The 143,184-nt window shown below is 41.2% G+C and overlaps 5 protein-coding genes across 9 annotated transcripts; 4 read left to right on the top strand and 1 right to left on the bottom strand.

Annotated features, from left to right (window-relative positions):
- Positions 1-10,688: 10,688 nt before the first annotated feature.
- Positions 10,689-19,573, top strand: BNC1 (basonuclin 1). Its single transcript, XM_053988706.1, has 4 exons — positions 10,689-10,812; positions 10,975-11,210; positions 12,431-14,352; positions 16,385-19,573. Exons 1-4 carry the CDS (start codon positions 10,689-10,691, stop codon positions 17,064-17,066), a joined length of 2,964 nt encoding a protein of 987 aa, XP_053844681.1. The 3' UTR covers positions 17,067-19,573.
- Positions 19,574-43,200: 23,627 nt separating this feature from the next.
- HDGFL3 (HDGF like 3) lies at positions 43,201-82,276 on the top strand. The gene is made up of 6 exons (XM_053988038.1): positions 43,201-43,635; positions 66,672-66,748; positions 70,002-70,140; positions 71,432-71,590; positions 73,040-73,186; positions 79,969-82,276. The coding sequence occupies exons 1-6, from the start codon at positions 43,552-43,554 to the stop codon at positions 79,972-79,974; spliced, it is 612 nt and encodes a 203-aa protein (XP_053844013.1). The 5' UTR covers positions 43,201-43,551; the 3' UTR covers positions 79,975-82,276.
- TM6SF1 (transmembrane 6 superfamily member 1) lies at positions 81,103-102,414 on the bottom strand. 5 transcript variants are annotated; one of them, XM_053988034.1, is made up of 10 exons: positions 102,273-102,414; positions 100,246-100,349; positions 99,646-99,743; positions 98,553-98,656; positions 97,616-97,698; positions 96,129-96,250; positions 91,554-91,658; positions 89,480-89,572; positions 88,418-88,537; positions 81,103-82,123 (listed from the first exon to the last, which is right to left on the bottom strand). In XM_053988034.1, exons 1-10 carry the CDS (start codon positions 102,362-102,364, stop codon positions 81,956-81,958), a joined length of 1,089 nt encoding a protein of 362 aa, XP_053844009.1. In that variant the 5' UTR covers positions 102,365-102,414; the 3' UTR covers positions 81,103-81,955. The 5 variants fall into 5 exon arrangements, with proteins under 5 accessions (XP_053844009.1, XP_053844008.1, XP_053844011.1 ...); XM_053988033.1 differs by lacking the exon at positions 81,103-82,123 and adding an exon at positions 82,501-82,877; XM_053988036.1 differs by lacking the exons at positions 81,103-82,123; positions 102,273-102,414 and adding exons at positions 82,501-82,877; positions 101,750-102,045.
- An 8,613-nt stretch (positions 102,415-111,027) lies between these two features.
- Positions 111,028-123,888, top strand: BTBD1 (BTB domain containing 1). The gene is made up of 8 exons (XM_053988317.1): positions 111,028-111,422; positions 116,172-116,328; positions 116,571-116,676; positions 118,079-118,276; positions 118,531-118,723; positions 119,210-119,297; positions 121,978-122,124; positions 123,010-123,888. The coding sequence occupies exons 1-8, from the start codon at positions 111,028-111,030 to the stop codon at positions 123,166-123,168; spliced, it is 1,443 nt and encodes a 480-aa protein (XP_053844292.1). The 3' UTR covers positions 123,169-123,888.
- Positions 123,889-124,643: 755 nt separating this feature from the next.
- On the top strand, positions 124,644-127,519 carry C12H15orf40 (chromosome 12 C15orf40 homolog). Its single transcript, XM_053988323.1, has 4 exons — positions 124,644-124,772; positions 124,853-124,979; positions 125,785-125,912; positions 126,762-127,519. The coding sequence occupies exons 1-4, from the start codon at positions 124,701-124,703 to the stop codon at positions 126,852-126,854; spliced, it is 420 nt and encodes a 139-aa protein (XP_053844298.1). The 5' UTR covers positions 124,644-124,700; the 3' UTR covers positions 126,855-127,519.
- Positions 127,520-143,184: the final 15,665 nt, after the last annotated feature.

Genomic DNA, 143,184 nt, shown 5'->3' with positions numbered 1-143,184 from the left:
CATTTAGTTGAGATTGTTGTTCAAGCAATTCCATATAAATTTTTGTAATTCATGTAACTACTTGGCTTCTTGAACCTCAGGAGCTGATTGTTTGTCTTATCTTTTGGTGAGCTAACTCTGCGTTATGTTGCAAAACCTTGGGGCATGTTGTGTTTCTTCGTGTTCCTGCAGTCTGCAAGTGAAGTCAGCTTCATTAGTTTCATGATGGCACATCAGTACATGGCTGGTGTTGCCGCTTCCTTCAAGCTACTCCCGGAGCATGATCTGGGCTGCCTTGGTTTGGATAAGCTTGTAAGGATTTGTCAGCCAGATGTGACAAGATTGTCAAGAGGCAAGTAAAGAAGGAGATCTGATATTAATCAGTGCATAGCTTGGAGCCAAACTTTCTCAAATGCAGTGTAGTAACATGTTCTTCTCATTTACTGCTTCTCTTTGTGGCTATAGAACTGCCACTGTCTGAGTTTGACGGTTAAAAGGGATGCCAGCTAATAGTCTTTAATTGTAAGGATACAATTCTAGGTGGGAAAAGATCATATGCTTCTATTTTTAACATCCTTTTGGAAAATAAGTGCAGTTTGTTGCAAGATATGCAAGCGTGATGTTAGACAAGAGTCTCTGTTTCTGTCCTTTGGTTTTAAAACAGTGAAATTGTGGCTCAGCTCTCAGTGCTAGAGGAGTGGGAGGTGGGGGAGTCTCACTCCACTCCAGGTCATGGGGCAAAGTGGGTCCAGGATTATTTTAACTGCTAACAACAGTGCGTGTTGGTTTGCTTTGTTCTAGTGATTAGAACAATATACACTGAAGAATACCTAATTGCTCCTTTTACAGAAACGGGAAAAATACGGACTTTTGAAGAACGTATCAGATATTGAACTAGATTATTTACCATTATATGTATAGTGCTGATAGTAGGTTTTTTTAATAATCAGTGTAATTGTGCAATTCTGTTTGAATTAAGCGCTAGAATTTTAAGCCGTTTGCAGCTTAATCAGACTTTTAACAATAAGTGAACACAGAAAAAAATAACTAATCTTATGGAAAATACATTTTTGTTATATTTAATATATTATATAGATTTTTTTCTTGATTGATTTCTTAAAAGTAGTTATTCTGTTTATTCTTTGAACTACTCAACCATCCACAATCTATTCAGAACCCTAAGAGTAATGGTATCTGCAAACATATACAAACATTTGGGAGAGCTGAATCTTCACAGAAATAGGAGAAATTATTATAAATATTGGGTCACTTCACGGGTTTTTACTTGAACTTCTGCCTCCTGAGGTTTGGCCTTTTGATACCAAATGCCTTGACTTCCAGCTTCCGTGTCTGTTCGTGATACTGTTAAAAGATCTGTTCCTACATATTGAGCATGTCATTCCATTTCCAATCCAACAAGCCAGTGAATTATTTGGTTTGCAGTAATAAAGATTTCATTCCAATGATGCTAAATACACCTCTGATAAAAATAGAAATGTTCTTGTTTTATTTTAAATAACAGCTTTTGTTCCAGATACATGTTCTAAAAGCATTTTGGGATGATCTGGCATTTAACAAACATTTTTCATGCAGATTTGAGCTGAAGTTTAGGTACTTATCTTGAATTCATTATTCCATAAAATATCCACCAAAAGTAAGGGAGAAAAATTGATTTTGCCCTCTGGGTCATAGCCTGTCCTTTCTGGCTTCAGTGGTGCAGTAACTCTCACAGCTTCTATGTGCTGGAAACCAGCAGGTTTTGTCCTAGCAGATGCTACAATTGATGTTTTACAGCAAGTGTCATTTCCTGTCTTCTTTTTAGTTTTTATTTCTTATTATTTTGTTGCTGTCATTTAAAAAATCCTAGAGATTGAAATTTCAGTATTCAGACCCCAAAAATTTGAGGGAATGAGGAAAAGTGGCTGTTTTTAACTGACTTCAGTCATTTTAGTATAAAGAACAATATTTCATTCCACGCTTTAAAACCATTAGAGAATTTAAACGAAGAGGAAAAAATATAAAAAAGAAAAATGCTATTTTTTTATTTCAAATTTCAAATATAAAAGATCATCAGTGAAAAATATGTGTACAATAGGTATTTTTTCATGTGAGAGTAACTGATGTCTGAAAGGCAGGTGAAAATTTCCTCACCTGTGTTCAATAAAAAGGAATACTGAGGTTTAAATTGTGAAATTACCAATGGAGCTACACTGTTGCGTAAAATATTGCATAACTGTAGCACCATAGATAGTATCATGTGTATGTGTACAAATAGTGTTTGGGTTCAAAATTTATGAAATTGCATTAAATGGAATTGTGTAACACTAAATATTTCAGAGAGCTGTTATTTCACTTTTATTCTTTAATCCATGTCTTCACTCCATAACAGGAAAAAGGAAGAGATTTTAAGCATGTATATTTTATGGCTTTGAGACTTAAGCGGCGGTGCATGGAGCTGAAAAATTTAGGATTGTCTTTAAAACATTAACTCATCCACATTGCACACATGCACCATTTTATAAAGTACGTAAAGAGTTAAAGGCAATTTTTAAAGGCCTTGCAATTGGTATATTCTAATATTCCTCATTTCTCTGGTACTAGTGTATTTGTGTTAATAGCACTTATTTCTTGCTAGCATAGGGATTGGAGTTAAATATTTAATTCAGCTTCAGTTCATGGCTAGATCTGTAGCTTCAGCATTTAGTGTAGCATGCTTAGCATGTCTGTAGGGATAAGTAGTATGTGCACAATTTATTTGTTAGATTAAGTAGCACCTAGTGCTTTATTGCATAAAATTTCACACTCTTTCTGTCCAGTGACTTACCTTTACCCTTAAAGTCTGACCTGTTTTTCTCATCAACATGCAGCAATCTGTTACTCATTTTTGAAATGCACTAATAAGAACAAATTTTCCTGTAAATTTATTAAAAAGGGACATTACTTTAATATCTTATCACAGATACACTGCTTAATACCAGTAAAATGTTTCTGACCTATGCAGGCTAGGGCAGGTATGCTGTTGGAACTGTAGCATTGCAGTCTGTTACAGAATCAAAAGTAAATAACAACTCTAAGATAATGACAATGTGATCTTTTCCTTCCTCAATTTGTATTTCTTGTTTTCATTTCCAAACCAAACCATAAAAGAGGCTCTGCCTATGTCCCTGAGGTGGACCGAGCTGTCTGTCAGCACTTACCTGTTGTTAACAAGTGAGATTAATTGCAGCATAAGCCAGTCTATCTACAGCCACGCTGCTGAATGGCAAAATGAAGTTTTACTGTCCAGTGCTTTTTGTTCAGAGTAGCACTCGAGTGCGTGTGCTCACGCTCACACGCGCACATACACACACACGAATTCTTCTCTCTTTATAATTATTTTGACAGTACCATTAACAAGAGTTGCCCTAAGGGGCCCTGTAGGGTAAGTGACATGCATGAGGAGTGATTTTCATCCCACAAGTTATGCTGTGATTAAAGCCTGGCCTTGCAGCGTGGCTGCCTTTCTCAGAAGCAGCTCCTTGTGCTTCCTCGCCCGCTGCCGTGCCCGAGACTGCCCCGAGCTCCTCTCCCTCGGCCACGAGAGCTGCCATGGGGCCCAACCAGCTCTGGGTTGTGAGGCTCTGCTTAGCTCAGGCTCGTGTCACAGCTCCTCACTCCTAGGACTCTTCACATAGAAAAACTTTTTAATGAAGTGTTGACATGGGGACTGTCTTCTAAATCCATAAGAAGGGTTGATTTGACAGAGTGGTGCTATCCTGTGAAGGTATTACCTAATTTCACTTCTATCTTACTGAGCTTATTCACTCTCTTCACATTTTTGTCTGTTTTTGAGGACACTTTAGTCAATTATTACAAGAACAATTAAACACTCTCAACTCAAGGTGCTCAGTTGCCCCCACAAGAGAGAGATTTGGTCGAATTTTAGGCCAAAATTTGTTTTGTTCAGCCCCACTGAGGGAGAGGGTAATGGAGTCATGCAATTTGCTGCAGGCTCTGGGTTGTAAATATCCTGATTATGTGTATTCTTAGGCTGTGGATGTTTAAAAGGAGGTCAGGTTTTGGTATCTGACCCCAAATAAACAGTATGGGTATATACATAAGGATCCAGATAATTAATGGGTTGTATTCCATCGTCTTATCTAGAAAATGTATTCAACTTGTGGCCTTTGTGTACTTCTAGAAGAAAAATCATAACATAATTCTCCCACAGAACAGGGGTAAGTGGGAGTTGAGTGGTAGCTACACCAGCCAAAATTTTCAGTAGAATTGGGTAAGATCAACTTCTAAATCCATGGTTGGCCTCTGAAACAAAAGGTTTTTGTCTGGACTTTTCAACGGTTCTTACACCTCCTAAGCTTGGTAGGAATAAATGGTTGGTGTGAATGAAAACCAGACAGATGACCAAGGAGCCATTGTCAGATTAGGAACTGAGCTATGAGTATAACTTTGTGTTTAGTGGCACTGTAAAAAGCAAATTGTAGCCCACCTCCACCTTTCCCATCTGTCTCCTAATCGCTTTCTTAAGCAGGAGACAATTTTCCTAAAACATTTTACTAATAAGAAATTTGTCATATGAATCATCTCGGGCCAGCATTTTTAATGTGTCTGAATGGAGAAGGTTGGAGCTATTTGGTCAGCTGTTTACTCTGTCACATCTATGTACAACTTTTCTCTACTTAATGAAAAGCTTAAAATACAGAAGATTTCAGATGTGTTTTCTGGATACAACAAGCTGCAAAGCTGGTTTACTTTTTAGGAAAGTTTGTTGTTACTTATGTTTATTAAATAACTATTAACAGCAGCTGTTACTTTGTAAAAAAACAGGTTTTTTGATATAAGTCTATGAAAGTAATATATGCATTCAGTCCAATATAATTAGAAATCTTATAAAGACATTTTTCTTATTTTAATTATTTTGTGTAGTGATTTATTTTAAATATTTCTAAGTTTTAGTATAGAATTAATAGAACTTGCAGCAACCAAGTGTAGTGGATTAGGTGGAAATGTACCTGAATGGAAATCCCTTTGTTTCGGGGGCTCAGACTGTAAAAGGCAGGCTGTTTCTGTGCTGTGGTGGTGAGGAACTTTCCAGGACCTTAAACACGTGATGGAAGGAACCACCACAATACTGAGCTGAGCACGTGCAAGGTGTAGCATGGGCCAAGTCTTTGTGCAGAGTAACTCTCAGCTGGGTCTTGCTGTCAGACCTGTGCACATCAGTGTGCTGCAGTGCACTATTCTTCCCTTTTCCCATTCCCAGCTCTGCTCACAGGCAGCACAGGGCTTCCATATTCTGTCCATCCTCCAGGCATCTTGTTACCTCTTTGAAGTGAGCATGTCAGGAAGAAGAAAATGGCCCAGAGCCTTTCCTTGAAGATGCTGCAGGGGCCCTTCTAATGGTCTCCACAGGCAGATGGGATTCAGAGCCTTTCTAAGCTGGGAGTACATTGAAACTTTCAAGGAACAATTAGAGGTACAGGGTGCTTAATCTAACAGCTTTCATATCAACATGCATTTCATGCCTAATTGTTGGGCTATGTCTTCAACAAGTACTTCCACCATCTAGAGTAGCCCAGCACATTTTTTGATTGTGTGTGAAACATGCTGGCATATATTTTAGTTCCAGTAAACTACAGAGAGCTCAACAGTGTATTGAAAACTGAAGTCTGTCTTGAGGAAGAGCAGACACAAGGACTAAACATGCACTATATAGTGGACAGGGGGGATACAAATACATGTGGAATGGATAAAACCAGAGATATTAGTCTGATATGGGTAAGCTGGATTGTGATACAGTGAAAGTGAGGTGAACAAAATGTAAATTGAGGACTTGTTTTAAATCATGACACAACTGACAGACTGTGTTATTTATCAGCAGAATATATCCCAAGGGAAAGTGGCAAAAGTTGCCTGACAAACAGTGGACAAACCAAAGCTTTGCTCATTGTATCATGTGGTAAAGGATGGCACTGAGAGAGATGCTTATAATAAGGGGTTTTTGATTTGTTGCAACTTTCAGTGGTTGTGCAAAGGATTCAAACACAAAAGTAATCAAATGTTACTCAGTGAGGAAAAAGGAACTTATTTAAACTCTGCAAACACAAGAAACCTGGTGAATTATAATAATAACAGGGAAGAAAAAAAATGGACTAAAAGGGCAACTTCACACTCATTTATAATTACTGTTGTCTGTGAAAGGTGCATACAGATTTGGATTTGGCCTTTGAGTTAGCTGTGCCTATCTTTTTAATTTAAGAGATGGTAAAGGTATCTATCCCTTTACTTCCCTTGCAAATCTTTTACAAGGAGCAAGCAAGAAAATACTTCCAAATCACCAGAGGTATGTCTCACATTTAATTTTATTTCTTCCACTGCTGTAAATCGTGCCTCTTTTCTCCACAAGTGTTGTTACTGTGGAGCCACTGTGGGTCTATTCTGCAAATATGGGATTTGTCCCCCTTCTTTCCTACAGGATTAGTGCCCACCAAAGCACATACCATGGTGGGTTACATATATTCAGTGGGATTACCACTGATGATGATCACTGATGCGATGGCCATAGGAGATACGGCTTGTTGCTAGAAACCCTTGAGAGAGGGCAATGAAAGCAGTATCTGCTATAGCTCATATCATGAAAATTTCTCTCATGTATTTGTTTCATTTAACTCCAATTCCTTCTTCAAAGTTGCATATTAAACTGACAGAAATTTCTAAGCCCTGCCTGCAAAATATATTCCTGTAACCTGACGTCAATGACACCATTTTGTCAGTAATGATCATAGCAGAGCAGGGAAGCTCTCACACTCTTCATGTGATGGCAGTAGCTTGAAAAAAAAGCAGCAAGTGGGGAGAAACTTTGTGCAAAAAGGCAAGGGATTTTCTTAAATTCCAGAAAGTTCCAGAGGTGAGGGTGCTAACCTGTGCATTTCTGTTGTTAAATAGCACCAGGGTAATCTGGGACTTGCTCTTCCATGTTACTGGTGTCTGCACTTGCAGCCCTTGCTGCATGCAGAGACCCAGAGCAGCTTTCCAGCATGAGCACAGATCTCCAACTCGGTCCTGACAAGGTCTTCAATATTTCCTTGCTTCTTAATTTATTTCCCAAGCCAAAGTGCTGTCAAACCAGAACCCTCTTAACACTGAATGAGATTGGATACACTTATCATGCCCTTCTTGTCTTGCTGCTTTTTTTTAAATCTGTTGTATGTTGCAAGTAAACATAGGTCCCAGGAGACTTCCTCAAACTTGCTTTGTGAAATGAAGCCTGATTATATACCCAGAATCAGCATGAGTATGTCCCATTAGCCTGGGCTTTCCCTTAGCTATGAGGGCTGTGAGTGGGTTGCAAAGAAACATTCCGTAACTTTTGAAGCATAATTGAAGCCACATCAATATCTGGCAAAAAAAAAAGGATGTGAGCAGGCGTGACTTTCAGGCAGCACATGTTAAGATGCAGTGATTAGTAGTCAGATGCTGTTCAGTGACCAGTTTAATGGTTAATGTCTGTCTTGTAATGAGGGATCATTTTTATTTAAAGTTCAGCATTCAGATTCCCACGGTCATGTTGGTAAAACCACAGAACATTTTGATCAGTCTTTTCAACTCTATCTTTTAAAAGAAGAAAGTGGGTCTGATAATGGATTAGGAAAGATACATTTGTGGAGACAGTGACTGGAAAGCAATACCAAGATACTTGATGATAGCATAAGATTTAGTTTTTTTAGACCATCTGCCTTCTGTTTCTAGAAAATGAAATTAAATAATTATGTGAATGAAAGGATTGTACTTTAAAAAATTTCCACTGTAATTTCCTTGTACATTTCCAATCCTTTAATTATAATTTTCAAGTTTTGCATCTATGCAATACAGAAAGTTATTTCTTTGTTCTGCAGAATGAAATTGTGCGTACATTCCACTTGTTGGGAAAATAAAGCTTATTAAAAGACTTGATATAATTACAGTACCTTAGACTAGGCTATTAAGGACAGTAGGATTAACTGGCAAAAGACAAGGGTATTATTTTCATGAGGTATTGCTAAATTTCTTTTCAATAAAGTCTGATATGCGTTAATTTGGGAGATAATCAAGGTGCATGTTTTACAAATACCTTTTTTAGTTGGACAGTGACAACTTAAAATTGTTATTCACTGATTATTTCAGAACTTCATTTTGCTTTGTTGTATATTCTGTGACTATCTATATTATTATACATGTTGCTAGAAAAGCTTTAGGAGACACAGGCTGTGACAAGCACAAATGAAGGGAAATACTAAAAACCTGAAAAATCAGTTGTTTCTTCTTAGGGATTCTTTCAAGTCAATTTTTAAGTCAGCACAGATCCCCGATTCGAGGGTGCACCTTTGATATGTTAGCAGGGTGCAAGCTAACTCCTCCTAGTTTGCAGAAGCAGTAATGTGACTTGAGAGAGGTTCAGTTCAATATTTAGAATAGAGGGGGAACTCTACTCCCTTTGTAACAGCTGCTTTCATATATGTAAAACAAAATGCCCTCCTTTTACTTGTTCCTGTTTTGGCATGTGCAGTCTTCTACACATACACAGGAAAGCAAAATAAACACATGTACCATGTAGAAGAATGCTCTTACAGAAAGCTATGAAATGCAAAATTTTGTGTGGTGTATCTTTCTTGTCCAAGTACACAAATTAAATAGAAAAAGTAGTTTTAAAGGTCAGTGATTTGTGGAACATATCCAAGGGAAAAGGAATGAAAAAAATTTTGAAATCTCAATTAACTTATCATCCTGACAGCTTTTTTCATTGTGCAGATTTCTGTTACTTCTTGCAGAAAAAGGAAGTACTCTTTTGTAATTTTGTCTGAAGGGAATGTACAAGATGCATTTATGGAATGCACTGCACCTTACTGAACCTAGCAGGGTTGCCTGTGGAAGGGCTTCAGTCCAGGCAGGTCACAGAATATTATCTATGCAGAGAGGCAGAAGACTCAAACTGCATTATTGTTTGATATCTTGTGGTAGAAATGAATCCACAGCCAACTACACCTTTTCTTCCCCCAACCTTTCCCTAAGAAATTTATGGGTTTTTATTGTTATATGGAAGTATTTTATCATCTAAGTGAGAATACATCCTCCATTAAAATGAAGCAATACTGCATAGAGTATTGATGTGTATTTTATGACTTTATGGGGAGCACAGAGCTTTTCTCAAGAACACAGGATTTTGCAATGGCTTCTTTAAAAGATTAAAGGCAAAGTGATTCAGAGATTTCAAGAGCCCTGTTGCCACTTGTTCCAATTCTTCAAATACAGGTAAATCTCAGCATCAAGTCTCTGCAGTTTGGAGATGTGCATGTAAGGTAACTCATGGATTTAAAATCTCACTCCAAATCCATTACTGTGAAGCACTAGACATCCAAATGTCATGAACATGCTTGTTTATAGTAACCTTTTGTATGCACTGTCCTCTTCTGCACTGAGTCAGCCAGAGGCTGCAAGTCTAAAGAAATGCCCATTGCAAATCTCAGTGAAATGAACTTTCTGCCATGTACTTTTGAGTTTAAATGTTTCTTTAATCCATATTTCATAGCAAGTTTTTGGACAATCAGGCTTCCTTGTATGTTTTCTGAAGTGCCAGTGTAGGAATGTCACATTTCCGTTTTTCTTCAAATCTTATCTTACTTTCCTGTGGGTATTTTCAGGAGTGGAAGTCCCCATTTTGCATAAAACCTTAGGAGAGGGAACATTAATTTAAAAGCAGGAAAATGCTGACATTTTACAATTGCATGATCTAATTCCAGTGAAGACTTTCTGCACATCAATTTCTTTGCTTTCCCTCCCTCAATAAATATTCTGTTTATGCAGGAACTATTCTCAGTGCCAGATTCAAGCAGTGCAGAATCCTGCAAAAGCTTTGCTCTGTAGCAAATCCCTCTGGAGCTTTAACTAGGACCTCCAAGTTGTCTGTTTGCCTTGTCCAGCAGATGGGCACATAGAGAAGAAATTTTATATTCCAGGAAACGAGTTTGTATCACCCCATTGATTAGGGACATCTGAATACTAATTTGATTTGCATTATAGATGACCTTGATGAGAGTAAAGTGATGTACAAATTGAACAGTGCAATGGGTATTCTGTGTGCTCTATTTTCTTTTTAAAATGTGATTGTTTAGTCTTTGAAGAGTTGGAGTACTTTTTGGTGAACTTTGTTACTGAGGAACATTAGCGAACTCCTGTGTCTTTGACAGAATACAAATATTCCATGTGAATTCTGGGTGTGTAGGGCATGGCATCTGTGCAGAGCTGATGCGTTGCTCATTAGAACTTGCTATATTGCAGTATGGAGTGCCAGCAAAACTGCAAGAGAGGGGGTCTTTCATCTGTACAGCTTTGTTTTCAAACCTTCCTGAGAAAATGATCGTACATGAGGATCATAGTTTAGATGAATTCATCATTTATAACAGTAATTGTTGTGAAGGTGCTTCAGCCTAAATAAATCCACAGAAGTGTGGCTATGTGTATTGTTAAATATTCTGCTTCCATATTACTGTAGTGTTTCTGCTGGTGACTTGACTCTTCCAGGCAGAGGTAGTCTTGTATAACTCAGGCTTTGCCTGGATTACTTGCATTGCACATTGATAGGTCTGTGTTGGTATGTTAATTCTGTCTTCATGGGGATTTTATGGGGGTACTGTAGATGTATAATCTGCACACTCTGAACTTATATATTACCTATCATGCTTTCCATTGATCTCCAGGCTATCCGGTGCACTCTCGTGAACTGTAGTTGTCAGTGTTTCAAACCTGGAAAAATAAATCAGCGACAATGTGACCAATGCCGGCATGGATGGGTAGCGCATGGTAATATCTGTTTTTACAATCTACAGAAAACCATTTAGGATCCTCATAACTATTTACATGCTTTTTGTGTCACTCCTCAACCCCCACCCCAATATTAGTTGCATTTCATTTTCTCTTTCTCAGGACTCAAGTTTATTTACATTTTGTGATTTTAATTTTCAGCCCTGAGCAAACTAAGGATTCCAAATCTCTACCCATCAAGCCAAGTAGAAATAGTTCAATCCAATGTTGTCTTTGATATCAGTAGCCTCATGTTGTACGGAACCCAAGCCATTCCTGTGCGCCTTAAAATTCTGCTCGATCGGCTTTTCAGTGTTCTGAAGCAGGAAGAGGTGATACAGATTCTCCATGCTCTGGATTGGACACTGCAGGATTATATACGTGGATATGTGCTACAGGTATTTAGAGGGGCATTTAAAATAGAAATATGACAGTTAAGTAGTTTTCTATCTTAATCTTCTCAGTGGTTCGCAATGTGTTAACAGTGTGGCACATCTGAAAGGCAGTAATAAACCTGTACGAGCTTAATGCCAGGAAAGAAAGGGTGGATTTCTACTGATTGGTTTATTTTTTAGTTGAACTTAATTGAAATCTTTCTACTTGCCCAAATCTAACAACAAAGGTACGCAAAAATAAAAATCAAAAGTTACTGGTAAAGTATCAAAGTAAAGGCTTTTGAACTTGTTCCAGTATTATTTAAACAGTGAGTTTGCTTTTATACAGCAGAATAATACATCAAGAAATAAACTTACCATTATTTAAAACACCAGGGACAATATTCATCTCTGGTAGTGCTATCGACTTTACTGGAGCTGCAGCCAGAGTGTATTTGGCCCTATGTGCTTACACTGATGTTAGTCCTTGCTGCTGTGGAAGTTACCTTTTATGTAAAGTAACATTATGATCTTACATTATGACATGAATCAATATTTAATGGTCTTGATAATCTTGCTTTTTAGTGTTAGGATTAAAAATATGGAATCAATTACCTTGAACCTCTATCACATGAAAAATTTATAATGTTACGTTCTTCATCATCTTAGAAACTCTTACATGCACTGTGAAAAATCTCAGTAGGCCATCAAATACATGTTCTGTGATAAAATATTTATTGTAGTTATTGGGAAAAGTTAGGCATAGCTAGAGTTTGAAAGAACTCCAACACTAGTGTAATTACAGCTGTGCTCTGTGAAAACTGGCAATAGATCAATATAGGTTCATTTGTTCTCTGATCTTAGTTGCTTGGAAGATTATTAAACTTGCAATGAAAGAATACTTGACTTAAATGAGGAGCTAAATCTTGGTCTGATTGCTCCATCTCTTCTGTCTATACTTACAGGATACTATCTGTTGTTCAAATAACGTGTCTTAATTTTTGTGCAAAAAAATAGTTTATTGGAAAGTATTACTGTCAGTTCAGGAAGAAATAATATCACCAGTGTGATAAAATTTGGAAGAAATTATCACAGAATTCACATTAATCTCATTAAATTGAATGTTTTTAATTTTTTTGCTAAAGAATAAATTTTAGTCCCTAAAAAACATGAGAGATTTGAGGGGAAGTGTTTTTTGTTTGCCTTAACTAATGTCTAACTCATTTAAATATTTTTGGCTTCAGGATGCTTCAGGAAAGGTGTTGGATCACTGGAGCATAATGACCACTGAAGAAGAACTGGCTACTTTGCAGCAGTTCCTTCGCTTTGGAGAAACTAAGTCCATTGTAGAGTTAATGGCAATTCAAGAGAAAGAAGGGCAGTCGATCATAATACCACCACCAACTGCCAATTTGGATATTAGGGCATTCATTGAGAGCTGCAACCCACACAGTCCTAATTTTTCTGCTTCCTTGGACAAAATGAGTCCCACCAACATTCATCCCTTTGAGAATATTGTAAATAACATGGCTTTCATGCTGCCGTTTCAGTTTTTCAGTCCAGTGCCTCCACCTTTGATAGGTTCACCACCAGAAAGACATTTGATTGAGCAAGGTCAAGACCATAGCAACGAAACCAAACAAGATCTTCAGATACCATTTTCTGAAAGCAGTTTCTTAACTTCTAGTTCTGCACCATTTCAAGTTGAAAATGAGAGGAGCATAAATGGTCCAGATATCACTAAAACAGAAGATGATGCCCTTTTAAGTGATTCCAGTTCACATAATACAGCAGCCAAGCTTGAAATGACAGCACTATCACCAGAAAACAAAATGAAATCTGTTGAAAAAAATGCTGGGCCAAGGAAAGGGCGTGTCTTCTGCACTGCATGTGAAAAAACATTTTATGATAAAGGTACTTTGAAAATACATTACAATGCTGTTCATCTGAAGATAAAGCACAAATGCACCATTGAGGGCTGCAATATGGTGTTTAGCTCATTGCGTAGTCGAAATCGTCATAGTGCAAATCCTAACCCCAGACTCCATATGCCAATGAACAGAAATAACAGGGATAAAGATCTAAGAAATGGTTTGACCATTGCTGGACCTGGAGATAGTAAAAGGACAGAATTTACAATTTTAACTCCGGATAGCAGAACTATTTCCAGCTATGCCAGCTCTTGTACAGATTCAAAAGGCCAGGCTGGATTTTCCAGTGTTGGACATAACGGTGTCCTCTTTCCAAACCTGAAGACAGTACAGCCTGTTCTTCCTTTTTACCGTAGTCCAGTCACACCAGCTGAACTTGCCAATACTCCAGGTACTCTTCCTTCTCTGCCTCTTGTTTCTTCCTCAATACCAGAGCAGCTTGTTTCCAATGAATTGCCATTTGACATGCTCCCCAAGAAGAAGTCTCGTAAGTCCAGTATGCCCATTAAGATAGAGAAAGAAGCTGTTGAGACACCCAATGAAAGTAGCGATGTTGCCAGTTCTGAAGATGATTCACGCCTGCAGGGGGTAAGCGATGGAGAGCTTGAGACCTGTGAGCATAAGATAGAGAAGCGGGTGACCGACAGGGTGGAAAAGCACCCCCATTCAGGTAATTCATGGAAATCTCTCTCTGGGGTAGAGGGCCCAAAGTATTTTGAATCTGTCTTTGCACCAAATAACAAATACATCGAGGATATCTCTGAGAATGAATTGCAACACTGTGAGAAAGAGGTTAAACCAGAAGAAAACCAACCATTAAAAATAGTTTCCCATGAGATTATATATGAAGATCCAAAACACCACCACAGTGATGTTATAAAACCAATGACTGAACCCCCCATGTATATTAAAGAGCAGTCAAAGCACAGGATTCCTAAAAATGACTGCCCTGAATTGCAACACCACTTGCTGACCGGGGGCTTTTTCAGCACTTTGTCAAACAGGGGTGCTGCCATTCCTTGTTTTGAAGACTCTAAAGATATGGATCATGTCAGTCAACATGCACTAGGGATTCAGAAGGAAGAAAGCCGCTTTCATTGTGACATCTGTAAGAAGACTTTTAAAAACCCTTACAGTGTAAAAATGCATTTCAAAAATGTACATCTCAAAGAAATGCATATTTGCACAGTTGAGGGCTGTAATGCTGCTTTCCCTTCTCGTAGAAGTCGAGACAGGTAAGAAAATTATAAACAAAATTGTATTTATTTTACCATCACAATGGAGCCTAATTTGAAATTAAAATGAGTGTTTGAGGAATGGAGCCTACAAATATTTTCTGTGTATCCTCGTATAGCAGGTATGATAACTTATCAGAATATTCTTGAAATGAAAATCCATTGAAAGAAACATTTCCTTTCCACAGGACTACAAGGTATTAAATAAAGCCATGAAAATTTCATAACTGATAAAAACTACAGTAGTTGAAAGAATACTTTAGTACATAAAGGGAAAGCCATAGGGGTATGAATTCAGCAATTTACCAGTAGATGCATGTGTGGACTTACATGTTTAATATGTACTTTCATGTACATTTTAATGTATATAGGGTTTTTAAAGAAAAAGCAATGGGGTCAATTTAGGAAATCTTTACTTGCCCTTGTCCTTTCTTTACTCAAGGATTTGGAACAGACTGGTGAGAAAAAGCCCATAAGAAAAGCAAGATTAGTCTTTGTCAGCCCAAAATTAACCTTATGTAGTGGTAGTCAAACTAACACTATCTGGTGTTTACCCATATCAGTAGTGCTTTTCTGTGAGATCAAATACTAATTTCTAAACTCAAGCATGAGCTTGATTCAGTTTAATGTTCATTTCAGTACTGTATTTCTGTAATTCATTTTATTTCAGCCTCTTATGCACATAAACTGAGCAACGAGAGCCAAAGCTTTGTTGCTGACCATCAGTAATGTATCTGAAGTGGTCAGTGATAAGTAACACACCTATTCAAGTGCAACAAAGTGTTGCAAGTTTACCAAGTGTGTAGGGGTGTTAGAGCAGCTTTTGGCTGCAGGAAGCATGCCTGGATAGTAGTTCAGAGTGACACGAGGTTTAGATTGTCTGTAATCTGCTAGGAGTGCTGGAGCCAGCTGATGCAATCCAGAGAGGATGAGCTGGTCTCTGAGGAGTGGCCGCTGCATCTGAGATGCACAGATTCATCTGCTGTTGGCAGGGCTTCATACCCTGCTGCCTGCATCTTTCCAGATGTGAATTCCTCTCCACTGTAATTGTGATATGGGCCACAGGAAAGAAGGCCAGCAGTAAGATTTGCATTCACATGCCACAAATTCCTTCCCACACCAATATGTTGAGATAAGTTTTCACATAGGTGCTTTTGGAAGATGGGTTTAAAAAAAAAAGGCAAGTGAGATCAGAAGACATTTTACAAGCTTTGTACAAAACAATAGTTATTTGTAGCAGCTTTACAGATGTTTCTAGACTTTAACATAGAGTAGTGTGACTAAATATTTGTGTGCCTTTTTGAACAATTCATGGTTCTGTTTAAACCATGATGGCAAGGAGAAAGACAAATGTTTTGTTTGTATTACAATAAACTCAGACTTCTAGACAGAGCCTGTAAGTTCCCAGTGAGCTGATTGATAATATTCAATGAGGAGCAGTGATTCTGTATGTTTTGGTGGTTTTAAACTGAAGCCAGAGATGCCCATTTGAAAACTGCAAGTTGCATATAATTCAATTTCCCTTTTTCGAGGAAACTCCTGTCAAGAAAAGGTTCTGTACTGATGTGTACAGCTGCATCCTGGACATGGTTGCAGTACATTAAATCATCAACATTTTTTATAGATTCAGATGTCAATCCTTTCCTGCTTTGTCCATTGGGAAAGAATCTTGTTTCTTACGCACCTCAGTCCGTTCTCTGATCTCAGTTCAGTTTACAGGTTTTTAGTCTGTCCCCCACCTCTTTTAGACTTAGCACTAGATCTAGCAGAGCAGACAGTACCCCCAGTGCAGGTGATTGCTGTAGAGTTATTGCAAAGAATTTGATACATGCCAGTGCAAGCAAGTTCAGAAACCCACTCACGTGTAAATTGTCCATGTGCACTCCCAGTGTGGTAGTTGGTCAAATCTGAAGTATACAATTCATGCATGCTACTAAATATTGATTTTCCCTTTCTTTGTTTATGATCATTATGAAACAGCTGTTAAGTGAGGTGAAACACTTTCTTGCTAAGCTTGTCTTTGTTCTTCTAGACATAGTTCAAACCTAAATCTTCATCATAAACTTCTGACTAAAGATACACTGGAATTCAACAACCATTTCAATGCAACATACCTCTTGAAAGATATGGCTAAGGAGTTTTGCCAAGATGTCTCTTTAAAACAACACGTTGGACGTACTTCTGTAATCTTCAAAGGAATGAACAGAACAGGCAGCTACATTTTTCCAGTGAGCAAAATTGCAGAACCCTGTTCTGAGAGTTATGGATATGATCCATTAAATGATGGAGCTGTTCTGGACCTAAGCACTACTTCCAGCATTAAATCTGAAAGCAGTGCTCATTCTTCTTGGGATTCTGATGGAGGAAGTGAAATATGCACCATGCCCTTGGATGATAGTGATGAAAGCTGTGAAGGACCCAGCCTAATGCCCAATGATGAACTCTACCAAGACTGTACTCTAATTGAGAAAGCTAATCAAAACTTTATCAACTTACCTTCCAGTTTGCCAATAACTTGTCATATATGTCAGAAAACATACAGTAATAAAGGAACTTTCAGGGCTCATTACAAAACTGTGCATCTCCGCCAGCTCCACAAATGCAAAGTCCCAGGTTGCAACACAATGTTTTCATCTGTTCGCAGTCGGAACAGGCACAGTCAAAACCCCAATCTGCACAAAAGTCTGGCTGGGTCACCAACTAGCTTACATTAAGATCAGACTGATCTTAATTTATTTCTGCTAAGAATTAATCATTTCAATTGAGGAATGTGTTAACATTAGTTTTATTTAAGCTCATTTGACTTCTAGTTCACTCAACAACCACAAATTCTTTCCTCCTGTGTGTGCTCTCCAGCAGTTTCAGTTAGCAAAGCTTGGTGCTGTAGTTTTTGTGCAATTGTTTGATGTTGAACAGCTAAAACTTCTGTAAGGAAAAGAAGGCATCTTAGAAATGGGGGAAATAGGGAGATATTAATTAAAGTGTTTCTGATACCTGTGAAGTATTACTTGCCACAATGGGAGCGTCAAATGAGAACCATCATTGCTTGTGTTTACATGTTAAATGGGTTGTTGTGTTGTGTAAGAAATGAGTAATGATTAGGGTGAGTTTCCTCTGGTTGGGTTGAGAATTTTGAGGCTGCCATTTCATTCCTGAGATGTTAGTCTGAAAGTGACTTGCTGTGTTAGTAGAAGAGAATATATGTACTTAACTATATCCCAAAATCCAAAGGAGAAAATACAAATTTGGGAAAACTGCATAAAGTCCAAATCTGAAAATCCTGCAGTCCTTACTCTTTAAGTTTGCAATTCACTTCAGTAAAGATTATAGTATTTTGGATTTCTTAGAATTTAATACCATTTGCTTTGCAGGAAAGGGTGCTACTTAACTTGTTGGCAGAATAGCCTGAATAAATCTGAGACATTCTGATAAATTGTAGTGGTAGAAAGAATGAATAGGTTAAGCTAAAATTTCTAAACTATAGCAAATGCATCCATAAAATAAGGGGGGAAGTAAGCCCTTTAATTTAAAATGCACTTACTGAGTTCTACTTTCAGAAAGAGAAAAATTTTTGTTAGAAATAGGAGGGGAAAAAAAGGGAAAAAATCCCCAACCAAATGTCCAAACTGCTTAGGAGTTGGAGGGTGCAATTCTAAGCCTCTGAGAGAAAGTGATAAAATGGATGCAGCAGATACACCTTCTATGATGCAGCAGTTGTTTTCTCTTACCAGTGGGGGATAACATGTGTTGATCTTTGTAACTATAGAAGAATGCTTATTCTCATTCACACTTCTTTTTTTTATAAGAACTTTGTTCAATATCTTAAAATGTTTCATATCTTTGAGGTTGCCCCTGTAACAGTATTCTGCATTACGTTCTATGCACTTAAGAAGAATGGCCTTGCATTGTATTTAAAAACACTTTAATATTTAATTTGTAGTCACATCATACAAATGCTGTGTGTGTACTTGTGGTGTGTCCTTTTTCAATCATTTGCAAAAAGGAAAAGAAATAAGAAAGCAAGTGTTACAGTACCTTTTTTACTTTATTCCACCAGTGGAAATCTGTTGATCAATTCTAGTATGCAAGCATGACATTGACAGCACAATCTGTACATATTATACCAAAGTGCTTACAGTATTTGTGGTTTCTAGAACTAGTCTAGTTTTCCAGTATAACTGGATCTTAGTCTTTTTTTCATTTTTGTGACTGAATAAAAATAGACTGAAATTCAGGATTTCCTATGTATGTAGAAAGAATAGTACAATGCTATTGCCATATGTCTTGATGTTTAACTTATTCTAAAAAATACTATGGTATTGTAACCATTTCATATTGTATAAAAGAAACAAACGTGGATTGATTATTTCACCAATTCTTTTGAAAACTGGTTTGTGTGTGAGTATGGGTTATGCAAGGAAAAAAATGACACAGTTGTAAATGTTTGTGCTCACTAGAAATGGTTTCCATGCATTGTGTAAAGTAATCTTATATTTTTTTAATTTACTGTAGGTTTATGTGATATTTAAAATAATGCATTTGTGCTTGAAGCCGTCAGGAAAAAATATTAGCCTGCAGAAAGTTGTGCCATTGCTTTGAGGTTTTGTGTTCTGGGGGGAATCTGTGTTTTGGTTTTTTGGGGGGAGTAGAGTGGTGTTTGTTTTGTTGAGGTTTTTTTCATTGTTGTTTTCTTTGGATTTTTAGTAGAAACTCCTATCAGTGGGGGTCATAGTTTGAAAGCTAAGGGCACAATCACAGGAGACACAATTGCTCCCAGCCTTTTGATAGTATAAATCAATTATTTGTTATCCAGCTATTTCAAGCTCTTTTTTTTTATACATATATATACATATATATATATATAAACCTCTTTGTTTAATCATTAACTGTTTTTTTTGAAACAAAATGTGATGTAAACAAATGTAATGCCCATTTACTTAGTTTTCACTGTGTCAAAAAAAAGAAACACATTTGTATACCCGAATAATTTTGTATGTGTTAATAAAAACCAATAATAATGCATCTGGTTGATTCAGAAAAGTAGGCTTTTTTTGCTTGAAAATACTGCTATTCTTAATTTTTGTTTTAAAAAAAGAAATTCTTCTGTCTGTAGAGAGCACTGGTTTGACAATGGTACTAACTTATTCCATAATAAGGAAGTGTCATTATATTAATGAGCCATTAGAAGTAATGTAATAAACGTTGTCAGATATTTTATTGATTTTTTTTTTTTCTTTGTGCAGTAGGCAAGGGTTGAGGTTCATTTAAAAGCTGTCAACTAAACAGAAGGTAAACATCTCATCATTGAGATCTACACTGAAAGATATTTTGTGCCCTCTTTATTCTTTATACTTTGGAAGGGTTTGGTGGGGGGTTTTTTTTGGAAGGGTTATTTCTCAAAAATCTGGACAGGATGGGAGATTTCTCAGAATAGGCTAACCCTTAGTACCCCTAGAGCAGCATATGTATCTCATGAAGCGTTTGTGTAGCTCCCTCCTCCTAATGACCACAATGTGGCTGGACCAAGCCTTGACATCTCCTGTTAGTTTTAAATACGTGTGATGCTTATAGCAGCCCGTATCACATATTCACCACAGATGTTGAAGGAAGGAACTTCACTTCAGAATAGTAGTACCATTATTTTTGGAGCTTTTCAGAGTCAGTCTGGAGAGCTGAAGCAGCTTCCCCTGGCTGGGGCTCAATTCCAGAGATGTTCAATCTGTGAGTATGTGCAGTTGGGGGCTCAAATCTTTGCCTGATATTTGAACTGGGCCTGGGCATGCCCACCCTTGATACTTGAGTATGTTGCTCCTTTTTTATTTTTATCTCTTTTTTCTTCTCCCTTAGAAAACAAGAACTTCAAAAACTGGATCCTGTCGTCTTTCTGTGACTCCAGAGGAGAAGGCACGGGTGCACACTTGGGGGTTGTCACTCTGAGCTTCCAGTTTCAGAACACAGGTATTCTGAATAGTTTGTGGTAGCAAATCTATGTCCCTCTGGAACAGTGAGTGTCCTGGAGCTTACAGGAGTATTTGCAAAAATCTATTTTGAATGGAGTGTAAGGGATCTGTTTTTATAGCCCCAGTTTTCTAAGTACTTTAAAAAGAACTGTGGCAAAACCAGAGGCTGTTGTTTCTAGTGAATCTTTACTGAAGTTATACACTGCAAAACCCAGCAAAGTGGAGAAACAAGTTCTGAAAATACCTGTCTGATGCCCTGAATTGAATAGGGAAGCCTAAAAAACAGCTAAATTACTTGGACTTAATCCAGGGATTTTTAAGTAGAGTGCCAGGTCCTCCTTGAAAAGGGTTCATGAGCAATTTCTGATTAATCAGCAAGCATAGATTTAAGAAAAGTAGCTAAACTAAAAACACCTTTAGAGTTTGAGATACAGCCCATAAGGATTCCATTCAACCTGCAAGTGAGCATTCATTTCCAAGCTGAAATGAGAGTTTGAACTGGGAAGGAGGCAGCAGTGCAATAAGAGGAGGAAGGTTGGATCAAAGGTTTTGTTCAGCATTTACTGGCAGCCCCCCTGATTTGATGGAAGGGCAAGACACAGTTTGAAGTAGAATTAAGTATGCATAGCATCATCGAGTCAGCTTTGAATGACTTGGAAAACTTTTGGAAAACTCTCGAACAGATTGCTGGCTAGAGAAATTTCCACATAACCTCAGCAAGCATGTTTCTGAAGGTAGACTGGCTTTTAATTTCCCCTTGCCTTCACCCCTCACCCCCTGGCTCCCCTTGCCTTTTGGCAGTGCTTGGATGATGCGAGGTTGCTAACTTGGAAATGTGCTGTTGAAACATCACCCTGTTAAACTGTAGCCCTGTCAGCTCCGTTCCCTGTGAACACCCTCCAGCTTTTATGTGTGGTCTGTAAAGAGGCAAAGGAAAGGTAACACCATGAAGTGACAGTCCCTCTCTGGTGAGCACTTCATCTAATTCTGCACTTGTTTAAAGCTTGTGGAAGCATTTGTAGCCTTTTATATTGTGTCTCTGTAGCTCCTACCCTAAACTGGTGGAACTGACTGTGAATTACTATCCATTATTCCCTGCAGATGCTTGTGTTTAATAAGCAGAGAAGTTGCTTTGACTGCTGAGTGCAGCACTGAAAGGATTTGTCAAACTTGTGCTTGCCAAAGTCTCTAGCAAAACTCTGTAATTTGGCCGGTGAGGAGTACCATACATCAGCATCATTCTATGATTTTTTGAATTTTTTTTTCTTTTCAATAACTTAACACCAAATGTGTTTTAAGTGTGAGCTGATTCTTTACTTCAGTCTTTTAAATCTTTGGTCATTATTCTTCTTGTTTTGTAGTTTCTGCTCATTCAATGTAGGGATTTCCAAAATCTGTTATTTTTATAATATTGCTGCTATTGTTAACTCCTGCATCTGCCACTCTTTAGAAGCTTGCAAATTTAGGTAGAGGCAGTCATTGACGACTGCTCTGCCAGTATTTTCAAGTCTGAGAAACTGTCAGGACTGTGGAATTAGTTACCACTTTTTGGAAAAGCATGTTGATGGCTGCTTGAAAAAAGGTCCTAGATGGACATACCGCATACTAGAGAAAGCTCAAGCCTTCCCTGTCATACAATGATATGAGAGAGAGAGCTATGTACTTTTGAAGCTTCTTCTTTGCCCTTTTTCAGTCTTTACAGAGTCAGACTGTAAGTTCTTAAGATGTGTGACACATTTCCTATTTACTCCCTGTCTGTACATATCCTACCCCAGACCAGTGTTTCTCAAGACCAGAAGCCCAGTCTGGCTGAAGCCTAAAGCCAGTGAAGTGACTGTCAAGGATGAACTGAATTATCCTGGATTGTTCTCACCTTCTCTTTGTATCCCTTCAAATTCAGAAACAGCTAGTCCTAACATTTGTTCAGTGACAACATTAAACTGCAATGGCTTCCTGATTTTTTTAAAAAAGAGGATCCCATAGTTGCAAGTAATATATTACTGTTAAGGTATGTACTGAGCAACTTGCATCACAGTAAAACTGAGCAGATGAAAAGACTCCAACCTGAGTTCTTACTTTCATTGCAAAATTATTATTTTTAACTATAATCATTATACAAGCTGTTTTCTAGGAAAATATCTTATTTGAATCTGCTGATTTATGAGAATGACAATATGTATATGCACTTCATGCATAGGTGATTTATGCACACATATATATCAATACATAGTAGAATTGCATATGCATAGGGCTGCATATTCATGTTAAACCTAATTCTGTTCTCATTTATGGTAATGTAAGTTGGGAACAATTTCAATGAATTTAGTAGAACAGGGCTTATAATACTGGAATCATGTCTCAACAAGGATCATTAGTTACATGTGAGAGTAAGTAGGCCCATGTTGGCTGCTTACAGTGCTTTGTAACTGCTGACTTACTAAAACAGGTCAAAATATTACACTATGAAAGAAAAAACAAGTTTTTACTAATTTCTACGCCCCCGTCTCCACAATTAATGATTTGTTTGCAGGCAATATTTCTACATGACCAATGTAACAACTGTACTAGTGTTATCTTTGCTGGTAAGAGAGCATGAAACAGATCCTGCCTAGATATAAAGCACTGACTCTGAGTGAGCTTGGCCAGTTTAGTCAAGTTCAAAATATGGACAGATATGCCTTATGACATTCCAACAGTCTCCAGCCAAAAATTCTCAAAGAGAACAGAATGTGTGAGTGTATGGAGTATAGAGATGTGGAAGAACCAGGAGCAGCCAGAGTGACTTCAGAGGAGACGCTAGGAAAACAACATAACTTACTGGAGAGGAGACATGTTATTGCTGCTCTGGGAAGCCAACATCTGCACCTCTGTGTGGGATGATATAAACCTTACGTTGGATTCCTGAGCAGAGAGGCCATGTGCAAGCGAGAGGTACACGCAGGCTCCTCAGGCTGCGAGCAGCTCCGAGGGAGTGTGCTGCAAGCCAGCAACTTGCCTAAAGCTATCCTGTGCAAAGTTATGCAAGGCTTGGTAATGATACCTACAAAAATGAGGGCTTCTCTGTCTTCAGAAAGAGCTGTGTGCAGAGCTTCCACTTTTTGCAATGGCCTGTAGATTGTGAGCCCCTTTGCCTTCCTCAGCATATCCAGAAAAAATTCCTTTGAGTGAAACCATCTACTTAGCTTTCCCAGCACTCTGCCTCCCTCTGCTTTAGCACAAAACACCCTCACCCTCTGACTACAAAGGGCAGTGTAGCTAGAGCTTCTGCTATGCCCATCCTTATCCTTCAGCTGTTTCATCTCCATCCTTTCCAGGGGAGGTGAGGGGCAGTGGTGCACATAGGTTTTTCTCACTTCTGTGGAGTTTGATGAAACTCTCCAGTCTCTGTGCTTCTTTTTCTCTGTTTCACCTTGCACAAACAAGAATGAAGAAGAGCAGTAGCTGAGCATGAAACTGGGGTACTGTAATTTGGAGAACAGCCACAGGGTGGTTCCAAAGGGGGAAGGGGTGCATGGAGCACTGTTACTATTGTGGGTGGCATTTGTGCACTTCTTTGGTTACCACTATCCACAGAGAGAGAATCTTTGATGAAGAGCTCCTTTTTGAATATTATTTGTGGCAGAAAGGGAGAAGATCTTTCTTTGTTGAAGAAAACAGTAGGAACTGAATGGAGAAGAACCCATTTTGAAAGCTATGCAGGCGTGAACTGCTACTGCCAGTGAGTGGATGATGCCAGTGTGTGGGAGATGAAGCAGAAAAGGAGGAATATCTGCATGTTGAAATGAATGGGAGAATTTCTGTTTTCTCTATTCTTACACTTTTCCCTGTTGCATTTGGGAATGCTTCTCTACCTTATTTTTCTTGTATTCTGCTATGATTGTCTGAAGAAACCTCTTCAAGGCTACAGTAAGAAAGCAGTGTCAGTTTCTCACATGTATCTTTGTAACCTGTATCTAACCTGTATCTCTGTATCTTTATCTTTTTATGATAAAGGGATGGAGGTTTCCCCCTTATTCAGAGCATGCAGTTCAGCTGGAAACAAAACTCCAAAAAGCAGTGCCTGTTCTCACATGGAGCTGCCAACACTGCATTACACACACTCTGCTCTCTTGCTAGTGCCCTTGAGCAGATGTAAGATGGGTCTGGTGTGAGCTCTTCATGCAGAGGAGGGAAAGGCTGTCTACAGGTAACTGAGCTGGTTGGCATGAAAACTCCAGCCATAACTCTTAACTTTCTGTTTAAAATTAAGCAAAGATCTGCAGATGCATTTTACTGCACACTCAGAGTAGTAGTTTTTGACCTCATAAAAAAACTGAAAGTAACACAAAGGCTTGGGTGTACACTGGGATATCGCAGAAGATTTAAGAATCTGGTTCCATAAAACCCTTTTTGTGTCCCCATGGAGAATTATTGCAAATGTAGTTCTTGCATGATGTTATATTCCCCTAGTCTAATTTATTCTTTAAAAATCTTCAGTATTCACAAACAAACACTTTCTCCATTACTAGTCTTTTGTTTACAGCAATGTAAATTACTGGGTTTAGAGTAAAGGAGCAGTAGCCACTGTTTGGTCAATTATCCTCTTCTTTCTATTGCCCTTTTCTGTGACTGAAAGAAATCAATTGACTGAAAGAAATCAATTTGTTGTTAACTGGCATTTATTTTGTTTTACATGTCAGGCTATTATTGTAGGGAGTGGGTGATATTTTAAAAAATTTTGGCCATTTTCTGGGTCTGCCCTGTGAGGACATGTTCAACACAGGTATATCCTGCTGCACTCTCCTGGCTGGAATTAGAACTGGCCAGAGCAACCTTTTCATTGCTAACAGCAGGAGATGATGCTGGTTCTGCCACATGGTAGATACCTGTGTAAAATCTAATAGAGGCATGCTTTAGAGAACTAAAATCTAAATTTTCTTTCCTTTTGTTTCAAGTGGTTCATAGCGGTGATACCCCAGGCAATGCCTCGTTGACATAGATTCCTTACAGCACCCTGCATTTTGTCCTGTGAGGCCTGTTGGTCATTGTACCAGACCAAGATCACGGAGTGGGCAGCACAGACCAACTGTTACTGCCTCAAACATCAGGATAATAAATACCCATGACCATGTAAAGTAATGGAAATACATCCAGTGTTGCACATCTGGTTTCAGGGATGCATTAACCCAGACAAAAACAATAGTCATATAGGGAAAGTAGAATAATTTCCAGGTCAGTAATAATAACTGTTCACACAGCACTCAGGGGAAATCAAACACATGCATTTGCATTCAGATATGTACTACAAACACAAGAAGTCTGCATATTCCTCTAGAAATGCATGCCAAATCTTCTTTGAGAAGTTGTGGTTTTAATCACATTAATTACATGTTGGATTTGGGCAGGAGACCACCATCATGACATTACATCAACAAATTTTGCACTAATATAAATACCACAAAGAATCCTGCAAACTAAAGTGAGCACACTCTATCCCAGCAATCTCTGCAGAACATGGTTTAGCAGACGAGCAATGTCACCCTACTTGGCACCCTGCTTCTGTAATTTAGAGTACCTTAGGAAGTAGTGATGCTTTTCTAGAAGGGAAGATTTCCGGTTTCCAATTTCTTGGTTTGTATTGACAGTTTATATCTTCATATTAAATCACAACTCTTTCGTGGATGTATTTCTCTTGGGTTTTAACATGACTCTCACTTTTAGAGTGCTATCTTTGAGTAGCAGCACACGGCAAAAGTACATTATTTTTAATTTTTAAAAATGAATACTGTCTGTGCAACATCATCATGCATGAATTGACAGGGACTCTTAGAATTACAGTGTCTCATCAGTCAAAAGCCTGGACTTCATACCAGCAGGTAACTAAATTAAAAACAGTTAAATAATGGCAGCATTATGCCCAATATCTGACAGGTAGAATAAATATGAGTTCTCTTCTTCTGAAAGTATTGAAATATTTGCTGAGATCTTAATGTCTGTGGCTTCAAAAACTGAGAGTAAAGAATTTTAATCTCATTGCTCACATGAGAGCAGCGAGACATTTCTCCAAATTGTTTGGCAATGTTTTTGCTATTGTTGAACTTTTTTTCTTTTGTTTTCTTGTACTTTGTTAAAAGCTGGAGCACATTCAAAGTTTATAAGTGAAGCTCTTGGATAATTTGTGCACTTCTGTCTTCTGTTATTCTCAGATTCTGCTCTCACATAATAAGTGTGTATTTCTGCTGAAGTCAATATCTAGGGGGAAAAAGTCTTTTTTCCCAGGCCAATAGCAATCTCTCTCAATAGAAGGACACTTGTAAATGTTTTGCTATAGTAGATGTAAAGCAAAAGGATAGATGTTGGGAAAAGATATGTGGTAAGATGGGTGTGAACCTCTCTGCTATGAAAAAATTTTCCTAAAAAGACAAGGAAAAAATACAACCCCTTTTCACTGGTTAGATTATGCCTCATCATCTGCTTCTATTCTTGCCTTATTTTATTTTCTTGAAGGTAGCTGTAGGCTACTAAAAGGCCATAAATTTTAGAGCAGCAGGAAAGGAGGAACCTAACTCTTATTTAGATACTTTTTAGAGATTCTTTACATCCATAGCTTCAAATTAAATCTGTGTTGTTCCCAGACAATCCTCTCTCTGTAGCTTCTTCCAGGGCTTTTCACTTATAACATGCTCTGGCAGAGCAGAAAGAGGAGGGAGTTGTACCTTCAATGTCATCCAGGCCTGCAACAGCTGTGTAGGAGGAAAGAATCAAACTGCAAAGTATCAGAATTGGAATGGAACCCTGATAGCCAGGTCTGCCTGTCATCTCACCATTATTGTAATCACAGCACATTTCTTCAGCTAAATGAAGGTAGGAGGAGAGGTTACATTATGGTGCATTCCCAAAAAAAAGAAAATTAACATACCATCTTAAGTCAGAGACAATACTAACAAAACAAGGATCAGCTTTAGGTGGAATGTGAGTAATTGCTGGAAAAGAGTGAACGAAACATGAATCAAATTCTACCCAGAATTTGCAAATCAAAGAACTACTGAATTACAAGTGATTTTTTTCAAAGGACTGCAAGAATTTCTACCAGATTATCAAGGGACTTCTGTCTCATGGTGAATTACAAGCAGAAGACAGGTGCAGCCATTGATTTGACTAAAATACTCAGTTTGAGACACAGTGGAACTTTCTGCTGTTTGGTTAAAATTCCTTGTCCTAAATCACAAGCAGTTCCTCCTCTTTCACTTAATCCCAAAGGGATTGTTACAGCAGAGGACACTGAGTAAGTGAGCACATTATCAGTCTGTTCATCCAATAAATACCCCTTCTGCTATCTGTGCATGAACAGAAGGGACTGAGTCAAAGCTGAACAAAGAATTACAGTGCTCTTGGAATTCAGCCTACAACCCTTCCATATAATGCCACCTTAACTCCAGTAGGAGTTCTGTTGTAGGTTGGAGTAAATTTTGCTCCTCGGCTAAGGTAAGTTGTAGGCCTTGTGTCAGGTGTTGCAAAGAGCATTAATACCTTTTCTCATCTTGCAACTGTTGTTTGTTGTGTTCTAAGGCTGAATTTGTTTTCATTATTTTTCTCAGTGAAATATTTGCAGCTTCCAATACTGCTTCAATGCTCCAACTTGTAATGTTTTGCAGAAATGAAGGGGCTGAGAGCATGTATGTATGTATATAGCATTAGCATATAGTAATGGTAAGTTTTATGACATGGGTAAGAGCTGCTAAGAAATTGGCTTGTAACTCTTCAGGCATTCCCCACAAAAACTACTGCTGTGAGTCACCCCACTGAGCTGGGTAGGATCAGACCTTTCACATGCTCCCATGGTATTTGTCCATTGGTCTTCTCTTTAGAGAAGCTGCTGGTGGTGACACAGATGTGCTGGACTGGTCACTGGCCTTGTTTCAATTTCAGATATGGAACTGTGGCTTTCAGACAGCTGGAGATGAAAGGAATGTGCACCTTTCACATCGCAGTTGAGAGACTACACCAGGATGTGTTTGAGGTGATTTCAGGGTGAGCAGCCATTAGCAGCATTTTGTTGTTGTACCACATTGACTGGAATGTGCCACACGAGCAGGTGGTGTGGTTCTACTGTGAGCTGGGGAAATCGTGGTGGTTCTGCTGCAAGATTCTTATGTCACACCATCCTCTGCCATAACAAAACACCAGCAAATGGCTTGGCACAGAGAAGGGTATGGTTCTTTCCTCAGGTGAGGGAAGGGAACTTGCCCCACCCTGATAATATTGTTTGAGCTTCAAAAGAGCCTCTCTTTGAGACTTCTTAATGTTTCTTGGTAAATTGAGGTGCTGCACAGAGCAATTAGAGACCAGACCTCAAGGCAGAAATGTTTAATCCTTATTTTTAGCACCCTGCATTTTTTTGAGTGCAGTAGATTAGTAAATAAAATAAAGACAAGGGTATGTAGGCATAAAAATAAATAATTTTGTCATAAGCAGATGGTACACTTGTATTAAAGCCAGATGAGACACAGAGATATTGTAGCCTGAAAGCTAAATGTCTCTTGGAGCAGTTCCCCCTGAGCATAGTTATATATCAAGTTAGGGATCACAGTACACTCTTGAGAAGTTAAAGTGTATTTTGCTTGCTTCAAATGAACTTACCTGTTTTGCATGTAAAAGCATGACATTTACAGTTTCTGCACTCTGATGAAGCACTCTTAATTCTTAAATTCATTGAAACATTGGTTTTGATAGATAGGCTACATGTGCTCAAGAGAGTAACTTATATAAGGAAACCTTTTTTGAAAATCTCTGTGTATGTAATAGATGGGTATTACTGCCCTGTAAAGTAGATGATGATTTCCCAGGCACTCAGATTTGGGAAATCTTGGTTTTGTTTCTTATTCCTGTGAAGAGACAAAGCCTAACACTGACTTGGGAACCCTGCAGTGCATAAGCAAGCCTACTAGACTGGAATTATTAGTAGACAGAGACCTCTGGTGGAAATTGTTCAGTACTTCAGGGAAATACAGATCTGTATTTTGGAACAAAGCTTGGAAAACTCTCCTGGTGAGAAAGGTCAGAGGCCTGGGAAGGACTATATTAACCACAGCATAGATATTTTTATGTGGCTTTTCTCTCTCTCCTTCCTAGGAGAGCTGAATGACACTCTTTAAAGAAAATAAACAAACTAACTTGGATCTGTAGACAAGTACAACAATGGCAAGCTGCCTCTGGGAAGCAGCAGTCCATTTGACCCAGCAGTGCCTTGGCAGACTGCAGTGTGTCTGTGGTGTTGGTGACAGCCGTGCTGGGGCACACCTTTGGGGATCCCAGGGAGAAGAGAAAGTCCAGGTGGACAAGTGCTGACATCTACACCATGGTACAGCACCAGTGTGTGCTAAGGAGCTTCAGAGGGAGCCATTCCCTGCATCAACAAATGATCAGCAAGATGCTGAAGCCACAATTCCTGTGCTAGTCTGTCCTGCAGAAGCTTCCTCATGGATATTTTCCTTCATCAATAGTTGTGCTTTTGGACACAATGGACAGCTTGTAGTACAGTGCTCACAGCAGGTTGAATAAAGCTAAAGCTGGACTTGACCCAATAGTTTTTCCCAGTAGGTTGCAAAATTTGGTAGCCATCATAAGTATTGATTTCCACTTTCTGAAAAGGAAACTGGTTTTGCTCTGGGACAGCAGGAGAGCAAAAAAAAACAGCACAGCCCCCAAGGTTCAAGAACTGTCCATCACACACAATGCTGAAGGGTCCCAAGTTTATCTCTTTACAACAGGATTCAAGCTTAAAAATACAGGAACACTTCTGAAAATCCAATTCACAAGCATGTGTGTTTATTTTCTCCCCAAATCTACAAGAATTTACAACAAAAATGTCTAGAAGTATTAGCTGATCAGTCAGTACATTGGTACAGAGCTACAAGCAGTATAATTAATGCAATTTGGAGTAAATTATGCTGTAAAATGGCCCCTGTGAAAAGTTTACTCCTTCAAGTTTTTGATTGTGTTCAAAGAGAGCATCTCCACCAGCTGCATAGTACCCATACATTGTAGATGCATTTTAGCAGTTTCCCTGGGCATTTACAACTGCAGTTTTCTCTGCTTTAAACTCAGCAGAGTGTAGCTGGTGGCCATGTGTACAAGGCATGGTAGTGTACTTTTCAGTGTGAGTGACAGTTTGACAGACATCTTATACAGATCGGGATATTAGTTTCTAAACTTAAGCTTCCCAGTGGAATTCCCATTTTTCTTTAAAAAAAAAAAATCTGCAAAAACTTTCTTGTCTTATTGTCAGACCAAAGCCCAGTTTAGAAATCTTCAATTTGGTAGTATTTTATAGTTCTCTTGGTTAAAGTTTCTCTCAGTTAATTTTCATACACATTCTTGCTCCTACTGACACAGTCAACACTGAATACTTGTGAACTAGTTCAGTTCACACATGTCTTTATTTAAAAGAATAGCAGGAGTCACAGATCTTATTTTTAAAGAAAAACTCAGATAATCTTGGCCTAAAGCTCTCATCCAGCAGCCAACCCTAAACTCCAGCCTCTATATGTAACTGCTTGTTCAAAATTCTTTCTCAGTTTTCAGACTTCAGTTCTGCCTCATTATTTGACAAACCACTTCTCACACCAATCCTAGATATATCTTAGGAATTCCTGGGCTGCTTGACTTTTGATTTTCAGAAGAAACCATGGGTCTTATAACTTTCATCTTACACAAAGAGGCCATTGACCTAGTTGCTGATGGTTAATTATGTCCTCTAATACCTCCTTCCTAAAACATTGTTTGACTTTTCTTGGATCTACACTAACACTAGTTTTCTGTGGTAGATAGAATATGCAGCCTGGAATACTTAAAATAAAAAGAATGTATTCCCTAAAATACAGAGTTGCATTCATACAGATTAGTTTCCCTGTCATGCCAGAATAAATCAGTCAAAACTATTTTACATTATTTCCTACTAGTCGTTAATAGAATTCACACTGTGATCATGCTTGCTGTGATATTAGGCCTGAAGGTTGTTTGTTTCTCCAGATGCCATCAGTTTTTATCACCTGTCTGTACTTAGATTTTGTGACAAACATTTGTCACAGACATAGGCTCCACTGGGCTATGTGTTAGACATGTGCAGAACAAACAAAGTTTTTGAATTTTTCATATACTCCACCATAACATTTTCAAAACCATGTCTTTACTGAGTTTTCTACTGCTTTTTCCTGTGAGCATTCAGATCTGCATTGACATTTTAGGTAACTTAAGTACTATGGTGGCCATTTTAGTGTCAAAGGAGAAAAATTAATGTAAGGTGTTCCAAGTGTTTGGTTTCCACGTCATCCTCAAAAATATTCTGAAAGGTCGAGTAATTCAAACTGAAAATAATTCAAACATTTTTTGGCATTACAATCAATATTCATAAAGAAACATGTGGCCAGCTTAGGATAGTCAGTACAAAGCAGCAAATTGACTCCATTATTTTACAGAGGATCAAATACTAGGCAGGAGTTTGCTTACATTATTGTGCTCAACTCTGATGAAATAATTGAGGTTGCAGATGGAAGGAACATGTAGCCCATCAAATCCTTTTAAATACCCATTTTTATTAGTATTTTTACCTGCTATGCACATCATTAGCATTGTAAGAAAAGCAAGAGTCATAGTACATATATTCCTGAAAGTAAGGCAGCTCTAGAGAAAGCCAACATTATCTTCCTTTCACCCTACAAATAAGAGGATTAGAAGTACAACAGAAAGCAAGAATGTTTAGAAAGTCTTGGAGGCCACTTTAAAAGCGTTTGTATGTTACAAATGATCACAGAAGTGAATATTAAAAGATACATAGCTGAATTTTGAAATTGTAGAGGTTTTGGCAAGCAAGTAAGAAGCCCTTTTCACATAGTGTCATCTGTTTTTACTTTTACACTAAAACAGCCCTGCCGTATCCTTTTAAATAGTGCAGGAGCCCTCAGCTGGGCCTCCCTGACTTTTAGTGCAAAACCCACCAAAATATAGAAAAACCTTACCCTCTACATAGCAGGAGCCATGGGTCAAGAGTGCATGTGTGTATGACATAATATAGGGCAGAGTTGTGTGATTTGTGTAGGTTTTACAGATGAGAAATTAAGCCAGTTTTGTCACCATATTGACATCTCCTAGATGAAGAATTCAGACCAGCCCAAAAACAAAAGCCCACCACTGGGACTAATAAGCCTTTAAAATGGAATAAATTAACATTTTAGAAACAAACCCATCCCCAGAAGTTTTGTTAGCCAGGAAAGGGACGATTCCACTAAATCCAGCAGAGATTCAGCTGTTGGCACTGCCCAGGCATATCCCAATGCACGGTGACACAAAGTCAGGAGATGGCATCTTCAGTCTTTTGAAGTAAGAATGTCTAGTTTGCCTCCGTGGGCTGTTTCATATGGAGATTCTCTACTACAGCATTCATTCTACTCAGTCATTTATTCCTGGAGTTTCCTGTAGCACATCTGAGTGATTCAGTCAGTATATGGGTAGAGAGTTACAATACAACTCCAGGCCTTAGAAGCATCACAGCATAACCTAGATTCCCATCAATTGCAGTAATAATTGTACTAAATGAGCTTCTGCTCATTTCTGCAGCAGCATCTCCAAATGCCACGGCCCATTCCATGGAAGACTGGAGCTGACCATGCTATGTGGTGGGGCAGCAGTCTTTGACATGCCTAGGAATGAGCATGCCATGAATCTGAAAGCAAATATTTAGGGGCTCAAAGCTGTAGTTTTTAAGTGTTTGAAACACAAGCTTCAAACAAACGAGCTTGCATGAGCGCTTCACTAAAAAAATGAGGGAATTGGAGCATTTGTCCTTAATCCAAACCAGAGTGGTTACTGACAGAAGGACACTTGTAAAGGATCAAAGCTATTGCCAAAAAAAAAAAAAAAAAAAAAAAAAAAAAAAAGAAGAAAAAAGGAAAAAAAAAGGGGGTAGTTAAAAGAGAGGGTACAGCAGTGTCCTCATTCCTACAGATAGTTTCCTATCTGCAAAACACAGAGAGAGACTGCACATAAACATTTTTATTGTCATGTCACATGATGGTGCTGCATTGAAGGTGATGGATTTCCTGGCAAATGTTTGTGTGGAAAGGCAAACATATGGCAGAGTGATCTACTAGGACTTTTGGACCTTGCCAGCCCCCCAGGAATGCTAGGGATCAGTGAGGACCAGTAGGTTCCTTACAGTGTGAGTGTGAGAATGTGTGTGAGAGACAAAGTGAGTTCATCTGCAGTGAAATAAAGGAAGGTCTAAGACTTTACATTTGTGTATATATTTCACTGCATGCCACTTTACATGATATATATATATACAGTTTAAGCAACATGTAGTATAAATTTCATCTACCAGTTTTTCATTAGTAGTCTATAAATGTGCAGAACTACATAGTATTTTTAAGATTGAAATTCTGTCCAGAGAACTCAAAAGCAGGATCTTGCTGGTTGTGCAAGAGTGCAGTGAGCATTTATGGGAGCTTTACACTCGGCAGGCTTGCGTGTGTTTCCTTTCATTGCCTTGAGCAGCAGAGAACTGGGTACACGCACAGTGGCCAAATTATTTCTTGCATTGCCATCAGCAAAGTTGCACCAAGGCAGGGCCATTTTGTCTATTGACCTTTGCTACAACTACAATTACTGTAAACTACGTATTTGCTGAGAAATTAATTCCTTGCTTTAATTTGACACTTTATTAACCTGGGGAAATTAACACAAAATAGAACCATCTTTTTCCTGTTCATTTAAAGTCCCATTGCTGAAACAAACAAATTGCACAAAGTTTATATAATGGCCAGCACTAGATATAAAACAACTTATAGTTTGTGGTTATAGAACAGCCTGCTGTTACTTGTTTATATTACTACCCTGAATCTCAATTCTTCTTATCCCCTGTTAACAATGTTAATTTTATGTTATGTGGACAATACTGATATCCATGTAAATAGTTTATATTGGTTTGAATCCTTCTATACTGGATGCTGAATTCTACATTTTATGAGTTCCCTAAGCTATCACTGTAAGGTAAAAACTGTCCTGGAAGACTAGGAATGAGAAGAGGACACTGCAGGGGAAAGCAAGCTGCAGCTCATTTCAATTTCATACTATTGCTGCCTGAGATTTGTCCTTCACACAGAAGTATGGAAAAGTAGATTTTTTTCCTGTAGCGGGTCCAAAATAACACCTGTAGTAGGTCCAGACCTCTGCTTAAAATGAGGCTTGTGGGGCAGCACAATTTAACTAGAGGTCTGTAGTGCCTAACCAGCCATATGAACTCTTGCCTCTCTGGTCTTCTGCTAGCCATGCTCCAGAAGTTCACTGTTGATCACTGGATGAAAAAAAATGCTGTGAATGTTCAAACTATTTCTCCTCTTTAGGCACCATGGCCCACTTGGCAGCCAACTCTGACTTCTATCTTCAGAGGGCCAGCATCTGCCCAGTAGAGCAAGCTGCCAGGCCCCGTGAAGTTGCAGAGGGAGGATGCAGTACAAGCAATTAACGAAGGTATTACATGAATGGACAGAAGATTTGAGTATTGCTTTTGGTCCCAAAGTTCCTGCTCAGCTCTGGACTGGTATTATGCCCTTTGAAAGTTTTAGTGGGAGGTTTGCCTGAGTAAGACAGGAAAATCATGTCCAGTGGGAGCAGCAGTCTATTAATACCTCTCCCTTATAAGACTATCCTTGCCAATTCTGTTTGGCTGCTTCATCTCATGATATTCACTTGGACTTTCTTAATACTAACCAGCCTAAATATTTTATGTTTGTCTTCCAGCAATATACTGAGTCCTTTGCTGCTTCTATTCTGTGAAGATAGGTTATAATTTTTCTTCTGAAAACATTTTTCTTCTGAAACATTGTAGTTCTCTGAACTAGGGCTTGTGTTCAGTAAGGTAGCATCCACTTAAACGTGACAGCTAAGGAAGAAAATAAACAAGTGGACAGCAACAAGCATTTCCTTATGAAGCCTCTTTGTTCTAATTACACAGTAATGCTGTCACTTCTCTAGAAATATCTATGTTTCCTGGCTTATAATGACATCTCTGCAGATCTCTGCAAATAACGCACATCTACTAGGATGTGTATTATTTTTTAATATTTATATTTTAATATTTATATTATATTTATATTGCAATTTTACATTTTAGCTTTTCAGTGATACAAATCAGGAGCAAATTCACTGCATCAAATTAGATAAAGTGGCACAAACAGCAGCAGAAACAGACCTCTGACTTCCAAGAGAGCTAGTGCATATTGGCTGTTTGCTAGTAAGTGCAGTAGCCCTCATTTCTTATTGTAGTATTTATTATTTATAAACGTGTAACTTTCCAAACTCAGAAGAAGAGGCCTTCTTTGAAGAGTGTTGAAAAAAACTAAGTCAGACTGTGGGGAAAAAGATACATTATACAACAAAGGATCACTGAAATACTAGGCAAGGTAATATTAATTATGCATTTTAATCTTAATTGTTATTAAGCAGGCTAACTTCCTTTCCTCCTCCACAACCTGCTCCTGACCTTTTCAGCCTCTGTACCACTTAATTCCAGGCTCTGATGCTAACCCTCACTCATTAGAGGTGTGGTAGACATAATCAGCTATCCTAGCTTTGGAGTTTTGGGAAAGGAATTCAAAAGAAATGAGGTTACAATTCTTAAAAGGACATCATGAGCAGGAGTACAGGCTGCAGACCTCTGAGAGACAAATAGGTGAGCAGGATATTAGGTTTGGTTAATGGAGAAACAATCAACATGTGGCTGCCACATGACAAGATGTAAGTAGGAAGGGGCAGACTTGCAGGCCATCACAAGAAACATGATCTGGAGGTAGAGGGTATTTGGAATGTGTGAAGAAATGTGCTTTTAAGAAGTTCTCACGGGAGGCAGCTGGAACCAGTTCTTCCATTGTGCAGGGTGGTGTGCTGATCTTTAAGGGTACACCACAAGGTTTAAGCGATAGCATGTCAGACCAAGTGTGGTGGTGGAGGATTCAACCACTTCGGTCCCTGCATCCCAGCTTCTCATATGCACTGGAGAGGAAAGGAATGGCTTCCCAGAGAGCTGAGTCCTTATTTGTTGGGAATGATGAAGGGAGAGAAGGTAACTTGCCGTGTTTTCTGCCTCATCAACGATGACTTACTTCCCCTGCAACCCATCAGGTGTAATATCTATATCCACTTCTCCAGGCACTTCTTCATGCCTATTTTCATCCTGGCACCCAACATGGTCATCACTTTCAGCATCACCACAACCACAGAGCCTGAGGACTCTCCTCAATGCTTCAAACCCAGTAGTATCTCAGCCCTTACCCCCAGGTGCCCTTTAGGACTCATCATCCAGGTGCCAGAGGGATGATGATGTCTGGGCAGGATGGGGCTGGTAAAATGAAAAAAAAGTTCTGGTTTTGGCTGGGATATAGTTAATTTTCTTTACAGTAGCTCATATGGTGCTGTGTTTTGGATTTGTGACCAGTGGTGCTGACCACACAGGGATGTGTGGGACTTGGCTGCCTACTGCAGTTAACCCACAACCAAGAAGCAGCAGGATGCTCAGTCCTGTGAAGCCAAGGTGTAAACGACAGTCTGACAGAAAGAGGATGTTTCCAAGTGACTCTTGAGCAAAGCAAAGTGCTTATAAAGAATGGCCATATCCTCAAAGGCACTGCTTCACATGAACTGGAGAAAGAGGGCATGTGGATGGGAAAGGTCTACAGAGGTCATATCTGGAGAAAAGTGCCTTCACAGAGATGAAAAATGCTCATGGAAGAAGACAGTGAGATTTGGATGTGGCCTAAGTAAATGGAGGGAGATGGCCATAAGACCCAATTTAGTGATTTGAGTCACAGAGAGTTTGGAGATGTTGCCCATGAATAGAGAAGGATGATCTGAAGAAAGTTTCAGAGGTGACATGCTAAGTTTTTCTTTTAATTTCAACACAGTTGGGATGATAGTCTTGTGTAATTTAGTTTGCCTTCTATTAAACTCTTGCTGATGCCAACCTATCCAGGAAGAAACTCCTGACAGTTTTTTTTTTTTTTTTTTTCCCTGTGATAACACACATGCATTAGACTGTAGCACAACAGATGAGATTCAAGGCTTGGGTTCTGGAAGTGTGAATTCTTGAGCAATAGGTACATCTCATCATCAAATTCTGTTGCTCCTAAGAGGGGTTTTATGGTACAAAGCAACAGCAATCTCCAGAAATTGCATGCTAGCTGCATTATTTCTTTCTGTTTCCTGGCTTCTGACACTGTCATTCAGGTGATACAAAAGTGAAGTTACAAATCTCCTTAAATAAATATGTTCTGTTGTCCATGTTAGGATGTGATTATTCATTAATTCACATTTCAAAAGGCATTTTGATGAATGTACCAGAGGGCATGTGAGAGAAATCCTTTTCTCCAATATTTATGAGGGGAAACAACGATGGGGTAAGTGTCACAAATCTGGCACTAAATTTATTGTTCTTGTCAACTCTCAACATACTTCTCACCCAATAAATCTCTTGAGATTTTAGACGGCACATCTAAGATATTTTTCCAGAGGAGAAATATCTGTTGCAGGTTTTCTTTCTTAGGTATTATGGCTTTAAAGCTCCAGAGGTGGAGTTTCTCACCTGGTCATTTGAAGAAGCATTTTATAGATTAGCGATCAAATGGAAATGAGAGTCACTAGTTTCATTGTAATGAATGATATCTATAACAAACACATAAAATTGTGGGAACAGCAAAGCAAATTGTGCAACTTCTGTCCATCAAGATAATCTTCATAGCATGTGTAATGTTTTTGGAAGTACTAGATTTTTATGAGTGTTTCTCAATAAATGGCTGCTAAAACATTTCACATGCCACAAGAGAAAATTCAAACAGTGAAGTTGCAAAGTCAGGTGGTTAAAGTTGTGAAATACTCAGGTTGCTGGAAAGGTTTGTGATACAATCTTTAAAATTTTCCTTCTGATTTGTTCCCCACCCCCACCACCAGAAAATCTCAGGCTGGTTACCACTGAAGAGACTGGTAGGTCATAAAGTCCAGTACCTTTGAATTGAGTGTGGATTTCCACAGAAGCTGATGAGCTAACTGACAGCACAGTGACAGGTCATTAGTCTTTGTATGGAGGCCTTGCCAGCAGAGAATGAGATGTACTGGGCTACAGAATTTTGTTAGATAATGTGCAGGTTTTCTTGATTTAGACTAAGATACTCTGAAATCTTTGTGTTCTTATACACATCTGCTTTTACCTCTCTTTCTTAATCTCTTTCTGCTTTTCTCACATCCTTTCCAGGCTTTAGTTCCTGCTTTCCCTCCAGCTTTCCCCAGTTCTCTCACAGGGAGCCATTTTTTCCTCTCATGAGCTCTGTTTCCACAGTCATCCCCAGCATGAGCTGAATCACATTCGCTTTAGCCTAGAGCATATTTAGTCCAGACAGATCATTAGGCTTGTTTATTAATCCCTGTTGAGTGTGTACAAATGCTTTTCAGACACTTGAAACTCAGCTACATTTATATGGTACCTGGAAATTTGGTAATTTTACAATTATTTCTTTTACGGTCATTGTCAGAAGAGTTTCGATTCATTGAAAATTTCAGTTCTAATGGTTAAATTATGAAAGATATGAAAGAAACTAGAAACAGAGTTTTGAGTTGGAACACGTTAAGCAGCACTGACTGTAGGCATCGTTTGCCTGCTGTAGCTTTAGCAGAAATGCCTGTAGAGAACAAGGAATGGCAGCAATGCATACTTGCTAATAACATTTCCATCCCATACAAACCTTTCCACCTTAGAGTAGAAAGCTCCCAGTCAGAGAAAGTTAATTTTAACTGAAGTGCTTCTATCTCTTCTGCCTCTAGGATATGTGTTCACACCTCTGCAACATGTAAAGCAATCACCTTAAAGATTGTCTAATTTAATATGATTAGGATTGCATAACATAAGAAGATTCATGAAACTGGCTATAGATAACTTGCTCCAGCTATGATACACGCCCTTCTCCCTTCTAAGCTTATTAAAGAGAAAGCCTGAGATCCTCTGGTGAGCTTCTTATCTCCAGTAATTAAGAATATCCTAATGGGCATGGTAAGTGCCTTTCTCTGCATGTTGGGATGGACATAAACCATCATGGCCTCTTTCTGCCTCACATGAAGTAGCTCTGTGATTTCAGACAGTGCTCTCAGACGTGGCTTGCACAGGGGAATGGCTCAGTTGTGATTCAGAACAATTTCCTATTAAAATATTCAACAGAGAAGCACTACTTCACTGTGGTCATAGGCAAAATACTAATCATGGTAACCATTACTAACACATTTTTACATTCAGGAAAAGGATATGCAGAAGGAAATAAATTATATCAGCCATAGGTAGGTAGGTAGGTAAGTAAAAATAAATAGTTTTATTTCATTAACTATCAGTAAAGTTGATTTTACAGGTGGCCATGCTGCAGAGCACTTTCAGTCTGATCTCAAAAGAGATTTCAGCAGGGAAAGCAAAAATTGTAAGGTGGCCAGGGACAGAATGTTAGAGGCAAATGTAATAATCCACATGACTTCAACAGACAAAATATAGGCAGCTTCTCAAAAAATGGCAAGTGTAAGATACCAGCATGAACAGGATTCACATTCCAGACTGTCTGCATGCAAACAGGTGTGTGCAAAACCATGATCGTGGAGTATTTAATGCAAAACTTAGGTATGTTTAAAAATTTATTCAGGACTTTGGAAGGTTTTTTGAAATTAGGTCTTTTTTGTCCACATGCTCTCTTCTTAAAGATTGATCTACGCTTTTAAATCAATGAAATCCTTTTACTATGAAAGTTTTCAACCAGGAGTGTATAGTTATTCCTTTCCTCATATGAATTGGGGTAAAATGATCAGAGCTAGCTGAAAGCTTCTCAGTAGCTTAAGAACACTATTTCCTGGGAATTATGGGGAAAACAAAATTCAGTGGTGTGGTAATGACTTCAGAGCAGTTATCTCAGACTCCATCTGTCCTGGGTGACTCAGAGTTTCACTGCTGACCACACTGCTGGCCCTGCCACCTCCCTCGTGGTCATCTGTCATTACCATCTCCCCTGCTCATACTTGTGTATACTGCCCTGCTCTGGGAATAGAGCACCTGGCTGGCAGGGGGAGAAGTGAGAGAGAACTTGGTATGATCATGCTAGGGAGTTTAGACAGAAGGAGACACCCATCTCTGCTGCAGATCTCCCTTGCTCTGTAAGGACATGGCTGTTGCTGCCTCTGTGACCTGCTGATCTTCGTGCCCAAAGCAGACACAGTTCTTGGCTTCTATAGACTTAGGACCTGGCCTATGTATATGCAGTGCATCTATCAGCAAACCTCTGAAACCCTCTGCACCTCTGCAGTTTCTGATATGAAACTGCTCTTGAAGTGTTTGGAAGAAACTCTCATCACTCCTCTTTCCCACTTCCGTATGAAGGAGTAGATGAACTCCCCTTTGTAAGAGAAGAGAAAGGAACAGAATACAGGTGACCTAGGGAGATCTCAGGCTTTGTATGCTGTGATGAGTGGCTGAGGGGTTATGCACACTACCAAACTCCTTTGTGTTTTGTGTCAGTGTTCTTTACTTTCCTCTTAACGTGTGAAACATTTTATTTGGTTTTTCATTTGTCAGCAGGAAATTTGCTTTTTCTCCTCCATCTTTGCCCAGTGTCTTAACCATAGCTTGATGGAGGAACTATCTGCAGAGTGTTTTAAGAGTTTTCAACTGGCCAGACCTGAACAGAGTTCTTACCTTAGCAACTCATTTATCCTTTGCAGTCTATTCACGAGGAAAAGAGAGCTGCATCCTTGCATGTCCATGGGATGAGTTTTCTTTGGAGCTCTAGTATATGATTATCTTCACTGTAGACTAGAAGCCATTCACTGCATTCTCTGCAGACACCAATGTTGGGACAAAAGGAAATACAAATGCGCACGTTGCCATGAGATGTTTCAGTTCTGTATCTAGTCACTCCAAATGTTGCTATTTTGACATTAGCAATACATTGTTTGGGTGTGTACATAAAGTACAGAGTTTCCTTTTGCAAGAAATTGGCACACATCCTGCTCCTTTCTGATTTAAGGTCACTAAATAAGTTACTAGAAAGAGCTGTTTATATCTGAGATGAAAAGTAAACAATGCATTAAAAAAAAAAAAAAAGGCAGTTCCACCTCTCTAGTAAGTATTCTGGAGAGAAGGCTGGTTTGGAGAGGTAATCCTGTGTGTGTAAGACAGAACATAGGATTATTCTGGAGAGAGTCAGATCAGAGTCCCCAGCTCCTATACTCAGAGGTGTTATATTACATTTTTCTGAAGGGAATTAGGTATCAATTTGAGAGGATACAATATCCAATTTGATGTGAAAGTGAAAGTGAGCTGTTTGGCCAGATGTAGATACTGCAGATGGCTGCACTGGCAACCCTGTCACTGATCAGTACTTCAGAACAGGTAACAGCACTGAGCACAGTGCAGGCTAATTATCTAAATGTTTATCTAGCTTTTTGAAATTCTTTTTCCATTATTAGTCTGCTACTGATACCTGAGCTAATGATTTTACAGCAGTGCTTCCACAAGCAGTGAAGTGCTTATCCTTTTTTATGACCCAGAGTGAAAACTTTCTTGACTTACATACTAGCAACAGCAGCATTTGGGCTCCAGAGCCACATCTGGGGCTACCGTAAAAAGCAAGTCTTCTTGGTCCTGTGCCAGCCCAGGAACAGGTGCTAGAAGAAGCATTTATTTATCTTCTTTTTCTGCCATTACCAGCCATTGCAGTCTGGAAGTGCTCTCTATGGTCCATCTACTCCTTCCCCAAAATGTGACCCTACAGTCTTCAGCCATCTATTTCCTCCTTCATCAGCAGGAACTGCCTGGGGCCAGGTGCTGTCCCTTGGGAGTCAGGGAGTGCCAGCCAGAGGTGTCTCCCTAAACCCAAAGAGGACAGTTGCCATCTTAAATATGGGAGTGGTTGGGGAACCTATTGCTAGAGTTTCAGCCAGACCTGCAGAAAAACCTTTCCTAAACTTTGCTGCTTGTGACCCACCTAGCAGGTGCCCACCTAGTTTTACTAGATAAAGTGCTTGAGCGCAATAAATGTCAATAATAATTGATGTTTGAACATTACAGCTGAACTAATAAGATTATGGTAAAAGCAGCAATATCTGGGATATGTGGGTTACCACGGCTTCCCTTCCACGGGGAAAAACTGACATCACCTGGCAAGCAAGAGATCCCAAACACCCTGCAAGGCTGCACCATTGTGCAGCTCTGAGGTCCATGGCTTGGTGGATGTGGGTTTTAGTTTTAAGCTGAGAAGGCAGGTGGAGGAGAGGCTGGGTACAGAAACTGGGACAACCTTGTACTTAGGAGCCAGGCCGTTGCCTAGGGTCTGCTCAGGCTGCTTGGCATGGGGAGGGCTCAGGAGGGGTCTGCAGGTACCCGGAGGAGCCGGTCCGTGCTGGGCCTGGGCCTCCGTGACAGCGGGGCCAGGGCACTGCCAGGCCCAAGGGCCGGGCGCCTTTGGCCGGGGGAAGCGGGAGTCCTGCTGCCAGCACCGGCCGGCTTCTCCTCGCCGCCCTGCCTCCATGGCGGGCGCGCATAAAGAACCATGTCATGCTTCAGCGGGGAAGGGAGGGCCGGGCGGGACTGGAGCGCTCTCTGCTCTCCTATTTTCATAGAAACCGATCTGTGTACCTAGAAAATAACAGGAAGGGAAAGCGCGGGGGGAGGCGCGGGCGGGGTGGGGGGGGATAAGAAGATCCTGTTTTCGGTCGCTGCCCGAGGAGTAATTCGTCGGAGACGGCTCCATATTCCCGGGGCCGCGGCGGCTGCGGCGGGGATGGAGCGGGCGGCGCGGGCGGCGTAGCCCAGCGCGCACGGGGGGGCCGCGGGCAGCGCCGCGCCCGCCGCCGCCGCGGGGCGAGGGCTCCCCGGCCGCCCCCGCCCGGCCAGCCCGCTCCCTGGTACCGGGGGCTGCTGGGGTTGTGTCCAAGGCCTCCCCCTCCCCCGCGTACACACTCACACACACAGACACACGCACACACACTCACACTCACACACACACACCCACCCCATCTCCTCCTGCCGCCGCCGCCGCCGGAGAGATCGGGGATCGCCCGCGGCCCGGCCCCGCTCCCGGCTGCGCCCCGTGCCCGGGCGCATCGCACCCCGCGGGGGCTCGCCCGGCTGCCCCCGGGGCGGCGTGCGGGAGGGCGGGGGGACACACGGCGGCTCCCGCGGCGGCTCCCGATGGCTCGTCCGCGGCCCCGAGAATACAAGGCTGGAGACCTGGTGTTCGCCAAAATGAAGGGGTACCCGCACTGGCCGGCCCGGGTGAGTACCGCGGCGGGGGCGCCCGGCCCCGCGCCGCCGCCCCCATCGCCCCGCGGCCGGGCGGGCAGCGGCCGGGCCGCGGCCAGGAGCCGCCGGAGGCCCCGGCTCCGGCCCCGCCGGACGGGGGGCCGCGATGCGCGCCCACCCCGCTATTATTGTGCATCTTTTCTTTGATCTGTAGATTTCTCCCCGGCCCCCCGGGAGGAGGAGGAGGAGGAGGTGGAGGAGGAGGAGGAGGAGGAAGGGGGAGGGAGGGGGGCGAGCGCGGGCTGTACCTGGGTTGTTATCGCGGGGAGGAGGCTTGGGGAGCCGGCAGCCCTGCCTGCATGAAAACGATGCTGTTTATTATGCGCCCTCCCTCGCCCCGGCCCCCGGCTCCCCCGGGAGGCAGAGGGGCCCCCGCCGCCCCCCGCGGCCCGGGCAGGGCAAGGCAAGGCAGGGCGGCCGCCGCCCCGGGGCCCCGCGGCCCAGGGACCGGCCGGGACAGCGCTGCGGGCCGGGCCCGAGGACAGGCGGGGATGGGGCACGGCCCGGGGCAGGGACAGGTCTGCGGGGGGCGAGGCCCGGGGTCGGCCTGTGCGTGTCCCCAGGACGGCGGGCTCAGCCCGGCTCGGGGAGGTTGGGTGAGGTGAATCGGGTCTGGCTCTGTGGCGGCCCCCCAGCCCTGGTGCCACCCAGGCTTTTTGGGTCTCCCGCACCTCCCACCTCACCTTGCTCTTAACTGGGTTGACTTTCTTTCATAGGCCTTTGTCATTTTTTGTTTTACACTGTCGTGATACAACTGAGATGCAAAGGCACTGTGGTCATTTGACGGTCAGATAAGCGCCGATTGTACTTGAACATCCATTTCTGATGCTGCTACAATAACGCAGGGCAGAGCTTTCCGTGGGGGGTCTGGTACTGGCACACTTACATGGCCTGTCCCTTCCCTCCTCTTTGGTCACTGTTGTGTAAACTCACTAAGTAACACGTGTTGTGGGAACTCTTGGCAGGCATCAACCAGTGAGTCTGTATTTACTTGTCTTCACCGGCCTTGCTGGGATGATTGGGTAGTGCTTCATGCCATCATTCGCTAGTCAAGGAAAGTTGCTGTTCTTTATAGACTGTAAAGAGCATGAGGATAGTAAAGAGTTGTGTGCAACCTGCAGGGAAACGTGGATGAGCAGGGTAGAGATGGACTGACATTTAGTATTAGCCTTGGCAAGACAGTCCTGGAAAAGGATGGGTGTAAGTGCTGGGAAGGTGTCCTGGGAAGAACTGGAAAGCAGAAGTGTTGTTGAACAGCCGACACTGTACTAGGAGGGAAGGCCAACACAGCAGGCTTAAGCAAAGGTCGGTGAAAAAAGAATAGCGACAGGGTTCTAAATATCCAGAAGCCTGGTAATGAGGTGGTGAATGCAATTATTTTGGCAGAGCAGGCTAAAATTAGCATGCAAAAGGCCGAACATAATCAACAACGGGTTGTGGTTTTGTAATTCTATCATTATACAGGTTGGTGGATATACTACCTAAAAAATGGCAATATATGTCAGCAGAACAGCATGAGCCACTGAAAATTGACTTCTTTCCTACCTCTGTCATGGTTTAATTTACTGTGAAAATTTTAATGTGAACAGTTGAGACCATTACCACGTTGAAGCATGTTAATCCCTTTCCTTTTTGAGCCTTTGTAAAACTCCCATTTGTTTACTCAGAAGCAGAGCAGGGCCTTTTGTTTTAATGGCATTTTCTTTCCTTTCAAAAAATCATTATGTGCTATGCAGCTGGTCATAGCTTTTGACTGGCTTACTAAATAGGCACCTGAATGGCAATAATATCCAATAAAGTACATCTTGAGTAGGAAAAAATAGGTGTGCTGTTCACATAACTCACTTCCTTTGTGCAGACTAACAGGATGTAAAGTTCAAGTGAAGACAAAGCAGTCTCTAGTTTTAACATGACTTAGCAAGTAGAGGCAGAACCTGTAGAGAGCCCAGAGTCTACCACCAGGTAGGAAGAGAGCTGTCAGGAGAGGGGAGCATTAGTGCTGGGTGTTAGTACAGTAGAGTGTGCACAGAATGTGCTCCTGTGACTTGTGATGCTGTTACATACAACTCCATGGTAGATCAGGCTGATGTCTGCCTGAACCTTGTTAAAATTACAGTTCATGCCATATCTGCTAGGACTTTTCATCACCTTGGTTGCCAAGTTTTGCCTGATGCACACTTTCTTCAATGAAGGAAAAACCTAGTGAGAACATCAGTCTTTATTTTGCTTCTCAGAAAACATTATGCCATACAAATAAGGAGCAAAGAAATATTTGAGTTGAGAATGCATCTTGGATACTTCTGATTAGCTGAATGCCTTTTATCCAGGGGATTCACTTGCTTCCAGATCCTTGAGTGGTTGCTAGCTACTTCTCTATTCATTATGCAATTAGCGTGTTTGATCTTTGTATTCTCATAAAAACTTCTATATTTCATGCTAATATGTAGCTTTAGTAATACAAGTAACAATACATTTAAATGGCAGTGTTATTGCCCCTACCAAGTGGTGTTTGGCATCAGTGAGACCTTTGGCATGAATCTCCTGTCTAGGGACAAACTTCTTAAACTGTGTTTAATAAACCTGTGAAGTGTTGGAGCAGGACAGAAGTGATCTGCCTGCCCTTTAATGAAACACAGACATAACTGACCTGGCTCAGAATCAGCCATGTATTTTTGTGCACATGGGTAGTGTCAGGCAGAGGAGGTTCCTCAGATCCAGAGGCTCCAGCAGCAGAATGCAGACCTGCTCCCAGCCCAGTGGCTCCTGTCTCTCCCAGGGATGGTGCCTGTGGGCTCAGCCAGCTCCACGTGCCACAGCACCGCAGACAAACCCAGCACAGGCAGCCCTCTCAATTCCTGCGTTAGCTTCCCACCCCTCTCTTTGGAGCTGTGCTGATCCAGTGATCAGTAACAACAAGCCTGACAAACCTGACAAACCATCCCTATGAGTAAAGAGAGAAAAAAGATGCAGAAATTGGCAAAATAGTGATGAAATGCTAGGGCACCGTTGGAAAATTGTGTCTTATAACTGATGGAGTGCTCTAGCAGTCAAAGTGCATTTAATGTTTCTTTGTGGATTGGTCATTAATTCATTTGAGAAGGACTGGATTTGCCACACTTGGCCAAAACAATAATGACCAGCTACCTGACGGCTGACAGAGGTCACTGAGGTCTTATTACCTGGAAGGCCTGGAAGGCTTTTTGGTATCACATTTTCTTGTGCAAAGCTGAAATTTCCTTTAGCTTGACTGGAGGACAACAAATAGGTTTAGAATTGTATTGAAGTTTAATAATAATGGTAAAGGAAATACAGTTTGGTTTAACATGGTTTTTATGTTTGTCTGTGATGTCTGTTGTCTTTAGATGCTCATCAAAAATGCAGAATAAATACAAACTGGCCAGGTCATCAATCCAACAAGTAAGCAACTGTGTATCCAGAGAGCCTGCAAAAATAGAGGGAAGATGCCATTGTGGTTAAAATGTAGAAAATAAGAATTTAATTTGTTGCACATTGGATGAGTGGTCTTTGCCTTTGGAGGAATAATCCCCCTGTGTCTTACTTCCTTGTTTATAAAAGGCAGTTAACAACTCTTGTCCCTTTAAAACGGTGTTGTGGAGACAAAATCCCTAAGGTTTATGAGTTTCTTTGATACTGCTGTGATAGGAGCTGTATTAGCACACATAGACAGAAAATCTCTTCCTCCAGATACCCTAGTTTATCTAGGATAAATGTCCTGGTTTATTGAGAAATTGCCCCTTGAATAGTCACTCAGATGAGATAAAAGGGAAAACTAGTGGTAGATTCAGAAAGATCAATAATGGTGTTTGTTTTATGAGTGACCCTGAAGAAACAATAGGCATTTAGTTGCTGAAATTAGCTACTGATTTAAAAATAGGAAGGAAGCTGTTAATGCAACTGTAGAGAGCAGAGAAAAAGTCTGGAATGACCTCAATAAAATAAGAACATGCCCAAATAAATGGCTGATGCCATTATTGAACAGAAGTCTAGGATTGTGCAGCCGGGGAGACAAGAACTGTATTTGGATAAGCAGCAGGAGTTTGTGTAGGGATGGCAAAGTTTATTTGGGATAATACAAGAGACCCAAGCAGGTAAGACGATGTATTTTAATGTAAAACACATGGATGTTTAAAGCTGTTTAGAACACGTTGTGCTCGGAGGAGAACACAGCCTTTAAAGTGTTGGTGTTACACCATTATGAAGTATTTGCCATCTTGTCAGGGTGAAGTTCCCATTTGCTGGACTCCTGTTTGTCTTGTCCAGTTCCTTTATTGCTACTCTGAATTAACACGTACTTTAACTCCAGATTTGCTACTTAGCTAACAATGAATGAATGCCACTGTGAAAAAACAGCTGCCAATAGCAATGGCAGAATGGGATTTGGGGCAATTCAGTGTATTAGTTGCAAATGGATATGAAATGTTCAGTACATTGCTTAGAGTAATACATAGTAAATGCTGTCATTTTAATGGGAACTAGTGTCAGTGGCAGGCTGAGCCATCATAATGTAGTGATTCCATGGTTTTTACTAGTTTTAGTAGGTTTTTTTAGTAGTACTAAGTAGTACTAGTTTTACTAGTTTTAGCTCAGTATTTTCAGTATTGTTGACTGTGTCCCCCCTCCAACAAGGCATGAAAGTAAGGCACCTGAAAGTATGAACTGAAATAACTCAAGGGAAAGGTTTAAAGGTAAGCTTATGCCTAAAGACTGTGTTAGATGACAGCCTAGAAAGGCTCTTAACACTGTGGTATCATAATGTTAGACACTGTTAAAAGAAATGAGTACTACAGAGTAACAGAAGATTTTCAGTATCAGCAAAAAAAAACCCCAAAAATATATTTTGAATAACCCTATGCAGACATTTTAGTAAATAAGCATCTGTCACTCAGTTCATTGAAGTGTGGATGGAGCCAGTGGGTTGATTTTGGTGTAGTTGTAGATGTAGGACCAAGGCTTATATTTTGACATCATTTGATAAAATGCAAGTACAGAAACAACTTTGGTCTGTTGTAATGGCCAGTATGACAGCTTGCAAATATTGAACTCTCCAACACATCATAGAAGAAAGGTTCTGTGTTTTAAGTGTTTGATATTTAAAACAGACCGTTTGTTTTTTGTATTAATGTAAGAATAAGGGAAGGTGGGTTTTTCCCTGGCAGGGTTTATCTTTTTTGGCAAAGAATGACAGACAAAAATCAGATTAGATCCAGAAAACTTCAAAGGGTCCATCAAAATAGACAACAGATCTTTCTCTATGTTTTTCTGCCAAAACTTGGTCTGCAGTTTTTTGAGCTTTTCTCCTTGGCCATTTGGGACCTGTCCAGTCCTTCACCATGTGTTTTTCTCCTTTCCCCCTTTTGGTTGCTCTGGTTTATGACCTCACTTTTGCCATGTTACTAAATATGAGTCCCCTGTGACTTCTCCTTTACCAACTCAGAGCTTCTTCAGTCTCTCTCTCTCCCTCTTTAATTATGTACCTCACTCATACATCAGTCCTTGGAGATCTGCAAGCAATTCTTCCTGGCAGGTCTCTGTTTGTTCCTTTCTGAGATGAAACATGATTTGCTGAGCACTGCAAAGGTCTGGCTTATCCTGGGAACTGATGGTGAGGTCGTGGCTTCTTGAGGCAACACTTCCATGAACTCTGCTGTGGTGCATGGGAAAAGAGCACATTTAAGGCAATGAGTCCTTTGTGGAATTGTTTGTACTTCCTAGTTCTTCTGCACCACGTTGACACATGTTGCTTAGACAGCATTTAAGCTTATTTGCAGATACCTGGTCGTATCCTACAGTACAGGTGAATGCATTTTCAGTGACTCAATCAGTTCATTGAGTACTGATTCCTTCATTTCCTGAAACAAAAATAACAAGGAGTGAAGTATTAATTCTCCTACTGTTTGCAAAGTAGGGAACTTAAGTAGCTGACAGTCTTTTTCTGTCCTCCTGCAATCAGTTTTGAGTGTGAATTAAAAGGCTTTCATCTGAGGATTGCAGCATAAAATGTCATCATTTTTATGCATGAGGTTGAACCATAGCTTACAGTAAAACCTTTGCTCTTGTTTGGCAAACTAATCATTTTGGGGCCAAGGTGTTCCATGTTTGTTGTTAGCACAGCAAGGATATAAGGGGAAGCATTTTTAAAATTCAGGTCTTTAAATCTCTCTGCTGTTTTTTTTTCCCTCTTTAATTAGTTTAAATAATTAGCCCCAAATGTGCGAGTCTGATCTTTTTTTTGTGTAGATGACAATAGATGAATACATTTTCTCCTGCAGTGTCATAATTTTAAGTCCAAATGAAGCTAACAGAGAATAAAGACAGTTGTCTCAGAAGTTTTGGGGCAATAAGCAACTAAAGTTTTTCATACCCATACTCTACAGACTATTTGTTAGATACTTTTCCTTGTTACTTTGAAGCCACTGAATAATTTTCATCAAGTGATCCCAGGGAAATCATTTGAGATGTATTTTTGGATGAAGGAATAGTGCCCCTTTCAGTGAAATCTGTAACCTGCCAAGTCAATCTGTATGCTGCTACTACAAAAAGATAGGAGAAATATTCGTTTCCCCTCATTAATTGACAGATCTCTTTTTTTACTGGGTAAAGAACCTTTTAGGATTCCCAACTGCAAAGAACTTTTTGTAGGCAGCAAAATGAAGACAGAGTTTTCAGCCTTAACTCTTCATTTCCTGAATTTCCTGTCATAATGACACATTAACAAGTCTTCCTGCATTTAGGGTAATAAAAATCTTGTAAGCAAGTGATTGCTGACAGTAAGTACATACAATTGTCATTTGAGGATAGATGAAAGGACTTCCTGATGATGCTGGAGAAGTGATAACAATGGGGAGAGGTTGGGCATTTTAACTGTTCCAAATGGTGGTGCCTAAGCAGTGAAAACCTTTCCACTGTGTACTTGAGAGGCATAAGGGAGAATGAGGCTGCCTGAGGCCTCTCAGTAATACTGTAGTTTGAGTGGTAAATACAGCAACAAGCACTGGGAAGTAATCTGTGTGGAGCAGGCAGGAAGAGGATGTGGAGATGGCTTTTTGAAGGTGTTAGGAGTTAGCTGAACATCAGCACTGTGCTGTTCCTTTAGGTGCCCTGGTACTTTTCAAGGCTGCCCCTGTGCCATCCATCTCTGATCCCTGCCTTTCATGGATGTGTCCGTGTGTGTGCAGACACGCCTGTGCTGTGCACATGCTCCCCTGGGAAGGATTAGATCTCAGAACACAGGAGAAGCACATGGGCAGGGCATCAGCTGACCCTGGACTCCAACAGAGGCAGCATCAACAGCCAGTGGTTTGGCTGAAGCACAATGGAGCAATGAGAATGAACCATTATTTGAAAGATTCCAAGAAATATTTGGCAAACAAGGCAGTATCATGAGGGAAAGCTTTTAAAACTTAAAGAAGGAAACAGATCCTTGCTTCCTTCTCTTGGGAAGGTCTCTGCAGTACTGGCTTTGCACATCTGAGATTGTTTCATTCATTTGTGTAGCAGCCAGTTCTAAACCTGATACTGAAATTGGATATAAACTGCAGATTCATTTCGTTTTCCTTTCTTCTGCTCACACTGTTTGACATGAGAGGCTTGATAATACTTTTTCCTGAAGGGTATATGAGACCTGGCTTTGGGGATTGGTTTTGTTTGTTTGTTTGTGTTTTTTTGGTTCTAGAAAACAAAAGGAGGGTAAGAAATTTGAGTCAATACTGCAGCATCTTAACAAAACAATGAACTTCCCATGTTATGAAGTAGTTCCTATTACCCCAGTCTGAAGTTCCCCATCCTTCAAGTGGTCTCAGGTCAACCCAAATATTATCCTTGGCATCAGTGTTTCTCCAAAAAGACACATAATGTCCTTGAATTTCAGAAGGATTTTATCTCTGCCTCCTGGCCTTTTGTAAAGCTCTGCTGAAATCTGAAAATGCCTTCAGAGTCAACATAAAGGGAGGACATGACGTACTCTGCTCTGGGCCACACAGAGCCCAACATTAGAAAGGACAGGTGTCCACAGACTTTGGTCTCTGCCTTAGAAAAGTACATTTAAATCTTTTTCAGCTTTCCATCAGCAGATTGAAAGGTTAATTAGCATACATCTGTAGCCCCGACAATGCAAACTGGAAACAACTGTTTATTTTGCCTTGCAGCAATGTGTAAAAATCCTAGAGAGAGGCTGTTTGCCAGCTTTGGTTTGGCTGCTTGAATAGAAGACATCATATAACAAAAGAGGAAAAACAGGGCAAGGAATATGATGCACCAAAGTATTTCCTTAAGACCATCAGTTAACAAAACATGCTACATGCAGCAAAGTAGGGCCAGGGAGGAAGGAAAAAATTCCAGGCTGTAAGGACCTTACAGATGTCACTGTGGTGTCACTGATGTCAACCAGGAAACTGTGTCAGCCTTTAAAGTCAGGAACTTTGTCCTCCTTGGCCTTGGAAGGCACCTACCTATGAAGACACTTAAAATACAAAGAGTAAAACTACACCAAAGGCAATGAGTAGAAGAAACTTTAAGTCTGGGAGGGCTCAAGATACAATTGCACAATAATGCAAACCATTTCTGGGAATCAGTCCCATATCAGACTGGATTACTGAATGTCCTAAATATAAGTACATATTGAAACTTAATAATAACACAGGCAATGACCTTACAGAGATGTGTAGCATCAGTCTGGAGATGCAACCCAGGTGGGAGAAGCAGGAAAGTGCAAAGAGAGGAGCAAAAGCTATAGTTGCAAAGAACAGTTATGGAGCTGCTGCTATTTCCTTGATCTGCAGATGTGTTTTGCATACAAAGTTACTGGAACCAAGCAGCTCTTTCCTGCTGGTTTCTCTTCAGCTTCACAAAACTTATATTTTACAGCATTCACACCTCCATAAAGGGTTAGTGTCAGCTCTTTCTTTTAATTCTTGGAGGACAGTGTATCTTCCTCATCTGGAATCTCTTCCACATGTAGAAAACAAGAATCCAAGTCTCCATTCCTGACTGTTACCCTAGTCTCTGACCCGTTGTTTGGTAACTAGGAGGCAGTTCCTGCAGCTCCTCTTCTGCTTAATCCTCTGGGAAATGTTTGGATGTAGGGCACTTACAGTTCACCTTTTCTATGGCACTGTGGGGTGGGAGCAAGGAGGGAGGTGCCCATGGAGCAGTGTTTGGACTCACTTGTGCCGTGGGTTTCTGTCCTGACACAGCAGCATAAGGGGATGCCAGAAAGCAGAGCACTGTACCTCGAAAGGAGATTTGTCTCCTTCCTCCTCTTGAGTTTTGCTTTTCCCTTTCCTACCTCTGCTTGTGCAGAGACCAACAGCACAGGCTGAGGGGGACTCCAAAGCCAGCAGACAGGGAGGGCTGTGTTTGACACCCCATAGGAAAAGCAGAGCTGACCATTTATGGCCTCCTTCCTTTCTTAGGATAGAATTGGTTGCTGAACACTAAATCCCACCAGCCTCAATGATTGTTTTTGGTGTGTGCATTGCCCTAAGCATCTGTGTATTTTTCCTTAGCTTCATTTAACATGTTCCCAGTCTGTCCATCCATGTCCTGCACAAGGGCTGGGCCATTCTCCCCAGTGCAGTTGCACCCTGTGGGGCTCTGCCCACGCTGGCAGGACGTGTGTTTGTATATGGGATTGCTGCAGAGTGCCTTGACCTTTGCAGCACACTGGTTATTCAAATGTAACTTGTGGTCCACTATTGGCTTCCTGTAGTAGTGCTGCTTCCAGCTTTCTCTCTCTGACACTGCCAATCCTTTCTCCCAGCTGTGTTGTGTTTTGCCTTGTGCAGACTGAATTTCAGTTTACGTGCAGCTCGTATTTCTCACAGACCCAGGACTGTGAGTCAGTTGTCACTGGGTTTACAATCACTGGGTGTAGAGAACTGACTGCACGTTTCTGCATACACACCTACGAGCCTGAGACTATCTTTGAATATTTGCAAAGGTTCCCATCTTGCTGTCCCAAATGCCACTTCCAGAACATGGAAAAAGGTGCTGAGGGAGGCAGATCCTGGCAAGAAATACATCTGAGCCAGGCACCTCATGCCAGGCACTGTGTCCTACTGTAGTGGCATGTTTTTGTCATCTTTTTCTTAAACTAATTAGTTGCTTGTTGGTTTTCAGCCCAGATGTCATAGTTTCCATCTGAGCCAGTGTAAATTTGTATTTCTGTAAGGATTTCTTCAGACTCTATTATCTGGAATCCAATTAAGTAGCATTCATTCAGGATTAATCACATGTGGAAGTGTTTGCAGAATTGAGGTTCCTGTGTTCTTAGCAGCATAGTATTACTGCTGTATTTCATTATCCCCCAGTAGGAAAGGGCTGGGGAATTTCATGTGTTAGTTGCCCTGCACAGATCCACTGCATGGCTGTCCTGGGTGTTATGGAAAAGCAGAAGGAAGATGATTCCTTATCCCAGTAGTCTGCTCTCTAAAGACCATGTCCCAAAGGCAGAGAATGAGTTTGACTGCATAAAGATTCCCTGATTTCAGTAAAACTGCTTACATGTGTGCTGAAATGCCTGTAGAAACATAAAGTAGGACCACAGCCTAAGGGAGAAGGCAGACGTTCATCTTAAAAAAAGAAAAAATAAAATCTGACATTCCTTACTGCAGTGCCTCTCCAGATACCAGGACTTTTGAAAGATATTATTGGTGCAGCAAACTCAAAGGTAATTCTTTTCATATGGTGTCTGGATCAGGTGACTTGCATATGTGCAGGTACCCCTTTTGCTGCTTTTTATCAGAAGTTCTTTTTCAAAATCTTCCTCTTGTGCAAATTTTATTTTCCTGTGTCACAGTCAATATTTCTATCACAGCTTGTAGAAGAAGGTAGCATAAAGCTATTAAGCCTCATGGTTAGAATTTTAATGTCTGCAAAGTAGTACATTTGTTCTCTCTGATAATATTTTGTTTCCTTTGCATTTATTTGTGCAACACTGCTTTGGAGCTTTTTAATGTTTGTAAGGTAGTGGGTCAGTTTTCTGAACACTTTTTTTGAATTGATACTTCTGGTAAAATGACAAGAACTCCTTGTTAAAAGATGAAAACATTAGAGAAAACACATTTGTCAGATGGGGCTCTTCAGCATTAAAATGCTGTGAATGTTTGCTCCTTATCTTTTAGAAGATGCTTTATGGCATCTCCTGCCTTACAAATGAATGGATTCACCTGTGTCTATAATTGCCATATTATTGTGCTGGATGGGATCTGATCATACAAAGACAATGGCTTTGTTTATGCTGCCAAACTGTATGCCCAGCTGTGCTTGCAGGATCAAACCTCTAGCTGTTAACTTTCTAGAAGGCCATAATAATAAAGATTTTAGTGGCAATATGTTCAGAAGAAATGCCAGCTTCTTTAGCAGATGTGGGAGCAAGGGGAACAATTTTTAAATGAGACGCTTATACTTTTTCTGAAACATTTGCTGCTCTTTGATGGTGTTAGTTTGCTTGTTTATCAAATGTCAGCCAGGCAGTGACCTGCTGTAGTGACAGGGGTGTCAGGGTTGGAACCAAGGCAGATTTATTGAAAATGATGCCATCATGAATGCTGCTTGGGAGGCTGAATTGGGGATCTTGACAGGTAAAAGCAGTGTGAGCTAAAACACTGTGGTTGTGGAGTGTGGTTTGGACACATCATGTGTCATCACCAGTGCATTAGAAAGTAAAGGCAAGTGAGAGAATTAAAATTTTCAATACTGACAGAAAGGCTTTTGGTTGGATTTTCTTGATTTCTATGAAGTCTGTATAAACACTTTGTCTGGATCCCAGTGTAAATCCATATGTGCAGTGTTCCCTACTGCCTTTTCCTAGTTCCAGATACATGTATCACTAACCAAGTCCTCTTTTATTTGTAATTGCCTTTTCCGTTTATTTGCACAATATGAGTTAGAATAATATGCTGCTTCTTCATAACTGCTTTTTAAAACAAAAAGAAAAAAGAAAACGTGCTGATGGATGCCTAGTATGATGAAAACATGCTTAGTATGGACGCCTTCCCTGATTCATAGGTTTTAAAAATTTAATATTAATGTATGTGGGAAATAGTTAGTACCGTTCCACATGTGTAATTTGTTCTTGACAGGCTGGATCCTTAAAATTAATCTTCTGGTTACCTCTCCCAGTCTGGGATAGAAATGAGAAACTGATGGCCAGAAGGTATAGAGGTGGAAAGTTAGAGAAAATCAGAGGAAGAAAGCAGACTCTGGAGTGGACTTTGTGACATAACTGCATCTGAGTTACTGGTTTTGTAGGTAACTTGTGCTCATGGCAACACTGTATTCTGAGAGGTTCTTTGAGAGTAACACAAAATACTGACACATACTTCATACATGTATTCAGCTTAGCATATTGGATAGAAACAATGGATATTAAAAAGTAACTCTTCATCCTGCACAAATATAAACATATAGGCAACTTCAAGCCCATGATTAATTCATGTGGATTAAAAGAGAGTATTCACATGCTTAAAACTCCTTTTTAGTGGTTTTGATGTAAATTGTTTTCTTTATAATGATGGGCTGCCACCCTAGCAAATCTGGTCACTACCATATTGATGTATTCATCCTGTCTCTGACATTAATGCCACTTATATTTCTAAAACTACATCTTTTTGTCTTTCATGTTTCCATTATTTGATTTGAGCTTTTTTTTTTTTTGGGGGGGGGGGGGTTGTTTTGTTTTTTTGGGGTTTTTTTGGGGTTTTTGTTTGTTTTTGTTTTTTGGTGGGTGTTTTTTTGTTTTGGGTTTTTTTTTTTGGGGTTTTTTTTTTTTTTTTTTTTTTTTTTGTTTTTTTGTTTTGTTTTGTTTTTTCCCTAACATGGTTTAGTAATTAGGATCTAAGTTCATAGGTCTACAGTACATCATGGAGTGCTTTGTATATTTTAATATAGTTTAATTCCTGTCAGCTGCTGCTTGAGTTTGGGGGGCTGGTCAAAACTAAATGAAAACTCTCATTCTGAGATTTTGGAAGCAGAAAAATGGGCAGGTGGGGAGGGGTATGACTTGACTTGGAAAAACTTGTTCCTGAGTCTCTTTAGGCAGGAGGATTAAAATTCCTAAGAGTTTAACCTAGACTAGGGGACTTTGCAAAGAAGGCATTTGACACCCCAATGGCAGTTTCTGGAAATACAAGCAGAGACTGAAAGCAAACCCAGTAAAAATACCAAAGCTGGGTCCAAGTGCTGCACAGAGTGTGACTCCATGAGTCTTTTTTCATTCCATGGTTTTAGCAACCCAGTTGACACGGGCAAAAGTTCCATCTTAGTAAAATAGTTTGGGGGTTTAATGGCTTGTTTTGTGCCTTAGAGGGTGGCTGAGGCTGGGGGAGTAAAGGAAACAACTACAGACAGGTTTAGAGCAGCCAGGGGCTTTCAGAGACCCTGACCCTCCTGCAGGTACGAGTTTGCAGTTTGGCAGCAGAGTAAACAGAAAAATCTGCCTTTGCAAAATTATTGCAAATCACTCCATTTCATTGCCTTTGCAATTAGATTTCATTGTTTCTCATTTCCCCCAGCTTGCGTACACGTTGTTGTTTTTTACGTGTTACTTGCATCACAGCAAAACAACTGAGCTGTGTGCCAGCGATGCTGGGTGATCAGGCTTAGCCATAGCCCAAAGTACGATCTGAGGCCTCTCCCGGTGCGCCACGAGCGCGGTGAGAGCTGGCACTGGGTGCTGTGAGCGTGGCTGTGCCCCGGCTGCACCGGCCCCACTGCCTGCGGAGGTTCTGTGCCTGCGGCGCTGCGTGCGCAGCTCGGCCGGTGCGGGCTGCCTGTGCCTGCCCAGGGCTGCCTGTACCTGCTGCGGGCTGCCTGTGCCTGCCCAGGGCTGCCTGTACCTGCTGCGGGCTGCCTGTGCCTGCCCAGGGCTGCCTGTACCTGCTGCGGGCTGCCTGTGCCTGCCCAGGGCTGCCTGTGCCTGCTGCGGGCTGCCTGTGCCTGCCCAGGGCTGCCTGTGCCTGCCGAGAGCTGCCTGTGCCTGCCCAGGGCTGCCTGTGCCTGCCCAGGGCTGCCTGTGCCTGCCCAGAGCTGCCTGTGCCTGCTGCGGGCTGCCTGTGCCTGCTGCGGGCTGCCTGTGCCTGCCCAGGGCTGCCTGTGCCTGCCGAGAGCTGCCTGTACCTGCCCAGGGCTGCCTGTGCCTGCCCAGGGCTGCCTGTACCTGCCCAGAGCTGCCTGTGCCTGCGCAGGGCTGCCTGTGCCTGCCCAGGGCTGCCTGTGCCTGCGCAGGGCTGCCTGTACCTGCCCAGGGCTGCCTGTGCCTGCGCAGGGCTGCCTGTACCTGCCCAGGGCTGCCTGTGCCTGCTGCGGGCTGCCTGTGCCTGCCCAGGGCTGCCTGTGCCTGCCCAGAGCTGCCTGTACCTGCCCAGGGCTGCCTGTGCCTGCCCAGGGCTGCCTGTGCCTGCCCAGGGCTGCCTGTACCTGCCCAGGGCTGCCTGTGCCTGCCCAGGGCTGCCTGTGCCTGCCCAGGGCTGCCTGTGCCTGCCCAGGGCTGCCTGTACCTGCCCAGAGCTGCCTGGCTAGCAGGGCACATCAGCTCATCATCCCAGGAAACAGAATTTGATGTTTGAAGGAGTTGCTTGAATCCTGCAAATAGATGTTCTGGTGTGAGCACATTAAGAGTGTGAGGCTTTATGTTCTGTGGGTCTGCAGAGAGGGGCATAATGAATACAAATACATGCTTGGCTGTGTCTCCATTCCCTCTAGAGGACTGGTAGGCCACTCCTAGTCCCATCTCTGCTGTGGCACCTGAACCTCAGAGGGTTGCAGGATACTAAACATGCTCTGTGTTTCCAAGGGACCAAGATTTTGTGTTCTTTTCCCAGGCAACAGTAAGCATGTTCTGTATGAGGCACCTGTTCAGTGGCAAGGAGTGTTTCAGGCCCCTGATATTATATCCCTTAGCTGCAACTGATGGTAAGAAAACAGGTCAGAGAGACAAGTAGGAGGGTTTTCTGTACCCAAAAGCCCAGATAATAGTGGAATCTCCAGAGTCTCAAGCTTGAATCCTCCTTAGCAGGAGCCAGGGGCTGCAGTAAGTGGAAGAGACTGTTGCTTTCTTTGTCTCTGGTGTGTGTGTCCACCCTGTCACAAACTGGAGGCTTGTGTTCTCCATAGATCATGTTTCCTTACCCAAAACAATCTTAGCCACAAGTTGTAATGTGAATAAGGTTTTGTGTATTTTTTGGGAAGCTGGACTAAATACTCCACAGAGATGCTCCGTATTCTTCAGCCTGGAAATATTGTGTAAAAATGATTTTTTCAGCTGACTTTTTGGGGTGGAAAATGATACTGAAAAAGAAATGGTAAATTAAGCCAGCCGAGTCTAGGAGACCACAGTATTCTGGAAATTTGCTCACCTTTCGGCTTTTAAGTGTGCTGATAGGAGTATAACAACTAGCAACACTTCTTTTAATAAAAGCTTGGACAGTGGAATATGGAGCTTTGGGTGGAACAAATGAGCCTCAAGTATAAATTCAGTTGTGTGTATTTGACCAAATGTCAACGCTCTAGGCTGGCTGTATCTAATTGAAAGTGTTTTGATCAAGTTAACTGGCAAAAAAAATCCTACCTCATGAATATAACATTCTTCCTTCAAACCAAAGAAAATCAATGAAGTAGTAACATTCTAGTGTAAATCTTGGGAGGGAAAAAATATTTCTCAGTCTAAAGAGTTCTTATACCATCCATGCACTCTGAGGAGATGAGATACAGAAGGTGGCAGGGTTTATCTGAACACTCTGGAGAGGAAGGTTATATGACTCTTTGTGTCCCTTTGGTTTTTAAGAAGAGAGTAGGAGGACAGAAATACAATGTTTGTGAATGCCCAGTCCCTGAAATTTCTCTCTTATTGATGTCTTAACTGGTTATTTAATTTTTGTTTGTTCTATGTCTTCTAAACACATTTTTATATGTGTATTTCTTGCACACTTGTATATTTAAAGACAAAAATATTTGTGGTAAGATGGTAAAGTAGGATAACCAAATGTTGTCCTCAGAAACTGCTTTCATTAGGTGTTAGTGAGCTCACTCTTTTGATTTGCTTTGGTGGATGTACATTGCAAACAATATTTTGATATCTGAGGAATAATTCAGATGAAGGAGAAGCAAGCCTTCACTGTGCTTAAAGGGAAGAAAAGTAAATGTTAAATGCCTCCGAGCTGGCAATATTTGTTTAAAATAAACGAGCTCTCCCCACCCATTCACAAATAAAAAGTAATTTTGTAAGCCATGAAACTTAAGTTTATTTTTCTCTGGCTTGCTTTTGTGTGGATTTCCCAGTGTCTGATGTTTTGATTTAGCCTGCATTGCAAGCTGTCTCTCAGCATATGGACTGCTTGTCTGCCCATCTTCTGTTGGACAGCCTATTTATCACAAAACATGGGGAAACTTAATATCTCTCTGGCCTTTCTCCTTTTGTCTGGTTTGGCAAAATTGTCTGACATGTCCCTGAGTTATTGCAGGTAAGAGTCAGACTGAAAACAGTGTGATCACATCCTTTTCTCTCCTTAGGGAAGAGACTGGGGAAACCAGAATCCTAGTGGTAGCACCATTGCTTCATTCACAGTAGCAGGGAAACACTTCATTTGGAGAAAACAGAGCATTTCTGCAGCAGCCTGGCTTTGGGGTGTGCTCACTGTGAGGATTACAGATTGGTAACCTGAAATACAACTCTGACAGAGCTGGAAGTGTGCGTTACCAGGAGTTCCTCTCATTCTAGCAGTGGACCTAAAGTGTTTATAAGGAGAACAGTCCCATAGTCCCCATTCATAAAAGTGAGACTGGAGGAGATGCAGTGAGTCATGTGGCCAAGGTCATCCCAAGGGCCAGTGTCAGAGAGAGGACTTGTCTTTGTATCCCCCAAGTCTCTTCCTCTGACAGTCTTCCATCCAGCAGCCCCAGAAGTGCAGAGAGGACTTGAATCACATGAACAGATCAGTAATCTACAAAGTCATGCATATAGATACCAGTCACGCAGAACTAAGCTCTGGCCCCATTTTCATATTGGAGATTAAAGCAGCTCTGCAGAAAGTGTATTTCAACTTTCTGTCTTAAAAATATGCTGCTAATTAGGGATGTAAAGGGGCTGAACTCAGCTGCAAGACTGCTGATCTTTCCAAGTGAGACATTGCTGCCAGCATTGTTTGGACTCCAACTAACCCTTCATTGTCTTCTATCTCGTTGAGGTCCTGAGCATGCACAGGAAAAAAAAAAAAAAAAAAAAAAGGAGGATTGATGTCTTTATATTGTCATTTCTGGCTGTCTGCAGGATACCCTTCAGCCATTTTCAGCAGTGTTCAAAAGTATGCTCTGCTGGTTTTAATCTTGTTTTGCTTTTTGTTTTTGCTGGTGGCACTCTTCCATGCCCAGAGACTTTTTTAATTTTTACTTTTGTAGCTGTGCAATTCCACCTTATTAAGTTGGATTCTGCTTCCAGTCTCACCCTTCACAGGGTTATCTTTTTTAATGGGTGAAAAAGTGCATATGCCAGCATTCCACACTAGGAGTTCAGGTATGTGATGTACATTGGGGAGTAGTGCTCTGCTTCAAATATCAGTCCTGATACATGAGAGGAAAAGTCAGCAGTCTCCAATCAGCTTTAGTTGGATTGCTCTTCAATTTAAGCACTATGGAATTTGAGTCACAGTTTTTAGCTTGAAGCAGGTTGGATTTTTTTTTTTTTTTTTTTTACATTTTAGGATCCTCTGGGAAAAAAAAAATTAATATTTTACATCTTACAGAACAGTATTTTAAATAATGGTTTAGAAAAGATACTGCTATACTGCTGACTCCCAGTAGCATTAGCTATTAAAAAGCATAATAAATCCATTGGAATAAAAATGTTGTAGTAAAGCAAAATATCCTATTTTAATAATGGATTTTGAAGAGTATTGCTTTTATCCATCTAGAGTTCTGCTAATAAGCTAACTGCAAAAAATCAAGCTGCTTCCATGTGTTGGGCAATAATAAGCAATTTGAACCACTTTCCAGCAAACACTATAGGCCTCTGCTCGACTGCTGTGCAGTGGCTCCAGGGATTTCAGTGGGAGATGTGGATCTCAGCAATGGTTCTGTGTGCTTTTGCCAATCAAAGGCATTTACACTATCTCAAAACAATCAGTGATTACTGCTCTGCAGTTTTAATTCCCTCTTTTTGCAAAATAAAAGGAAATCTCATGGTTTCGGTGCCCACATAAGCATCCCTGCATGCTGATGTAAAGTTTTCTTTTCCATAAATGGGGACCTGATAGGTATTTTTGCATAATACCTTTTTTTTTGTGTGTAAAATTCTGTTGGAAAGCAGTAGGACAGGGTCTGGTGGAAAGCCACCCCGACAGCCTGGAATTCCTGCTTCTGAACAGCAGCTTATCCACAGCACGGAGGTTTTGTGATGCCATAAAGCATGACACCTGCTGCCCCTCCAGCTGGAAGGAGATGCCTCTGGGATGCCCGTGCTGCGCTGGTGGGCAGAGCAGCCCCTTCCTGGCCGCTGCAGTGACATCAGCCCGCCCAAAGCGGCTGTGCAAGCACGGCAGAGACAAAGCGTGCCGCTGTCTCCGTGTCTCGCAGAGACATGGTTCCCATTTTGCAGGGAACGTAGAGCCCTGCAGAGCACAGCACCCGGGAGGGGGTGCAGCTTCCTCTGCTTCTGCACCAGCCCTCCCAGCCAGCTCCTCAGCCTGTCAGGAATATGCCACGTTATCCCACAGGCAGGCACGGGGATGATTTGTGCTTGTGGGAGCCGCTGTTGTTGTCCTTGTCGCTGGGCTCTGCTCTGCAGCGCCAGTCCAGCCTCGCTCCCCAGGGTCCCCAACCTCACGGCAGCCGGGAAGGGAGCGCTGCAGCGCGAGTGCTGCCAAACCCACCCTGGCAGCCAGTGCGAAACGCTCCCCGAGAAGTCAGCGATTGCTCGGCACCACCGAGAGCAAAATACTTGGGCTGCACACCCATCCTAGCCAGTAAACTACAGGGTAAGGATCCTGACAGATTTCTTGCCTCCACATTGGTAGTCACTAGCAACACGGTTTGATAAAGCCCTGCTCTGGTTGGAGAAGACCGAGCTGAATTTTCTGTTCAGTGTTCTTGACCCTAGAAGCCTGGCATTTGTTTACTGGAAAAAACCTTGCAGTTACATCTTTAAAGCTCTGCTGCTTGGTTGGCAAACAAATGCTGGGCAGTGCAGCTCTGCTGAGGTTGTGCAAAAAGAAAGCAATTGTTATTCATTAAGCAGATGACAGCAACGGGAGCTAAGGGGATAAAACTCGAAATCTGAAACCACCTGCTTTAATTTTAGCCATAATTGAAGCGGCTGCCCATGGTGTTGCTGATGCACATGTCAGATTTGCACGCCATGCACTGCTCACACTGATTTCTGTGGCAGTAAGCTCCAGCCTTCTCTGCTTCAGGCAGGGATGGAGCTCGTGTTTGATTGCAGGTTATAGCGGGTACTTGAGAATCTGTTTGTTTCCTTCCAGGAGCAAAACACAGTCACAGTCTGACTCTCTGATAGACAGATGCTTTAGTCATTATTGAGGTTTCTGTGACTACAACACTGTGTTCTAGTAGGGGTGCTCTTTCCTCTTTTGTTCCTGGTTCAAGGCAGCAATGCTTTTTTTGCTCTTGTGCTCATGCGCTCACTCTCTTCCTCTCTCTCCCTCCCTCTCTTTGATGTTGCTGATATGGGGAAAAATATAGTATCCAAATCTGCAGCAAATTTAACCAAAACATCCTGTAGAATGGGAATAAATTGTGACTGAGTGCAGCAGCAGGAGATTGCAGTATGGTTGCTTGTACTGCTTGCTTTCTGCTACAACAAAACAGCAATTGTCATGGAGTGCTGGGGTTGTTCTGCAGCTAAATAAGCACGAAGGGACTCCACATTCACCGAGGGCAAAGGTGGCTTTACTGGGAATAGGGAGACTGGGCAAAACTCTCCTCTCACAGTCTCTAATGCAGGGATTTGTGTGAAAGAGGTAAAAGAGGAGGAGATCTTTCCTAATGACAGAGAGGGTCTCATCCTTCACTAAATTCCCTGGAGTTTTTGCCGCAGAGTTCAGTGGCCCTAAGATAACACTGTCAGTTTATATCCAACCTTGTTACAGTACTAGCAACATAAGCCCCAGAGCTGGGGAGCTTACAGCAATATCAGTGAAGGCAGGAAAAGTCTTGACCTCAGCTGCAGAGTGAAATGTTAGAGTGGGAGCATTAACAGTCTCTCCTTGAGCTGTTTGGTGCAGATTTATACTGCATGTGTTTGTATGTGTATGCCAACTCCCAAAAGCTATGAAAAGCTTTTTTATGGTTTCCTGTGATGATACATAGTCAGAAGGAATACTTGGATGAATAAAGAAATATACCACAAAATGGGGAGCAGGTGAGCTGCATGACAGATGTCTCCTTTGTTGATTTGGTGCTGCTCCTTAGCTAACAGTATTAAGTGCTGGGAATAAGACAGAAGGCTTAACTCCACTTGGGATACTGCTTAGGAGATACTCACTGCTTTAGAGCATAGCACATTGTGTGATGTAAGATCCCCAATCCCTTCTGATCAGCATTCCCTACTAAGCATGTCTTCATTCTCCCCCCTCCCTTTTCTGATCATTTACAGCTGTTTACTTTATTTCATGAGAGATTCTGAGAGGGCTGAGGCAGTAACTGGGCTGTGCTGCTCTGTAATGCAGCCCAGAGCTGGCGCCGTGTTTCAAGTGGCCAAATGAGATTTGCACTCGAGTCCCAGCAGACACTGTTTGTCTCAGTCAAAGAAGTCCACATTTTTCTGGGGTCTGGTATCTGGACATCTTCATTGTCGCAATAAAGAGGAGGATGGCTATGGCATCCAGACAGTCGAGGTGTGTTACCTCTCCCTGTACTTGGTAAACTGCCAGCACAGCCTTTTGCTCTGACATGTGGGTACTTCCATCTTGAAGGAGGTGTAAAATGCTTTGGAGACATGCAGTATCTCCCTGACTTGCTATCAGTTTGGAAAGGGAGTTGCAGTGGTTTTGACCTGCAGATTTTTTATCACTCTTATAAGTCTAATAATGTACTGTGAGCAAATAGCAGCCTTATGGGCACTTTCTTGAAAAACAAATAGTTAATGTCAGAAAATGATGAGCTCTAAAGTAATATCTTCGGCAGCCTTTCTTCTGTGTAGTCCTGATGATAAAGAGGACACCAAAAAGCCCATCTTGTTGTTTCAGTTCCTCCTTTCACACAGCTGAGCTAAAAGGGAATGCACGTGTTCATCCTCCACCAGTGCGTATTTTCCTTCTATGTGCATTTAAATAATAGATTCTCCTTTTATTTATCAAATTATTAGCTTTGTTAAGTACAAGAAAGAAGTAACTGCTGTGCCCACAAGACATGTGACACCTGTGACAATCCCAGATTGTCTCCTCCAGACTGTGATGGGAGGTGGGTGCATGGGGACACATGACCCAGTGTGCCAGAGCCCCACCATACACACCCCCGAGGGAATGGTTTGGAAATGCTCTCAGATCTCCAGATTTTGGTGCAGCTTCAGAGAATGTTCCAGTTAGACTGAAAAGATAGACATCCATTTCTTCTACAGAACAGAGTCTTGTGATGTTACAGTTCCACATGTGGCTCTCGTTTCTCCATCCCCAAGGGGTGTCCTTGCAGGAAGACCAAAAGGGTTTGAATTCTTACCAAAGCTCATACTCCTTTGAAAGCTATGTAGCCAAGCAGATGCTTTACCGTGAAAGAGGACATCCTTTGAAAACAATCTGGTGCTTATTAATCAATAATAATTCAGTGTTAGGGATCCTTCAGCAAGAAAAGAGAAGGAAAGCACATGTGGGTCTGGCCTCCTGAGTGAAAACGTGCAGGTTCCATCCCTGCTCTGCTGAGGAGCAGATTTTGTATAGCACTGTTATGTCAGCACTTTGCTCTCAGTTGCAGTGACATTTGGCAGGATGCTTATGTTGAGACTGAGTTGCCTTAGACCAGGCACCAGGCCATTCACCTGCTCACTGGTGCTGCCCTGTAGATATCTAGATTCATTAAGCTCTCTCTTAGCCAGAGAGTTCTCTGGACACTTAATTTCACACCCACATATGCTCAGAAGTGCCGTTTCTGGGAAGGCAGGCTCTTGGATCTTATTTAAAGCTTTGCTGTGTTTCTGGTTTATGTGGGTAGGCACCTGGACTCTCTTATTTCTGTTGCAGAGGACTGCAAAATTAGGCATAGTCAAGATTAAGTCCTGGGCCTCACCTCCTGCCTCACAACCAATGCTCTCAGACTCTGGGAGAAGGGGTCTGGGCACTGCTTAGCCTGAGTGTTTGTTTGAATACCAGCTCTACCTCAGGAGAACACCCTCAGCATCCCTTCTTTCACTGCTCTGCAGCTCTATCCATGTATCTATGAGAAATACAAGGCCAGGATTAAAACGTGAAAGAAGAGAGAGGGTAGAGAGGGGAGTGGTAACCAAATCCAGTTATCAGGGTGTTGCAGGGGAAGGAGAGTCCCTGGCCCTCCTCCCTGGCGTGTGTTACACATTTTACACTCTGTATCACCATCACCACAGGAAGCACCACTGGGAGATTGTCCTGGTTTCCAGCTGCAGAGTCCCAGAGTCCCATCTGTTCCCCATTTGTTGCAGAAGTTATTGAGGTGGCTGTGTGAGACAGGCAGGATTACCCTCTGGGTTTCGATGCCTTTGATGAGGCAGCATCTGAAGTTAACACTTAAATTAAGCAGAGTTTATTTTATTGCCTTTGTGTATTATAATGCCAATGAAATCATTAAAACTTTGTGTGTGCTCCTGAGTCTTCTGCTGTCTCCTTGCAGTATTTCATATGCTGACTTTGCCTGAAAAAGCAGCAGCTGTCTTCCCTTCCCCACCCCAGCACACAGTGGGACCTTCCAGGGCTGCAGGATACCTGTGCTAGCACCTCCATGGCTTGGTAGGCATTCTTGCATGAGGGACACCACTTTTGGGAATAATCTTTTTTCCACTGTTTTCTGTCTTACAGATTGATGAACTTCCTGAAGGAGCCGTCAAGCCTCCAGCAAATAAGTACCCCATCTTCTTTTTTGGGACTCATGAAACGTAAGTGAATGAGCGTTGCCTGTTCCTTTGGAAATGCCTTTTTCCACTGCAGCTAACATCATTTCCTCTGATTTCATTGGAACAAATACTGACTGAAGCCATTGGGAGCCTAGAGAAAGGTCCTGCAAGCCCAACTCATTTGTATTAACAAATGGGAGTGAAAGCTGAAAGTAGTTGGGAATGGTGCTGCCTTCATGGTCCTACCATGAGCTAAACATAAAAGCCTGTGTATCCTGTAAAGAAATGTGTTGGCATGAACTCATTAAAGGGTCTGAAAAAGCCCTGAACTCAGAGGCAGAGGCAAATATTTTTGACTTGGATGTCCATGATAGCAGAGATCAGGCTCTTGTGTTTGGACATGTTTGAGCTTGTGTCCTGTGTGAGAACTCGCTTGGTAGTTTGTGATATGAAAAGAAGCAGAGCCCAGAGAATCAGGCAGAGCTTTAAAATATGTGCATTCCTGGGAGATTTGTGCTGGGATGCTGTAGGATGGAGCTCACAGAAGTGATAGAAGAACTGAGCTGGCTGAGCTGATAGGGAAAGAAAGGAATCAGAGCACAAGAGGTAAGTTAGGTCTCATCATAATTGCTCCAAGGTACAGGGTTTCAATATTATAATGTACATGTCTCTAGTTTAAACTATGTCTGAGATAGCTAAAAAATAAGTCACATTCCATTTTGCAAAATATTGTAATTTTAAAACTTTTCCTTCCCCATTTGCAGGTAACATGTTTTCTAGAATTCCTTTAAAACTGAAAAAAACTAAATTCTGATATTTTAAATTCAATGTTAGAGGCTTGAAGCTTTATTAAAAATGTACTGTTTATTTTTGAATTTTAATGTTATTCCAGAATATTATAAGCTCCATAGCTCATACATCACATTTTATTTTTAAAAGAATATTTAAAGGCAGTTTCTGCTTTATAAGGTTCATAATAGCCTCTCTTTAGTTAAAATAGTTCTTCTATTTTTTCTAGCTTCATTGCTAGAATGAAACAACCTGATGTTTTGATATATTGTAGTCTACTACTACTGTCACAAAATAATCTGAAAATAATAAAGTTTAAATAAACTTACAATGCTTTCAAATCAGAAACCAAAATGTAATTATTTTTTAAATGGAAACATCATTTTTGAGAAACATTTAAGAAAAAAACTGACCACTTTTATTCCAAAATGAGTGAATCCCAAACTGATAATCTCTTTTGATTTGTGAGCTCGTGATCTCACTGTAGCATCTGAAACAGAAAAACAGTTTGTAGTTCCTACCTTATGAATGTAAAAGCCTAACTGTTAAAAATGAACTGAAGATTGCAGCTCCTTAGTTTTATATCAGAGCAATAGAAACTTATCCTCTCCCAGTGGCAATGAATGCATTTCAAGCAAAGACGTTGACAGTTTTTCAGTATTTGCTTTACATAAAAGGCTGTAGAAACATTTCCATACATTACTGTTGAGCTAAGTTAAGGTAGCTCATACTAAGTTTCATACAGTTTTCCTTTGTTATTTGTGTTAGAACTGTTTGTTTATATTTTTGACAACAAGGAGATATCTCCACGTATTAGCAAAAGCATAGATAACATAATTTATTTAGTGTACATTTAATATTAACATGACATCTGTTAGTTTGGAAATCTCTGTTTGGCTTTCAGGTAGAAATGCATTCTTGGCTTTGTAATTATATAATTAAAATATTTTTCAATATCCAACTGAGTGTGGATCCCATGCTGTCTCATGTGGAGTTAGAAAGAACCTCTTTCCTCAGGGACTTGTCATCTGATGACTTTTTAGCAACCTCAGCTCTGCACTGGCAAACTGCTCGGCCAGTGGGATGATTTAGGTGAATGGAATTTTGCACATTCATAAATGCTGGGCATAAATCAGGCATTAATCTGAAATAATGATTGCAGAAAGGAAGAAATATTATCCTGTGATTAAGATATTAGACTGAGACTGAAGAGAGCTGGTTTTCCCTCTATACTCTGCTATCAGTTTGAGTTTGACCTTGGACAAATCTTTGTGCCTCAGAATCCCATCTGCAAAAAAGGGCAGACTCCCAATGTCGTGGTGAGGTTGCAACAATAAATGTGATGGACATGGTGGAGCTCCTCAATCCCACAGTAATGGAGACCAGAGTTAACATAAATTGCAGAGATCATCAGGAAAGTAGGACAGTGATTATGGTGAAGGATACTGGGACTTGCTCAGCTCTGGTCATTGATGACACAGAATCTTTACATGTGGGAATGAAGGGCTCTTTTTGCCTTCATTGTTTTAATTTAACTTGTGGTTACAATCTCAGTGTCACAATGCAGGATACAGTAGATATAGATACCCAACAAAAAGAAAGTTATGCTTCCTTCAGTTTAAGAGTTAAGAAGAAGTTAGAGTTTTACTGTAATATGTGTAGAAAAAGCAGGACAAATCATCACTCTTTTTTTTTTCTAATAATTATTTTTCCCTGCATTGTGGTGCTTGAAATTAGTTGGCCCAGTGTGTAGCTGACTTAGGCAGCAGCAAAGCACAAAATCCCTCCTTTGCTGTGCTGTCTAAAAAACTATTTGGCCACAAGCACCCTGTGTGTCTCATTGTTTCCTTGTATTACTCATCTGCCTATATTCATCCATTGTTTTTTTGTTCTTATATGAAATTATAAGACTTTTGGGAAAGAGCATTTTTATTGTGTTTGTGCAGAATTTAGTATGTGGGGGGCTAATTCCAAGAAAGCAGCTCCCAATAAGCTCTAAAGGCTTACTGGAAGTATAGATAATAATAAATGCCACTGCTTTTTCTATCCCATAGTACGAGGGATAAATTTTGGCTCATGGGTCCTAGGCACTCCTTACATGCTGAACTTTTCATGTGGCATTTTTGAGGCCTTTCTGGATTTATAACACTAGGACTGGAAGTTTGGTCCCTTGCTATCAGAAGCAATGATATCATAAACAGTTTCATAAACTGTTCAAGTGCCAGTTCCCAGCAGTAGTTAATAAAATAGAGATGTTTCAGTTGTTTCTAGAGATACCCAGCATGATTTTACTACATCAAACATCAGGATGGTGAGCTAATCCATTAAATCAGACTCACAGCAGTAACTCAAAGCCAGTGTGACCAAAAAATAAATAAATAAGACTAGAAAAGAAATGATTGAATGAACAGAACACTAGGGAAAGCATCTGCACTATTAATGTTATGATTTTTTGAAGAGGAGAGTGCTAAGTCCTTTTTTGAATGTTACCTCTGTTAAAATGCAGCGCGTTCCTGGGGCCCAAAGACCTTTTCCCATATAAAGAATATAAAGATAAGTTTGGGAAATCGAACAAGCGAAAAGGATTTAATGAAGGCCTGTGGGAAATAGAAAACAACCCTGGAGTAAAGTTTACTGGATATCAGGTAAATGACTTTCACACCTATTGCTCCTATCTTTCTTGTGTTTTCTTTTACTGCTTGTCAAAGTGAGCATTTTAAGAGTGATGTGTAAGGTTCTGGTTTTGATGGAGCAAGAAAGTTTCACAGCTCTGGTAATTGTGTAATGTAAAGAACAACTGTGGTCTCACACTCTGTGACAAATGGAACTTTAATCATACTGCAGAGCCTTTTGCTTTCTGTGACATTCTGGGGTGGTGAAGTGGAAAATTCTGCAACACATTTAGTTAAATTAAAAATGGATGGTTTTATTTACTCCTGTACAAACATGAATAATTTCTGACTTCTTCTTTCTGTTGTTTATTTTTATATCAGGCTCCATGTATTTTACACAGACCTTAAGGTCACTGCACTTTTGATTTTTACATTTGGCAGTGCCAAAGCTAAGAGGAGTGAGGAGGTGGAGGGTTAATCTGCTGGTAGGAGACAGTTGCTGCTGCACAACAGCTCTCCCTGTTGGGTGTCCAGAGCAGAAAGTCAGTATAGCTGGAGGGGGAGAAAAGTAGTTGGTGGGCTGTATAAAACAAAGAACTTTTCTCATTAAAAAAATGTGGTCCTTTGAAGGCAGGAATCGCCTCCAAAAGAAGACAAACACCTATTACATTATTATCACAAAACACTACAAGCCAGAGATACAGACCACCTGCAGAAAAGCTGCTGCCTCTCTCAGTTCCTGTTTCATATTTTCAGCCCTACACATGTTTTGCATACACTTGGGGATTTTAAAAAAAATCCAGTGAATAGTCTGTGGGAGATGGGCTGTCAAAGAGTGCTCAGCCTGCTGGTCAGGGTCTGCTTTTCCAAAACACAGAGATCTTGCCCTCTGAGGGGAGTGTAACAGCCATCTTCTCTCACAAAAAAAGTCTCTGCTATTGCAGCCAAAGTCTGAAAGTTTCAGTAGTTTTTCCCAGAGTAGAACATGCCAGGTCTCTCCACTGAGCAGCCCTTAGTTCTCCTCCAGCAAACACATTTTTGTTATTGGATCTTCTGTTTCTGTGTAAACCCTTCCGAACACGCTATCCCAGAATCTGCATCTGAAAACTGAGTTCAAGTGGTGACTGAGAGAATTGCCTTTGCAGCCCTTTTTCCTGATAATTGCAAAAATAACCCGAGCTCTTCCTAACTATATCAATTAAAGTGTAAGCTGTCCATTTCCATCTTTCTATCTTCAGTGCAGAATAAAAATTCAGTAATAGGTATTAGTGATATTTTTATTGTTGATGTTATTGTTGTTGTTGTTGTTGTTGTTATTTTAAAGGCAATTCAGCAACAGAGCTCATCAGAAACTGAAGGAGAAGGAGGAAATACAGCAGATGCCAGCAGTGAGGAGGAAGGTGATCGGGTAGAAGAGGATGGAAAAGGAAAAAGAAAGAATGAAAAAGCCGGCTCAAAACGGAAAAAATCCTACACTTCAAAGGTTATCTTCTGACTTTTCCTGTTGTTATCCATGGGCATTTATAATTGGAATACTGTTCACCTCATGGAAATTTGTTCTTCCTCCTTTAGCATTTTGATTCTGATACCATGACAGTGGTGCTCAAATAGGCAAAGGGGAGTGCTCTTACTTTGTAGAGAGCCTTGGTGAGACACCAGTTGAAATACTCTGCCCAGTTCTAGTGCCCACACACTGAGAAGAAGGTGAAACTGTGGGAAGGAGATCAGAAGGGCTGGGAAGAAAACCCATGCAAAGATAGATTGATAGGTTTGATCATCTCAGACAGGTCTCTCCCCAAGAGGAAGAAAAAAGTCCTTAGGAGTGGGCCTCCTGAGAGTCATGAGTTCAGGTTTGGTTCCTGTCCAGGAGAATTGAAGCTTCCCCCTCCCATCTGCCAGAAAGATCTGGTAGGGTCAGATGTGCTCAACTGCTCCTCTTGTAGCTGAGTGTGAAATACTTCAGTCCAGGATACAGAATGGGAAGGTGGAAGAACTAATTCATTAAGCAGGGAGTAGGATGCTCAATTTGTAGATTTAAGACCTGCACTGTAGTACCTACCAGCCCTGTTAAGATCTTACGTAACAGTGTAGATCAGGAAGCTAAGAGCAATGTGTCTGTCTCACGGTGGCTGGTGGACAAAATCCCCTGAGAAGTGACACCTTTGGGTTCAGATAGACTTCTCACTTGTCACCTGGAGTGAAGGGGAGCAACATAATAGGAAACTAATGGAAATGAGAAGAATCAAGCAAACAATCTGATCCAGGCACAGTTTGGGGGAGAGTGTGAATTTTTGTGGTTGATCCACCAAACAAAATGTATTTTCACCCCTTTTGTGTGTTTTATATCAGAAATTCAGGTATGGTCTACCATCTTCTTTCCAGAAGACTCTGGGCAAACAGAGGGTTATGAAAATGGTGGCTTAATGCCACAATTTATCCTTTTGTACTGTAGAATTGCATAACATAAAGGGATGTAAAGGAAAAGATGTATTGGTTCCACATGGCTCTACTGTTAATATATTAAAGCTGACAGCACTAAAAAAAAAAAAGTATGGAAAGCAGCTCTGCTAATGTTATTCTCATTTTACATCTCTGTGTTTAATCAAAACTTTTGCCAAGCTGGCACCATCTGTTTCATTAACTAGCAAAACCTACAGGTGACCCAGCACTAATACCCAGCTCCTATTACTGTGTCTGTCTTTCAGTCAATTGAGCTGCCAACCTGTGCTGAACACAGAATTTCAGAGAAATTTCCTTCATTGGTGGCAGCAACTCCAGCTACTTCACCTGAAAAATGCTTTTCAACCCCTCCCCAATATTCACCTTGAACAGGGAAATGCGTGATCAGACTGCATTCCACATACATTTCAGAAGTGTCTTTCTATGGCTGAACCTCAGGTTTTAATTTTAACTTTGTTGCTGATCATTTTAGAAATCCTCCAAGCAGTCACGGAAATCTCCTGGAGATGAAGATGATAAGGACTGCAAAGAGGAAGAAAATAAGAGCAGCTCTGATGCTGGGGACGCAGGCAATGACACAAGAAACACTTCTTCAGATTTGCAGAAAACCAGTGAAGGGGTAATCTTCTGTTCCTGTCATTCACTTCCCATGCAGTTTGCTCCTGGGGGCTTTGGAGCCGGGGTGACCTGTGTGTACCAGATGCCACCTTCTTGGGTTACATTTCAGTGCTCAGAATGTGTCTAGAACAGAAACATGGACTTGGTGCCTGCAGTGGTACAAATTTTGCTCTAGAGAAATGACTGAAAAAGAGCATTATTTTTGTTCTGACACTTGCATAGATGTCAGCTGAGAGGAGCTACTGAAAACCATGAGCTGGAATGATGCAAAATTGATGTGAGAGCAGAATCAGACTGTTTGCATAATGCATGTTGGCTCACTAACAGGGGGAGCCTGCTTACCCTTTCACATTTGTTTAATTTGTGGGGTCCCAGTGTCTTCTTCGGGGTTCTTGAGGATTCATGTGCTCATGACAGACTCTGCATACTGCAGGTTCCAGGGCAGATGCTGCCCTGGGCTAGGACCTTCCAAGGACAGGATATGCAGTCTGCTCCAGAGCAGCTTCCTACAATCTCCTTGTGTGTTGTGTCAGTAGTGTGTTCGTATCAATATTATGTTGTTGTGACCACGAGAACAAGAGGGGAAGGCTGAGCAGGGGGATCAGCATGGCAGCTGGTTACTCAGCCACCTTTAACAACCCCTGCTATTTCTGAGCCTTTGGAGCAGCACAAGCCTCTCTGCTCCAACACTTACAGCTCCAACTCAGAGCCAGTCCTTGTGCAGTTCCCATGCCAAGGCTCTGCCACGTGGGCAGCAGCCGGGCTGGGCTGTCGCAGGAGCTGAGTGACACAAACCCCCAGGTGTGAGAGGAGGCCAGCCAGCACAGCTCTCATCTGACACTGCTGAGGAGCCTTAGCAGCCAGCTGCATGCTCAGCCACAGCCCTTTCTCACAAAGCACAACCTCTGGGGAGCTGCTGCTGTCTCCCGCTCACAGACTCCTCCCAGAGTTTCCTTTCCCTGTGTCTCTCTGCAGTGCAGTTGTTTTGTGACTCTGCTTTATAAAGACTTTGATAGGTGGCTCATGGGGTCACGAGGAAAATTCACTCTCCCATTCACTTTGAACAAGCTGCTGGCTTCAGCCAGGGACTGATGCAAGGAGACAGTGCCCAGCTGTGCCCTCCCAGCCTCTCAGCCACAGAGTGTCAGAGGCTTCTGAGTGTGTCCCATGTTCTGCCTAGTGAACCCTGTGACACTTCCATGTCTTCAAATAGGTATTTGAGTGGGAAAACTGTTTGTAAGATGCACTTGAGTTAACAAGAGGTTCATGTTTGTGGCAGTGACAGAGGATATGTCTCTGAACTTCAGGCACATTTTCCACGTAAGGACAAAATGCTTAATGAGTTAGGTCAGTCACAGACTAAGTGGCTAAAACATCACACAGGATGTTGGCTTTGTGGCTGTTGACATTCATATGGCTCTTTCTTCTGGGTGTGACATGCTTGTGACATGCTTGGGAGGTAGAGTCCCGCATGCTACAACATCATGGTGCTTCTCAGCATTTTCAGGATTACAGATACTTTAGCCTCTGTGCTGAAATACTGAAATACTGTCAACAGTCTTATCCTTCCTGCCAGCACCAACTTGGAGAAATATTCAGAGTCAATATTGTCATACCCATGTGGGGAGGTGGCTCTGCTCTGACTTCTGCAGCCCCATCATGCAGCCTTGAACTAACTCATGCTTGAGCAACCACTCTGTTACTAGGTCTTGGATGCTTTTAATGATATAGAAAAGGTGGAGTTTTAGTAATACAGATTGAAGAGACAATGGGGATGTGGTTTTAAGGGCAGCTTGAGATAAAAACACTGATAAGTTTGGAAAAGTTCACATCCTGATCCACATATTTCACCTTGGCCATTTCTGCTGCAAAATTATTTCACACATGAAATGTGTGAATCTCTTCAGCGTTTCACTGAGTTTTTGTCAGAAGTGCAATTCTCTTCGAGGACCAGGAGGGGACACTCCATCTCCTGCTGCTCCTCAGAGCCGGACCAAGTGTCTTTTTAGAAGGTCTGCCTTGAGAAGACACAGGGCACTTGGGGGAAGAGTCGCAGGTGTTAAAAGCCTTTTGTGGTTGGTGTTAAACACCAGTCCCGCAGCGTGTCCGGATTGGCGAGCTGGGGCACGGGGCCAGCTGTCCTGCTGGACACTGCAGCCACGTCCTGCTGGACTTGCAGACTAAAGCTCTGCTGCAGGGCACCGAGCTCCTCCAGCCCACACTCTTGGACTCCTCTGCTGTAGAAAGGAAGGTTGAAAAAGACCGACATGCACCAGGGGTATGGTCCTTCTGTTCACACACATGAATTCGGACGAATGTCTCGATCTGCTAAAGACGCCACCATAGATGAGATAAAGGTCTCTTTAGAATGACTTAGGTCGTGAGCAGAGCCCTGGCCAGCAGCGGGCAGTGTGAGGAGGACGGGGTTCTGCCCTGCGGTGTGCAGAGCCCAGCGCCCCGCTGGCCACGCCAGGACGTCGCTGTGGCCATGAGATGGCGCCAGGAGCCTCCGGAACGGCCGCGGGGGGCGAGCTGGGGCTCGCTCAAAATAAGGCGTAGAAAGACGTGCCCTGAATCAAACATCCAAGACAAGGGTTCGGGGCCCTGATCCCAAGGACAGGTGTGTTTCACTGCCATGGTTTGGCCACTGTGACCGGCTGCTTGAGAGCTGCCTGCTCGTGGAGGCTGGGCCACCGTGAAGGCACATGTGCCTTGGCCACCCTACCCAAGGTGCTCCCCCGGGGCTGGCAGTGCCTTTGGCCCCCCTGCCCTGCACCTCCCAGGCCTCCGACTCTGCAAGAGTTGCCTGGAGGAGACGAGCTTTTCTCTTAGTAATACTACTAATAATGAGGCAGTAATTACCTTTTATAATGCCTGGACTGGAGGCTGAAGACCCATCTCTCCTCAGGTCAGATGGAATCCTGCCTTTTCATCACACTTACCCTCAGCCATTATAGGGATCTTCTTGAAGGGCTAAACAGGTGAAGTCAGATGATTGCAGGAGCACCTTCACCTATATTTTTTAATGAAAATTCTAACCTCCAGGTGGTAGAGGTAAGCTTGAAAATGTGAAGTGATGGCTTCCTGAAGACTCAAACCCAGAGCAAATAAAAGTACTTTCAGAGCTATTATGTTTTTTCAGCCCATTTCATACTGTTCAAGGGCTCAACTTGTGATTTTCTTTTTATCCCTTGGGTAGACAAAGGTGCTTTATATTTTTTATCTCCATCCCTTAGTTTCTGAGCTATTCTTGAGTACTACAGGCACTTTCAAGAAAGAGATGTTTCCTCAGTCCCAACCATAGCTGGTAATTGTGTCCCATCACTACATGTTTTTCAAGCTCTTTCCCTAACTGCTGTTCTTTGTCTGATTTTTTCCCCAGAAAGATGCAGAGCCTGAACCTCAGGGGTTAGTCATCCAATATTAATTAACTAATAGTGTATTAGCTAAGACAGCCCATCCCAGAGTTTGCTCAAATCTTGAGTCACAGAATCTTCCCAGAACTGTTCTCTGCTGTTAAATTGTTAAATTGTTTCAGCTTTCTCAGAATACCACATAAAGAGAATTTTCTGGTGGAAAGGTATTCATGGCTCTGTGTTGTTTACTTTAATGGTATTAATTAGTTCATAAATCAGTGAATTCATGGCAGCATATTTACATTCCTCATTTAAATCTCTGGTGACTTGTGTCTTTAGTTCTTGGCTGGCATAATTCTGAATCTTTATAACTGAACACCTAAACTGCTTTTTACTTCTACTTTCGGGATGGCCACGTATTCATGTTTGAAAGCTGGCTGTGGTTCTGGCCTTATTAGAGAGTGTTTGAAAGTCAGGGCCAGCACACAGGGTATGTGGCAAGTTTTCATTTTGGTATTCACTGTTTGAGTGCCCCACAGTCTGGGCAGTGTGTTGGTAAAGGAGGCATTTGCTTGGTGCAGGAGGTGAATGATTTTACTGTCTTCAGAGAAAAATAAATTTGCTGGAAATGAGATACATTTTCTTGCTCCTGGTACAGCCTGAATATTAAAATGGAGTAAGGGACTGTGATCCTTTTTCTCACACTGACAATCAGTTACCAACTGAGTCAGTGGATCTATTTGTGGAGGCAACTGCCAGTGTGAGTAAGGGGATCAAAGTCTGGTCCAAAATTATTGCCATCTGACACCATTGCATTTGGGAGAACATATTTAAAACAGCCTGTGTCCAGGCTTTTTTGTTGTGGCATTCTTGTGGAGTAGCAACAATCCCAGTTACTGCTGTGAAGTACAAGTGTAATGGCCAAACTGGCCAGAGAAACACAGGTTCACTGTGTCCTTCTGATGTGGTTTTGAGATGTTTGGTTCCTTTGCTCTTCTTTACTTATCAAGAATAACATTGGTCAGGCTTTATAACAGGTTTGGGGGCTTATCAGCATTGAAACCATAGCATTTTGGGCTTGGTTCAATGTAAAAGCATTTTGTACAAAAAATGAAAACAGAGTATGTTTTCCTGTCTGATTTTCTTTTCCTGCAATTTGAGGCACAGTAAAATCTACCCTTCAAAGCAAAAGATAATATTTGTAAGAATGTGTCTAAGTATTGCACAGTAAAAATTTCTATGTAAAAATCAAATAGTGGCATAGTATATGGTGTAAGGAGTTGTGTTGTCTGCTGCCTTCCAGTAGCTCAGGACAACAGCACTGCTGGCTAAGGACATGGGATATAACTCAGAGGAAACATAAATGTCTGAATGCAAGTTGAGATTAAAGCAGCCAGTACAGATGAAATATTTGCAGCTCTGTGTACGTTGAATCCTGTAACCACTTTGACCTCAAATCAACACAGAATAACAACTATTGTACAGAGCAAGTAAACAATTATCCTTCTGCCCATGCAGTTTTACAGTACAGGATGTCTGAATTAGTTGCCAGACACTGTTAAGGAAGAAATTTTCAGTGCTAGAAAAGCAGACAGCAGTTTGTGGATTCAGTTTTGTTCCCTGCTCTGTTTTCTGTGTGCTGCCATTGATAACAGAAACTTTGCACTCCAATCAGTCAGATCCTGTGCTCTTTCCTTTGTGTGCAGCATGGCACACGTCGTACGGTAGCTTACAGTGAAGAGACTTGTTCAAACAAAGATGTTTGAGAGCTGATCTGTTTCTGGAGAGGCGTGAAACCATGGAGACCAGGGGAGGTGCTCGGCGCTGCCGCATCCCTTGATCAGCGCAGCGGAGCTGCGGGGCCGGGCCGGCAGCCAGGGCTGACCGCGCTGCCGCTGCCCCTCTCCCTGCTGGGGACAAGGGACCTGCTGCCTCCTGGGGCACCTGGCAGTGGCACCGGCAGGCACAGTGTGTGCCGTGATGGAACATGCCACTGGAAACTGAAAACCCTAGAGGATGACTTGCATTATCTGTCTCTTTGTTGTCCCTCCCGTGCCAACAGCTGTATCACTCTGTGACACAGAGTGGAGGGGAGGTATTAATGTTCCCAGCACCCACGTAAGGATGATCCTACCCAATCTTCTGGATGTAGTAGCCCAGAAGGGAATTGTGGTTAATAATTGCAAAGGTTTCATGCTCCAAAAGGACATCTTTCTGTACTAGATCTGAGAATTACAGCACAGGAACCAGCTGTGTTACTCCATCCTACCTGTCAGTGCTGGGCAGCAGCTGCCAACGGGAACCTCATCAGAAAGCAGAAAGGCTTTGATTGACTGATCACGTGTTGTTGAACTAATGGGTCCCTGAGTCTGAAGGGAAAGGAACAGCAGTGAACCCCCCAAAAGCACTTCAAGTTATGATCTCACTGACTCTGAAACAGGAGAAAGGCCTCTGGAGTGTGGTGTGCTGGATGGGCAGCACATCATTACCCCTTTTGGCCTGAGCACTAGATAATAAGCCCTGACTGTGTGTCACTAGCCAGGATGTACCAGGACCTCCCACACGGAAAGCACAGATTTCCATTTTTACTCTTCACAAACCACTTGTCATAGGAGAGAACTGCACTGACCAAAGACAGGAAAGATACTGTAGTGTTGTAGGAGAAAGGGATGCCTTGCCCAAAGGTGGGTGGCCACGGTGCACTGCATGCTGTCATGTTTCTGGCTAATGTAACATGTCCCAGGGCCATCAGGTGAATTTTGCCATCTCTGTTCCATTTGGGGAAACCAAGACTTGTATCACTTGCTGTGATCATGTGAGGACAGTCTGATCCTGATCCCACTAATGTCAGGGAAAGCAAGAGCTGACCTTGACTCACCCGTGGGAGTTCCTTTTCTGTCATCACCTTACAGTGAACTGGAGCCAAACTGTTTCCTTTTCAGAAGCAGTATTTGGATCCCTTAGCGATGAAAATGTTTCTCTTTGCTCATGCTTGCTAAGCTTTCCTGTGTTTGAACAAGAGGGTGTTCTTGTGGCTGGACATCCAGGAATGCAGCAGTGCCTGAGCTCCTGCATGAAGCCCATCAGTGATTTTGTGCAGTGGAAAAAAAAACTTTGGTTGTGCCTGAAGTGTGCTACAAGGTTTGTAATGGAGTGACTGGGGGGAAAATCCCACCCACGTATATCACTGAAGCTGCTTATTGAATACAGCCCTAAATGTTTACTTTTAAACTGTGCTCATTAATATTTTGTAGTGATATCTTTAGTAACAAAGCAGTTTTCTCTAGAAAAAAATTTGTTTGACCAGACCAGGCAGTTACTTGCACCTGTGACTTAGAAGTGTGGAAATATAACATCAATTGTATCAAGTTTGATGCAGCATGTTATTTCTTACATTAAATGTGACTTATTTCTCTTTCTCTTTCAGACTTAACCAACATAATGACTGCTGAATATTAAGGGAAAACACAAGAAGGTTACATGTTTGGTTGTCTAATATTCTTGGATTTGATATAAGTCACCACATCTGTTCATTAGTACCATCAACAGCATCCCAGTTTGTATGCACATTATTCACATTCCTATCTGTTGTGTTTGCAGAAATGACATTTTTACCCTTTTTTCTAAGGGTTACTTTTTGATTTTCATATTATTTGGTTGCATGAAGTTGCCCTTTTCCAGTGGCTGAGGTTTATGAAGATATCGCATACTTGAACATGTTTTAGATTCCTTTTCGAGACAGAAAAGGCATAACTCCAAATTATATCATTCTAAATCAACATTTTTTAAACACAAGTAAATCTAAGAAATGAGTCCCCTCCATACAATGCTACAATAATCTCCCACATACAAACATAATTTTAAATTTTCCTAGATGCATTCTTTCTTGGGTTTTGATCAGTTTACAACATGAAAGAAAAATTCTTCTTCAGTTGAAATCACCGCCAAGTTCAACAATGTAATAAAATACCTTTCCTTATTAGAAGTACCTAGCTAGTTATACTCTTAATACTTCTCCAAACCATGATGTAATGTACACTATCTGACTTAGTTCCTATATGTGGAGTTAGTGAAAGTCTTTTTGTGTTTCTTTAGATTAATACAAGGATTTTTCCAATGCCAACACAATTTGAAATCATTCATTTGGATGCTTTCCATTTTTAAGCTTACTGTGATATACAGCCCTATGGGAAACCAAAACAAAACATCAATTTTAAATGAAAGGCTTAAAAAAGGATGCTGTCATTCTGGCTTTTTTTTTTCCTTTTGGAAATAGAACTAGACTAGTAAGTAAGCATTCCAAATCCATTACTCTGTGTACATTATTGTTGCTATTGTGATAATAGAGATTTTTATTTATTTTTATGCCAGCTTTTATTGTGAAAACATATTTAGTCTGGTTTTATCAATCCTTGTTATGCTTGTCCTTGGAACATCTTTTGCGTATTCAAGGTTTGTAGTTGATGAGTTTACTGTAAAAAACTAAAAAAAAAAAAAAAAAACACAAGGAAAAAAAACCAAAAAAACACCAAAACAAAACAAAAAGGAAACAAAAAAAATGTATTGTTTTTACAGAATAAATTTATTGGAATGTGTATTGGGAGTAAGGTTTGAGGTTGTAAGCAACTAAGTTAGCGTCATATTTGGCTTCATACGTGTAATAATGTGAGGTATTAATGTAAGTCAAGTATTAAAGCAAAACATTCTGTTAACATGAGTTGACCATAATAGATACAAGTGCAGGTGAGATCTTTATTTTTTCTGTACTTTGCCTTTTCTGGATAACAGGAGGTCATTAAATTCACCTTGAATGTATTCAAAGTTTCTTTAAAGACATCAGAAGTAACATCAGAGGCTCAAATACCTGTTTGTGAGCCAGCACGTCCTGTGACAGCCCGGCAGCGCTGGGAAGAGGCACTGAGGTGGAGCTATCCCAAAGCCTAAGGAGCTGCACCAGGGATGCTGGGTGCCAACAAGCATTGCCTGAGGTGTGCTGTGGTTGTTTTGGACCTGCCCCTTTGGCTGGAGGTGTAAAACCTGGGGCCTCTCCTCTGACTGCTGCTGGGAACTGCAGTGTTCAGCAGGAGAGTGTTACACCCTGCATTTCTCAGTGCCCTGAAGGTCCCTTCGTGCAGGGTGCAACGCACAGGGCATGTGAACTGCTTCCTTGTTACTGATTACACTTAAAAATAAAATTCTTTCAATCAAAACACCAAGAAGTCAACAAACCCAAATAAAGTGTTTCCAATTAAAACGTATCAGCTAGTTTCATCTGTGAGAAAGGCACTAGGTGTACTGCTTTTAATATAAATACACATAGAAGGCATAGAAATAGCTGTAATTGCAAATAGAAACGTAAGCTGCCCAAACCAAGGTTGCTGTGTTTGCTGCTGCTTGTTTCTGAGCCAGCAGCATTAGCAAGAGTAGCTGCAGAGACACAGCCAAAACCCCTCCTCTCTGGAAACGCATGAGCAGCCTGAGCCCAGTGGCTCACGGTCCTGAGCCCTCTGTGCCCAGCCCAAAAGTGCTGCTGAGCACCTGCTCGGCTTCAGGCAGGTGAGCCGTCCTTGCAGAAGTGAATCCTGAAGAGAATTAACAAAACTATATGATTTGCTTATCATATATGGAGTCTTACCATAAGGATTAATTGCTTCTTAAAAGATTTCTTGGGATTTTTAACAAGGTTGACCCACAAGACATACTTTTTGACAAATAAAACATGTGCATGTGACAGAGTTATGTATGTTAATTTTTCATGCTTCACAATGCTGACCTTCATGTTGTGCAGTAGCTCTGTGCAGGGACTGCTAGCACTGCTATTCTTCAGCGTGCGGAGGCTAAACACTGACATCATTATTATTATTTAACTTCATGCAGTATTTCTAAAACTGTCAAAGCAGCTTACTTAAAAATAGCTGTGGGAACTGGCAATGCACTGCAAAGTCACAATGTTGAGAAGTGGTGCTAAAGGCAGTTGTCTTTATTGTCCCTTTTTCAGTAGGATAAACAGAGCAGACCGTGCGACTACACAGTTGTGCAATTTTACACATCTTACACGCCTCATTTGGGTTCCATTTGAGCAGTTCAGTTACATCCCAACCCAATTATATACATAGCCAAGGACAGGAGCTGGAAAGAGTTCTGCTATTCTGTTTTTTCTTCTTGTTTTGGTTTCATAAAAAACTCTGGCTTGTTGACGCACCTGTAAGCGAACAGCTGGGGGAGAATCCCATACATTATGTTCAATATCAGGAAAAACTCTTTTGCTTCTTCAGGGACTCTGTAGATATAAGGAGTTCGAGCATGAAGAGAAGCACCAATATGGGAAAATTGAGCCTGTGGTGTGTATATAACACATATATTAAAAAAAGGTAAAGTTGATGTATATTTTTGGAAAGATGGCATAATCTGCATGCAAGTCTGCATCTCCAGTGACATTTCCCAAGCCAGCCCTTATTCTTATTCCAGAATTATCCATCATACTTTTGCACAGCGGTATAAAAATACAGTCTAAACTAAAATCATTAATATCTTGGTGTATGAGGCATAACTGGCACCGTCAGTGGCATGGTTAGATGTTTGTTTTATGCACATGGTGGCACTGATCATTTCATCAGGTACAGGATTCCACACTGGCTTTCTGGGTCATAATTTGTGCTAGAGGGTCCACAGTCCTTCCCCAGAAAAGTGGCCACTGAAGGCACATCCCTGCAGAGCCCAGTCAGGGGGAGGGCTCTCACCCACCTGCCTGGGAAGGTTGTTGGGAGTTAGGCATCACTGGGAGCAGCCAGACACTCACTCTGAGTAAAGTTAGAGAGTCTTGGAACCTGTGTCAGTTCTGGTTTGGGTTTGGACTTTTTAATCTTAAACCCAGATCGTTCCAGATTCTGATTCCACAACTCCTGATGATTTCAGAAAATGTCTGCAATATTTGGGTTTCAGGCTGAGGCTGGTTTGAAGTATAGATTGAGCATACTGTGAAGGTTATGGGCACAGACAGGCTTGCTGGCCTGAAGCATATTTTTAGGATAAACAAACATTTAAATATAGAAGTGTCAGGATAGTCGGTGTCTTTTGTTTCCATCTGTTACCTGCTATTTCAAGCCACAGCTCATTCACATTAACTATTGTGTGTCCAATCTTTTCATTACTATTTAGTTAGCTAGCAGTGGGGAAGATCTGAGAACACAAACATCAATTTGATCATAAGGAGAGCACTGGGACAGGATTTTAGGAACAGAGAGGAGTAGACTATGGTCAAATCACATCCTCTGTTCTGGCTTCAGCAGGAGTAATTTTGGCCTCGTGTAGAACACGGTTCTGGTCACAGCAGAGTAGAAGGGGAAATAAAGTGCAGGTGTTTCAATACACCACCCCAGCAAAAGGTTAGGCTGAGACCATCCATCAAAACAGAAATGGAAATTGGTTTTCAGGTGATTCCAACCACCTCAACTGAATTGGGAGAGCTCACTGAGCAAACCTGAGCCAGGAAACAAAGTAATCAATGAAATCAAATACAAACACACTTCAGCAGAGTGCCACTTAGCATGTTTCTGTAAATAGCTATTGCGCAGCAAACAGATGTTCAGGGGCACACTGTCAGCAGCCTTTTTCTATCGGCCTGGTAATTCACTCTGTCTCTCGCAGCCCATTTGTTCTCACCTGCCTCAGGCAGGCCCTGCCTCTGGCACCTGGGTGGGCTTGCTGAAATCCCTGCTACCTCTCCTGCTGTGGGAGCCTTCTCAGCCCAGGCAGCCAGAGCAGCTCAGCAGCAAAGCCCTCTCGTAGCACAGGGCAGCAGACTCCCAGACAGACGGACAGACAGCAGGCTGCAGCCAGGAGCTTTGGTCTGTCTGGTGTTCCCCAGACACTGAAAGCCTCTGGGTTGCATTTTAGAGCTTTGTCTGGGGCGAACAAACTGCAAAGCTGCTCCTTCTCTGTGGAGGATTGTGAGGTCTGCCTCTCTGTGAGAGTGGCCAGCTGTGCATCAGAGTAAGTTGACAGTAAATTTCTCATAATTCACAGTAAACCTTGTCAGAAGGAGCTGTAAGGGGATGCTTCTGAGAGACCCAGAACTCCCAGAGCCTCCAAGATGCCTAAGCCTTACTGTGTGGTCTTGTCTCTTACAGGAGTTGTGGCACATTAGTGAGCTTTAATTGTTGTAAAACCAAAAAGCAGTAACATGATGTCCTGTCTGTAGCCTACAAAGATTTTTAGTGGTTAATGATGCACCATATAATGAAGTTATTGTTTATTAGACTTGTTTTTCACTGTAACACATGGCTTCTTCTTTCATTACCAAGAAGGATATTTAGGTCTGTAAAGTCTTTTTTTTTTTTTAATTTATTTGATTTGAGTCTGTGAAAATTATGTTATGTCTTTAATCGCCTGTGTTTCTCTTCCCATGACTGTTCTCTGCTGCTACTTCTTTTTTTTTTTTTTTTTTCCCTCTTTTTTTTCTTACTTGGAGCAGGGGACATGTCTTAAAAGCAGATCTCTCAGTCACCAGTGGCCCAGTGCTGCTCTTCCTTCAGGCAGACTGGCACCAAACCCCTAATTCTGAGCTGTCAGTCCCTGAGCTGTCTCCCTGCAGAGCTCTGTGCCTGTGTGCAGTAGGTTGGCTCTCAGTGAGAGAAACCTTGAGTCTGTTGTGTTACCTTGCTGTGACTGGGGTCTCTCAGCCAATAAGCCATTCCTTGGTGCTTTCTGTTACTGATCCCCTCTCCAAGTGAAGCATTTTGAGGCTCCAACAAATCCCTGAGCTTTGGCTGAGAAATCAACCAGATGAGATGCTGCAGGTAACCTCCTAAGGTAGCCTTACATCCAGCCTTTGTCACCCCTGAAGCCTTGGCCACTCTGCTCCTCAGGCATTCCCAGCAGGTGGAAGCTGCCTGGTGCTGGATGTGGCTTGGCACCTGCAGTCTGTGTCTGCCTGCTTCTCACTGACCTGCTTGTGTGTATGAAGCAGTCTGGATTTGGACTTTTTACAATATTTTTTGCCTTGTTGCCTAATCATAGGCAATATTTCGAGTATTTTTTACCCTATAGTTAAGGACAGAGAAGGACCAGAAAAAGGTTAGGAGTCCTTCTTCACTCTGTGCCTTCTCTCTAAGACTGACTAAAACCAGGCAGAGACTGTAACTTTGGAAGGGTTTGGACCTGGTCACATGAACCTAAGAAAGCCATCAAATAGAAGGAGAGTAACCTAGAAAAATCCATTCCTTGGGTTTAGGGTCTCTGGTAGACAAGAAGCACTGCACAGAGTAGCCACAAAAAAGGCAGGGTTAGGGAAAACACTAAGAGGGAGTAGAGGTAAACTTTCTACATTTGAGAAAACAGAGAAATGGACTGCAGAGAGTTAGTGAGACTGATTTTGGCTAGTAAGGCTGTGGCTCCTCATCCCTTCTCACATGGCTCACTTGAATAGGGAAATATCAATTTCATTAAGTTCAGAGGCTGTTCCGACCCTTTTGTATAATCAAAGCTCCTGGTACTTCCCTCATATGAACTTCAAAGAGCTCCTCCTGAAGCTTCAGAAAGTCTAGGAATTATTGGGTCACAACTGGTTTTGGAGTCTGACTGTTAGTAATGGAGTCATTCCAGCTGAGAGTTATTTGTAATTCTGAAAATCAGTAAATGTGTGTCTGTGTGAAAGGCTAGTAGGCACTTTGGAGGTTCTTAGTTTAGATGCATCACATGGTATTTTGTGACTTGTTTTTTGTAAAAAGTACATCATAATGATAGAAATAAAAATAATTAAAATCTCCATGTTCCCCATCTGTAGGAGCAGTGTTCATTCCCAGGGAGCAGTGCCCCCTGCTTACCTTTCTTGGACCTTTTGTGTGAGGGGAAGCAAAGCATGTTTTGGTAACTACACATGTTTTAATTATCAATTAAGTGTTTTAACTTAAGGTAACAGTAGACAAATCTGTAAATGTGTTTTTTGCCTCAAAATGACAAAACACCCAAATAATCAAGAAAGAGTCCTCAATTCATTGTCATATGCATTTTACATCCCAGGTTGGTCACAGTTTGCCAAGGCAAATCAAATGAATTAACAAATCATGTTCACTTGTAGGATAACTGAAGTTCATCCTGCAGTGCATTAAAGTCAAAATGACAAAAAAACCCCTCCCAAATGTCAAGAACTGTTTTTTGAAGCAAGATAAAATATGAAGACTGCACAACAACATAGAGTTCTCTTAATCAGTTTCTGTCAGCCCACAGCATTTGCTGGTGCCAGGACAAGCTTTAAGTATTGAAATTGGAAATGTTGGGTGTTAGTCTAATGTTTAAATGGACATCCTGAGGCAGAACTACAAAGAACAACAGAGGGGTTTTAGACTTCAGCAACAAAGTTTAGCATTCACACATCTAAAAGGTACAAAGGAGTGTTTTTTTTTTTTTAAAAAAAGGTGATTATTTGTTACAGGAAACATACAAAGGGGGATAAAAAAATCCCCAAACCAAAAAAAAAAAAAAAAAAAAAAAAAAAAAAAAAAAAAAAAAAAAAAAAATCACCTCCAGATTGGGAGGCTGAGCTTTCTGGTAAGTTTGCAAGGTTGTGATAGGTGGCACACTGACTTCTAATTTACTTTCTCTTGTGTTAAAAAAATCTTTGAAGGAGTAGTGGTTTCTTTCCTGCTTGTCTGGGCAATTTATGGAACCTGAGTAATGTTTCAGTAGAGGAAGTTCCTGATAAAGCCTTGCCTACTTAGCTAGCTTGTGCTTTTTTTTTTTTTAATTAGATTTAGGCCAAACACAGTTGTACAATATTTATGATACCTTTTAAGCATCTAAACTTCCTCATTAATGTTTGCCAGATTGTGTTTTGATATCATATGATAGTTCAAGATTCTCTATAAAATGGTAGAGAAGAAAAAAGAAGTCCTATTCTCTGTGGTAACTGCTCCCAAATAGAAAATGTCACTCTACCCATCTTATTGGGCAATTAAAGTGGATTGTAGTTGGTATCCATGATTATCTCAGACCTGAGGAACCAAGTGTTGGCTTGTGTTTGTCTCGTTGTGGTATTTGAATTACAGTTATTGCTGTGTCCCTATGTTGTCACTATTGTGGCAGGATTTTCGTGCTTATTTGCTGTGTTGTCTGGATGTTCTGAGCACACACATTTAATTTCCTGTGTACAGAACAAAACAATTGTCCCTGTCTCATCTGTTTAAGGCTCATCTGTCTGTCATAAGTAATTTACTAGTTCCTGTTGAATTGTTTTGTTTTGGTCAGTCTTCTCATAAGCATCAGTCCCATTTAGTAATTAACTATAGTTGTTTATTTAAGAGAACCAGAATGGAATGAGTAAAAGAAAAATGATCATTGTCTGCTGTTGGGAACACAAACACCTCTGGGTGTTACTGTGGTTTGTGGCCCAGGAGGTTCCCTGAGTTCTCTCAACACCATCCACTGATACTGTACATTTTGTGTGACAAGGAGATACTTTTTCTCTTTATATATTTCAAACTACCTACTTGACCGACACATATTATGGAAACAATGTATTGTGCTGTTGTGTTGTGTTTGGGTTTTGTTGGGTTTTTCTTATGATTGACTGTCACAGCTTTAAGATGGGCTTCCTTCATGATGCCAGCTAAAGAGTGCATGGTGCTTAATGAGGTTTAAATGAGCCCAATAAAAACATTGTGTAGAAGGAGAGAAATCTGCTAAGGCAAGATGTGGTCATTAGAGAATAGTAGATTTGATTCTTCACTCCCTTAAAATAAAGGGTTTTTTACAGATACAAAAGGTGGTCTCAGTTACATCAGCACAAAACCTGCATGGGAAGATCAAGCCCTTATTGATTTCATAGGTCTCTACTTACTATTATATAATTTAAAAGTGAAGAATTTGCAAAGAAATACCTGAGCTAGTCCTCCAGCATGTATAAGGGTCAAATCAGGCATCCAGGAACAACCAGGCACCAGCAGGCCATAGAGAGCAATCACATAGTATGGCACCGAGTAGAACATGTATGCCAGCATCTGCATTTCAAACACAAATATTAGTTCCTTTGCAGTGTGAGGGAGATGCATTTAAAAATCAATAAGCTGCTCACTGAGAAGTTGAGACTACTCAAAACTACACTTCTGGCAGCAGTGATTCCCGGCTTTTTTGTCACACCTGGATACTACTGACTGGATCCAGCTTCCCTAAGGTCTCTCCTGATACTGGTGGCTGTTGTCTCCTTGCCCCCTTCATCCAGGACACGTATTCCTGCCCCTTACTATCTTGAGATCATGCCAAAAAGCATGGCCTGGTTTAACTCCTTAACACAGGGAGCCTTTGTCAGGCTCCAGTGCACTCTCAGCTGGGAGCTGTGGGACACAGCCATGCGCTCCCTTTCCCAGAAAGAGCTCATCCAGCAGTGACACTTGGTTTCTGCTCATTTCCTCACCCCTGTGTCCTCTGACTGCTTTGGGCCCTGTCCCCCTGCAGCAGCCAGGCTTGGAAAGGAATGTCAACATCAAATTCTACAGAACTAAAGCACAACATTCCCTCATCTGCAATGCTTTTTGTATGCAGTGCCCTTTTTCAAGTGTGTCACTGAGGATGGAAGTGCAATGGAGAGCTTAAGGAATCTAGTCCTATTGCACCACTTCTTGCTCCATAATTCCAGACTGAAAGTCTACTTTGCCTTTCTAAGGAAGTGAAATGAACATAAAAAGCATACAGATGTGTTTCATGGGCTGTGTTAAAAGAATCCTGAGTAATTAGGATGTGTAGCTCCATGTAATCAGTTTGAACCTAAGTTAAGCTTATTGTGATAAGGAGTTGGTATCCTACAATGGGTAGAAATGGTACAAGAAAATGCCCTTTAATTTGCCTTGAATGATAACTCCCACATTGATCTTGTCACCTCTGAAAACCATGGCTTCATCTTTGTTTAGAAATCCCTCCTTACCACTCCATGGTCAGTGCTTTACCTGAAGCTTGGGATAGGCAGCAGGATCTTTTATGTAGGGCTCGTGCAGTTGGATGTACAGCCGGCAGAGCTCAGCAGGGCAGTCCAGGGCAATCTGAGAAGAGGTTTTACAGCATCCAGTGATCAATTTGCTCTGAAACCAGCCAACCTGACATGTGTTACCAGCCCTAGGGGTGCACTCGTGGTCTGCAGCACAGCTGCCCTGGAGCTTGCAAAGGTGATCCGTGTGATCACCAAATAAAAGGGGAAATGCAGCCTCCTCCCAGCTCCTGCTCAGTGGGTTTGTGAGGAAATGCTGGCAGCCTGCTTTGAAGATTTTGACTGGAAGAGAATTCAGCCAGTTGGCTATGCTGTTGTAAAAGTATAATTGCTATTGATTTGCCCTGATAAATAGCCTTTGATCCCACCAAATGAACTTTCCAATGGAAAATTGCTCTAAGAGTGGAAACTTCAGGATAAGCACCCAGTTTTAGGATAGCAAGCTATGGATGTAGTCCAAGAAAAGAACTGCACTGGGACAAGGCAGCAGTGCAGAGCAATGCATGAGACAGGTGTTACTTAAAGTAATAATTTTTAAAGGACAGATTATTGGATTTTACATTCCTATAGGAAGAAAAAGTTCCAAATAAACATGGATAAATTGCAAAAATAGTTCCTTTTTGTGGTAGGCCTTGAAACTATTACAAAAAATTCTGCTCTAAATTGAGCTAGCAATCCATGTGAGCAGCTGTCCCTGGGCTTGTCTGTGGCACTGTTAATGCCTGAGCTACAGGGCTGAACTGTAAGTTTGGCACAGCTTGATTTCATGTGCATTTGTTGTGTGAGTCTGAGGGGGCAATGCAAAACTTTACAGTCAATATTCCTCCCTGTTCTTTTCCAACATGGGCATCCAAGAAGCAGGTCTGAGTGGACTATAATGGATTGTGTTTTATGAACTTTTGCACAAAATTATTGCTCCTGCACTTTACACAGAGATGTTCAGTTGATCTCTGTATCAAGGCCAGTAACCAATGCCTGCTTGGTGAAGGAAATATATAAGGAAATTACCACAGTCTCAAAATTAACAAAAAAAAAAATCCTCTGAGACCAATATTTTCCACAGTGAAATTACAGGTAAACCAGCTGATTTAACCTGTATCAGCGGTGCTCTAAAGTATCATGATCTATAAGAAATAAAGCAGTCTGACAAATTAGAAGAAAAAGATGTTTCTGAAAGGCAAGTTTTAAGAGAAACAGGAGGTGAGAGAGGAATGTGAGCAGCACAACTACAAAAGGACAATCTGTGCTAGGTAAATAAAATGTTGTTGGCTATTTATCATCACCTCCTACTTGAATTATTCTAGAAAGGATCAAACCTACAAATCAAGCAAGCAGGCAGTTATCTGAGATGCCTAAACATTTGTGCTGTGCTCACTGAATGATACACAAGTTTCATTCTGCTTAAGACAGAAAATGCATTAGAGCTGACAAGGGAATAGATTTACCTACGACTGGATTTACTCCTGAAAGCATTTTCGGTACTACTTCCTTCCCTCAGAAATTTTAATTCCATCAACTATGCTTAGTGAGCAACCATTTTTAAAAATTGTCTCTTGGTAAGTAGAAACAATGTGTGTTGTTCGCAATGTGGATAATTTTTTTTCCTTTTAGGTGGAAATGTTCTCTATCTCATGCAGTATAAGCTAACTTGGTTTTGTATATAATTTTAAATATGCATTACTGCTTAGAAAAACATGAATACAGAATTACTTTAGTTGCTTTGTGTCCATGTTCTTGGCCATAAATGGAACAACAGACCAATGAAAACAGTTTTAGGTCATGTTGATTTCCTCTTGGGATGCTATTTACTCTGGTGGTTGAGCACCTCCTTTTGAAAAACATGCTGCACACAGCACAAAATGGAGAAGCAAAGCACCAATAGTTATCATATAATTTATCTTTTTATATCCTAAGGTCTGTTTGAACCCAAATGTCACAGGATTTCCCCTGACCACAATGTACGTGATTTTTCATACAAACTTTTTAAAAAGTTTGACTGAAAATTAGCTTAAATTATTAAAATATGTTCAACTTACCATGCCCCTAAATATGCAAAACGCCGTGGCTAGAATGAGGTATGCAGCTAACATTAAATCTATTGGTCGTCTTAAGAGTCCTTTCTTCTGGACTTCCTGAACCACCTGCAACACAGAACATGTTGAGTAGGTACATCCTGGTTCCCTGTCACTGTATTTCACTCCAGATCAGTCACTGCAAACAGGGTGGAGTGGTGAAACATCATGAAACATCACATGTATCCATTGATTTGAGAGACAGAAAGATTTCCACCTAAAAAGGTGACTCCAGACTTTATAGGATGTAGTGAGGAAAATTAATCTTAGTAAACTCTAGAAATGGATGGATCCAACTGAAGCCATCTCAATACAGATTAGTGTCATTTCAAGCAACCTAAATCAAATGAACACTAACTCTGCAATCACCTAAGGCTTTAAAGCAGCATAACTTCTTCAAAATTGTCTTTTTGTAACTGGAAATAATTTGTTTTCCTGAATGTCTCTATGTAGAAAAGCCTTGGAAATGGAGGTTTTGTCTCAAACATTTGAAGTTCAATCTAGTATGCTTTGTAAAAGGACTGGATCCATCTCATTATTGAATGCTGGTTTTCAGCAGCTTGTGACACTGTTAAAACTAATGGACTATCACTGGCATAAAATAAAAGCTTTTCTGTGGCTGGTTGAGTCCTCTGCTGAGTTCAGTGAGCAAATATTGTATGTCAGTGTGCAGTGCAGAAATAGAGAACGAAATGTGTGTGTATGGAGTATGTGGAAACCCTTCCTCTTCTATCACTGAACAGAAATTCTACCACTGGGAATTCCTGGGGTGGCCCTGAAGCACCTCCAAGGCCTGGCTCTGATCTTGTGCCTCCTTTCCTCAGCACAGGGATCCCCCCTGCTGCAGGTACACGGGGAGGGGCTCACACTCTGCAGAGCAAAGGCCATTCCCATGTCTAATGGGGAAGGTGGCTTGGGGGACCCAAAGGCATCTCTTTGCCTACACAATAAAACCTGCAGTGTCCATGGAAATAATTTGAGCTACACTTTCTGCACAGTGTAGTCACAGACAAACACATCAGAGTATCTTTCTGTAGTTGAGAGGGAAAACTTCCCCGTGTATATGTGTTACTCATTTCCTCTTCCTTTTTATTGGCCGTTTGTTGGCATGCAGACGGCAAAAGAAAAACCTGATTTCCTTCCTGTTATACACTTGTGGAATTGTCTCCAAAGTGCAAAACAAAAATTAGGATGCAGGGGCACAGTTAAAAGCACATAGGATCAAGATACTCACAATAAAGCTATTGAAACAGGAGAACTAATCTTGCAAGCACAATTTCTGAGTAAATACTACAAGATCTGGATTACAGATTAAGAAAAATAAGGCTGTGGCAAATATAAGTCATCCTTTTCATAACTTTTTTTTTCTGATTTTCTTTTAAAGGATCTTTTTCAGAAAAAAAAAATGACACCTTTGTTTGGTTTTCTAACACAAGTAACAGGTTTTGTCAGTAGGGTGTCACTTCACATTATTCAGAGTACTGGTGTAGGAGTATTTTTTATATTACCTGCAAAGGATGCCTATATTCAAATATTTCTTCCTATGAGAGAAAAAGGTTGCTTAGGGCTGAGTTACAAATAATTTTCAATAGTAGAGTACCTAGGATAGTGGAAAGCTGGTATGTTTTCATTCCCTTTTGAACTATGTATGAAGCTTATAGATATATATTATCTCTTCTTTTCAAATATTTCAATATTTCTCTTTAAATATTAAATGGATGTGTGTATTTACTGTAATCACAAAGCTACAGTAGAACTTTGTGCTTAGAGGGTTTGGAGACAAAGCCACTGTAAGTAGAAGCAGTCTTTGGTGCAATACTAGTTTGTGAAATTGACAGGGTACAGAAAACTCACACCTTTTTTCTTTATGCATGCATGCAAACAAAATGAAAATGCAAAGCTTAAAAAAAAAGGTAAAAAAAGCAGAAGCAGAAATTTGAAAGACAGGTTGCACTTTGCTGACAGGCCTCAGCTACAGAGCAGTTTTTCCTTACCTTTCTTTTACCCAGCAAAGCCCCATCACCCCATGTTAAACTGAAGAATGCTGGCCAAGCAGAGCTGGCCTGCCACGGGTTTCCCATGTACTGCAAACAACATTGAACTCTGCACAGACCTCTGCAGCCCCAGGGATTCTTTTGTGCAGCAAGGAAGTGGCTAGGCACACTTTGCAATTTCTCTCACTTCCAGGAAAAAGCTATTTTCCATAACTTCTGAGAGGCTTCTTATGTCATCAGTTTTAGGGAATTGGAATAATCTTGTGTGCTGTCTGTAAAAGTCAGTCCCTTCAGAATTCATGTACTAATCTGAATTTGTGTATTAATTCTGTTAAAGATTTTAAAATTCCATTAAACTTTTCTGAGCTGATATACTTGCAGATAAATCTGTTGGGCTTTGTAAAGACTGCAGCACAGCTGGGCGTGATTCCAAATGAAGGCATAGCTCCATTCCACTCCCCTGCACCCCTCTACTAGAAAACAACCAAAACTTGAATTCCTCTCCTCTGCCCCCACAGTGATTATTTATTTAACTAGCAGGTTTGTAATAATATTATAGCAATGTATATCTTGGCCAACAGAATACACTTAGCTTCTGTTGCTTTCATGTAAGTATTTTCCTGTATACTAACTATAGCATGTTTAAAACCATTGTTACATTTTCTTCCTAAATCTTTTAATGACAACTCTGAATAATTATAGTTTAAAAAAGTTAAATTTTGCAGCTAATTCTAAATGATCTGCTGATATGTTCAGGACTTACAATGATTATCTGACTGATTAGTAGCATTAAACACAATTATTTCCTGGAAACAATTCTTAATTCGGGACTGAAAGAGTTGCATGAAAAATTCATGAGGAGTCACATTAAGATTTAAAGGTATACTCAGATATGGAGCATTAATTTACCTGTGAAGACTAAATACAACTTCTGAAAAACAAACAGCTTGGGTGGGCTATGAGGTCCCAGTGAAAGGAATCAAGGCTTTTTCTATAACCTTCTGGGCAAGGAAGTTTAGGTTTCCAAGAAAGGATTCATGAAGAAGCGCAATGTTAAATTTTCAAGTCACCAGGTTTTCCTGAACTCTCTTTTTGAAAAAGAATATTAAATCAAAGTTTCTCTGAAATATAGACTAAATTAAAATATCAAACCGAGGTAACCAGTTTCTCTCCTGGTAAGCCCAGGAGACACAGCTGTATTTCAGCAAGCAATCAGTCCATCACGTATTTTCTATATTGTCTGTTCCTGTAGTATTCTTAATACCAGGAAAACAAACTGAAGCCTTCATCCACGCTCCACACAAAGGCTGCTCTCACTAATGTGTGCAGTAAAAATTCCCATCACTACCTTTAACTACACTTGATGAGTCTAAAGAATGTGCTTCTGGCCAGAAACAGTGGCTCCTTCAAATGAATCAGCTCAAATGGCTTTGGGCTGGGACATGAGGTTTCCTATAAGCCTGTGCAGGAGAGTAGAAGGTTTAGCACCTGAAGATTCCTCCAATTTGTCTTCCATAGGGATTTGCCCTAAAAGTTGTGATTCTGTAGGTGTTCTTCAGGCCTGAGGAGATATGAACATCCCTCTGTGCTTTTCTTTCCTCCTGAAGAAGGGATGGCTGGCTGGATGTTGTGTTTCACACCTCTCTGGGCAGGTCTGTCCTGCCTGGCTGCTGTCCCTCTGTGCCACTCACACTCTGGCTGCCTGCTGGCTCTCAGCTGCCACCAATCCTTCATCTCTGTCTCTGTCTGCAGTTACAGAATGAACCTGACTGAGCCTCAGGAGCTCTTGTGATGCAAAGATATTAATTGATTATATTGCTTACAACTGATAGGAAGTGCTGCAGCAATAAACTGGCTTGCCTACAGCAACTAAGAGCTAAAAGATCTGTTCTGTGCTATGTACTGCAGGGGGTTTTAAACTTTTTTTTATAAAACAGTGCATAAACTATTAATGCATAATTTTGATGTCTCAGTTAATCATATTACAACCCATCTAGTTATTTCAAAGGCAAAAGTCTAAAAAGTTTTAAGTAAACATTTTTTCAGATTTTTTATAAGAAATGTGTAAAGAATTTTCATATCAATTTATGTAGTGTCTCACCTGTAAAATCTAATATTACAGCAAGCACATACAAAAATTATTAAATTACATGAGATCTGTAAGTCATCTGCAAAAGAGTACTTTCCTGAAGTGTTTCTACAGGATTTTGTGGTGCTTTATGAAGCTGATAAATGCCAGTATTTTCATCAGCTAAGAAACTGAAACAGACAGAAACTGAATAGAGGTTAGAAACACAATTACACCTATGAATGGGTTCCTTACTCTAGACATGAGATTCTTTTTCTTTTTCTTTATTCCACCATAATGAAATAGTCCTGCAGTATAGATATGTTTGCAGTTTTCAGAGCCAGACAGCAATTGTCATAAGAGTGAGCAGTCACAGCACATTCCATGGTCACCCAGGGACCTATAAAACCCACCAGAAACAGCCAGCTTATTTCAGCTGCCCTAACAGTAGCCAGCACTGAGATACAATAGAATTACCTTGACTGGAGTGTCATGAGTCACTGAAGGTTGGTTGTAAATTCTGAACCCAGCCCATATGGGGAGGCAGACATATGGTATACTTAGGAAAATAGCAGGACACACTTTTGCTCCATATTTGCCTGTTAAAAAATTATTACAAGATTTATGAGAATTTGTAAGCTCTGTTGCAGAAGAATTAAAAAATATGCTATGTAACATCAAACCTGAAGCAACTATGGTAATGTAAACAAACATAAAGCATTAGAAATCACTAATGATAACACACAAATCCTCTGGAAAATCACATCCTCAGCAGAAGTAGAGACACAGGTAAAAGAGAGCCTATGAGACAGGAAGCCACTTCAGAATGAGGGACTTTTTGAGAAGATGGGAAGCCACATCTGTCACTCTGCATTGGGAAATCCTATAAGGTGGGACAGCTTTCAAATCTCCCAATGGAACCTGCTTCAAATAGAGACCTCATTCTTTTTAAAATGGGGGATAAAATGTATAAATTTTTCAAGATCTGATACTGCATTTGTTTTCCAAAGTGCTGATTTCTCCCACAGGCCTGTACTGAGGACAAAACATTCAGAGAGCTCTCCTCAGCCTCAGGTAAACCAGGAAAACATGTCTTTGACACTGGCTACACTGTGTGTCAGAAAGGCAGGTGGCAGGCATGCTTTTGAGACGCTTTCTAAGAGGAAAAAGGACGGGAGAATCACATTAAACCTGCTTTTCTCTGTGGTGAGTCTATCTTCAGAGGAGGGAGGGAGCTGGGCTGGCCCCACCCTGCACCATGAATATTCCTCCTCTGGCATGAAAAGCAGGACCAAAAGTGACCTTCCCTAAAGCTGACTGCAGGATTTGGACACATCAACATTTTTCTCAGCTGAACATTTGTCAACTTTGCAACAGTTTAAGCTCAGCTAAAAAGGAAATCTTTCCTTGAGAAAGGTTTCACCCTTAAGGGATCACCTGCCAGTACCAATGACGTCAATATTTTTATTGCAATCCTCACCTCTAACAGCACCACTATGCTCAGATTTATGTTAGAAATCTAGGAATGCTAAATTTAGTTTGAAAACAGAATAACTTCCAGATTTGACTTTTAAAGGTGATTTGGGTGCCTCTTGTAAGCTGTTGGAAAGTCAGACTTCTAAGCAAATTGGAAATTTTATGCAAAGTAAGATTTATATTTTTGTGATATGTCTCATTACTTAAACCTGGTTTAGATGAAACCCTTATAGATATATCAAAACACAATACTTTCTTTTTCCCCTTGAAAGCAAAGTAAATTTAAGGGTTTTTTTTTCCCAGTCTCCATCTTTTCTTTCTCATATTAAAATTTTAGAATATCTTTTGTCTCTTTACTGATATTCCTAAAATGCCTCTTTCACAATATTACAGAAATGAACCAACACTGCACTAAAATATAGACAGCACAATGCTGAATTTAGAAATGTTTCACAGGAAAAAGCTGGTCATATAAATTACTTCCTTACCCACAATATTTCCAGGCATAAAGACAATGATGCTCATGATAATGGAACCCAGCCAGTAGAGACCAATGGTTCTATAGCTTTGTCTGTTAAAAAAGAAAACAAGGCATAATTATTGAACTGTTTCTAAAAATTCTCTACCCTAAATATTATACTCATTGCTGGGGTTGTGTTTTACCAAGTAGAGGCTTTTAAAATCTGTTCCACAAGTCAAGAGTGGATTGTTGCCTCTAAGAGGGGTCATGGAGAATGTCCCACAACATTCTTATGGGACAAGGTTATCACATGGACAGTACAGGCTTTGGGCATATTCAGTTATTTGCTGTTGTGTCACTCCTCTGAAGGCTGACTGCACTAGTTAGCACATCATAGGCTGTACAAAACTATAAGACAATTAATAATTAATTTCATACTGTTAATGCTACTGTTACCAGCAGGTACATTTGTCTCTGGAATTTAAGTGCTTATTCTCTGAAATTCTTTATTCAACAGCAAGAGCATAAGGATCTCTAGAAATAACCTCTTTTTCTCTTAAACTTCATGTCATTCTCTAACAGGGATGAGAGATCATCATAGTGCTAAGTAATACATTATTCCTATCATAAATTTTTTTTTAAAAACATTTTTTTTGTCACACATGCTTTTAATGTACATCACCTTTCAGCTTTTAGCTAAGACAAAGCCATGTAGATGTGCTACACTCTGCTGCAGGGTGAAGACAAGATGCATCTCCATGCATTTTCTGGGCTTAGTCACCTGAGAGGAAGGGTAACTTGGCAAGGGTAGAACCCCTGAAAGTAATGCAATTTCAACAGCACTGCTTTGGCCTACAACACGAAAGCACCCCGAAATAAAAATCTGAGTACTGCATGGAAAAGAAAGGCCTTTGTAGATGATATGAGAACACAAGCCAGGTGAGCAGTGCGCAGGTGAGACTCACTCCCAGGCAATAGCTGCCACCATCAGCAGGTACATCAGGTAGTGCGCGGAGCCGTCCCAGTAGCAGATGACGTGGCCGTAGGCGGTGTTCAGGTACGGCTCCCCCTGGGATGGGGGAGTGGGGGAAGACACAGAGCTTAGAGCAAGAGAACAGTTCATAAAGGACAGCAAGAAACAAGGTCAGAAAAGTAACTAATGTTCCTTCAAGCAGTGGTACAGCTTCTGACTGATGATACACGTTTCAGCTTCTGACTGACAATACACATTTCCCAGCACAGAGCTGACCTAGGCAGGATCAGGCAGAACTGAATGAGTTCCACATCTGCAATAAAGGGTGCAAGATGGAAACTCCTGTGTGTGACTGTCAGCTTTACTCTGCCACATTATGAAAATATGACTTTTCCATATTTTAGTGATAAAAAAACTACAAAATAAAGATAGATTTAGCATACAACAAATACAGATATATTAAGCAACCTAGAGATTTACAGCAGTACTGAATATATGGATGTCAACGTATAACCTTGTAGGGTCTAACTCATTTCACACTTAAGTTCATGGAATCTTTTCAATGACTTCAGTGACTTTCCTGTCAAGCTCTTACTGAGCTATTTTTGGTGGATGTTGATATTCAGCAGCCAGCAGATTCTGCTGACTAGGTATCTGGCATCATCATTTTTTAACTCTACTTTAATTCCTTCTGGTAAACTGATTAGGCAAAAATAAAGGAGCGATTCTGTTTTCTTCTTGGTAACACATTTTGGTGTGGTAACTCATCCACTCCTGAGTGCTCTCTGTGGTTTTCTGAAATCATGTGCAGGTCCTTCAATTCCCACAGAATTTAACAGAGAACAGGGTTCCTGAAGTTAACTGTAACAACAGTGGAGCTTGAAAGCTACATTATTTCTCCCAAATGAGTCAGTAGACTGCGAGTCAATGAAGGTTTTATCCATAACAATAACGAAGCAGGTCAACTACAAAATTCAAGAAGACTGTTTTGAATGTGTAAGTGGCTATTTTTCTGTGACAAATACTACACCAAGTTATTTATACTGAAGATTTTATTTACATTTGTAAGCCAAACAACTATTTACCTCTCTCAAGTAATGAGTCATGAATCCATCAATAATTCCATCCTGTTCCAGTCCAATTATTAGATTCACTACACTGGTAAAGGCAAATACAGCATAAACTGTAATAGGAAAAAGGGAAAAAATTAAATTAAAAAATTCTTGGCATCACACAGTTGCATCACAGTCCAATAAATTGTCAGGCAGAGATCTATTGAACTGGATGTGTCATCTTTGAGGTGACAGATATTCAACACACAATATGGTTTTCCCATATATCTCAGGATTTTTTTAATTAGTGGTTGGTTAACACAGCTCTTAGGAAGCTTTTCTGAGGAATGTGAAATTCTGTGGAGCTGTAGGCACAGCCTCCATGGAAGGTCAGTGTCTGCAGAAAGGACTGTGTAGCCTTTCAAAAATCACGGGCACATGAAGTTTACAGCCTTGACTGTGGTCATCACCTGGAAAGGAGAAAACACAGCAAAAAGGAGCAGAGAGGAAAGAATGATTTGTCATTTTTGCAGGTGAGCAAGGCAAAGTGCACAAGCCACGGCAGCCTAGAGCAAAGCCATGGGTGAGCCAGCCACTGCTGTGAGCCAGGCCACGCAGCTTTGCAGGACATACCATAGAACAGTGGGTCTTTGGGTGGCTTCCTCTTGACAAGAACACGAGCTGACAGAGCAATAAGAACCAGAACCAGCAATCCAACTGCAACAATCACCCAGGAACTGTAACGGTATGTTAAAAAAGGAAAAAAAAAAAAAGAATTTAAAAGAAAAACTGATTGAATTTTGCTTTGTCAGCCAGCTGTCCTCAAACACACACACTCATAAAGTAACTTTTAATAATTTAAGATACAGATTTTATAGTTTGTTGCATAGTCTGCCACAGTAGTCATCCTATAGTTTTGCAGAATTTATGTGCCTCTCTTTGCACGTGTGATCAGCTAAAAAAAGAAAATACAAAAATAACTAGATAAACAACATATCCAGAAATCTAGACTTGTCTGACTAAAATCAGTTTTCATACTAAAATAAACAAAAACTATGGGAAAATTAAAAGGCAATGAAAGATGAGGATCAAACCCACAGAGATTTCAAGGCCAAAAAGGATCACTGGGGACATTTTATCTAACCTCAGTAATAAATTATCTACTCAAGAGATTACAAATTCAAAAATAAATCACATCAGTCCCGTGGAATAGGAGTAGCAGTGTGGGGCACCTCTGATGGATCTGGGCTAATGGTCAGTTATGGAAGCGCTACCAGAGACCTCTCTGGCCCTACAAGGCAGGACCACTTGAGCAGGTCCAGTGATCAGTGCAGGTGGGCTCAGGCAAAAGGATCTTTTCTCTGGAGATGGGGCTATAATGTTACTGCACATACAGTGGGAGTGGCATAAAGCAGAAAAAAATCTTTGTCACAAAGCAAATTTGTCTCCTTCCCCAAGAAAATGCAAACTAGGAAAATCAGTTTAAAATTGTTTCATAAATCTAAGGGTGTAAATTATCTTTAGCTCTCTTTAAGGCAAGATTCTCCTCCTCAGTCTTCACTTTTGTCCTTGTGCAAGGGAAAAGAATGGAGGGGGAAATTAGGTAAAGTCCAGAAGCATAAGCTAAAAATATCTGGTACATCATTTTATGCATAGTACCACCCTGCATCAAGAAAACAACTTGCGTATGAACAAATTCTATCATGACAATATCAACCTTCGTGAAACTTGACTTAAATTTATTGCAAAGAATTTGCAAGACCAAATATTTCAGAAAATATACACACATACATTTTAAGTCAGGATGAGCAGTACTAGCTTGTTGATTTATTTTATGCTTTGAGTCTTCTGCTAGTCTGTTTTCCCAGTGATGAATTTCTTCATACCATTACAGCTGTTAATATTGCAGTGACTTTTCACTGCAGTCTATCATTTGAAATAAATATTGGCAGTTAATCAAGTAAGTCACCATGTGTTATTTGACATTACTCTAGCAATGAGAAACAAAAAATTCAGTTATGGGCCAGAAGGAGGAAAATGGGGAAGGAACAGATGTAGCAAAAAACAAGAAGCAAATATTTGTGCAGTAAAGTTGCAAAACACCCCGGGCTGTAGGATCACAAAATACCACGCAGACCTTTAAGTGAAGCGGGCTTTGCCATGAGGAAAGACTTTCCTTTTCTAGACCTGCGGTTTCTCCCGGGATCCCGGTTTTTGGCAGAGCGAGGGCGCAGGGTCACTTCCAGCGACACGCGCAGGCTGAGGGGTGCCCGCGGGCAGCCGCGGCTCGGGAGCTCTCCGGGGCTGGCGAGCTCTCCCACTCGCTTTGAGCAGAGTTGGATTTTGGTGGCGGATGTCCCGGGGGAGGCCGCGGGTCCCAGCGCGGAGCGGTACCGCGCCCTCGGCGGCACGGCCGGCCCGGGGCAGCCGCACGCGGAGCAACCGGGATACGCTCCGGGGGATGGCCACCGGCAGCGACCTGGTCCCGGGGCGAGCGGCCGCTCTCGCCGCATCCCGGCTCGGTTCCCGTCAGAGGACGCGGGCGGGACCCGGCAGCGGCGAGGCGAGGCCGCCCCGCGCTGCCCCGCTCCGCCGCCCGCCCCGTCCCGCTCACCCCGCGCCGCCGGTACAAACACCCCGCCGGGCCCGTCCCGCCTCACCTGCCGGTGGCCGCCAGGCAGTTGAAGAGGTACGTGACGGGGATGGCGGTGAGCGAGAGCACGAACACGCCGGTGGCCGCCGAGGCGCTCATCCCCGCGGCGGGAGGCGGCGGCCGCCCTGCGCGCCCCAGCCCAGCGCCGCGCCGTGCCCGAGGCGCCGCCTCGCCCCGGCCCTGCGCGCCCGCCGGCCCCTGCCCGCCCCATCGCCGGCACCCCCCCGCCCCGCGCCGCAAAGGTTAAATCCGCCTCGGAAACCGGAGCCGCCCGGCGCTCCTCCGGCGGCTCGGGCAGCGCCTCCGCCCGCCTCGGGGCTCGCCCCGCTCCCCCTCGCCCCTGCCCCGGCGTTGGGGACTGCCCGACGGGCGATGCCGCCCTCTCGGGACGCGGGGTGCGGGTCCAGCCCCGCGGGGACGGACGCTCCTCCGGTGACCGACGGAGGCGACGCGCCAAGGGGCTGCTGTGACAGCCGAGCTGAGCGCCGCGACAGAGGCGCCGCGGGTTAACTGCGGGCTGAAGGCACGGCGAGGAACCGGGGCGGCGACAGCCGGGGCGCGGGGCGCGAAGCGATCCGGTGTCATGACAGGAGGAGAGCGTCCCTTGGTCCGGATAGTGCGGAACTCACTGAGAAACCCGTAAAAAAAATTATGCATCTCTTTTGCGTCAGTATTTAGCTGGGTTATTATGAACAAGGACATTAGCGTTTTAAAAATGTTGGGGGAAAAAATAAGTTCATCTTTTCCATTTAAGTGCCAAAAAAATTTAGCAAAACCTAGGTATATGTTTGACCTTTTCCATCGGCCTTTTCTTCCTGGCTTCAAACTTTGCCTGTACCTCAATATCAACACAAGTTTCGGCAGTGGAACGAACCTTGTGTGCAAGGCAAACAGAAATTAAAACCGCTGTTCCTAGAAGTTACTGAGCGTTTAAGTCCAGGACGTTGGCAAGTGAGAATGTGTTGCCTGAAGAAAACAGCAAATGCACTTTCAGCGTGCCAGGCAAGCTCTTTCTGGAAGAATTAACACCCTCTGCAATAAGGGGCATAATTCAGACTCCCTCCTGTTGAAATGATACAAAGGAGGACTGCTTAGGTGGCTGAGCAAACAGGGCACCTGTCTGCAGGGAAAGCATGAAGAGCTTGGCTTAGAGTGCTCTCTTGTAAATACTAGAGGAGTTAACACCAGCGAGAGGAAAGAACTCTTTAATTTGAAGAACGAAGCTGTGAAGAAACTGTCACTAGTTTTCAGAAACAGCCATGAGCAATAAAGGGTATTCTAAGCCTTTTACAGTAAATTTGGTCAGTTTAAGCAATAGACTAATTGATATAATACCTCTCACAGAAAGGAACTTGGTGACTCAGAACATATCTATGTCCTATCCTATACAAATTCTTGTATAGTTATTTCAAGTGAGAAAGATCTAGAATCTGGCTGTAAGTATACAAATGGGTTAAACCATGCTCAATCAAACTATCTGATAAAAACATGATGCAACTCCTAAAAGTAATTTAGTCCACCCAAGTGTCAAAATTGCCATTGGATGAGTCAGGGCTAAATTTACCACCTCCAAATGCCTACCTTTCAATGCACAGCCAGTTCACTTCTCAAGCTTTCAAATGTATAGGCTGCTTATTTGTATGCAGCTGCCACAGCGCAGTCTCAGGATTCATGTCTCAAGCTTGGCTTCTCAGTTCCTGTGTCTCTGAAGTCAAACACTATTTGGGAAACTTCTTCCTTTCCACTCTGCCAGCATAATCCAGCTCTGATTTGCATCCAGCTTGTTCCTCAAGCCCTATTTAAACTTCTGAGTAGAAAATGTCAAGGCACATCCTGTGGTAATCACATAGCAACTCAACAGTAGAGATGCATTGTTTGAGTCTTTTGTGTTGAGATCTATCCACTCTTGAATAGAAAAATAATTATGAGCATCTGTTAGCAGAAGAGACCCCTGAAATGGGATGTTTGAAAGGTTTGTCCAAAGGGCATGTTTTCCCCTTTCATTTTCATCTCTCACCCTATGAAAGAAGCATTAATGAGCCTTCCAGCTCCATTGTTCCTTTCCATGTCCTGACAGAGGAGGCCCCCAAGTCCACCCATGATAGTGCTGAACATGTGGATTCTGGTGTGCCACACTTCCTATGTCAGGTATATTTTTTTTCTCACTACAGTTCCTTCTAACTCTGGCCTTCCTGTTCTGTGCCAAAATATCCTGGCTTCTATTTCAGGCTTTAGGAAGAAAATAAAACCACCAGCATTCTTGTTGACTTTATTTTTACAGATGAAACCAATTCTAGAGAAAAAGGAAAACTTGCTCGGTTGGCACCGACCAAAACCACTGACCAACTTCCCCAAAGGCAAATATTTCAAAATTTGGCTTAAGTTAGAAATTAAGTCAAAGAGCAAACAATCTCACTGATCAAACAACACCCTCACTTGAAAACCAGGAGTCCCTCAAAAACTAACACATGCATTTTTTGACAACTCTAAGTGTTCTTGTGGGGGAGGAAGGGGAAAGAACAACTTCAACTGCTGGTAACACCACCCTCTATTCACATGTACCAGAACAGTGATATAAAAATGAAGGTAGGAATAGGGTGTCTTTAACAACATAATTACTAATCAAAGTGTTATATGAAAGCAGTGTTGATAAGCTGCTGTCACCAGAATAAATGTAACCTCCCAGCTCCTTGTCACATACTCAATTATATTCATTTCTTGGTGTTGCAAAATCTTTTTTCTTTTTTTTTTCCCCCAGATTTTATAAATGGTAACATCATCATGAGACATGTGAATGCCCTAACTTGTAGAAAATCAAACAACTATTTAGCAATATTAGATGTCAGGATAAGATTGAAAAATACAATTACATACACAAACTGCAGTGAAGCTTAGGAAAGCAAAGTGGAGTAACAAAAATATGGGAATGGAAACTCCTTCCCATGCAGAACTTGGCAGAGGATCATATTTATTGACAACAAGACCTTCCTGGAGTTCTGAACTTACGTTTCATGTGAAAGGTAGTCCCTTCAGCAGCACAGTGCCAAAACTGGTGATTGATCCTTGATCACACTGCAACATTCTTGTGTCAGAAGTTATGTAATTTCTGTCTAAATAGTAATTTTAAAATAGGGAACCCAACTCTCTGTCAAATCACAAATATCAGCCTTATGTCAGATTCCTCACTGGGAATCCTGGCCACAGCAAGAAGCCAATTCCATTTGTGTGGCCCCTCGGCTGGCAAAGCTCAATTCACAAGCAACAAATATGCTTGGGCTGATGTTTGTTTGCTTCTTGATTAGAGAGAGCATTAATCACTTCTTATCATATGGAATTTGTTTCTCTCCAGTCTCTGTACCAAATGGTGTCAGATCAGGTCTGATGTCAGGACTGAGAAGGCATTTGTAAGTGTGCCAGCAAAAGAATACTGTGGAGAATATAAAAATAGTTAATTTATTAATGGTCAGCTACAAAGTAGGAGATTAACTGGCCATTAGGTCTTTGTGTCTACTTTTACCCTGAGAAGCTGCTCTTACCTTTAATAACTGCCCATTAAATCATGACTACTTTTAGGATTTAACATTATATTCAAACATAGTTGTCTTAATTTTAAATCAAAATCACAGTAATCTAAACAAACATAGGTAGCTGAGCCTTAAGCAAGCTCATGAAGATCAATGCAAGGATTAAGAGACACTATTTATATCACTTGGAAGCACTGCTCGTCTTCACACAGGGCTCTGCCAAGCAGCAAGCCTTCATTGCATTATGATGCCAGCTACAAAATGCCACCCTGCTACAAAACAACTTGTGTCATTCCATTTTTATGGAACTAAGCTGATACATTTTGGAGGCTCTATTTTCCTGTATATGCAAGTGAGTTTATAAGGCAAGAGGAGTCAGTAACCAATAGTCCAGATAAAATGGTGGATTAAAAGGGGAATTAAGAGATTAATTAAAACCTTCATGTTTGGGTCTTTTCTTAATGTGTTAATTTGCTGAGAGAGCATCTCAGACCACACATAACTGCCATCCTTTAACAGCTTTAAAGCCAACCTCTTCTTTTCTGAATTTCTTGTTAGCTGAGGGTGTAACAGGTAATAAGTGATGCTGTATTGTAAATCTCAGACTGCATGGTGCATCAGAGGCAACATAATGCAGCTCACATGGGGGTCAGGAGGCCATGTGCTGCTGATCTGCTGAGGATCTGGGGAGATTCACCAACAATCACAGCATCAAAGAAGAATCCAAAGAGGAATTAGTGACCATTCCACTTACAAATTTGATTATCAGTACCTCAAAAACAGAGCTGATTTTTGTGCTACAACCTCTCTATTCACCAAACAATGATGTTAAGAGGAAAAAAAGACATGCCAGAGTAACATTAATAGGCATTATATCAAAAGGAAGCATGTCAATTGTACTAATTGTATTAAACTGGAAACGGCAAGTGCAATTTCTCTGTAAGAATCTCGTTAATTATGTGGAAATTAAGCTGCTAGCTAAATACCCTGGTTGAAGTGTAGAAAATAAGGATTCTGTCTTGAACACTGCTGTACCTCAACACATTTAGCAGGGATTGAAAGGTAAATAGCTTCACAAAATAGCCACTGGTCAGTCATAAAGACATGATGGTAATAATAAATAAAATCATTTCCTCTCCTTTGCTTCTTCAGTTTTGCAGTAGCAGAATATTTGTAATTCTTTCAAATATATGTCAAAGTACAGCATTTTTCATAGAACCAGCCATGTCAGAATTTGAAATTATATGTAAAATACGTATGTGGTGAGTAGAATCTTCTATGGCTTAAAAAATCGGTTTTGTTTTGTAATTACTTTCAGAGAAAAGATGTGATGAATGTTGCTGTTGCCCCTTGTGTATGTTTATGAAATGCATAAATGTGCTGAATGAGAAATGAAAGAGTTACTTCCAGAACTGGAGTCCTCAAAAACTTCCATATCACATTTGTATCAGATGTACACATCTCTAAGCCACAATTCTGAAAAATTTCACAGAAATTATTTAATTAGTAGGAATGTTTATGGTAACAGTGTACTGTAAGTAATAATTACTATACAGTAATAGAAATTAAAGTACAAATCATTAGTACTGACACTAAAAATGAGAAGAGTATCACTATAATGCAGGGCACGAGATAATTACCTTAATACTCCAAGACAGCTAGCCTGCACAGCTGAAAATGCAAAATAAAATCCTCAGATACAAGAATTATTTGTAGAAATGATAGTGCAAAGAATCATTATGAATTTTTAAAATTCTGAGAATGTTGCATTCTTATGGACAGTTTTTGAATACCATGAATTTATACCAGAAAAAAAAAATACTAGTTTCTCTTATTACAGCTTTTTAAAATCAACATTTTAAAAAGGCACTTTACAAGACATAAGAATAAAACTTAATCCCTGCCCTTAGCATTACTCAGATCTAAGACTGAGTCTTCTGTGCCTGAGTGGATCCTGTGCTCCAAAAACTGGATCTGTTATCTGCAGACCCCACATCCCAACAGTACAGGGATGCAAGCCAGAGAGAAGATAACCATAACAACCACAAGAAAAAGCCCAAGGATAAAACATTGGTTTTATGGTTGTTATTAACTGTAGTTATCAAAAATTACACATTTGAGCAACTGTAATGCTACTGGTAATTCAAGTGATGGGCACAGTAATATGCATGTCTGTCATTCACAGCAGTGGCATGAATCAGAGGGAGGGGATTTTAAGAGTCTAAATAAGCATGGAAAGAAAAATATGTCATCAAATGGCTCCAGCCAGGAAGCTTAATCAGAAACAAATCTGTGATTTACTCTGAATTATTCCCTTCCCTCCTGAAGCAGAGAAAGGATGCTCACTGCTTAGGAGAACAATTGCTAATCACTGTGAAAATATGAGCCAGCTCAAAAACTCTGATCATAACAACAAACAGCTCCTTGGAGCATACACAAAGCTGAGTTCATGTGGGGAAAAGAAGGAAAGGGAGGAGAATTTAAATCATTTCAGGAACAAATGGTTGAAAACAATACTCTTAGTAACCTAAACCTTTTTGATGGCTCTCTGAGAACTGGCCCTGTTTCAGGGGCAGGGGAGGCCAGGGCCACTGGGCAGGCACTCCTGTGTCTCTGGGACACCCGTGGCATCACAGGTATCTCAGAAATCCCTGCAGTGTGATCACAGCATTCTCTGCTTCTTCCTCAGCCCATGTAAACACACTTTGTCCTCTCTCTCCCTGCTGACAGGTGAAGGAACCTCAAAACTTGGAGAGTAGTTCCTTCATGAATTTCCGCAGAAAAATGGCACCAGGTTAGCATGGGCTTGCTCAGGCTATTATGTAGATCTTGAAAATTAGCTGCTCAAAAGTGTAGACAGTCCCTGACATTCTGTTTTGCTGGCTAGAGATCAGGACAACCTTCACAGCTACATAATATAATACTGTTGAACTTTTGTTTGCAGCCCTTGATTTGTAACCATTTTGATATGTGAGATCAAACAAAACAATGTCTTCTTGAACTGCTTATATAAGTATTTCTTTATCTTATACTGATTTCTGCTATATTTCCTAGAAAAAAAACTGAACACACTGAGAAAACAAATAATGGGATTGCATTTTAGTGACATTCATGTGTAGCCCTTTTGGGAAAAGCATTGTATATTATTTCTGATCTGGACTGGCAAATACAATCCCATGACATCACATTTAAAAATGGCTGTGATCCACCCACTGAGAACGCCAAAGAAAAGCTGACTGATTTTTTTTTTTTTCAAGGAAGCTAGCACAAAGCTTACAAGGTGAAACAAATGTCTGAGGCTCATTGTCTACATGAAGAAAAGCTCAGTATCAAAAGGAAATATGTTACTTAATATTTTCTTAGTTCTCACTTTCAAAACTGTTTCAATTACTGCATTTGGCATTTAGCTGAACAGATCAGATGGACATCCTGGTCACATTTCTCCTTTTCTTTGTCCCTTGCCTTTGTCTCCTTTCCTGTTTTTTTTGTGGTTTTTTTTTTTTTGTTTTGTTTTTGTTTTTGTTTTTTTTTTTTTTTAGACTTTTGTTTTGTTTTATTTCTGTTTCTTTCCCCTTATTTTCTTTCTCAGACCATCATGTAGGTCTCTCCATTTTTTTCCTATGTTGCATAGCTTCGCCTTCTTATGACTGATTTCTCATCCCTGAAGCTGTCTTACACACTTTGTCTGCCCCAGCCGACCTCCTTTTACTTCTCTGGTGCACCTTTCCCTTTTTCCTCTGCCCTCTTCCTTCCCTGTTAACTTCCTCTAGAGTGTTACTGACACTTTTTGCAAACAAGGCTCTCTCTAAGGAGAGCAGTCATGGCTGTTTGCTCTCAGCTGACAGATTAACCTGTGAGTGAGCACAGAATGATAAAAGCAAAAAGACAACACCGACAGAAATGCTCATTAACACCCAGGCCATCCCATCACTGAAGAAAAAAAAGTCCCATTTAAATGAAAATTATCCATTTGTGCCCAAGGTGTCAGTGTTCCACATCTCTGTCCCTAAGCTATCAAGGGAATGTGGGGTTCCCCTTCCTTCCCTTCTTTGACCACCTTGGGAGAAGAAAAGTGCAGAGATGATACCTTCATTCTTCTAAGTCAGCAGTATGATTTTATTTTTAAATATAGCCTCTGTGCAAAATATAGCTGCTTTCTGGTTGGTACACTATATCTTCTGGTGCCCTTTCCCACTATAGTTTACCCTGCTGAAATTGCTTCCATCTTGCTAGAGGTTCTCAAAAACTTGTTCTGCGAAACGGACCACATTTGCTTGGTCTCAGTTTTGTCCTAATTATAAACCTGAATGCAGAGCGGTGACATGTTCTATTCCTCTTTTAGCCACACGCTTCCATAAATGCTGACAAGTCGGGAGCGGTGACAAACAGCTCCCAGGGCCGCCGTGGAAATCGCCGCTGTGGTTACAGCACAACCCCAGCAGATGGCAAAAGGAATCGCCTCACCTCCGCAGCGGTTTGACAGGACTGGGAAAGCGCAGACACCTCTTATTCCTTTCCCCTTTCTCTGCTAAAAGCGAGCACGACAGTGCAGGGGTTAATCCGCCTGCCCGCACCGCTGCTCCAAGGGCGCTGCGCTGCCCGGGGGCGGCGGGGCACAAGCGCCCGCTCCGCTTTGACTTCTCCCCTCGGAAGCTAAAACACCAAACGTCGAGAAACCCAGTACGCGCACAAGGACTGTAAGGCGTGTGTGCCTTAAAAGCCGCCGATGTTTCAACTTCACTTCAGAAATATTTAAAACAGGTCGCCAGCCCTTGCTCTCCCTGTTACCACAGCGGAACGGGCGTTATGACAATGAATTTGCATTTCACGTGCCTAAGCACAATCGCTGCCATTTATTCACTCCCACGGGGAGCGTTATCAGTTCCGTGCCTGCCGCGGCGCCCTGTGCCCTGCCCGTCCGCTTCCTCTCCGCGGCTCTGGAAGTGCATTCCCTGGGCACGGGCGGTCCCGGACGCCTTGACGGGCCCGGCGAGCGGCGCAGTCCCGGGGCGGGTCCCGGGCACCTCCCGGGGCAGGTCCCGGGGCGGGTCCCGGGCACCTCCCGGGGCAGGTCCCGGGGCGGGTCCCGGGCACCTCCCCGCTCAGGCCGGGCGGCGGCTCCGGCCGGGCCTGCGCGGGCAGCGGCGCGTGCGCGGCGCGGGGCGGGGCCCGCGGTGACGCCGGGGCGGTGCTGACGGAGCGCCCGGCGCGGCCCGGCCCGGCGCGGCCCCGAGGGCGATGGCGGCCGCGGGGGGCGGCCCGGGGGCGCCCGCGGAGACGCCGCCCGCCACCGCCGCGGGCGTCGCCGCCGCCGAGGCCGGCGCGGTGTTGCAGCGGGAGCCGCTGTACAACTGGCAGGCCACCAAGGGCTCGCTGCGGGAGCGCTTCGCCTTCCTCTTCTCCAACGAGCTCCTCAGCGACGTGCACTTCGTGGTGGGCAAGGGCAGCGCCCGCGGCGGCGGCGGCGGGGCGGCGCCCCCCGGGCCCGGGCAGCAGCGCATCCCCGCCCACCGGTTCGTGCTGGCGGCCGGCAGCGCCGTGTTCGACGCGATGTTCAACGGCGGCATGGCCACCACCTCGGCCGAGATCGAGCTGCCCGACGTGGAGCCCGCCGCCTTCCTGGCGCTCCTCAGGTCAGCGCGGGGCGGGGGCGGCCGCGCACGGAGGGGGCTCCGCTTGGCCGCCGGTGCCTTTTCCTCGCTCCGCTGCCCCTCCCGGTCCTGTCCCCTCAGAGCCCGGCCTGTCCCTCCTGCCCGTCTCTGGAGGGAGAAGCAGGGAAGGCGCGGAAATGCCTTGTGGGCTCCACGCAAGGTCATACCGCACTTCCAACGTATTTTGGTCCCTTCTTGCTCTTTACCCTGCACTGTTTTCCCAAGAGAAGTGCCCTAATTCCCTGGCAGCTGACTGTCCGTTTAGGGAAGCACTCGGTGGGTGTCTCGTTCGGCTCTTGGATTCAAGAGTTTTGGTTTGTTAAAGTGAAATGATGGGAATTACTGGGTCCCCTTGATGTTGCAGCTATCCAGGCATTTTCTAATAGTGACTAAGCCGGGACAGAGGCTGTTGTACAAAGCTTTTCGTTTCACCACGCCATTTGATACTTTGAAGTCTTAGTCATCTTCCTGTTCACTTTTCTTTGTCAGCGATGATAATAAGTTGTTACGTCTTTTTGCCATAATAACGCCCACTGTAATCGTACTTGGGCGGAGGGGGAACATGCAGCAGAAGGCAGTAACCAGCTGATTTTTACTTCCAGGCCATCTGAGTGGGAGCGCAATGATAGCAGAAAGGATATAAAGTGTGTTAGTGATTTCTAATTTGGGCAGAGTAGGATCTGCTAGTTCGTGTGCTCACAAAACTGATGAGTTTATGTATCATTTCTTTTTACTCAGTGTAGTGGCAAGTAAAATTTATGGTGTTCAGGGGAACAATTACTAATAGTTTATTTGTACCTTGGGCTGTGGTGTGGTAATACAACTAAACTGCATAAACTTAAGGTTTTTATCAAAGACACCGCTCTGCTAGGCAAAAAATACAAACCATAAAATATATAAAACAGTTCTCGCTAATGAACATTTGGGAAACAAGTAATATTACTGCCTGGAAATACATATGTAGTGTCTCAAAGTTTTTTTGTAATAGGAAAAACTCCAAAGTCTTGGCAACTTTCTTCTTTTCCTGAGGCTTAAGAGACAGGAACAATTAGACATCACCTGGTCCTTAGGTAATCACAGGCACAGGAGATAAAACAAGTGATGTGCACAAAACCCCCATGAGCAGCAATGTCTTGCTGTTGCTGTTAGCAAATGAACTGTTCTTTGTGGATTTTTTGTGCAGAGTAGCAAGAGGTAGTGGGAAGTGTCTTTCAAGCAAATTGGTTCTGAAGGTTGAAAGTAAATGACAGTGCACATGTATACGTTCGTGTCTGTATATGTGGGAAAAATGCTGGGCAGTGAAAAGTGGGTATAATAATACAAGTTTGTCTGGATAAAAGTCGAAACACAGCAGCAGAGATTTCTAAGTAAAGATAAGAAGGATGGTGTTTGAACACTGAAGAATGAATGAAGAGATGTTGTTAGAAACAAACAAAAGCATCCTGTGTTGGTAGGGCTGCCAGTGCGTAATGGCCTGGGGACTTGCGTCAGTGAACTGACCGTGCTTGTGTCTTGTCTGAATATCACCACAGTGGTGGACTGCTGAAACAGCTCAGGTTTGCTGTCTGTGCCAGCTCTTCAGGACATTCTTCCATGCTATGTGTATTTCTTTGAGCTTATATTGAAATACATATACATTGCAATACCTTGTTAAAAACATCTGTAGGAAGAACTTCTGTAATACGTGTCAGTACTGGACCTTTTCCATGATGGAAACAACATGGGGTCTTTTCCTGGTGTTGACTGAAAGAGGCAGGAATGATACCTTGCACCATTGGCCTCTTTTATCATTAGTAAATCACTCAGAAAATGATAGTTACCTTTCACAGGATATTTCCTTAATGTTTGAAAATACCAGTTTGAGGTATATTGTCCAAAAATTTCAGTCAGGATCTTTGAATACACATAGCAAATGAACATCAAGTACAGGAAATGTTTAAGTAATCAAAACTTTCTAGACATAATTTACTAATTATTTAATGTTCCTCAACTCATTGCCATTTTATTTACTCATGTGATTTGTTGAGTCATGTCTGCAGTTTATTTGTTTCATAAGGATTTACTGGCAAATGCTACTTGTAAATTAAAGGAAAAGATTTTTTAATGAAAAAAATAAAGTAGTTTGACAGATAAATCCTTAAGAGCTGAAATAATATCAAAGTCACCAAGTTTGAATTTATTTCCCAGTAAAACAACTTTTGTGTGTGTGTTTCTAAATACAGATTGAATAGCAATGATCAAGAAAGTTGTCTCAGTAGGTTTCTGCTTTACGGTTTCTTTTTGCTGGTTTTACTAAGATTTTTCTTTTAATTTTCATTCATATTTTACAATAAGCTAACTTGTCCTTTGATCACAGAATAAAGGAAAGTGATGATATGGCACAAGTTAACAGTCTGTCTTCCCAAAATCTTTTCAGAGAATTTTGGCAAGCAGTAAATAAGGGGGTAATTATGGCTAACTTGAAAAAAGATTCCTGTGTGCTTTTATAATGGTGAAAACATTCTAGCTACTGAGAGGATGCTCACACAAGGGGAGAAGGAAGTGCTAACCTGAGAGTAAAGAAAAATAGCATAAAATGTACGAGAGGCTTATATAGAGTGAATGATTGACTGGTCAATTGGAAAAATTGTTTGTTCTGGTCACTAAAAATGTTCTTCCACTATGCACATACACCCCCCAGCTTTCCTTTCCCTCATCCTGGATGCCAATAAAATTAGGTTGTTTCTGTCTCAAAGGGAAAGAGAGGAGGGAAGAAGGCAAGGGGGAAGGAGAAGCGATCATCAGTCCCACTGAGTTAGGTGGAGGAGGAGCCGTGCTGTAAACACAAAGCTGTGCTAGTTCAGGCGTGCCACAGAGGGGAGAGGTAACACAGACACAGCTCTTGGCAATATGAGCAGGGGATTTGTAGAGGGAAGACACACCTAGGACTGCACCCTGTTTCTTTGGAAGGTATAGCAGAAAGTGAAACAAGCCAGATGAGCCCCTCTGATGTGTCACTTCATTGGCTTCAGATTGGATTCACTTAAGGAATAAAACCAAAATCATGTTCCAATTCAGGATTTCTTTTTTTTCTGTCAGGTAAAATGCATACTGTAGTTTGCATGGCAGTATTGCTTTCTTTACAGCCTGTTAATCAACTTTTACATGATTTGGACTCTAAGCTCCTATAAAGTCATACAACAAAAGTTATGGCATTCTAAACTGATTATTTTAGATCTTAGAACCAAAATGCACTGTTCTAGTGCTTTAATGAAGAGCTTGTCAACTTAGTATGTAAAAGTGTACCTGTGAAATATTTGTTTCTTAAAAGTAAATTTGTCAGCAGTTGTGATGAACAAGTCAGCCCATTGTTTTCATCAACAGGTAATAATAGTTCATAACTTTCATAAATCAGTTCTAATTGAACTGTATGAAACGTCTACTTAAAAAAAAAAGCCTTTAATTAAATTAATTCTTCCTAAATATTGTTCAATTTAAATCCAGTTTAAAAAACTTAATCTAGAGCATCATTCACATCTCCAAAGTGATGTGCAAGCTGGCTGTTTGAGTAGACTGGGATCTTTTAATGGTAAATATGTACCTGTATTGTAGCAGGAAATTTAATGTTTGTGTGCTAGCAACTACTGAGAATTAGAGTTTTCTTGGAATATAGGAAATATAAACAGTGAAGAACTTCGGTTGAAACTTTAATTCTGGATTTATATTACTTCAATTTCTCTATGTTGCAAGGAAGTTTAACTAGTCTGTTATTTTTACCAGTTTCTCTTGTTAGATACAAACTGCTGATTGCTACATTTAAAAACCCTCCTAAACACACCTTCTGTCTCTGTGTGTCACTCATTTCCAGGATGTTCTGAACAACAAATATTAAGAAATATTAAGGAAAGACTTGGTTTTCATTGTAGAATTCTTACATTTGCTAGTATGCCCTGGTTTATTTAATTACCTATATGTGTTGGGGACAAAAGTATTTTTGTAAATCACAGACTATTCTTGATTGTTATCTGAAAGGCTGATGAAATTTTGCTAAACTTATCTTAAATGTCACCTCTGAGAAAAGTTATTTTTAAAAAGACAACTGCTCAGGAAACAGTTTTTTTTTTTTCTTGGTATTGGTGGTGGCTCCTATATTGTGGTTCACAGTTTATGCTAAAATCTCAACCAATCTTCTTGCCTCAGGCAGTGAAGACAAGCCAGAGTGTGGCAGGAGTAGAAGAGTCAAGGTCATGTGCTAGAATATACTCTTCCCCTCTGAATACTACAGAGGGGTAACTTTGACATAAGATGTTCTCACAATCTAAGTCCTTAACACTGTTCCCTCATGGAGGGGAAGCCAGTGTGCACTGTCAGTAAATGAACTTCAGGCCTACAGCCATAGAGGATTGTGCATTGATGTTTTCCTGATGAACTGAGAGCATGCATTTGTAGGTTAAGTAATTCTGCAGCTCAGCTGTTGTTTACAGTTGGGGAGCTATGTATAACTAGTACAGCCAGATCAGTCCTAGGGAGTAATACATATTTAAAACAAATGTATGCCATTAGGCTAACATAATAGTCTTTCCTGAACCTTTTAACTTACCTTCTTTATTTATAAAGATGCTATGAGGTCAGCTGTTGTACTACTCACAGTGCAAATCTTTGGCCTGTTTTCTAAATGCAAAGAGACTGTTGTGTTTGGCTGCCCCTCTAAAGATACGTTTTTATGATCTGTATTTGTGTATTGATTTATAGGTTTCTTTATTCAGATGAAGTTCAAATTGGTCCAGAAACAGTCATGACTACTTTATACACTGCTAAAAAGTATGCAGTCCCTGCCCTGGAAGCACATTGTGTGGATTTCCTAACAAAGCATCTCCGAGCAGATAATGCCTTTATGCTGCTTACTCAAGTAGGTAAATTTAAGCTTAGTTTTGATTTACTAGAAGAATTCCCAGTTGGAGGGAAATTACTAATTCTTCTTAATTATGTACTCCTTTGAGATTTTCAGTGCTCTTTAAGGTATAAACACAAAGAGTACTTAGACAAATCAACTTATTTCAATTTATGTCTATACTAGAGGTAAAATGCTTGCTTTTTAAGATCAGGAGTTTGTCAGCTTTATGCTTAAGATGTATTTATTTATCTTTCCAGGCTCGTTTGTTTGATGAACCTCAGCTTGCTAGTCTTTGTCTGGACACAATAGACAAAAGCACTATGGATGCCATAAGTGCAGAAGGCTTTACAGATATCGACATAGGTAAGTTACTCTGTGTGTCCTAAGCATGAAATGGCAATGCCCCAGGATAGTTCCTTCCCCCAGCTGAGTGTGCAGAGTCCCAAGCACTTCTTCCCTTCTTGGCCATCCACCCCTGCAGTGTTTTCCTTTGAGCTTCACTCCTGAGCTGGCTTGCACTGCACTGTGTCCCCATTTGAGTAGTGGTGGTGTCCCAGGGCTCCCACTGTGGTGACACCACACTTCATTGAAGTCAAAGCTTTCACTTGCTGAGGGTTGTGCCTCATGCCTGAGGCATCCATATCTGCTTGTCATGTGCAACAGGAATCATACTGTTCTGTTGCCACATGGTATTTATCTGTTCAAAGTTGCACAGATCAGGTACAATTAATGAAATCTGCTTTAAAAAATGAATACATTAACTGCTAGTTTCTCTGTTTAATCTTCTATCAAAAGCTAGCAGTTGTAAATTTACTTACTTAGTTTCATTGCTACTATATGTATCTAAGGTTTTACTCCAATTCAGCTAGATTGTGGGAAAAATTCAGACTGAAGGAAAGTGTTTCACTGCATAAAGAAATTTTAAAGCCATTGTTAGCTCATGTTCAGTAGATTTGTACTCAGACTGAGCAAGCTTTAGTCTTGGTAAGTCTCAATCTGTTTTGACTTTCCAATATGCTATTTTCTATAACTGCAAACATGCCTTACTTAAATTCAAAGCAGATAAAAATTCCCAAAGACAGAAGATTCAGACTATAGAAACTCCTTTATTTTTTGACTTGTATTTGTTGATACTTTGTGCATACCTGTTATTCAGAGAAGGCCAGAAGGAGTAATAAATACAGGATAAGTTGCTTTTTAAACATGTGCCTTGCCTCAGATCTTGTGTTTCACCTTCAGACTTTGTGGATAGCAAATATGTCAATGCTTAAATGACTTTCATGTATCTTTAAACTGGTTTTTGTGTACCACTGCTGCTTGTGGCTATAGTTGATCCAGATGGGCAGGTGGCTGCCCAGATGAGAATATGGCACTGTCATCATGAGTAACCTGGATTTTTAGTAGTGTGCATTCACTGTTTGGTCACTTTCAGTTTTGATCTTGCCCTAGCAATGAAAATTCTTCAGGATATTTGTTATCACTGCAGAGATTAGTTACACTTTTAGGAATCAAGAAGAAAACTCATATCCTGTCTTCATAGTAGGAAAATTAACTTTTAGTTTGAAATCTATGTATCATTGCGAGATTACTTTTTATGCAAGATAAATTATGTGTAATATATATACACTTATAATAATAAGACAAAGCTAATAGTCTTGTTATGAATGTCCTTAGTGTGTAATTAGTATTTTAAGCTTACATAATGTAGCACTATTACTGGCTTGGATGAAAACTGATGTAAAGCTGCTAACATTTTTTTCTTTAGATACATTATGTGCAGTCCTAGAAAGGGACACTCTCAGTATTCGAGAAAGTAGGCTCTTCGGAGCTGTTGTTCGCTGGGCAGAAGCAGAGTGTCAAAGACAACAGCTGCCTGTGACATTTGGGAACAAACAAAAAGTCCTTGGAAGAGCTCTTTCCTTAATCCGTTTCCCGTTAATGACTATTGAAGAGTTTGCAGCAGGTGAGTTTTGGAGTTCTTTGTCTTACTCACTGAGACCATCTCTCAGTGCTGTTCAACTGTGTTTAACTCAGTTCTGGTATTAATATTGTACTAATAACAGTTGTGATGCACAAATGAAAGCAAAACCTTCCGCAGATTATGGCTCTGGCCATTGGAAGATATTATTGTTGTCTTCAGTTTGTGAATATGTGTGGTTTAAATACAACAGCTGGAGAAATCCTTCAAATCATTTTAGAAGTTTTATGTTTTCACAGGCCCTGCTCAGTCTGGAATCTTGTCGGATAGGGAAGTAGTAAATCTCTTTCTGCACTTTACTGTCAATCCTAAACCTAAAGTAGATTATATTGACCGACCAAGGTGTTGCCTTAGAGGAAAAGAATGCAGCATTAACAGGTTCCAGCAGGTGGAGAGTCGCTGGGGCTACAGCGGAACAAGCGACCGGATCAGGTAGGACTTGAGAAACTGAAGGAGAGACAGAAATGTGTGGGGAGAAAGGGAACAAATCATTCAACTTTGACTTTTTTGTATAAGATACAGTATCAGACATGCTGGCTCTGTTGCACACATTTGATAGTTTCCTTTTTTTTTTAGCTATTACACACATGAAATAAAAACAAGAATGAGTTTAAGGAGGATTGGGTGCATTCTAGAATGATTGAGTGTTATCTGTATATTTCTTTTTGAAATACCAAGTCTTGATCTGTTTTTATTTTGGAGATTTTTGAATATTTTTTGAATATTTTTGGAGATACTTTGAAAATAATTTGGTTCTGTTTTGTTTATTAATGCTGAATATCTTGAGGAATTAGCAAAGCTTTAACCTATAAAGCTGGCAAAGCAGTTTTCTTAGTATTGAAATCTAAATTAAAAATGCTATTAAAAAAATGCAATGCCATTCTCAGTTGTTTTAATTGCTTTCTTGTGTCTTACCAGGTTCACAGTTAACAGAAGAATTTCTATAGTGGGATTTGGATTATATGGATCTATCCATGGACCCACAGACTATCAAGTTAATATACAGGTACAGTGTATTATGTTTAAATGGGCTTGTACACTTGTAGGAACTTGCAAAAGGAAGCTCCACTTGCAGCACTTGCAAAAGGTTTGGTCTATATTTGGGAGGGAGCAATTGATAGGCCAGGAGTCTAAGCTGTGGTTTGTCACAAGTGGGTATAAGTGGGTGACTGGGCAAAAGAAGAACACTATGGAACTCTGCTCCCTTTCTCCTGTATTCTCCTGTCCTTCAATCATTTTCAGTGTAGGTGTTTCCCTACATCCAGCTTTTTTCCCCTTTTCTCAAGCCTTTCCTAATAGAAAATATGTACTGGTATTGTACTTGGTTTGTGTTATGTCCTTCAGTAGCCTGCATGCTCCTTATAGAGATTTGATTTTTGTAATTGTTCCTTTTAGTTTCTTTTGAACAAGATTCCTCATTTTTCTCTTTTTGAAATTTAGCACAGCTGTGGGGGATTTGCTTTTGTTGTTCATGTGGGAGTGTTGACTCTCAGTATATTATGGACACTGTTACATAGTGTTTCCATTATGAAATTTTGAATCTGATCCTGCTCATCACTCAGTACCAAATCAAGGGTTGCATTTCTTCCTGCTGAGCAATTGGTTAGCAGGCTCATGAAGTGGCCAGTGATAGTATCTAAAAATGTCCCCCTGCTTCGTGTCCTGATGTGACCCTTGCCTGGTCCCAGCAGGCAACTGAAGACACCACTAAAATTGTATTTCCTGCTCTTGCCTGTTAGATCCCTTAGCATGTTGTGGTCAGGATTGTCTTCTAGTAGTACTGATCCAGCACTATATATTTTCTTTCCTTTTTGAATGTGGAATTTCAGTCTATTTGAATTATTTTTCTTGTAGAGATTTGTTCTGTTTATGGTACTATAATGTCACTTTGATTTATTAGGTGCATGAGAAATTTTGTGAACTAAATAGTCTGTGACTTCATATAGGAGCAGAAATTCTATTGTCCCTATCTTTCTAGATTTCCAGCATGTGCTGGAATTGCTGTTTCAGTTCATTAATGGCCATTCTGTTTAAATGACAAATTGTCTTCTGCTTCCTATTTGATGATTATTATTATCTGATGACTCTGAGGGATTTTGTGTCTGTCTCCTAAGGAAAAAATATGCCTTTCTTCTTAATGATGTTCCAAACAGAATATACATGGAATGACATTTTGAAGGAATTTGGTTTTTCTACATTCCTCACTTTAAAAACTCATTTGCAAATTCCTTTATTTGAAGTATCTTTAGTTTGGTTTGGTCAAACCATCCATCCATGTAGATGAGTAGCATAGTGCACTAGGCAGGACCTTTAGAACAAAGGAGTTGATCTTGGGAACCTAGCAGCTATACTAAACATACCTGGGGATTTTTACTTCACATAAACCCTTTTTTGAATCTCTCAGCTGAATTCTTGTTAGCAGATGAAAGCATTCAGTGTGTTCCTTCAGGATGTTTGCTGGATTTATTTAATCTGAAAAGAATTTTGATTTTTTTTTTCAATGCAAACCAGTGCATATTAAGTGGGAATGATTGGAAGATTCACTTGAAAAAATTCCTCCCAATTCAAACTGAAAGACTAAATAAACCTTTGTGGTTCATATTAAGGCCATCCATCTTATATAGGTTCTCTTTACCCTAGAAGTATCCCTAATAAGTGATGAATCTGAAACTTTTTTGTGACAATCCTTTCAGACAATTATTTAAGTCTTATGCCTCTAGCTTTCTTCTTGGCTCTGCATCAGTACTAGCAGAGCTTCAGAGAGTTAAACATTTAAAACTTGCTTTAAAATAGCGATAATGTATACTGCAAATACATCTGTTATGTGAAAAGGGCTTAAGTCTTCAGCATTATAATTGTTCATATTTCTATTGATTGTGGCTGGGGAAAAAACTAGAGTACACTTTGCCTAGAATAAAGCTTAATCTCATGCATGGGTAATAGTGAAAGTTATATGGCAAGTTAAAAAGAAACTGTTAAAACTGATAGGCTTCTTCCTAGTGTAGTAATCACAAGAAGTGCTCTGCTCTAAAGCTCTGACATCCAACTTCTGCAAGAGGTATTGGGCAGCATGGATCAGGATTGCAATCCAAAATGGGAAGGAATCTGCTATTGCTATGTTGGAGCTAGTGATTCTTACTTGCCACTGAAATTGAAGGCAGAATAAATATTGTGTTAGTAGAATTTTTATACTGAATCAAGATTAGAAACTGTATAAAACTTAATAGCACAAGTTTTTGTTTTCCATTATGAAGGTGTCATTGACTGCCTACATTATCTGTAAAAACTTGTTTTCTAAACTAGCCACAGGCAGCAAATGAGATTCCCTTATGTGGGCTGTGAAGGTATGCAGAGATCAGCAAATCTAAGCACAGGATTAGATATTGTATATGAAGGTCAGAAGCTGAAGGTGTGAGAGCTGTTCTCCCTCTCCAAGCACAGACTTTAACCTGGCTGGAGCAGTGCCCAGAGCCCGTGTAAAACTCGCGAGCCATCGTTCCGAGCTGCTGCGTCAGCTCCAGTGGTATCAGGAAATCGCAGCTCCTTTCCAGCTGAGATTGCACTGTCCTTGCAGTTAGGCTGGGTGGGGTAGGCAAGTATTTGCTTGTAACCTTCTCATGTGCATACAATCAGAGCCTTTCTCACGCCTGTAAACATAAAACTACAGTGTTCATGCTTTTGTCCAGATCATTGATTATGAGAAGAATCAGACGCTGGGACAGAACGACACTGGATTTAGCTGCGACGGAACAGCCAGTACCTTCAGAGTTATGTTCAAGGAGCCCATAGAGATTCTGCCCACAGTTTGCTACACAGCTTGTGCAACCTTGAAAGTAAGATTGTCTAATAGGACAGAAGAAAGTGTTACTTTGATGCAAGAGTTAATTTTTTATCAGTCTTCTGATGGGAAAGTGTCTTCTAGATCTTGAATTTATTTTAACTTTAGAGCTAAAGAAGGACATAATAGAACTCTACTGTAATTTGTAAGACTGTTACATCTCTTCCGGGCCACAGCATGGAATTCAAAACTGGATCCTTTGTGCCTTCCCACTTTTTTGCTTTGATGTAGGAGTTAGAATAGTTCTAATGGAAGTCACTGGTTCTGTGTGGGGAAAAAAAAAGCTCTATCTAGAAAACTTAATCTGGCAGCTCTCTTTCAAAACTTAAATGTGATTTCTTTCATCAAGGATATTCTAACCACTAGCTAAATTCTAGAAAACAGCTTTTTTTTTTCCATCTCTTTTTATATACTGGTGCTGAAATAGTAGGCAATAATTACCTGTTCTCAGAAAGTCTTCTCTTAGTGTTGTGGACAAATTTATTTCTCAAAAATTTTTTAATATTATTCTAAATATAATTTCCTATACAGAAATCAGAGTTTAGTAGGTTGGAAAAAATACTGTACATTAAAATCAGCTGAGGCAGGGAACGAAGTAAAAATACAGACAACCTGTGTGATAAGGAGAAATACTAGAATGTATTCATTACTAGTTGGATAAAATCAACTGGTTTAAGTCTGCTGTCAGAGAAACATATTTTTGTTATTTAGACATAGGGCCCTGGCTTCTGTTGCCTGTGATTTTTTATATCATTTATATAATGTGGATAGAGAAATTTTATACTACTAAAATAGCCCAAGTCAGTTGTGTTTGACCATCAGCAATTTTTGGGTCTTGCCCACTTCCATTGTGTTGCTAATCTCTTGTGATGTTTTTCAGGGTCCTGATTCCCACTATGGAACAAAAGGTTTGAAGAAAGTGATCCACGAATCTCCTACTGCTAGCAAAACATGCTTTGTCTTTTATAGTTCACCAGGTAACAACAATGGTACATCAATAGAAGATGGACAGATACCGGAAATAATATTTTATACTTAGTTTCAAATGATGATCTGGTATGTGCTGGTGTATCAGTGGACTTCAGCTCACCATTGGCAGCAGTTAAAAAATTCTGTTAAATTACTTTAATGTGTAAAAACAAAACAAATTTGTTTGAGGGGTACCAGAAAAGCTATTTTTTTCCTGCATCGTTATTAGTTGATTGTAATTTAGCTTTTCCTCTAAACGAAATGTTAATGGAATAAGTACTCTGTGTATTGAAAAGTTTAAGTAGTACCTTGTGGTTAATTACTTTGTGTTTTCACCCCATTATTTCTCATGTAGTAAAATTCATTTTTTGAACTGGAAAATTATTACTTGTTATGAACAACTTGTGTATGTTTTCTCCAATCTGTCCTTAAAAGACAGTAAAGCTGCTGCTGTAGTCCTATCTTGCACTTCTTTCCAAAATGACCTTGGATTGACCCTATGGACATGGATTGCTACTGTATTTTTTTTAAGTACGTCAGCAAAGCTGCATTCATATTGCCATCATCTTGACTTTTTCCAAGAGCCATGGAGAATTAATGGACTTTGCACTGCAGAGAACATCTGCAGCTGCACTGAAGAAATAAATATTAAGTCAAATTCAGCAAGAAACAGATCTTTCCAGAATCTCTCTTAATTCAGAAGGGCTGTTTTGGAATATAGAACTGGTTATTCAATAGCCACTGTATATATACATATGTGCCTATAAAAAAATGTATAATGTGAAAATGAGACTGAGACTTGTAATGATGTTATTTTATCATTGGATATTCTAGTACTAAAAAAAATTAGTATAAACCTAAGGATTATTGGTGTGCAACGAGTTTTGCAGATTGCATACAATAACTTGTTGCTATTGCTGTATGTATATAGTATTCAGTGCTTTGCAGTCTGTACCGTGTAGTAACAGAATGGCTTGGTGTACAAAGACCAGTACCCTCCCTCACGTTATACTAAAATTTGAGCATGCAGGAGAAAAAATAAGAAAATTTCCTTTCTTAAGGGGGAGGTCACGCAGGTTTGGGGTGTCCAAAGGCTGTGTGTAGAACAAGTGTCTGTCAAACGTCCTGCTCTGTGCACACTCCGCCAGCGCTCTCCTGTCCCTGGGCTCGGCGCTGTTCCGAGACGGGGATGGGGGCCGGCCCGGCCGTGCGGGAGCAGCCGCTGCGGGCACGGGGCTCGGCCGTGCCGGAGGAACCGCTGCGGGCACGGGGCTCGGCCGTGCCGGAGGAACCGCTGCGGGCACGGGGCTCGGCCGTGCCGGAGGAACCGCTGCGGGCACGGGGCTCGGCCGTGCCGGAGGAACCGCTGCGGGCACGGGGCTCCGCCGTGCTGGAGGAACCGCTGCGGGCACGGGGCTCGGCCGTGCCGGGGCAGCCGGGGTGGGCACGGGGCTCGGCCGTGCCGGGGCAGCCGCTGCGGGCACGGGGCTCCGCCGTGCCGGGGCAGCCGGGGTGGGCACAGCGCCGGCCCAGCCGGGCCGTGCGGAGCGCGCAGGCGCTCGGGGCGGGCGCGGCGCGGTTGCCGGAAGGGCCGCCCCGGCCATGCCGAGCCTCGCTGGGTTCCTGCGGGTGCGGGCGGCGCCGGTGCGGAGCGGCGGGGCCATGCCCGGGAAGGTGCGGGCAGGGCCAGGAGAGGGAAGGGGGGGCAGGGGCGGGTGGTGCCCGCGGTGACCGCGTCTGTTCCTCTGTTTCAGGGAAAAGCGGCCGCCAAGGGCCCCGCGGAGCCGGGCGCCGCCGCGGGACCGGTGGTGGCGGCGGGCGGCGGCTCCGTGAGGGTGGCGGTGCGCGCCAAGCCCGGCGCTCGCTGCAGCGCCGTCACAGGTGGGTCTGTGGGCCGGGGCACGCTGAGGAACAGGGGCTGTGGGAGGGAACGTGCAAAATCCCCCCCGGAAACTGAAGCGAGGAGTTCGGCTCTCCTGGAGTAGCTCGTTCGCTTCCCCCCTGTGTAGCGCTGGGTGGCGCGGTGAGCACGGGGTAAATCCTGATTTTAAGTCCTTCCTTTTGGCCTCTGTGGTTTCGTGCAGGCTGTGTTTCAAGGGTCTGTGCGGCTTTATTAGAATCATAAAAGTTGGATCTAATAAAACATGTTCTCCCTCTACAGCCCTGTGTTTGCGCCTGCATGCATTGGGACTACTTTCACATCCTCCGTGTGTGCGATACCCACGGGCTGTGGCGGTGTCCAGGCCCCTTTGGAATTTACTGGCAATTTACTGACAGTGTAACTCTCTGAGCAGACTGATTTAACAAGCGGCTTTTGGGGCAGGGGCGGGGGTAACCTGATTTGAGTCGTGTTATGTGATGCCAAGCAGGACAACACCTGCACAAGAAGGGGCATTGAGGGGAGCTCAGAGCGGTGCCCCCGTTGTGAGAAGGCTGGTAACTCATGACTGCACCCTGCTACAGCATGACGGCTTCACTGCTTGTCTTGTCAGGAGTTTATATTTGATTGTACTGGCCGACAATCAAGGGAATTCATGAAATGTGAAAATGCCATCACCTGCTAATCTATACATTTACTCGGTTTTAAACTTAAATGCTTTTGAAAGCATAAGCATTCATTTTTAGCAAGCTGTGGTGTGATGTTTTGAATATTTTAAGCATAAAATCCTCCAACTATTTGCTATAGATGTGACGGCTGAGGCAGTAGGTGTAGCTATTGCTGCACCTCCATCAGAAGGGGAGGCAAATGCCGAGCTGTGCCGTTACCTCTCTAAGGTGCTTGAAGTGAAGAAGAGCGACGTTATTTTAGAGAAGGTATTTCCTTTTTTTCCTTTCAGTTTTGCCCTACTGCAGTTGAAATTCAAGATTTTGAAACTTATGCTTTGAGTACAGGGAGCTATTCCAAGTTCAGTCTGAAAGACACTTTAAAAAGTTTAGATGAGTTAATGGAAGGATTCACTGAGAACAAACTTAGTGTAGGAAGAACTGTGGCTGATCTTGAAATCTTTTAACCAGAAGAGTTATCATGATAATGTTTTGCAAATCTCTGTAGTTCATGTGTTCTTCAAGATTCTCTTGTTTTCATGTCAAATGAGTTCACAGAATTTGTGTTCTGCAGAGAATATTCATTTTATTAATAACTTTTCACTTTTTTTTAACAACTTCTGTATTTCATTCTAACATTTAACTGTCACACATAAGCAAGAGCATATGTAAGCCCTTGTGTTGTAGCTGGGCCTCAAGAGTTTCTCTGTATTAGAATTTACATGTCTTGACTTTGGTGAGCAGAAACTCTTTGTTTTATTCATTGCACTGAATAAATAATTTGTTTTATTAATTCATTTTACTTCGAGTCAGTCTTTCCAGCCATTTCCATTTATAGTTTATAAGCACAAGAGCACAATGAAAAATGGTGCTTTTTATTTTTATCTGTTGGTTTAATTGAGTAGTTATAGAAGTCTTTTAAAGAGTAGTGGTAAAGGATAAGATGACCAAGGAAATGTCTTTTGAAAAGGTAGAAACAAATCTATGTAAGTCTTGTTTTTCCTGAATCATGGGCAAACTGCTTAATTTGTTTATCAGCATTTTATAAATAGCACTGTTTTTTTACCTTAAAGGGTGATTCTCTGAAATAGAGATTTTTTCTGTGTTTGTCTAAACCAGGGGGGTAAATCACGTGACAAAGTGGTGAAGATTTCAGTATCAGCGACACCAGATGAGATTTTAGAAAAACTGAAAAAAGAAGCTTCCAGTTGACCTAAAACAAGAGCAGGAAATAGGAAAAAGCATCTTGGTATATGGACTGATATTCTTTCTTACTTAATGCAGTGCTGTTGCGAGTGTGGGTAATGACTACAGGAAGATACTTCTTTCCCCTCGTTAATATAGCTGCTGTACAATTGAAGTTCTTCTGTAGGTTTGGTTAGAAAACTGAGACTCTGTATCTGCTTCTGTCACTACAGACTTCCTTCTGCTCTGGTTTCCTGTGGGTAAGATTTTTCCTCTTTCCTGGTCCCTAAACAAATGGTTTAGGAAATATTTTTTTTAGTGGAGCAAACATTGGTTAACAAAGTGAGAAGCTTGGAGTGACAGCATTCCATGTGGGAACTGGTACAAAAGGACAAATCTGGATGGCAGAGACATAAAAAGGGACTGTTCTCTCTGATATCTCACAGCAGGTACTGTGTGCAGCTTTTCACTGTGGGCACTTACAGATATCTAAAATAAATGTCTTTTGAAGCCAGTGTGCTGTTGAAGTTTTCAGTCTGTAAAACCAATGCAGAACCCGGTCATTGCACACGTGGGGTCACTTTGTAATAGTCTGTAAATAGTTTCCTTAAAAGTAGAGATTTGGTCATATATATCTTTGCTAATTGTATGTCACCTGTAATGACTGTTTTTAATAAAAGGGGCAAAAATATTATCAAGCTTTTGTTTGTGTTTATATTTTTAACAAAGAAAAGAGTTGTTTCCTAGAAACGTCTTCATAGAATGCTACTTTGAAACAGCCTTTTTTATAATCTTTCCTTGGTCTAAAAATGAGTAGTAGTGCAACCCCTAGAGAACGGAGCTGAGTCATTTGTAGAGCAGAACAAAACAGGAAGTCTGAAACAAAATGGGCAACTATACTCCACTTTCAAGGCTGATGAGAAAAAGGCTGAACTTCTCTATTTATCATGCTTCAGAGGTCAGAGGAAGATTTAACTGACATTTCTCAAAGATGTGATACCACACATGGTTCTGGTAGGACTTTGTTTATTCCTCTGCATCACTGCTGATCTCTGAAATTGTGCTGTATTTGTCCTATGGTTGTCATGTTAAAATGAAAGTAATTGCTAAAGGAAAAAAGATAAATTATTCTGAAGGTTTGCTTAAGGTTTGTCATACATTGTCCTGGAAAACAGTGTTATGAGTGCATAAGCATTTATGCAGATGCATTGCCAGATTGTTGCAATGCAGGCTTCATAGCTCATAATTCAGCTTTTTCATGGGTAAAAGTTTTTCACTTTAGGGAACTCTTTCAGTGTCCTGTTTTCTAAATATTGCAACGGTTGCTTTTGGGGTTAGAGAACTGGTGTTTGTCAAGATGGCAGTTCCTTCAAGGTGACTAATTTTAAAGATGTTATGAAAAATGTTACTTTCAGGAGAAATAAGTCTAAATTCTGAATTCTGTTTGTTTAATGGTTCACACCTGAGCCCCTGATTTTCTCTGGCATTTGGGCAGCCATACATTGCCTCAGTCTTCTTTCCTTGCTTGTCTTTTCAGTCTGCACAGGCTGATTTTATTTTACTGTTCCATCAGTTTTGGTTCACCCCTCCCTGCTGCTAGATCTGCTCTTGCCCAGCAGAGGGGTGCCATGTCTTGCAGAATAATTAAGGCAAAGCAAACCAAGATGAAGTGTTAGTGGTTTGTTGTTGGGGGTTTTTCCTTTTATTTCCTAAACTTCTTATGATAAGTAGAAAACAGCAATAAAAAGACTGAGGAATTCTGTATTTATAAATTACATTTGGAATTTGATGCTGCAACAGCCATTATAAAATTTATTTAAAAGTTTATATACTCTGTTGAAATGATGTATTTCCTTACACTTCCCTGTGACTTCATACACAGACTGAGAGAGGAGCTGTGTGGACAGATACAGTGTCTGAAGTACATTGATCTTCAGTGATGATTACCTAAAATAGCCAATTTATTTCTCAGTGCCCTCTCTGCCTTGTCAGCATGTTCTGCCACGGCTTTGCTGGCTTCTGCCATGGCTTCTTCACCTTTCCTAAACACCTTCAGCTGCCATTCTGCATCTGTTCTTCCTGATCAATGAAAGTAACTTGAATTCCTGATAGCATGGCAAATAAAGCCTTTACATGCTAGGAACGTGCAATTTATGTAATATGAGTAACCAAAATTATTTTGGAATGTTTGCATAAGTAACACTGGAGTGTTGCATATAGAATCATAGAGTCATATCTGACAGCCTCTTATGTCAATGTTTTTTGTGCAGTATATCCCTATATCAATTGTATCCCTAAATACCGTGGTTGTGAATTTATGTAACCTGGTAAAATGCCTGGGAGAATGGAATTGCTGGTCCATTGCTGTAGGCACACAGTTTGTGGGGATTGGAGTGGGGCTGAGTTGTAGGCACACAGTTTGTGGGGATTGGCAGTGGGGCTGTGTTGTGGCACAGTTTGTGGGGATTGGCAGTGGGGCTGTGGCTGAGCCTCATCCCCAGTGGGCACAGCTGTGAGAAGCAGGTGAGCAGCATTGACAGCAATGAGCCATAGAGTGCCCAGGGGCACTGACCAACCACAAAGGGAACAGAGGGCACACAGGTGCAATGCAAGAACCATGGGGGTATGAAAGGTTGGGCTAAAGAACAAGAAGGGCTGATGCTTGCAGCCTTCTGATGTGATACGGTGTTACTCTGTATGGGTTGAAGCTTTCTGGAATAGTATGATGATACTCTGGGTATTGTGGCCATCTCAACTGTGACACATTGTATATCGAGAGAGGTAGAGAAGAGCAAAGAAACTTGTGTGACCAAACAATGCCAAAACTGTGATTTAGGCTTGGCTCCTGCAAGCCTTGCATTGAAATCCTAACCTGCCAACTGCCTCTTCATGAACACAGTGAAATATCTTTCATTCTATTGAAAAAATTGTGGTAGCAAGTATCCCTTACTCCAGCAGAATATGTTTTCATAGAGCAGAGCTTTGTGATATTGTAAGAAGTTCTTCCAAGAATTTCAAGACACTTTACAAATCCAGCTCAAAATAAATTCTTATTCCTGGACCAATTTAAAAACATTGTGCCAGTTGCTGCATAACTTTTACCTGTTGGTACCTGCTTTATCCATGTGCATTAAGCTACATGATTACTCAACTATTGAAATCAAGCACTGTCATCTTTCCCTAATGCATGGTCTGACCAATTTCAGTAAAATCCATCTAATGGTGATTTAATATCTGACTGCTTGCAGACCTGCACAGTCAGTGCAATTTTAAAGTATAATTAAGTTATTTAAATATTAGCAAAATAGAAGTTATCTGAATAAATTCTATGCCAGTCTTATGGCATAGAAGGGTCTTAGTCTTTCATCCACTCAGTTATATGTATTTTCTAAAATCCAGCTTTGAAAGTTGGTTTCGTTGTAGTAGTGTAATATGCTAATTAAGGATATGTAACTATACCCTCTGAAACTGTCTCTTTGCTCTTTTTCTTTCAATCCACTCCATTTATCATCTGCAGTGCATTCCTAGCTCCCCTTTTAGTCCCAAGTGTTTCTAAATCTTCATTTCTTCAGGTATCATCGGTCTAAATAATCCTGGATAATTGACAACTTTGTCAATAACTGGCAGCTGCAATTTAGCAGAAAGCACAGTTTAATATCTTCCAGCTTCCAGGAAGATAAATACACCTGATCTTCCTACTCAGTACTTCACATCTTATTCTTGTTTCCCCTCTCATAATGCTTATTTGCATGTGTAAAACTTGAACCAGCTGAGTTTTTAAATTTAATTGTTTCTGCATTACTTCTACCTACTGTATTCCCCTCTTAATGTTTTAGTCTTTGTCTTGGGAGGATGATTCATTGCCATATTGCTGGATTTAAAAATGGGCTCCCCTGTCTCCTTTGGGGGACACAATGCTTTATCCTCCTATCAAAGCTGTCCTGGTTGTTACTCTCTAGGAAGGGGCTGCACTTGAGGCAAAGGGTTCTTAATACAGCTGAGGCACAATAAAAAAAGCTGATGAAGAAATGAAATGCTTGCCTGAAAGGAGGAGTCTGGTATTTCTCTGAGATGTTGGGAATTTGTTTCTTCCTGATCCCTTATATATTGGCTTCTCAAGTAATTGTTATTGAGATGTGATAAATTTTCTTTCATCTAGAAATGCTGCATTTATTTGTTCTTTCAAGAGCTGGGGAAGTTAGAGTGAGGAAGTATCCATTGTGCCATCTCTTACTACAGCCTGAGGGTAAATTTTTGGAATATTGTTTAAATAACATTCTGAGTTTCCAAATCTGAAGTATGGCAGGTGAAAAGTGAAATATATTATCAATTCAGCAGTTGGTCACTATAGAAACATGCTGTAAAGAGAGCAGTTAGCCATGGACCCAAGGAAAATAGAACAAACAGCAGAGGGTCAAAGCCTCATTTCATGCTGCTCAGATAAAGCAGTTGTCTGCCTTAAGAGAATAACCAGAGTTACAAACTATAATTCTGGGATGATTGTAATTAAGTTGTTTTTTTCCTAATACCTCATAAGTGTGCAGTGCATGTGGGAAGGGCTGAAGCAATGCTGTTCCTTTGGCCGGCTTTTGTTGCTGTAATGCTTTGCAAACCAGGATGCACTGAGGCATAATTTATAACAAATTTCAAAGCTCTCAGTGTGTGTTAACATACTTTATGCCCAGCTGTCTGACAGGGGCATTGCCAAGTTAAATTTTATAAAACAGGCCATTCCTGTGGAACCTTTTTTTTTTTTTCACCAGTGCTATTTTCCATAGCTTGTCTTAAAATCTATGAAGTGTTTTGCTTCCTTTCTGATGTTCAGAAGGGGTGTGGAGTTACATTTGATGGCAGTATCAGCACACACAGTCAGCTCCAGCAGCCACCTTCCTGCCACATCTGGATGCTCTTGCAGCCTCTCACCTTCAGTTCTGCTGCTGCTGTTGCAGGTAAGTGGCCTCCAGCAGGATCAGGCTCTCTGGGGTTGTTTCTGGTCTCTGTCTGTCACATCAGCATTGTTGCTGATGCTTATCTCCTTAGATGCCACCACATTTCTTTTTCTGTTTTTTGGGCCTGACAGCCCTTAGAGATGGATTCATTGAGGAAGGAGGGAAAAGATCTTGTGATACAATCTTTGCAATCAGAGGGCAAACCTGTCCCTTCCAGTGAGGCCTTGTGGCAGCTCTTTGTAGCCTTCTTGCATTTTCCCTTTAATGAAATGTCTCCTTTTGTCTCCAGTAAATCTGACAGCAATCAGCCAGCGTGTATGTGAGGTCATGTTCCTGCTATGAGGAAAGATTGCTGGTGGCTACTCAGATACACTTCTGAACAGGCAATTTTCTTCAGCTTCTTAACTGCCTTTTTACAATGGAAGTGCAAACTGCTACTAATAAACCTGATAGGTTTATGGGTTTTGAGGAGATTTTTCCTTTTTGTTCGAAAAACCTGATTAAGCTCATCACTGACTGAATATAAATGCTAATACATAGAGGGAACCAGCCAGGCAAATTGCACTTGGCTAATTTTACTTAATGAGCATGTCTGATTCTGTTCAGTCACTTCCTCACTGAGTTCAGGTTCAGCTGCTAAAGCAGACCCAGGAGCTTTTTGTTAAATATTTTTAAAAGATGATCAGCTTATAATGATGTTCTCAAAGTCCATGACTTTTGTTTGCTCTGATTGCTGTGACGTATCAGCTGGAATAAATTTTTTCCTTTATTTAATACCATGCCGGGCAATATTTCTGGCAGAAGATAAATGCAAAAATAGAACATCTGAAAACATTAATTTGACAATAGCTGTAGTTCAATTGTGGATGTGAGGCAAGGTGTGTCTTTCATTAGTCAAGTACCTGTGTGTGTAATAGCAGAGAAGTTGTAAGATCTAATTAAACGCTACTTTTAGTTTTCTGAAAAGTATATAAATCCTAAATACACAAAAACAAGTAAAGTGACCCTGTCAGAGGAGGGGTTGATATACGTAAAGACAAAAAGAATGTGTGATACCAGAGCATGCCATAAGCTGTTCTGCCAGCTTTATGGGGGTGGCAAATCTGAATTTGAAAGGTGTTTTTTCACTGATCTTGCTGTAAGGTAGGCCTCCAAAGGAAACCTATAGAAAACCTTTGGTTTTTCAGCTGCATATAATTCCTGCTCACTTCAGTGAACCAACTTGGTCTTTTTACCTGGGGAGGAATTTAGTGAAGTGCTTCAGGTTTTACACACTTGGACTTCCAAACTTAAGTAAATCCTGTTAGCTCATTTTCAAGACTTAGTGATTTTCAGGCTGAGTTTTAGACTTTGCCCTGTGATTATCCAGTGTTACCTTCTGAAGAAACCATCTGAAGACCATCTGAAGAAACAGACCTTATTTGTTTTACTCCTGGGTTTGTGTAATAGATTAACTTCTCAAATCAAAAAATAAAGAAAATAAAACATGATGGGAAAGCATGGAATAATTTTGTTGAAGGGTAATTTATTGGGCTAGAAGCACTTTTACTTGGCTTATGGACTTTGCAGGCTTGTCCTGCATGTCCTTCTAAACTCTGCTGGGAAAGAAGATACACAGACTAGAGGGTGTGATAGATAGTCTCTTGATGTTTTATAGCACCTCCTCTGCTGTTTAGCACTCAAGTCAGAATGGGGAAAAAAATCTGTCAGGTCTTCAAAGATAATAATTTGCAATATAAATTTCACAGTTATTTCTTGCTGGCAGTCTGTGAATCTAGGTGGTAAAAAGATATTACCTATGGCCCTCTTAGTGTAACTCCTGAGTCCTGCCAATCTGAAATTTTCAAACAGGAAAGATTAATCTTCTGAAATGATCGGTTCATGTGAGGGCCACTGATGTGAAATATAAAAAGAATATCTATTAATGTGTTTGTTTTGAGAGTTGTGTAGGTTAAAATACAAATTCAGATGAAAAAGTTGATCAGCTGCTCATAAGTAGTTCATCTATTCTGCCTTCCCATCTTAGTTAGGTAAATTGGTTCAACAAAGGCAGCTGCATCTTAACAATATTTTTTTGTGTTGGTGGCTGAACTATTACCCCTTGCAGCAAGGAAGGGCTAACACTTTGTAATTGCTGTGAGAGGCTGGCACATTTCCTTGACACCAGGGGTGGCCAACTGCAGCTCCCAGGTCTTGTCTCATCTACAGAGCTTTGTCCAAAGCTGTGAGATCTCCCCCAGGTTCACCTGACGCAGAGTTGGGAGCCCTGGGAGCCCAGCCTCCAGCCTTTTGCACCAGGAGGAGCTGCTGCCAGAAATGCTCAGTCAGGTTAGTGGATATGGTGAGCTGGCTCTGCAGGGGGAGAGAGCTCTGGACTGCATTAAAAAATTTCAAAATATGAGACATGCTCTTCTGTGTCAGAAAAGAAAGTATAAAGATGTTAATTAAAGATAAATTTTAACTTGAATAAATTCATGCCCATCATCGAGACCTTTCATTTCTGAAGTTCAGACCTGCCCCTCTGCTGCGTGGATTGTCACTGTTGGAAAAAGTGCAAATACCAAAAGAGGATGACACTTCACAGTTTAAGTGAAATCACTTGAGAATGGTTAAATCAGGTTTTCTGATTAACTGACTCACTTGATAGTGTAGTGCGTGAGAGAGTGACTCAAACACTTATTTTCCTTTGCTCTGCTGCCTGTGAACAGCATCAAGCAGAAGAGACACCTGTCTGTCTTCCAGATTATATGCTTTGTCCACAAAGGAGCCTTTGGTCTACTGCTACATGCTTGTTCAGATTTAGAGGATAAATACAGCCCACAGTTTTAGAGGAGAAATAAATCTGTGACTTCGTAGTTGCAACAGAAAAGTGTGACTGGAGGCAAGTTTGGCAGCAGAGAAGAAGCTATCAGGGCTGTCACAAATGTTGGATTGGCAGCAGAGGAGATAACTATATTTAAGGATTTTAGAGAAGAACTTGTCCTAAACAATAAGGTTTGAGCCAATTGTAGAGAGTAGGACTGCTGATTATCCTATATGTCTTATACTATGTGTCCATTTTCATGAAGAAAAGAATCTTTTCAAAAGAAAAATATCAGACTTCTACAGTAAGAAAATAAGAGCATATAAACAACCTCTGTGTTTTGCCCCTTCTCTTCAGTCTTTTCTGTTTATAATAACCTACAAATTCTCATTCTAGATTAGGTGGGAGTTCTTGGAGATGCACATTCCTCTGTTCCTTTGGTAAAGCTCAAAATCTCTTGTTGCCCCTGTAATATAAAAAATAATATGAGCATAATCAAGGTTGTATTTGTTTTGTGATTATTCTGGACACTGGAGAATAACAGTAATTATAATACCATTAAATAGTAATGGAAAAAAGAGTTAAGAGTGGATCATGAGACTCCTGGAAGGTGATTAAAATCTTACTGTTTTCTTCAGTACTGCATTGCATTCCTCTCTTTTATGGCAAAAAGAGGAACCTAAAATGATTTCCAGAATAGTAGGGTTTAAGACTGCCATGTAAGAGACAGGATTGTGTGGGAAAAACTTAACAGACATTAATTCAGTTTCAATAATTAGTTTCCTGTAATTTTAGCAGTGCAGTAGTGGTCAGAGAGTACTGCATTTAGAGCTCAGAGACAGGAATATAAGTGTGAAGACAACAATTCTTCCATATGCTTCTATACCTCTCACCATGCAATCTGATTGCTTTGTAAATCTATGCAGCCAATGTTTTCTTGGAGTGTGTGGATGTGAAAGCAGTATGTGACATGGCTCCATGACCCACATCTTTGCTCCATGAAACCATACTCATTCCCTACACCGTGATTTGTACAAGGCAGTGCAACATGGTATTTGTCTCCAGTCTCCTTTCGTAGTGTGTTCACAGAGTAAAGCTCCTGTCACATGCTTGAAACTTTGTGTAATCCAAGGGATAAGGACATTGTCCATCTGGAAGCCAGGTAACAGAATTTTGTGATACCTCTTGGTGGCAGGATCCCTCAGGGCCAGAGGTGTCTGTGTAGGGTCTGTGCTTTGCATGTAGGCTAGACCAGCTCCAAGGAGCCTTGCAGCAGCTATGAGGCTATGGCCTTGCCCTTGCTCTGGGACAAGTATGTTCCAGGGAAAAGCGGATTTCTTCTGTGCAGTTTAGTCTGTCTGCTTTGTCATGTGTGAGCCACACTGTGTACATTGGGCCCTGATTATACAGTGTCTCTGTGGCTGTTGCAGTGTTGACAGTGTTCATTTGTGAGGGAGAGATGAGGTACATGACCCTGGTTAATGATCCTCTAACACACAGTGCTTCCAGTCCAAACTGGAGGATAGGCTATGCATGATAAATACCTCTCCCACTGCACAGTCAGAGTAGGCTCATCACAAATGTGAAAAATGGAACCTCATTTTCCTTGCGCTTTTCAATTTCTTGTTAATACCTTTCACAGAGGAAAAAATAGTTTTTGTCAAAATCATTATTATTTAAAGCCATATAAATTTGAAAGCTCTTAGGAAGTTACAAATGTGAATTCAAATACCCATTTTAATAGTTTCTTCAGTATATGATCTTTGGTTTATTCCTTTATTTCCTTCTGTGTATAGTGAAGTTACCTGACAAAGAGTCAATGAAGATTTATAAACTGAGTTTAGTGTAATTACGTTCTGGCTTATATCAGTATTCAGGATGTATTGCTTATCCTAATCTGAAGTGATGTGTTAATTTGACTTGGAAATGGAGTTAGATGTGGACACAGAGTAAACAATTTAACAAATTAAATAAAATCATAGCTACAGATCAGTGGTTCTGCTATAGTGTTTCGCTAGTTAAAACAGAAGGCCCTGCTGTTACTGCATGGGGATCTGCAGTTTGTCAGCTGCTGGCAGATGCTCAGCCCTGTGAGCAAAGCGTGCAGGGCCCCGCTCTGCCTGCAGGCTGGCAGTGCCACGGAGCAGCAGCCCCAGCGAGGCGCTGCCCCACGCCGCTTGTGATGCAGATGTTACACACACGAGAGCCTTCATGCGTTAGAACATTTGTTTGGGCTCTCAGCATGCTGCAGTGGACTGACTGCTCCTATATATTTATATCTGTTATGCTCATAGGAAAAAATGTGGTTTATTTAGCAGCTTAATCCATAGGAATTCAAATAAATTCTGCTCTTTGACCCTTTTCTTGTTTTCAAGTCTGTAGTGTTCTCCCCCCTGTCTGTATTGACCCAGGCAACTCCCAGTGAGGTGTCAGTGATTTTTACTACCTACAGTAATTTTCTTTGTTTAATAACCTCCTCTCAGCTTTTGAAACTGAGGCACTCTTGTGTAATTTACTGAGATTGTCATATTAAACTCCTCTTGTCTCTTGCAAGCAATGTGCTCCACAGAGATGTTGGTAGGTGGTGTAAGGATCCTGAGCTCAGCTGGGATCTCTGAATAAGCTGCTTTTATCCCAAGTGGCGCAGACAAAAATACTACAAAGTCACTGCCACACACTGTTCCACAATGAAGCTGTCCCAAAATAACCAATCCATAGCTGATGATAAACAGTGTAGTGGGTGAAGAGCTCTCAGGCTTAAGCTATTGTTGAGAGAAGGAATTGGCAATGAGCTCTAGGGGTTCAAAGAGCAGCTTTCAGAGGGAATACTGGAAGTTTCTATACTAGTAGTAGAAAATGTGAAGATCTCAGAAGGTTTTCTGAGCCATGTCTTGGGTGGCATGGTTAGGGACAGGTTTCCACCTTTTCAAATGTAGTATGGGAAGTGTGATGAAAGAGACAGAAGCTGTTCATCAGCCCATGTTCCTGGCACTGTTGTGTGCATTGTGTGCAGCAAAAGTGGAGTTCAGCCAGAGAGCAGCTGAGTGTGTGGACAGCTTTGAATCCAAAGTCACGACAGGACCTGCTGGGATGTCTAGGATCCTCCCCCAGAGCATTAATGAGAAATAGATGCCATATGGAGGAATTCTCTTGCCAACTGTCTGTGATGCCATCTTTGTCTTCCAGTTCTCATCAATTACAAATGACTTTGAAATAGATTTTTATTTTACCTTCAGTTATATGGTTTCCTCTTCTCAGCTACTAAGGACACTGACCTTTCAGTAGACTCTTCTAGAACTAAACTTCATTTCTGATCAGAGACTTTTTTTGCAATAGCTGATATATCAATCTTTTTGCTCACCAGTACACCACTCTTTTGTTCACCCTCTTCCATCATAGGTGACTCATCCGTTCCTCCCCTCACCACTGTGTTTTCTTTTCTTTTCTTGTAGGTGCAAAGAACAGTTTTACCTTTTATGTTTTTTGAAACTCAGATGTTTAACTATGTAATTTTAGTTGTTTGCATTAACATTTTTTCATCTACTTGTTTTTTTTTTTTTTAAAAGCAAGTGCTATAATACTTCTAAGGCTGGAATTTTGCTCACCCTTGCTGTGACTGTATGGTGTGTGTGAGAATGTTTATAAAATCAATTATACATGAATAGCACATTCAATACAGTAACTGTCACAAGTTTTATTGGTGTGAAATCTAGTTTGAGTAGGTTGTCCCCTTGTTTTTAATCACCTCTATATAGTTCAATGTTAACTGTCAAGTTGGACTACCCACACCTCTTAGCTCTGATGAGGCTGTCTTTATGCCATTTACATTTTTACAGCATTTTCTACTATTCCCATAGGATTAGAATCACTTAGTGTTTACTGCAGGTCTAGCTTTGAGAGCTTCTTAGGCTGCAGAATCCCATATATATATATATATATATAAAACTATGGAGTGATACAAAGACACTGTTTAAAACAAGTCACTGCCTTCATGGTATCTTTGGGTTTAGTTAAAAAATATTTTTAAATCAACAAACAATTTATTCACATAATGTTTCTAATACATTGTGCTGCAACATTCAGACCCCAGCTGAGGGGTTTATAGATGAGGTTTATACACCATACCTATGCTTTATATGGAGTAGCTGCTGCCTGGGAGGTTTTGTAGCCAAAATGCAGAGCATAGAAGAGGAAAACAGGGCAGAGAAGCAGAGTTTTACAGATGGAAGCTGAGACACAAAAGCATTAAATGTGATTTGTAGCTGAGCATGTAACATGCATGTCTGGTTCTATTTCTGAAAACATCCTTTTCACTTTCTTTTTAGTTCTGGAAGAATGACTGGAACTGTGGGAACTGTGGCAAAATTGTCTTTTTAGAATTTTAAAGTAGCTTTAAGAGTTCTTGTCTTCAGAAGTGCTCAGAATATGAGCAACTAGTAAAACAGCTATATCTGAAATAAGTAGCCTGGTGCCAGGAAGTAGCAGGGATAGGAAGGCAAGAACAGTAAAAACAGTATCAGGTTTTAAAAAAAAACATTTTTAGGTCAGTAGTAAGAATATGTCCAATGCAGGTGTGGAGAGAAAGAGGATTAGGCTTAGCTTTTATTATCTAGCACTAAATCCATTTTGTCTCTAAAAACTAAAATCCTACTGGGTGGAGTCTAAAGAGCTTCTTCAATTGGATTTGCCCAGACTGCAGGATATGTAATAAACAGTGATTTGTTTATTGTTCCTTGGGTCTGTCCACCTTACTTAAGGACTTAAGCTGTGCCAGTGTAATAAGGCAGCTGCTTAACTGCTTCCAGATTCTGCATTCTGCCAGCTTGTTCTGTGATGGGGAAGTCCCTGGAGTCTGTGGAGGAAGGAATTTGTTTTGATGTTGGGTTTTTTTTATTTGATTGGTTTTGGTTTTTGTTTCCCACCCTCCAGACTGTGATGTGGCCATAAAGTCACTTGACCAGCACTCAAATCTCAACAGTTACTCTGCTTTGCAGGATACATGGGGAAACAGCCATGAAAGAGTTCTTTAGCTCAGCCATGCTCCTTCCCTTCATTGCCAGCACTGTAACAACATCTCTCCACTCCCCTTTGCTCTTAGAACATAAAAAAAATAAATTACTCCTTCTGATGGAAGTATCCTCTGAGCCACAAGCTGGGAGAAATAGGATTTGCCCATGTTGGCAATTTAAGGTAAAGCTCCTTTTCATTCTTACAGGAGTTTAGCTGGGGTTTAGAGGAGCATATGTGTACCCCAGGCTTGAGGCTCCCTCAGCTCACTTCAGAGCTTGTGTTTCAAGTGTGTGGCTTGTAAATGAGTAATATGAGCTTGATCTGAGGAGAACGTGTGTCCCCACAGAGCTCTTGCACTAAACAGATCTAAACTCCAGAGGTTTTCTATGCTGTATTTAAATGCTCATACCATTAAAACCACTGAAGCAGTATTCTTAAATGTACTTTGGTTTAGGTCTCAGTGGCCTTCGTAAATCAAGATGACATGATGACTGGAAACCAGGCCTTTGCTGTGGAAAAAATAATTTTCTTGATACGTAAAAAAGAATATGTAATCATTTGGGGCTGGTTGCTTTTGGCAATTATTACTGTAATTTTATTTTTTCTTAAGCACATTTTCAATAGAAAAATGTATAATTTCAAAGATTTCTTCAGAAACAAACTTCAGGCATGACTTTGGACAAAAAGCATCCACTTTCTGATCATGCTAAACCTGGCCAAAAGTGTGTGAAATGTCTTAAAATATAGTTGGGCTTTTAACTTTTACCTCAGCAGTACTTTTATTAATGAAGCAAAATTGAATTATACAATATACAGCAAAACTCCCCAAAATAAAAGGGAGTCCAAACTTTTTTTGGGGGGGGAAGCCAGCTGCTGATGTATGATTTGATTTAAAAAGGCATCTCTGTGTTAGGATAAAGACAACATTAATTTGTTTTCATGCTAGTCACAAATAACACAGAAGTTATGCATTGAAGATGGTGATATGATTTCTTCTGCTGTGTGTTTATTAGACTTGGAGTAAAACATAGGTACTAGCAACTTCCACCATCTCTTGTAATAAATGTGCATTTTAGCAGGGCAGGGTACTTAGGGGCAAGCTGTACAGAAAAAACACTTTGGCGTTGCTGTTCCACACAAGCAAATGAGGACTGACAACCACTAAGTGCAGTCCAGGCTTTCTGAAGAAAAATATAGGCCATGGTAAACCCAAAAATACATTCCAGCCTGCAGGGCCTAATCGAAAAATAAGCTTCTTGAGAGGCAAGATTATTGTGCACCACCACAGCAGAGTTGCCATTGACTCTCCTGGCAATCCTGGAGCCACTGGACTCGCTTTTGATCTCTAGATTTACCTCTGTGTGTCTGGAATCAGGCTGCATTTTTCCTAGGTGCTTTCAGGGAAACTTGATCTGCCCTATAATCTTGCTTAGCTTCTGGGCATTAGAGCATCAGCGCTGTGCATAATTCAGCAGGGTTATGTAGCTCTCTTCTAACATTCAGGGACAAGGGGACAGATTATAGCAATTTTTCCTGATGGGCAAATGAAAGGCAAAGGAGATGCAGTTTTGCCAAACTGCTCCCAAGGTGGTCAGCACCTGTGGGAGGGAGCAGTCCTGTTTTCCTTCCTTCTTGCTTGATGTTCATACTCCTCTTGTTTGAGTGTTCGAGAAGGTGTGACAGCACAGTTGGACCAGCCAGAAAAATTGCCTGGTGTTGTGTAATTCAGAGATTTTTGTTTTACCTAAGGAGTATGGGTAATGGCAGATAAAGCCTTCTCTTTAATTTGATACAGAAAGCTTTTCCCTTCCAACATCTCAGTATGAAGCAAATGTGGACATGTTTTTAGTTAAGCAGAATATTTATTAGCAAATGAATAGTATGAGTTTAAATATATTCAAATGTATAACTGCTGCAATATATTAAAATATATTTAAACAGTAGGTACAATATCTTCCTTGTTGCAGGAGTTGGATGTTGATTATATCGCAAACGGCATTTAAGATATAATTCGTTGAAATCTCTACTAGAGCTTCTTGAAAGTAGTTCAGCTTCTAACTAACCTTTCAAAGCACATCTGCACACTTCTGTTCCCAGCTGCAAAGACAGAATAAAATGGAGTTTGAATAGCACTGAAAACTTGTAAAACTGGATCTCACAAATCACAGTGAGATTTTTTTTTTTTTACTGTGCATGTTCTTTTGCATTTGAGTTTCTAGGGGCTTAGCTGTGGTTTTTAAAGCCTTTATCATTTTTAAAATGCTAGTCAAGAAATTGTACAAAAGCTATTGATTTTTCTTAGTTATTTGCCACAGTACCTGTAATTTAGCATGATTATTCTTCAGTATCAATTAACAAGCCATGCAAAATCACTGTATGTGTTCAGGAATGGATTTAGAACTGCTGCGAAGCCCTATTCAGAACTTTGCATTCACACTCTTGGTAACATGGCAGTCATTTTTTAATACATAACACTTACCTTTGTTTTATTCATGATAATAATGTTGTCTGAGCAAATGTCAGATGGAAGAGATCTCCTAAAGTCAGATTCCAGACACTGAATTTTAATGTTTACTCTGCAATGTCCAGCATAGTTAAACAATTGTACTTGAAGTTGCAAATATTAAAGTTACCCAGCTTCAGTTTTATCACCTGTAACACACTGTAATGCACAAACTGTAATTGCACAAACTGTAATTGCAGGCAATACTCAACTGGTTTTGTTTAGCTTGACAGAGACAGTAAACTGGACTTTTTCATAAATACAATTAATCTAAGTGGAAAATTAGGTACTATATTTTCAATTTTATATATCATTCTGTCTGGTGCATGTATTTAGCAATGTATTCATCTCCTCCCACCTCTCCAAATTAGACTCTTGCCATAATTGTTCCAAGGAAAAGTTTTATAAATGATACAAACTCTTAAGGTTATGTTGAGAGCTCTGCTGGTAAGGCATATGGGAATTATGCATATAAAAACACAAACTGGGAAGTCGCACTGGCCTGTCTCTCTCCTGATCTCAGTCAAGGAACTCCAAATAAGAAAACCAAGATGAGGAAATGTGTGGTTCTATTTCATAACTTCCACCTAGAGCATCCTCGTCTATCTCTTCTACAGTTCACCCACAATGCTGAAGGTTGGATTTGCCATTTTCTGGAATACTACACCCCCTGGCATTTTTTGGCATGCTTTGCTGCACAGCCAGCAAAGTGGGATTCATAATGCTGTCATGAAGACAAGGAGAGAGCTGCAAAAGAATTTGGGGAGACCTTAGATCACCTTCCTTAGAAGAGGAATGTCCTTCTCTTTTCTTCCTAAGAGACTTTAGAGTACCTCCAGGGGCTACAAAAGAGCTGGAGAGGGACTTTAACAAAGACATGTAGTGACAGGACAATGGGGAATGGCTTCAAACAGGAAGAGGGCAGCTTTAGATGATACTAGGAAGAAATTCTTTCCTGCAAGGGTGGTGAGACACTGGCACACATTGCCCAGAGAAGCTGTGCATGCCCCATCCACTGTGGAAGTGTCCAAGGTCAGGTTGGATGGGACTGAGCAACCTGTCTAGTGGAAGATAAGGCAGGGGTTGAAACAA

This window comes from Vidua macroura, chromosome 12, assembly GCF_024509145.1.
Source record: "Vidua macroura isolate BioBank_ID:100142 chromosome 12, ASM2450914v1, whole genome shotgun sequence".
Lineage (NCBI taxonomy): Eukaryota > Metazoa > Chordata > Aves > Passeriformes > Viduidae > Vidua > Vidua macroura.
Note: the sequence above shows the minus strand (reverse complement) of the source record. Positions and strands in the feature narration are given on the sequence as shown.

Coding starts and splice junctions, on each gene's coding strand:
- BNC1 (XM_053988706.1), top strand. CDS start 10,689: ATGCTTTCCATTGATCTCCAGGCTATCCGGTGCACTCTCGTGAACTGT. Junction 11,211..12,430: donor TACGTGGATATGTGCTACAG/GTATTTAGAGGG, acceptor TTTTGGCTTCAG/GATGCTTCAGGAAAGGTGTT. Junction 14,353..16,384: donor TCTCGTAGAAGTCGAGACAG/GTAAGAAAATTA, acceptor TTGTTCTTCTAG/ACATAGTTCAAACCTAAATC.
- HDGFL3 (XM_053988038.1), top strand. CDS start 43,552: ATGGCTCGTCCGCGGCCCCGAGAATACAAGGCTGGAGACCTGGTGTTC. Junction 43,636..66,671: donor ACCCGCACTGGCCGGCCCGG/GTGAGTACCGCG, acceptor TCTGTCTTACAG/ATTGATGAACTTCCTGAAGG. Junction 70,141..71,431: donor TAAAGTTTACTGGATATCAG/GTAAATGACTTT, acceptor GTTATTTTAAAG/GCAATTCAGCAACAGAGCTC.
- TM6SF1 (XM_053988033.1), bottom strand. CDS start 102,364: ATGAGCGCCTCGGCGGCCACCGGCGTGTTCGTGCTCTCGCTCACCGCC. Junction 100,350..102,272: donor TGCCTGGCGGCCACCGGCAG/GTGAGGCGGGAC, acceptor ATACCGTTACAG/TTCCTGGGTGATTGTTGCAG. Junction 82,878..88,417: donor ATGCTGGAGGACTAGCTCAG/GTATTTCTTTGC, acceptor TACACACCACAG/GCTCAATTTTCCCATATTGG.
- BTBD1 (XM_053988317.1), top strand. CDS start 111,028: ATGGCGGCCGCGGGGGGCGGCCCGGGGGCGCCCGCGGAGACGCCGCCC. Junction 118,724..119,209: donor GGAACAAGCGACCGGATCAG/GTAGGACTTGAG, acceptor GTGTCTTACCAG/GTTCACAGTTAACAGAAGAA. Junction 122,125..123,009: donor CAGCTTGTGCAACCTTGAAA/GTAAGATTGTCT, acceptor GATGTTTTTCAG/GGTCCTGATTCCCACTATGG.
- C12H15orf40 (XM_053988323.1), top strand. CDS start 124,701: ATGCCGAGCCTCGCTGGGTTCCTGCGGGTGCGGGCGGCGCCGGTGCGG. Junction 124,773..124,852: donor GCGGGGCCATGCCCGGGAAG/GTGCGGGCAGGG, acceptor CCTCTGTTTCAG/GGAAAAGCGGCCGCCAAGGG. Junction 125,913..126,761: donor GCGACGTTATTTTAGAGAAG/GTATTTCCTTTT, acceptor TGTCTAAACCAG/GGGGGTAAATCACGTGACAA.